General features: G+C 32.4%; 12 protein-coding genes and 2 pseudogenes across 31 annotated transcripts; 9 read left to right on the top strand and 5 right to left on the bottom strand.

The window, feature by feature from the left end:
• Positions 1 to 6,063: 6,063 nt before the first annotated feature.
• On the top strand, positions 6,064 to 14,191 carry ALDH12A3 (aldehyde dehydrogenase 12A3). 3 transcript variants are annotated; one of them, XM_003549616.5, is made up of 16 exons: positions 6,064 to 6,273; positions 7,109 to 7,188; positions 7,632 to 7,735; positions 8,140 to 8,207; positions 8,914 to 8,971; positions 9,117 to 9,230; positions 9,535 to 9,618; positions 10,421 to 10,525; positions 11,218 to 11,331; positions 11,600 to 11,731; positions 11,819 to 11,908; positions 12,056 to 12,145; positions 12,850 to 13,059; positions 13,194 to 13,304; positions 13,712 to 13,791; positions 13,880 to 14,191. In XM_003549616.5, exons 1-16 carry the CDS (start codon positions 6,191 to 6,193, stop codon positions 14,016 to 14,018), a joined length of 1,662 nt encoding a protein of 553 aa, XP_003549664.1. In that variant the 5' UTR covers positions 6,064 to 6,190; the 3' UTR covers positions 14,019 to 14,191. The 3 variants fall into 3 exon arrangements, with proteins under 3 accessions (XP_003549664.1, XP_006600684.1, XP_006600683.1); XM_006600621.3 differs by lacking the exons at positions 6,064 to 6,273; positions 7,632 to 7,735 and having other exon boundaries at positions 7,138 to 7,188; positions 9,137 to 9,230; XM_006600620.4 differs by lacking the exons at positions 6,064 to 6,273; positions 7,109 to 7,188 and having other exon boundaries at positions 7,631 to 7,735; positions 9,137 to 9,230.
• A 1,482-nt stretch (positions 14,192 to 15,673) lies between these two features.
• On the top strand, positions 15,674 to 23,000 carry LOC100804822 (probable aldehyde dehydrogenase; annotated as a pseudogene).
• A 4,076-nt stretch (positions 23,001 to 27,076) lies between these two features.
• LOC100806052 (uncharacterized) lies at positions 27,077 to 29,567 on the top strand. The gene is made up of 2 exons (XM_003549615.5): positions 27,077 to 27,257; positions 28,007 to 29,567. The coding sequence occupies exon 2, from the start codon at positions 28,030 to 28,032 to the stop codon at positions 29,212 to 29,214; it is 1,185 nt and encodes a 394-aa protein (XP_003549663.1). The 5' UTR covers positions 27,077 to 27,257; positions 28,007 to 28,029; the 3' UTR covers positions 29,215 to 29,567.
• A 1,483-nt stretch (positions 29,568 to 31,050) lies between these two features.
• On the top strand, positions 31,051 to 38,927 carry LOC100804293 (uncharacterized). Of its 4 annotated transcripts, none has more exons than XM_041011132.1 (13): positions 31,051 to 31,803; positions 31,892 to 32,051; positions 32,324 to 32,427; positions 32,552 to 32,653; positions 33,344 to 33,413; positions 33,890 to 33,945; positions 34,922 to 34,972; positions 35,220 to 35,324; positions 35,455 to 35,499; positions 36,945 to 37,044; positions 37,361 to 37,563; positions 38,032 to 38,118; positions 38,403 to 38,927. In XM_041011132.1, the coding sequence occupies exons 1-13, from the start codon at positions 31,159 to 31,161 to the stop codon at positions 38,565 to 38,567; spliced, it is 1,893 nt and encodes a 630-aa protein (XP_040867066.1). In that variant the 5' UTR covers positions 31,051 to 31,158; the 3' UTR covers positions 38,568 to 38,927. The 4 variants fall into 4 exon arrangements, with proteins under 4 accessions (XP_040867066.1, XP_014625241.1, XP_006600676.1 ...); XM_014769755.3 differs by having other exon boundaries at positions 32,324 to 32,436; XM_006600613.4 differs by having other exon boundaries at positions 31,889 to 32,051.
• Positions 38,928 to 40,741: 1,814 nt separating this feature from the next.
• LOC100803762 (uncharacterized) lies at positions 40,742 to 42,143 on the top strand. Its single transcript, XM_006600612.4, has 2 exons — positions 40,742 to 40,940; positions 41,401 to 42,143. Exons 1-2 carry the CDS (start codon positions 40,808 to 40,810, stop codon positions 42,015 to 42,017), a joined length of 750 nt encoding a protein of 249 aa, XP_006600675.2. The 5' UTR covers positions 40,742 to 40,807; the 3' UTR covers positions 42,018 to 42,143.
• Positions 42,144 to 44,395: 2,252 nt separating this feature from the next.
• On the top strand, positions 44,396 to 46,202 carry LOC102663649 (protein QUIRKY-like). The gene has a single exon (XM_006601368.4). The coding sequence runs from the start codon at positions 44,685 to 44,687 to the stop codon at positions 45,861 to 45,863; it is 1,179 nt and encodes a 392-aa protein (XP_006601431.2). The 5' UTR covers positions 44,396 to 44,684; the 3' UTR covers positions 45,864 to 46,202.
• Positions 46,203 to 52,485: 6,283 nt separating this feature from the next.
• LOC100805522 (mitochondrial outer membrane protein porin 1) lies at positions 52,486 to 54,636 on the top strand. The gene is made up of 5 exons (XM_003549614.5): positions 52,486 to 52,703; positions 52,835 to 52,921; positions 53,570 to 53,631; positions 53,738 to 53,964; positions 54,133 to 54,636. The coding sequence occupies exons 1-5, from the start codon at positions 52,655 to 52,657 to the stop codon at positions 54,443 to 54,445; spliced, it is 738 nt and encodes a 245-aa protein (XP_003549662.1). The 5' UTR covers positions 52,486 to 52,654; the 3' UTR covers positions 54,446 to 54,636.
• Positions 54,637 to 55,093: 457 nt separating this feature from the next.
• LOC100804982 (hypersensitive-induced response protein 1-like) lies at positions 55,094 to 58,678 on the bottom strand. 8 transcript variants are annotated; one of them, XM_041010900.1, is made up of 7 exons: positions 58,531 to 58,658; positions 57,995 to 58,295; positions 57,268 to 57,466; positions 56,668 to 56,788; positions 56,481 to 56,572; positions 56,302 to 56,398; positions 55,094 to 55,895 (listed from the first exon to the last, which is right to left on the bottom strand). In XM_041010900.1, exons 3-7 carry the CDS (start codon positions 57,454 to 57,456, stop codon positions 55,540 to 55,542), a joined length of 855 nt encoding a protein of 284 aa, XP_040866834.1. In that variant the 5' UTR covers positions 57,457 to 57,466; positions 57,995 to 58,295; positions 58,531 to 58,658; the 3' UTR covers positions 55,094 to 55,539. The 8 variants fall into 8 exon arrangements, with proteins under 8 accessions (XP_040866834.1, XP_006600203.1, XP_006600202.1 ...); XM_006600140.3 differs by having other exon boundaries at positions 58,527 to 58,634; XM_006600139.3 differs by lacking the exon at positions 57,995 to 58,295 and having other exon boundaries at positions 58,527 to 58,678.
• Positions 58,679 to 60,598: 1,920 nt separating this feature from the next.
• On the bottom strand, positions 60,599 to 71,242 carry LOC100802706 (hemerythrin/HHE Fe-binding domain-containing E3 ligase-like). Of its 4 annotated transcripts, none has more exons than XM_006600607.4 (12): positions 70,801 to 71,238; positions 68,846 to 69,064; positions 66,775 to 66,969; positions 66,351 to 66,700; positions 65,958 to 66,189; positions 63,807 to 65,494; positions 62,854 to 63,072; positions 62,634 to 62,768; positions 61,603 to 61,837; positions 61,461 to 61,520; positions 60,932 to 61,003; positions 60,599 to 60,851 (listed from the first exon to the last, which is right to left on the bottom strand). In XM_006600607.4, the coding sequence occupies exons 1-12, from the start codon at positions 71,080 to 71,082 to the stop codon at positions 60,744 to 60,746; spliced, it is 3,795 nt and encodes a 1,264-aa protein (XP_006600670.1). In that variant the 5' UTR covers positions 71,083 to 71,238; the 3' UTR covers positions 60,599 to 60,743. The 4 variants fall into 4 exon arrangements, with proteins under 4 accessions (XP_006600670.1, XP_003550768.1, XP_006600672.1 ...); XM_003550720.4 differs by having other exon boundaries at positions 60,599 to 60,845; positions 70,801 to 71,234; XM_006600609.4 differs by lacking the exon at positions 62,634 to 62,768 and having other exon boundaries at positions 70,801 to 71,242.
• A 3,198-nt stretch (positions 71,243 to 74,440) lies between these two features.
• On the bottom strand, positions 74,441 to 78,314 carry LOC100802175 (protein NRT1/ PTR FAMILY 4.6). The gene is made up of 5 exons (XM_006600606.3): positions 78,203 to 78,314; positions 77,994 to 78,096; positions 77,558 to 77,775; positions 76,328 to 76,768; positions 74,441 to 75,789 (listed from the first exon to the last, which is right to left on the bottom strand). Exons 1-5 carry the CDS (start codon positions 78,203 to 78,205, stop codon positions 74,806 to 74,808), a joined length of 1,749 nt encoding a protein of 582 aa, XP_006600669.1. The 5' UTR covers positions 78,206 to 78,314; the 3' UTR covers positions 74,441 to 74,805.
• An 11,622-nt stretch (positions 78,315 to 89,936) lies between these two features.
• Positions 89,937 to 92,011, top strand: LOC100804450 (homeobox-leucine zipper protein HAT5). The gene is made up of 2 exons (XM_003549612.4): positions 89,937 to 90,972; positions 91,316 to 92,011. The coding sequence occupies exons 1-2, from the start codon at positions 90,463 to 90,465 to the stop codon at positions 91,793 to 91,795; spliced, it is 990 nt and encodes a 329-aa protein (XP_003549660.1). The 5' UTR covers positions 89,937 to 90,462; the 3' UTR covers positions 91,796 to 92,011.
• Positions 92,012 to 97,422: 5,411 nt separating this feature from the next.
• Positions 97,423 to 101,093, bottom strand: LOC100527136 (putative integral membrane HPP family protein). 4 transcript variants are annotated; one of them, XR_005889152.1, is made up of 6 exons: positions 100,642 to 101,088; positions 100,368 to 100,501; positions 99,879 to 100,026; positions 99,676 to 99,782; positions 99,425 to 99,573; positions 97,423 to 98,146 (listed from the first exon to the last, which is right to left on the bottom strand). XR_005889152.1 is itself a non-coding variant. In NM_001248508.2 (5 exons), exons 1-5 carry the CDS (start codon positions 100,913 to 100,915, stop codon positions 99,532 to 99,534), a joined length of 705 nt encoding a protein of 234 aa, NP_001235437.1. In that variant the 5' UTR covers positions 100,916 to 101,093; the 3' UTR covers positions 99,299 to 99,531. The 4 variants fall into 4 exon arrangements, 1 of the variants encoding a protein (NP_001235437.1); XR_005889153.1 differs by having other exon boundaries at positions 97,423 to 97,619; XR_005889151.1 differs by having other exon boundaries at positions 97,423 to 97,605.
• Positions 101,094 to 101,932: 839 nt separating this feature from the next.
• On the bottom strand, positions 101,933 to 106,571 carry LOC100803920 (LRR receptor-like serine/threonine-protein kinase FEI 1-like). 2 transcript variants are annotated; one of them, NM_001255277.2, is made up of 13 exons: positions 106,258 to 106,536; positions 105,860 to 105,998; positions 105,687 to 105,758; positions 105,533 to 105,604; positions 105,351 to 105,422; positions 105,168 to 105,239; positions 105,008 to 105,079; positions 104,441 to 104,547; positions 104,147 to 104,320; positions 103,713 to 104,045; positions 102,933 to 103,187; positions 102,551 to 102,684; positions 101,933 to 102,455 (listed from the first exon to the last, which is right to left on the bottom strand). In NM_001255277.2, the coding sequence occupies exons 1-13, from the start codon at positions 106,340 to 106,342 to the stop codon at positions 102,234 to 102,236; spliced, it is 1,809 nt and encodes a 602-aa protein (NP_001242206.2). In that variant the 5' UTR covers positions 106,343 to 106,536; the 3' UTR covers positions 101,933 to 102,233. The 2 variants fall into 2 exon arrangements, with proteins under 2 accessions (NP_001242206.2, XP_025982088.1); XM_026126303.2 differs by having other exon boundaries at positions 101,961 to 102,455; positions 103,713 to 104,048; positions 106,258 to 106,571.
• A 6,606-nt stretch (positions 106,572 to 113,177) lies between these two features.
• On the top strand, positions 113,178 to 115,493 carry LOC100801647 (protein NRT1/ PTR FAMILY 2.8-like; annotated as a pseudogene).
• Positions 115,494 to 118,161: the final 2,668 nt, after the last annotated feature.

The following is a 118,161-nucleotide window of genomic DNA, read 5'->3' as shown; positions in this document are numbered from 1 at the left end:
CACTTTCCCCGTTTTGCAATGGACCCAAGTCACCCAACTACATCCATCATCTGGATAGGAAAAAGAAAATTCGATCAGAACTGGGACAAGCGAGGGTCAAAGTATAGGGCTATGATATGAGAGAATTCCTCATTGGTTCATGCTGATGTAGTGATGATGATATCTTAGCTTGATAATATCTAGGGTTTTAAACTTCTAGTTCTAGCAACTTGTTCGTGGATATGAAGAATAGTCTGTTTGTCATGGCTCACTGACGTGACAACTACAGAGGGAAAGGAATGATAAATGGACGATCATGGGGAATATAATTGGTTACTTTGAATAATCTATTTGTCATTGCATTAATATGCTATGTGATGATTTTTTTTTTTTGTACAATTGGTTACTTTATATGAAGAGAGAGGTATAAATGCAATGTAACCGGTTGGCCGGAGGTGTTTAATTATGTTGCTAGCTTTTAAACTTTTTTTGTACATTCTTTTGGGTACCACCAGTACCTTTTTAAATACTTAATTATTTATACTTTTAAGATTCAAAAAATCAGGTCAAATAATGATATTATAACTTTTTTCTCTTTTTATAACTTTTATATCTTTAAAAATTTAAAAGATAATTTTTAAACAAATTTATAATGACTTTGATGAATTATTTTTATTAATTCAAAAGAGTTTTAATGTCTCATTCTAAAAAGTCGATCTTGTTGTCAGCCTCTCTTTTTCATTTAGATTTGATTCGGGTTAGGGGAAGACAACTTCCTCCATTTTTCATTTTATTATTATTATTATTTAAAGTTTAATATCTACGAGCCCCCCACATCGCCTGTTTTTTTTGGGTCACTACGTACTATTATAAGCATTAGAAGATAGACTTTTGAACGCAGTGTAGTGCCCACTGTTGAAGGAAGACGTTTTTAATGCTAATTCAGTTTTTCTCTCTATTTGAAATTTTAATTTTTCTTTATGTTGCTATTCAAGTTTTAATTAAACACTATTTAAGGTTTAAATTAACTTTGTTGGATATAAAAATATACAAATAAATTTAAGAAGAGAGGACAGTATTGAGTATTCCAGTTAAATTTGAAGAACATACAAAATATTTCATTTACCTTCCTACAGAGAGAAGAACGAAACTCTAGGAGCTCCAACTTGTGTATTATGAGTATATGCAAAACTCTATATTATTTAACTCAATCAATTCCATGGGCTTTGATTTAATTTATGTAACATCCCACCAATCACACTAAAAAGAGAATGATAAAAAGATTATGTAGATATGAAAAAAATAATTAATTGATAATATTCATACCAATAAGATGGATTTACTTTTTCGATAGTCACTTAAAAACTTTACCTTTAAGTGTGTATGACTTTTAGTAGTTACAAGATAAGTGATTTTTTTAGAAATTTATCAAAAAAACGTCTAAGTAAGAATAAAATATGTCAAAAAATTTCATATTGATTTGTGAGAACAATTATTGATACTGAAAAAATACCATGAAATATGAGTAACCGAAAAAATTATCAATCACGGACGTTACATTACTAACGTGTAACAAATTATAAATTTATTAGAATACATTTCATTCATATATAATATATAGTTTATCTCTTTGTACATAAGTAAAGAGTAAATTATTCTGACGTTTTCTAATTAAAGATTAGTCCGAGATGTGAATTTAATTTATTTTAAAAATCTAAGAAGATTAATTAGTGTTAGACTAACAAAGTGAAAAATATAGGAGGAATGATCAAATTCTTAGAAAGACGATTAATATGATATATAACCTAATCTAATCAAATGAACTTTAAAATAAAAGTTGTAAGATTGTGGAATAAACGAGGCACACCCATATAAATTGGTCAATGGAAAAGTCCAAAGAGAGTATAATAATCTTAGTCAACTAATATTCATGTATCATCATATGTAATCACAATTAATTAACGTGTTAATTATTACGTATTTAATGTGCATCACACATTTGTTTAATGACAACTAGTTAATATAGTAGTATCAATGTATCACACATGTCTTGCGTCACCGCAGCCATAGAAAACGAGGGAGGCAAGTTAGGTTGGCAAATGACAGATATAAAAAACTATTGAACTTTCAAGGTCATATACTTTGTATATGTGTAGAATAATTTAACCTACTAGTTATCCAATTGTTTGGTACCGTACTTCTAAATGTATGTAATATAGTATATAGACAACTTTTCTCTTTTTGTTTAAATGGCAATGACAATCTAGGGATCAACTCCGTTCACGTTCAATTATTTCATTTATTCCTAGCCTGAGAAAGTTAGACTTTTCTATAATGGTTTGTCTTATAATTGTTGTTAAAAGTCTCAAGTTTAAAGGATGTTAAATATAAAGATAATTTATAATTGTTGTTAAAGGTGTCTTTTAATCATCGTTAAATATCTTCTTTTTTTTTTTTTTGCAATAGTGCTTCTATGAGCTAGAACCAAAAAGATTCAAAAACATTGATATTGTTGAATACGTATATTAAATTATCCATTAAGGATGCAACTCTTCTAATGAGATTTTACTCTTACCAGTGACTAAGTGATTAACTGACTATAATCTATTATCCATTATATATATATATATATATATATATATATAGAGAGAGAGAGAGAGAGAGAGAGAGAGAGAGATAAAACAGATTAGTGAAATAATTTATTTCTTACAGCGGTGCAAATCAATTAATATATATATATATATATATATATATATATATATATATATATATATATATATATATATATTAACCGTATGAATCAATTTTATATTGATAAACAAATTTATTGATTTTTATAATTATTATTTAAAAAATTATATTAAATTATCAATGAAGAATTTAAATTAATTAATTTATACTAATAATACAGATTCATTAATTCAACTTTTAAAACATTAGTTATTATTTATTTATTTATATATGTTTACTTATTTTTAACTCGAACACGTTAATTTCTTTAATTTTTTCTTACTCAATATATATAATTTTGAGGGATCCCTAAGATACGACTGTCTTATCAAATACACGTATAATTATAGTAATAGATGTATCGGTAAAAAATGATTCCTTTTGTTTAATGTGCTAATGATTCGAGGAATTTCGATTATGATAATATGTAATTGAGTGATCTTTGAGAATGATTTGAGCAAATTAAAATAATTTATTTTAACTTTAAATAACTTTTTATCCTTGTAAAATAAGAGATTTTTATTTTTTATTTTAGTCCTTAAAAATTTTTGTTTTGATTTTAATTCTTTAATTTTTTTCTTATAATTTTAATTCATATTATCAAGTAATAACATTGAATGATAACTTATCATGTCATCAATGAGTCTAACATAAATACATGATACTTGCTCGTAATTTTTTAAATAAATAGTATTTTTAATTCTTCATATTTTTAAAGTAGTTGATATCCTCTGATTAGTTGATCAGAAATTTAAAAATATAAATTACAAAAAAGAAATACATGTTAAACTCTTTGGATGTGAGAACTTAATATGTTTGTTACGAACCTGACCAATGATGTAATGGTGACCGGTGAGAATAGCAGTTAGGATAGTCAGAATAGCAGCTCCCTTGATGGAGCATGTGTTGGACAACATAGGCCTTTTTGTTTAATATAACCTACCAAGTCCAAAATAAAAAGGGATTTTCATCTTGCACCTACATTTTTCCAATATACCAAACAATGAGAGGGAAAAATAAAAAAATACCCTTACATACAATCCATACAGATTGTGGCTTACGAATTGGTGATTCGTAAGCCTCATACGGATCCATAAGAGACTTACAGATTGAAGTCTCATACGGATTGTAAATCTGTAAGTCCCAACGGATTGTCAATTCGTACGTCTCATACGGATCCGTAAGTCCTACACGTTAGAAATTTTTATTAAATTTATGATTTTTATTTAAAATTTATATATGAAAAAAATACATTACTATATCAAAATTAATTGATACAAAATTTATTATGTAAACTTATATGTATATTAAATAAACATTAAAAATTTTAATGTTATATATAACGATATTAATTATTTTTTAACATAATTGATTTATTACCTTAATTGGTTAAACTTTGATAATACAAAAATAACATATTCGAGACCTGAGTCATTAATTTTAAATTATTTCATAAAATATATTTTTAATAATCCGTATGAGTTCATACGGATTGGTCTTACGGATTGCTAATTCATAGACTATACAGAGAAAAAGTTATTTTTTTTAAAATATGTTGGGTGTATAAAATTTAAATAATGTAGAAAAAATAATCCAAATAAAAACGGACTAGTTCCCAATAAATAGGAATTCGGCCCTTCTTAATTTATCTCAAGTTTGGTTTTCATCCTCCGAAAAGAAGTTTGGTTCTCGACTCTCCGCAAAAATGTTGGAAGTATTTTTTTTTTCTAGGAGAAAAAGAAGAGTTGAAAGTTGAAACTAACATATTTTAGTATTTTGCTAATTATCCCAAATTTACATTTATATTGGTAGCATAAAAAAAATAGTCACAAATAATTGATATCACACGTGCTCGTAAAAAAAAATCACATGTGAAAATGATTACAGCAAAAAAGTAGATACAATAATAATATTTTTATTTATAATTTAGCATTACTCAACAATAAAAACTTCCCAAGTTTGAATATGATTAATTTTTTTGGAAAACAAAATTTGACTTAAATTAATAAAATGCATTTTGGTTAAAGTTAGATTTTAATGAGTTAACTTACGTATGATTTAGGCTAGTTCAAAATCAGCATGATAAAAATATTGACAAAAATACGACATGAGGTTCCTTTTACAAATTATTTACCTAAATGGGTTGGGTCTGTTTTGAAATTATTTATCTCGTGGGTCTCTTTTTATACTATAAGGCGCTTCTCTGTTGGGCGCGTTTCTTGAAATGACGACACGTGACATGGGTTAAGAAGTGGTGACTTGCCAGGCGTGACCACACGTGGTGGCCTGCCAGGCGCGATCACACATGTTGGTCTGTCAGACACTTCCTTCCACGCCTCTCTATAAAACCCCTCTTCCTCCTTCGTTCCATTTGCACTACGAAATCGTTGAAGTGTTTTACGCTCAACTGAGTCTCACTCCTTACTGTTGTATGTATTATTGTTGAATTGCTTTATACCGGTTATAAATTTTGCCCAAAACTAATAAATGTTGTTATCTTCGATATATTATAGCATTATTTAGTATTTATTTTGTTGATGATAATAATGATTATATTTTGTAGGTGCATAAACAAATTGACACGGACGATAAATTTATTGTAACTTTGTTTATATTTTTTGTGTGATAAATAGTAATTTATTGTAACTTAATAATTTAATATTTGGTTATAATTATGTTGTGTTTATATATGTTATATTTGTTTGTTGATGACAATAATTATTTATTGTAGTTGTTTTTATGTCCACCACATTATTATTATTATTAGTTAAGCTCATAATTATTGATGTTGTTGGTATATTTTTTTAATAACCAACATTTACATAGACGTTACAAATAAATGTCGATTCTTTTATGTATCATTCACATTATCGTTATTTATTTTTATTTATTTTAAAAGTATTGCGCAATAAGATTGAAACGTTAAAGTATTTGAAAGGAAGTGTGGTCACGCCTGACACGTGTGGTCACGCCTGACAGCAGGCCACCACGTGTGGTCGCGTCTGACAGACCACCACTTCCTAACCCATGTCACGTGTCACCATTTCGGGGGGTGCGTTCAACACGGAGAAGCGCCTTGTAGTATAAAAAGAGACTCACGAGGTAAATAATTTCAAAACAGACCCATTTAGATAAATAATTTGTAAAAAGAACCCCATTTGATATTTTTGCCTAAAATTATTCGCTAGTTGAAGATCAGCTTGAGTCAAAATCTATTTTACTACTTGAGCTTAACTTGATTAGTCACAATATAATAATCATTGACAAAAAGAGGTAATTAACAATTATATCCGTACAAAATAAAATGTGAATAAAAGAAGATAAACTAACACAAGCAAAAATTATCAACCACCTCCCAGCAGGCCAGCACCACGGTAACTACTAACCAATATTTTCACTCAAGAGAAACACGATAAATCCCACGTGTACTCAGCAAGATCATCACTTCATTTTGGACTAAACTAGAAAGTGATCGAACAGCATGTTCAAGCTTTTGGTTAGTAGAGCAGCTAGGGTTTCAACTCCACACAACCACAATGCCTTTGCTTCTTTCGCTTTCTCTAGGTATCTTCTTTTATCTTCTCTCGTCTAGTTAGTTGAATTTAGTAAGTTTAATCGTTAATCAATTCGATACCCAGCTTGTTCTGTGATTTAGATGAAAAATAGCCTCCAGTTATCTGCGAAACAGTTGAAATTGTGTTCATTGGAACTTTAATTCGTTCCACGATCAACTTCGGGTTATCTAATAAAAAATATTATATGTATTTAGGTTTATGATTAGGTCCGTGTTCTGCTTACAAACACTGATGTTTCTGAGAGTACTGTTTGTTACAGAACATTTTAAGATGTTAGTTCTATATATAAAAAAAATGATTTGAGTAACTAAGGATTTGTAAAAAACAATTTAGCTAATGATTACCTGAGCTGAGTACTGTTTAGAATATTAGCAAGGCTATAACTCTAAACCAGAATATATATTGACCGATTTATTTGCATCATAATAATGCTTTATTGGCTGCAATTTGCTGTCGTATTGGAGGCCCAATTGATTTGCTATTTTTTGTCTTACTACATTTACGCAAACTGATTTGGTTAGATAATTTTTTCAGAATTGAAGTCAAGAGCAGCTGGAGCATTATTGTATTATTTTTTTATTTCTTAGGTTAAATGACTCACAGGGATGCTAGATAAGTCATTTTGTAATTTCCTCCAATTCACGTTTTATACAAAAAAAATTCAAAGATAAAGTATTAGATTTAACTACTAACCAGTATTTTTTTTTATTTGGTCATGTTTGTTGTACATATTTCTAAAATAGTTTACTATTACTCGATTTCATTTCTATAGCTTGTGATACAAGTCTTATTGTGTATTTTGAGTGCTGAATTCATTTTTGTAGGTATGCTCATTCATTACCATTTGCAACTGTAGAAGCAGAAGAGATATCAGGCTCTAGGGCTGCTGAAGTTTTGAACCTGGGTATGCCCCAAAACCTTTGATGTTTTTGTTCTTTGCAGAAGGGGCATTAGTACTCTTATGAATTTCATAGTACTTTGGATAAATTTGGTGATTGAAGATTGAAAAGGGTTTCCATCATAAAATGTACTTAAATCTTTTTCTGTCTCTACTTTCCATGATTCTGTCTGCAAGGTGTCAAACCTACTTTTCAAGTATTTATCAAATCCAGAAGCAGTTTGTTAAATATTATGTTCATAAAGAAATTGAAATGTGATGAAAAAGAAGAAAGGATTCCTGAACATATTTCCCACTATTTTGTTTCCTTCTATACATCAGAATCTGAATGGTACTGAGTGTTATTGTAAATTTCTGCACCACATATTTATCAATAAATTAATTTTTAATCAAACTTATTGTGCTCTGATTTGATGGCTATCACTCTGAATGTATGTTTTCACTTTCAGTGCAAGGTAAATGGGTAGGATCTTCAAATTGGAATACAGTTGTAGATCCTTTAAATGGAGACTCATTTATTAAAGTTGCTGAAGTTGATGAAACAGGCATTCAGGTGCATCCTTGTATTGAATTATTTGTCCGGTTAACTTAATATTTTATTTTGAAATATGTTTCTTTTGTTGCGCACATAAAGAACTGCTGCTTAGGGAGAATTCAGCTTGATAGGGTCAAGGCTGTATTCTTTTGTTAGTTCCTCACCCTTCAAACTATGAAATATAGAGTGACTGAGTTATTATGTTATCAGTCACCACCCACCACGCCTATTTTTTGAATAGGAGGTTTAAGTTTGAAGCTTTAACCTCCGTCCATGAGACAGAGTTCTCGTCTTTTTGTGAAAAATGAAAAGAAATAAATTTCAATTTGAAGGCTATATATGAGTTGGTACTTGATTGGAATTCAATAGTTGGTTTGAGACAGAGATCTTTACTAACTTTTTCCTATTGTTTGACTTATCAGCCCTTTGTAGAAAGCTTGTCCAGCTGTCCCAAACATGGTGCACACAATCCTTTTAAGGCACCAGAGAGGTATGACCAGATTATCCTTTGTATCTATTTATTTTCTTTATAGAAATATAAACATATAAAAATCTTTTTTCTTTGTTGGATTGATGTTTGTCATATAGGTCAAAGAAAGAAAAAAAATGATGGGAACCTCATCCTTCAATATAAACCTCCATGCCTTATATTGTCCATATAGGAGACTGTTGCCCAAATGGGATGTTACTGTGGATGTAAGCATAGGTGGATTATCTAGATTAACCCGAGGTTTCTGCCTTTTTTTGTAAATAATACAGCAGTTTGCTGTATAGCAAATGACATGACAATTTAGTTTTTAATTTTCTTTTGAAGCAGAACATGATGTGATTTTCAAATGTTTAGTTTGCTAGGTGTGAATGGAATGGTAGTGCTTATTCTTTTCAGGTGCGTTTCAATAGTTCCTGACAAAATAAAGGTTGGATTGTAGAATAAATTTCCAACCCCATTGCTTTCAAACTTCTGCTAAGAGGAGTAACTAAAATACCATGATCCTGGTATTCTAAAGCTGCCTATGATAAGAAGTTGAATAAATAAACTTTCTAATGTCACCCAGCTGCCATTTTCTCTCCAAAAAAGCAACTGACTTGGCTATTTTAGTTCCAAGTATTTTATGCTTTAGAGCATGATTTCCTATGTTCTTATTTTGTCTACTTTATGAAATTTAATCTGGTTTTTTGCTATAAATCTTTTGCAGATATCTCATGTTTGGAGAGATATCTGCTAAGGCAGCTCACATGTTATCACTTCCTAAGGTATTTCAAACTAAAGAAAGTTTTTTTAATTTTATTATTATTTTTTTACTGTTACTTTATCATGTATTATTACCTGTTGTATTCAAGATAAACTATTTCTTCCTTAATTGGAAACTTTAAATAATTTATACTGCATGACCCTCAGGTTTTGGATTTCTTTACAAGGTTAATACAAAGAGTTTCTCCAAAGAGTTACCAGCAGGCTTTTGGTGAAGTCTATGTGACACAAAAGTTTCTAGAGAATTTTTGTGGAGACCAGGTATATCAAAATAAGACGCGTTAGTGCTAAATAAATGAAATTCCAAGTAAAAATATGCCATTCTCTGTAAGAGAATAATAGAAAAATCATAATTGCCCATTGACTTGTAGATATTGATCAATTTTGTTTCTATCATTGATACCTAGATTCTTTGTTAGTGGCAGAATTTAACACTGATACATGCACACATGCAAACACACACAAAACTAACATTATTCTATATGGTTTCCCTAGGATGTTACAAAGCTCATATAATTCCTTTAGTGATTTCTTTGTTGTTTTATTTTAAACAAAATATTGGCAGGTTCGTTTCCTGGCAAGGTCTTTTGCTGTACCTGGAAATCATCTTGGACAACAAAGTCATGGTTTTCGTTGGCCATATGGTCCGGTAAGGATTTTGTTTTGTTTAGCTTTGATATGTTTTTAATTGGTATACTATGTTCTAAAGGAAAAAAAATGAGTCCATGTCATTCTCTCACCAACAGTGCTTTGCTTATTGTGCAAAAATTATCAATTACCTTTTGGTCAAGCAAATGAGTTTGTGGAAGTAATGGGTTAATTCTAAGAGATGAAGAAATGAAAAACTAACCAAGTTTTCCAAAATAAAACTTAGTAATTCGTAATAATTGTGAGTTGTGACTATGATTTGTTATCAAGGAGGTGGATTGTGGTATAACTGTTATTATGCTTATTCAGTTGCCTCTATACGTCAAGCCAATGTACATCGATGACCTTGGCTGGAGTGGCTGGTTACCCTTTGGTTCTTTAGTAGAATAAAAAATCATCTTTTATCCCAAAACAGAAAAGATAAGAAAAAGAATATTGCCTGAGGTTTCAGTTAGTTACATATAATAATAAGGCAAAACCCTGGACTCAAGGTATTCTTTCCTACAAGAAAACTTAAGTCTTTTGAAAGGTAAATGCTATCTTTGATAAAAAATAGTTTTGTCTTTTACAAAATAGTTTATGTCCTATAGATGTTACTTTTACTCAAGAAAAGAGATAAAAAAGAATTAGACATTTTCTGATTTTGAATTGAATTTTTTAGATTAGTAATGCTATGTGGAGACATTTTGAAGTTTTTCATGAGTGTCTGGTTTAGTAAGTGATTGCTTAGATTTTTTTCTCACACCATAAACATTCACCTTCCCCTCCTATTGTAATCTTAAAGCTGAAAGTGTGTTCTGTAGGTGGCAATTATTACTCCTTTTAATTTTCCCTTAGAGATTCCTGTCCTTCAATTGATGGGTGCACTTTATATGGGCAACAAGCCAGTCCTTAAAGTTGATAGCAAGGTGAGTTCTTTTGGCTCTGATTTTGGCATACTTTTTGACATTACATCTAATACAAAATTGATACAGGGCTTGCTTCTAGGCTGCATGAAATACTGATCGCAATCAGTTGTGTCGAAAGTAATTGTTATCTGATGCTTTTTTCTGGGTTGTTTATGAGTGTGTGCAGGGACGGATCCAGGACTATATCAAAGGGGGAGCCCAAATTTTTTTTACAAAATTATTTAAATATTTAACTTCTAATAAATAATAAGCTTTAAAAAATATTTATTATTAATTTGTGTAAAATTAGAGATATAACCCACTACTAGAACAAAATTAAGCAAATACTAATTCAAAAACTTATTTTTCTTATATATTTTCCTTAATTAGTATTTTTTTAATTTTATTTTTTCTTTTTTTGTCTCATATATACATAAAGGGTCCTAGGGGAGGGGGGGCCAAGGCCCCTACTTGTGGATCCGTCCCTGAGTGTGTACTTGTGTTTGGTTGGGGGGGAGTGGGGGGTGTCCCCTTCCAAGCAATCTCTTCTTACTTGGTTGGTACTTTCATTTAGTTAAAGAAACCATTGTATCTATTGCTCTTTCTTATTTTGTTCTTCATCTATTGGATTTTGGAAATGTGACTTTTATTTGCTATTAAATTCAAATCTTTCTGCAGTGACAATGCTGAATTATTGACTCAAATTGTTGTAGGTGAGCATTGTTATGGAACAAATGTTGCGCCTGCTTCATACCTGTGGCTTACCTCTAGAAGATGTAGACTTCATAAATTCTGATGGGAAGACAATGAACAAGCTGTTGCTGGAGGTTGGTTGTTTGGTACCTTTGTTTTCACATCCAAGGGATTGATTCTGCAGAGCATAATATTATTCCTGAAAGATTGCCAATTTACTTTTATGATTCTATTTCATGATGATCTCAATGTTAACTCATTTTGACCTCTTTCTATAATTTTGTTGGATCTTATTGCCTTTTGACTCTGTTATTTTTTGATAATCAAATATCAATACTTTTATATGGTTACATGTTCCTTTTACAATATGATATTGGATTATGAAGTAGTATTAATTTACAGGGAAATCCACGAATGACTCTTTTTACTGGTAGTTCAAGAGTGGCAGAGAAGTTGGCTGTTGATTTGAAGGGCCGTGTTAAATTGGAAGATGCTGGATTTGACTGGAAAATACTGGGCCCTGATGTGCATCAGGTTTCTTACAATTTTTTGTGGATACCATAAAGGCACTAGTTCAATTTTCAGTTCTACAATAGTTTCTCTATGGTTTCTTGGTTTCAGGAAGATTACGTAGCATGGGTCTGTGATCAGGATGCATACGCATGCAGTGGTCAGAAATGCTCAGCACAATCATTGTTATTTATGCATGAGGTTTGTTACATTGGTTATTATGAGTACTTTGTTCATGACTAAATGTCCCCAAGAACTACATTGGTTTTTTTATTTTGTATTATGCACTTTATGAGTTTATGTATTGTGTCATTACTAACTTCATGGTTTGAATTTTCCCTTGTTCAGAACTGGTCTAAAACTTCCTTGCTATCTAAGTTGAAAGATCTTGCTGAGAGAAGAAAGTTGGCAGACTTGACAATCGGCCCAGTTCTCACAGTAAGTATTGCATGCCTGTTATTTTCCCCTTCTAGTAATTGTTCCAGGATTTAACATTTAAAACTGTTTTGGTGGCCTGCTCGAAGTTTGTGGCAAATCTTCTCTTGAAGTTTATGAAAGTTCAACCATCTTTGTAATATTTTGTAAATTTACTTATTGAACGGATTCATTCTTGTAAGTTATACGCAAAATGTATTAGTTTCAAATTTCAATTATCACCCCTCGATCCCTTTTTCATTACATTTACAATATGGACAAGTTATCCATGCTTTTGTGTGATGGTTAAGGGAGGGAGGGGTGTGTGGAATGTGGGAGGATAACTTATAACTAAATAAGGCTTTAGATATCAAAGGTTGCCGGGTATGCAATTGATTTGTCCTCAGCTATTTAGAGCAATCTTCAGTACATTGATTGACAGGCTAATAGAAGTTTGAATACTGATTTGTGTTTATTCATTTATAATATTTGATTAACGTTATTGTTGGGATGATGAGTCAAATTCAAAGTTTATGCCTTAATTGATATCTTCTATTTGATTTGGTAGTCTTTGAACCTTATATATCCAAAAACGAATAATTTATTGGTAAACTGAAGAATTATTAATTAGCTGGTGCATCTTTGACGGAATAATTGTTTGCTTTATTCTAAGCAATGACAAGCTTAGTTTATTTGGAATTCTTGATTTTTCATCTCATATGTTGCAGGTTACGACTGATTCAATGCTTGAGCATGTGAATAAGTTGCTTGAGATACCAGGATCAAAGTTGCTATTCGGGGGTAGTCCTCTAGAGAACCATTCAATTCCACCTATTTATGGTGCTATTAAACCAACAGCTGTCTATGTTCCTCTCGAAGAAATTATGAAGGATAAGAATTTTGAGCTTGTAACAAAAGAAATATTTGGACCATTTCAGGTATGGAAAGGGACACTGAGAACATGAAAATAAAGTTTTTATATGCCCTTTTAAAAAAAAAATTCTTTTTTTTAGTAAAAAATAATAATAATTCTACTCTATTCTTTTTGTGAGATAAATATTTATGTTTCCAGGTTATCACGGACTATCAAAACAGTCAGCTAGCAGTTGTATTGGATGCTTTGGAAAGAATGCATAACCATTTAACAGCTGCTGTAGTTTCAAATGATCCTTTGTTTTTACAGGCAAGACTTTTATAACTGAAATTTATTTGTATGACATGAACAATTATCAATTTTTAATAATTGTGATTTTGGTCAATTTAGTATGACTCAATTTTAAGTTTCAATTTAGAATGACTCCTATCAACTTTTCTCATTGCCCATTTTGGTCATAAAAATCATTATTTCCTTGTGTTTTCATAATTTCATTCATGAAACAAAATTATGGTTTAGGGGATTGGACTCTATTTATGCCGCACGCTGAATTTTTTTTTTCTACTTATATCAATTGCCTGCAAGATATTTTGTAGTAATTAGAGTTCAACTCCAAAGTTATGGCTGACACTTATATCCAACATGTTACTTGTCTGCTGAGCACATAATTGTGTTATCTTCTGATGTGGTCATTGTGATTAAACACGTATTTGCAGGAAGTCATTGGCAAATCAGTAAATGGTACTACTTATGCTGGTTTAAGAGCAAGGACGACCGGAGCTCCACAGAATCACTGGTAAATTGATATTTTTTTCAACTTGTTTTACTTGTACATAACTAAGAAATGATGCTTTAGTTAGTTGAAAATAATAATTTCATTGTAGGTTTGGACCCGCTGGTGATGCTAGAGGTGCAGGAATTGGAACACCAGAGGCTATAAAACTTGTATGGTCTTGCCACAGAGAAATAATCTATGATTTTGGGCCTGTGCCAAAGAATTGGGAAGTTCCTCCTTCTACTTGAGAAAAGTCCTATTTATGATAGGAACAACGAAATTAGGAGGGTGTGTCCTATTTATGATAGAAGCGATGAGTAAGAATGTAAGAGGAAGCATATTTGCATGTAGGATATGCCACAGCCCCTCCATGACATTTTTAGATTTTAGAATAAATTTATGAAAAAAAAATATTTTATTAGGCTTTTTTTTTATTGCTGAAATATAATTGGTGAGATCATCATCGGTTGAGGTGCTGACATGATAAAAGGAATCAAATTGTATTGATGCCGAACAGTGTAGAATAAATAATTCATATCTAATGCTGTAAAAAAAAAAATCTTATCTAAATAATTTAAAGAATTGGCTTACAGGCTCTCAGAGCTCCTTTGCTTGTCGGTCCTTACATGTTATGGGCCCTAGGGCCTAGATGAAATAATAAAATAAAACCCCTATATATAAATATTTTAAAATATAAACATATATAATGCATTGCATAAAAAAGTAGGACAAATAATTCCATTAAGAGTAATATGTTCTATTATGTTAAGTGAATGTCAAATGAATAAAGACCATTTAGAATATGGAAGTATTGTTGTATAAGTGTGCAATGAGGACATACAGTAGCATCAAATGACTAATCATCTGAAGCATCGCCACTTGATCCAATGGCTTTCTTTATTGTGTTTTGGTGCTTGTGTTGTGTGGGAGACGCTAAAAGTGAAAGCTTGTACCCGAATTAAAGATAGTCATTTACTTGCATTGACAAAGAACAATTAACAAAAAAAAAAAAAAACTAAAAACAATTGCATAATGCAAATTCAAATCCCTGAGCAATCATTTGTTTTTAATTTCCAACATATCATTTTTCCATTGGTAGTTTTAATTTCAGTGTCTTTTCCATTGATTTTTTTTATACTTATCCATGAATTAAAAAATACCTCCGGGTCTTCAATCCAAACGTAGAGAATTCACAGGGAATTGAAGGAAAAAAGATAGAAGTGGAGGTGAATGTGAATGGGTGTGACCTCATGAGACTCAAGAAACGCTTCTGTGCTAACAACAACTTCAAATTACGAGTGGTTCCTATTACAAGCAGAATTATATATTAAAAAATTCTAGAAATTTACTGAAAATTACAAAAGTTCATGGTTTAATGAATACAGTATAAGAGAGAATATTAAAAAGTACAATATGTTTCTAACATCTCTATATTTTATATTTATATTAATTAATAGCCTTGTCATAGACTCATAGCCATGTGCTGATATTTTGATATGATGTATCTTAATTTTATTTCTTGGTTAATTATTATTATTTTTAGAATTATTTTAATTCTTTATAATATTTTATACATATTTAAAATAGGAAATGTAATTAATTTTTTTCACTATTGCAGTATTTTTTAATAAAATAATAGAAAGATTTATAAAAAGGTTTTTAGGAATAATACTTGAGAATTAAGATCACTCTTTTGTTCAAGATTTATAAAAAAATCTTCCCCTAATTCACGCAGTCCAAATTTGTTTCGGTAACCCATGCTATCTCCATGTGACATGTGTTTCTAAGACCGGGTAATATTATCATGCGACTGACTCACTCGTACGTGTCCAACACGTGGGTCATAGAATCTAGAAGATTACGTTCAGAAACTAACTACTCTATCGAACTTGAAAGTGACACCTTTCTATTTTGATATTTATACGAATAAATTGGATTAGAGAGTGTCACTTCGTTTTGAAGTCAACTGAAAGTGATTGAGTGAGTGAGTGAAGGTTTTAGAAACTGATCCAACGGAATGTTCAAGTCTTTGGTTAGCAGAGCTACTAAGGATTCAATTTCACGCAACCACAATGCCATTGCTTCTTTTGCTTTCTCTAGGTATCTCTTGTTTTTGTTTGTCCCCTAAAATTGATTCCCAAAGGATTTTAATTTAATTCGATTTTCGCAATGCTGATCCTCGTTTAGTTAGCGGAATTTAATAATTTTAATAGTTAATCAATTCACTGATCTATTTGTATCATAATAAATATATTTTTGGCAGCAGTTTACTGGTTTTGGGAGGGTCAATTGTTTTGCTACTTTGGTCTGACTGCATTTATCCAAACTGATTGGGTTAGATCATTTTTCAGAACTCAAGTCAAGAGCAGCTGAGGCATTGTGTTGATTTTTATTTGTTCGGTTAAATAACTCACTCACAGGGATGCTAGAAAAGCCATTTTGTGGTTTCATCCCTTTAAAAAACAATCAAAGATAAAAGTATCAGCCTTAACTGGTGACTCTTTTTTATTTGATTATATTTATTTTATATAATTCTAAAACATTAACACTAAATTCCTGTTTACAATATATAGCAGGTGTGCTCATTCATTATCATTTGCCACAGTAGAAGCAGAAGAGGTATCAGGTTCTAGGCCAGCTGAAGTTTTGCACTTGGGTATGGCAAGCAACCTGTGATGCTATTGTTCTTTGCAGATAGCATTAGTACTCTTATGAATTTCATAATCCTTTGGATAAATTTGGTGATTAAAGATTGAAATGGGTTACCATCATAAGATGCACTTAATCTTTTTTCATCTCTATTTTCCATGATTCTGTCAGTAAGTTGTCCAACCTGCTTTTCAAGTATTTATCAAATCCAAAAGCAGATCGTTAAATATTATGTTCATCAAAGAAATTGAAATGCGATGGAAAAGGAGGGATTCCTGAACATATTTCCCTTAATTTTGTTTCCTTCCATGCATCAAAATCTGAATTGTACTTAGTTTAGAGTTATTGTAAATTTTTGCTGCATATTTTTTGGGAATTGTGCTCCACATATTTATCAACAATTCATCTTTAATCAAACTTATTGTGCTGTACTTTGATGACTATCCCTCTGTATTGTCTTCACTTTCAGTGCAAGGTAAATGGGTAGGATCTTCAAATTGGAACACAATTGCAGATCCTTTAAATGGAGACTCGTTTATTAAAGTTGCTGAAGTTGATGAAACGGGCATTCAGGTGCATCCCTGTGATGAACTATTTGTCCTGTTAACTTAATATTTTATTTTGAAATATGTTCCTTTTGTGGCACACACAAAAAACTGCTTCTTAGTGAGAATTCAGCTTGATATGTTCAAGTTTTTATTCTTTTATTACTTCCTCACCCTTCAAAGTTCAAACTATGAAATATAAAGTGACTGAGGCATTATCTTACTAGACACCACTCACCATGCCTATTGGTTGACAGGAGGTTCAAGTTTGAAGCCTCAACCTCTTTGTATGACACAAGGTTCTCATCAGTTTGTTAAAAAAGAAAATAAAAAAAAATCAATTTAAAGACTATAGATGAGTTGGTACTTGGTTGGAATTCAACAGTTAGTTTGAAACAGAGATCTTGACTAATGTTTTTCTTGTGTTTGACTTATCAGCCTTTTATAAAGAGCTTGTCCAGCTGTCCCAAACATGGTGTACACAATCCTTTTAAGGCACCAGAGAGGTAAGTGCAGATTGTCATTTGTATCTCTTCTTCCCTTCTTTATAGAAATAGAAACACATAAAACTGTCTTTCTTTTGGTTGGATTAATTAATGATTTCCATATAGGTCAAAAGAGAAACAAGTGATTAGGGCCTCATGGTTGAATATAAACCTCTATGCCTTGTGTTGTCCATTATTGGAAACTGTTGCCCAAACAGGTTTTTGCTGAGGATGCAATTATGCATAGGTGGATTATCTAGAGTTTCTAGACTATTCCCAGAGGTTTCAGCCTTTTTTTAAACCTTTTGTAAGTCACACAACATTTTTTTGGATAGCATATGACACTTATTTTTCTTTTGAAATGGAAACGTGAGATAATTTTCAGATGGTTGGTTCGCAAAGTGTGAATGGAGTACTTATCCTTTTCAGACTTGCTTTCATTTTTCCTGATTAACCAAAGGTTGGATTATAAAATGAACTTCAACAAGGTTGGTTTTAAACTTATGCAAAGAGGAGTAACTAAAATACATGAGACCCTAGTATTCTAAACCTACATATGATAACAATGAAAATGAATAAATCATCTACTGTCACATGCCTTTCATTTTCACTTTAGGAAAACAAGTGACTTGAACATTTGTTGCAAGTATTTTATGCTTTAGAGCATGATATGATATCAATGCTTATGTTCTTATTTGGCCATCTTTTATGAATGCAATGTAGTTTTTGTTATAAATCTTTTGTAGATATCTTATGTATGGAGATATATCTACTAAGGCAGCTCACATGCTATCACTTCCTAAGGTATTTCAAACTAAAGAAAGTTTTTTTTTTAATATTTATTATTATTTTTTAATCTTACTTTGCTACTTGTTGTATTCAAGATCAACTTTTTCTTGTTTAATTGGAAACATTAAATAATCTATACTGCATGACCCTCAGGTTTCAGATTTCTTTACAAAGTTAATACAAAGAGTTTCTCCTAAGAGTTACCAGCAGGCTTTTGGGGAAGTGTATGTGACCCAAAAGTTTCTAGAGAATTTTTGAGGAGATCAGGTATATCAAAATAAGATATGTTATTGCTAAATTAATGAAATCCCAAGTTCAAATATGCCATTCTCTGTAATGAATGATGGTAGAATCTAAACTGCTCATTGAATGGTATATATTGATAAATTTCCTTGAGTCATTGATTCTTCATTAGTGGGAGAATTTAGTCCTGGTACATGCGCACACACCCACGCCCACAAAACTAACATTGTCTTATGTGGTTTCCCTAGGATTTTACAAAGCTCACACAATTCCTTTAGTGATTTCTTCATTGTTTTTGCTTCATTTTTACAAAATCTTTTCAGGTTCGTTTCCTGGCAAGGTCTTTTGGTGTCCCTGGAAATCATCTTAGACAACAAAGTCATGGTTTTCGTTGGCCATATGGTCCCGTAAGGATTTTGTTTCATTTATTTTTGTTTTCTTTTAATTGTTATACTATATTTTAAAGGCAAAAAATGAGTCTATGTCGTTCTCTTGCCAATGGTGCTTGTTTATTGTGCCAAAATTATCGATTACCTTGTGGTCAAGCACATTAGTCTATGGAAGTAATTGGTTAAGTGTACTCTAAGAGAAGGAAGAAATGAAAAATGAAAGCAAGTTTTTTCTATATATCAAGCCAATGTAAATTGATGACCTTGGCTGGAGTATCTAATTTCCCTTTGGTTATTAAGCAAAATAAAAATTGTCTTTTATCCCAAAAAAGAAAAGAAAAAGGAATACTTCTTGAGGTTTCAATTTTTTACATATGATGGGAGGTCAAAACCCTGGGCACAGGCATCATTGCCTGCAAGAATACTTATGTCTTTTATAAGGTAAGTGCTATCTTTAATCAAAAATAGTTTTTTGTCTTCTACAGAAAAAGTTTGTCCTATAGATCTAACTTCTACTCAAGAAAAGAGATACAAAAGGAATTGAATGTTTTCTCATTTTGGATTTAATTAGATTAGTGATTAGTGATGCTGTGCTAGATGTTTTGCACTTTTTTCACGATTGTTTGGTTTAGTAAGCAAAAAACAACAACAAACGCCTTATCCCACTAGGTGGGGTCGGCTACATGGATCAACTTCCGCCATAATGTTCTATCAAGTACCATACTTCTATCCAAATCATTAAGTTCGAGATCCTTCTTGATAACCTCTCTTATAGTCTTTTTGGGTCTTCCTCTGCCTCGAATTGTTTGTCTTCTCTCCATCTGGTCTACTCTCCTCACTACAGAGTCTACCGGTCGTCTCTCTACATGCCCAAACCACCTAAGTCTATTTTCCACCATCTTCTCTACAATAGGCGCTACTCCAACCCTCTCTCTAATAGCTCCGTTTCTAATTTTATCCTGTCGAGTCTTACCACACATCCACCGCAACATCCTCATCTCCGCTACACCTACTTTAGTCTCATGTTGGCTCTTGACCGCCCAACATTCTGTTCCGTACAAAATCGCCGGTCTTACCGCAGTCCGATAAAACTTTCCCTTTAGCTTGATCGGTACCTTTGCATCACATAACACCCCCGATGCTTTTCTCCATTTCATCCATCCTGCTTGAATGCGATGATTCACATCCCCTTCAATTTCTCCATCGTCCTGTATTACAGACCCAAGATATTTAAACCGTGTGACTTGAGGGATAATATGGTCTCCTATTTTCACCTCTGAGTTAGATACCCTCCTACTTTTGTTGAACTTACATTCCATATACTTCGATTTGCTTCTGCTTAGGCGAAAGCCATATGTTTCTAGAGCTCGTCTCCAAGTTTCCAACCTCTCATTCAACTCCTCCCTCGACTCTCCAAGGAGGACTATGTCATCTGCAAAAAGCATGCATCTCGGCGCTATCTCTTGGATTTGTTCCGTGAGGACATCCAGAGTTAAGGTAAAAAGGTAGGGGCTAAGGGTTGACCCTTGATGCAAACCAATAAATAATTCACCTTCCCTCCTGATGTACTCTTAAAGCTGAAAGTGTGTTCTGCAGGTGGCAATTATTACTCCTTTTAATTTTCCCTTGGAGATTGCTGTCCTTCAATTGATGGGTGCACTTTACATGGGCAACAAGCCAGTCCTTAAAGTTGATAGCAAGGCAAGTTCTTTTGGCTCTGATTTTGGCATACTTTTATGACATTATACAGGGCTAGACTATAGGCTGCATGAAATATTGATCTCAATTAGTTGAGGTGAAAATAATTGTGACGCAATGCTTTTTCTCCCTGCAAATGTTTGTGTGAGGATTATGTATTTTTCCTGCCATGCAATAATCTTTGATTTGGTTGGTATTCAGATTCTCATTCAGTTAAAGAAATCATTGTATCTATTGGCTATTACTCTTTCATCTATCGGATTTTGGAAATATTAATTTTATTTACCTTTAAAATTCAAATCTTTCAGTAGTTATAATTCTGAATTGTTGATTCAAATTAATGTAGGTGAGCCATTATGGAACAAATGTTGTGCCTGCTTCATACCTGTGGCCTACCTGTAGAAGATGCAGACTTCATAAATTCTGATGGGAAGACAATGAACAAGCTGTTGCTGGAGGTTGGTTGTTTGGTACCTTTGTTTTCACATCCAAGGCATTGATTCTTAAAAGCATAATATTATTCCTGAAAGATTGCCAATTTACTTTCATGCTTCTATTTTATGATGATCTCAATGTTAACTCATATGGACCTCCTTTTTTAGTCTTGTTGGATCGTGTTGCCTTTCAAGCTCCTTTATTTTGTGTTAATCATACATCAATATCTATATGTGGTTGCATGTTCCTTTTATAATATGACAATGACATTGTATCATGAAGTAGTATTACATTTACAGGCACATCCACGAATGACCCTTTTTACTGGTAGTTCAAGAGTGGCAGAGAAGTTGACTGTTGATTTGAAAGGTCGCGTTAAATTGGAAGATGCTGGATTTGACTGGAAAATACTGGGCCCTGACGTCCATCAGGTTTCTTACAATTTTTTTGTGGATGTCATACCGACTCAATTTTCAGTTCTATAATAGTTTCTCTAAGGTTTCTTGGTTTCAGGATCTGGAAGATTACATTGCTTGGGTCTGTGATCAGGATGCATATGCATGCAGTGGTCAGAAATGCTCGGCACAATCATTATTATTTATGCATAAGGTTAATCTCATTGGTGAAGATGAAAATGTACATTTATTATTTATTTTGTAAGATGCACTTTATGTATTGCATCTTTACTAACTTCAGGATTTGAATTTCTGTTGTTAAGAACTGGTCTAAAACATCCTTGCTATCTAAGTTGAAAGATCTTGCTGAGAGAAGAAAGCTAGAAGACTTGACAATCGGCCCAGTCCTCACAGTAAGTATTACATGTCAATCATTTTCCCCTTTTAGCTTATTGAACTAGGATCTAACATTTAGAACTGTTTTGGCGGTGCGCTCAAAGTTTGTGGCATTCTTCTCTTTAAGGCGATGAAAGTTCAAATGCTTTGTTATATTTTTTAACTTTAATTATATGCAAAATGCAATAGTTGCAATTATCATCTCTTTTACATTACATTTAAAATATGGAGAAGGTATCTATGCTTTTATGTAATGATTAAATAAGGGAGGGGGTGGAGGAAGAGGGGTATGGGAGGATATGCAATTGATTGACACACTAAAAGAAGTTTGGACACTGATTTGTGTTTACTCATTTATATTATTTCATTTTTGGTTCTGCTGGGATGATGAGTCAAATTCGAAGTTTTTGCCTTAGCTGATGTAAGTTGTGCATCATTGGTTTGACATTGTTGGTGGATAGTGAACCTTATATATCCAAAAATAAATAGCTTTCTGATAAGCCATTTCTTCATGCATCCAAACAGGATGTTATAATATTTATTTAGTTCTTGAATTTTTGGTGCACATTTGGCAGAAGATTTGTTTGCTTTCTATCATGCAATGACAAGTTTCATTTTGAAATTCTTAATTTTTCTTCACATATGTTGCAGTGTACAACTGATTTGATGCTTGAACACAAGAATAAATTGCTTGAGATACCAGGATCAAAGCTTCTCTTTGGGGGTAGTCCTCTAGACAACCATTCAATTCCATCTATTTAGGGTGCTATTAAACCAACAGCTGTCTATGTTCCTCTCGAGGAAATTATGAAGGATGGGAATTTTGAGCTTGTAACAAAAGAAATATTTGGACCCTTTCAGGTATGGAAAGGGACACTGAGAACACTAAATAAAGTTTTCATATGCTTTTTAAAAAAAATAATAATAGTAATTCTACTCTGCTCTTTTTGTGAGATAAAAGTTTTCTATTTATATTTCCAGGTTATCACGGACTACAAAAACAGTCAACTATCAGTTATATTGGATGCTATGGAAAGAATGCATAAACATTTAACAGCTGCTGTAGTTTCAAGTGATTCTTTGTTTTTACCGGCAAGACTTTTTATAACTCAAATTATCAATTTCTAATCAGTTCTCAGTTTATTATGACTTCCATACATTTTCTCATTGCCCATTTTGGTTATAAAATCATTAATTACTTTCTTATGGCAATCGTGTTTCATTCATTAAACAAAACTAGTGTTCTTTAGGGGACTGGGCACTATATTTATGCTGCACATCGAAAAATTTATTCTCCGTACAAGATTCAATTGCATGCAAAGATTTTTTGTGGTAATTAAATACAGTCTAACTCTTCAAAAATAAGCTGACAATCATTTCTTTCATCTAACATGCTACTTGCATGCTTAGCAAATAGATGAGTTTGATGTCTTCTGAAATATTTATCAACTAATGTCCTTTAATTTGTGTTACTACTTACTAGTGTTAGGTTCTTTATCTGATTGATTATTTGTTTTTTATGTCTTGGCAAACTTTTTTTTATTTTATTTTAGTCCTTACAAAATATGTTTATTTTATTTTTTCCTTAAAGTGTTTTAAATAATGCTTTGAATAGTAAAAAAAATGTTTTCAATAGTGAAAAAACATTATCTAAAGTACTTCAAGAACGAAAAATAAAACAAATACATTTTATAAGGACTAAAACGAAAAAGAACAAAATTGTAGGGACAAAAATGAAAAAAAAAACATTAAATTATAGGAACCAAAAATGTATTTAATCCTTGTGATTAAACACATTTGCAAGAAGTTGTTGGAAAAACAGTAAATGGTACTACTTATGCTGGTCTAAGAGCAAGGACAACCGGAGCTCCTCAGAATCATTGATAATTAAAAAAAATTGAGTTCGTTTTACTTGTACCATGAGTAAGAAATGATGTTCCGATTTTTTGAAATCATTTCAATGCCCCTCTGACTTTTTCAGATTTTAATAAATTTATGGAAATTGAGTTTTGATTAACCTTTTTTATAGCTGGTGTGCTTATTGGTTGTGGTGCCTGGCATTATAAAAGGGAGCAAATTTTATTGATGCTAAGCGGCCAGTTAGCCCTGGAATTAGAGAAACTAATCAAAAGTCCCTCAAATTAGTCTAAAATATAACTTCCATCAGTTAAAGTCGTTAACAATTAACACTACTGATTTAGAAAGTTGAATGCCATGCAAGTATTTCATGTCATGTACGTGTCATGCATCCCAATTAGCAGCGACCAAAATGAACAATTAATTATTCAATCACATGTTGCATGCCCTATTTCTTGGTCTTTCCTTTCCCCGATTCTGCTTCTCCCCCCTCTTTGAAGGTCGTTTAGGAAACAGTAGTATTTGTATAAGAAAAATTGATTTTGCATTCACTTGGATTGACAAATATAACATTGTAACTTGACATCCTTCAAGCTATACTCTAAGGAAGAAAAAATGAGGAAAATATGGAGACAAGAAGCTAACATGATTCACACAACTACACGTCACTCGGCACTATAAATGTTAAGAGAGAAAATAAAGGATAAATAGATTGTTGAAAAAAACACCCTCTAGGCAACTCCCTGAGTGTTAGTACCATTAAGTCAACCCCAACATAGTTATGTAAACATGGCTTTCTCAATCACCTCTTGAAAATATAATAAAACACAGTTAGGTTGTTTGTTATTCATTTGATTCGTTGAACTTTAAGGTGATGAAAACATGGCTTTCTCAATCACCTCTTGCAAGGTTCCTTTTTCTTCTTCTTTTTTTATTTTATTTTTGACGCTACCATTGTGGAATGTTGACCATAATTGAACCTAGGAAGGACCTCAAGGTCAATATGCAGAAAAGTTGTTTTGACACCCAATTGTTCCAACTCTAGATTATACTGATTCACAATTACCATCAAAGTACTTATAGAACAATGTTTTTACTACAAGTAAAAAGATTTCATTGTTGTCAGTCCTTTTTACTTGGATAAAATGGTTCCCTTTGCCATAAGTCTTATCTTGTACCTTATATTCTTTTCACCTGGAATACCTTCCTCTTTTTTCTTCTTAAAGATCCAATTGTATCAAACTACCCTTTGATTATTATATTCACCGTCTCTTTTATTCAATTTATTTATTGTCTCCTCCTCCACCAGATGCTTTTGAGTTACCAGACAGGGACCTCCTTTCCGTTCCATCAATCTTTGTTCTTTCATTTCATATTAAAGCGTCATGGTAACCATACATGTTTCTTTTCTCAATGTTTTGGATTTAGATTATCTGCAGTATTTAAATTGGCTTATTGCTGATACCTAATACTAAGTGTTGTGTTTTTCCTAATTCAATTTTGTATATTTTTTGTTGAAGGATTTCGTTAAAAGTAAAATATCTACTTATAGTTCACCAAACATCCTTTTGCGACCTGGAGATCAATATATAGATTGTTTTATTTTTTCAGTTAATTATTTGATTTTTCTAGTTATTTTCTTTGCTTCCTTTGATGGTTGTGCTACTTCATTTGTAACACTTTAAAGGAAAATTTTGTGTCTACTAATATATTTTCGACACTTATCTGATCTATCAATTAAGTTTTATTTTTTATATGGAAGTACTGATTCTGCTTTCATTTGTTAAAAGAGACATGCCTTGATCCTTTTACGTGAAGAAGGTATCATAGCATCTTCTTGGCAAAGAAATTTGAGACTATTAATCTTCCATGTCTGAGCTACAAGATTTATATATTTTATTTTCCATGATATTTATTTAGAGAAGCAAAACTTGACTATTAATATTTATTTTATTTTTAATTTTATGCATACTTCTAGCAATGTCCTACTCTAATTTTATCAATCATGCGTAAATTCCTTCTCTTCATAGCCTCCAATTGCCCATTACCCTTACAATAAAGGACATAAAAGGTAGCTTAATGGAAAATATAATTATGTATTTCGTGTTCTTTTGTCTTAGTATATATTCGTAATGGAAAATATAATCATGTATTTCATATAGTGTTTTCAATCAAACATAAATGAAAGGTCTAACGTGTCTCTATTCGTGATATACATCAAAAATTTAAATTTTAAAAAAATAATAGTTTTTGAATAATAGTATATTAGAATTTTAAAATTCAAAAAATTCGACAGTTTGATATTTTAAAATTAAAAAAATGTATGTTTTCAAATAGTAGTTTAGAATTTTAAAATAAAAATGTAAAATATTAAATATTAATAGTTCAGAATTTTAAAATTAAAAAAATGTCAGTTTTTAAATAGTTGTTTTTTTTTTATTTTAAAAAAAGGCAAAAACATATTAGTGGGGTAGTTTGAATTTTTATTTATTTATAAAAAAGACAGTTTTTACATAACAGTGGTTTATTTTATTTTTCATCATTAAAAATATGAAGAAACAACTTAATCCAATCAAACAATTAACAAATACCAAGCGATTGTTTTAACCCTAAATATCAACCAATATAACATAAAATAAATATTAGAAAAATATCGTTGTGCATAAATTTCCATGAAAAAAAAATCAACAAAACTTCTTTTATGTTTTAAATAATTAAAGAATATAGGATTAAATATTTAAAGAGATATCAGGCATATTCAAATTATTCATATCCTCAACATTTATTATGGATAATGTAATCCTAAATTCATTTATTTATGATTTATAACGATAGATAAAGAGGATATGATAATTTGTAACCGTCGACAATTCTTTTAAACTTCACGCCCTTTGTTAATTACATACTCTCCCACTTAAAATAATACTATTTTTTAATTTAAAAATCTACCAATTAGTTAATGAAGCACCCAAAATTTTTTGCTATTTTTTTTAACTTTTGTATCTGTTTAGATTCTACATTATGTTTTAATCTGACTAATCATCTTTATAAGAAAAATTACAATGTTTTTAATTTATAATATGACGTGTATATTAATTTTAATTTATTTTTATTAAAAATACATGATACAACCACTCATGTATATAATAATTGCAATAATACCTTAACACAATACCTAAGAATTTATTGAATGCGTTTTGTATTATACAAAATTAATTTATGTAATATATTAATGTATATTTTCTGCATATACATATTATATAAAATTTTATTCAACACATGTTATATATAACTAATTATACACATTAATATATGTCAAATTTAACACATTAAACATGTAATGATGCAATAGAATTGCGGATACACGCGCTGGTGCCTATGTTTCCTATGTTTTCCCTAGTTATTATAAAATTAATAGTATAAAATAAAATGTCAAAAACCCTAAAACCCTAACTAGCATAAGTGAGAAGAGATAGAGACAGTGACACCGCTTTGTCCCTAACAAGCAACGCAGTGGCTGAGGGGCGGACGGAGTCGCCGCACCAGTCCGTATCAACTGCACGCGTTTCCACCATTCAAATTGCAATTGTGAGTATAGAAGAAGCGGTAAGTTGTTATTCTGTGTCTCCTCCTCAAGCCTTATTCGGATTCAGGGATATTTTTTTACTATAGGAACCCATCCCAATTGCAAATGCAAACTATAGGGCTTCTGAATTCTCTCAAAAAGTATAAGGAAGAGTGCATGGAGTAATTTAACCTTCAATTTTACTTTCCAAAGTTTATTTATGTTTTTGTTTTTATGTGGTTCATCAATTCTGTTTTGATATGTACAATGAGATGATGGATGTAGGGCATATGCCATTGAAGCTGCTGTTATTCTTCTATCATCAAAATAAGAAGTATTTCAAAATTAGTTTGATAGGCTTACTAACCTATTTACAGATCTTATCACAAAACAAGCCTTTAAACAGGCTTGCTGGTCTGGCCAGACCTGACTTTTGTGTAGGTTAGGCTATGCCTTTAAATAAGGCTTATGACAGAGAGGTCTAGCTCAGGCTTTGTACTTTCAACCAAGTCTAGGTTCAAGCCTAGCAAAGCCTGGCTTAACCTGTTTCCATCCCTTGGTGCGATGTCCACCTCAAGTTTGATCTATAAGTGATTTTTGGTTATGAGCTTCTGTTACTTATTATTCATTCCTTTTCCTTTTCTTTGATCTCTCTATTTTGAAACTTAATAAAATGAAATGCTTCTTTGATGAGTAACTGTTTTCATTTCTGCTGATAATATGAAATCCCTTTCTGATATAGTCTCTTTCATACAATTGTCTTCGGTTCATTCTTCTGCTTGCTTTGCAGGAATCTTTCTTGTAATTCCAATCATGACTTTACTAGAAGTAATTAAGGATGCTTCAGTCAATTCAAAACCACTTGATTCACCTATTGACTACCCAATTGTTCTGAACCCAGATGGTATCTTGCCTAATTTAAAGCCTGAAGTTGAAGATGAATCTTCCTCATCCCTCATAAAACCCCTTATTGGGTGGCAACTTTCACAAACTGATGCTGAGATTATTGACATTAGCAAAAAGTTCTTTATACAACTGAAGGCTAAGCTCAAGAACAATAATGACTTGAATAAGGGTGAGTTTATTGGTAGTTTGAATTCCTATCTAGAAAACATCAGGGACAAATTAGGGGTTGTAATTGAGTTTGATCCATCCTGTAGTGGTTATAACAGGGCTTTGATTGATAAGCTTGGAGTTTTCATGGGTAAAGATGTTGCTGGCCTGGTTTTGGATGGGAGTGTTTCTTTGGAGATTTGGGAAGTGGTCAAGGCTTTGATTGTTAATGGTATTACTGAGCATTCTTGTTATTCAAACCTGATTACAAAGTTAGTGGAAAAAAAGAGGTCTGATTTGCTCTGTTTATGCATTACGCATGGTTTCGATCTTGGTTCATCAGAAATACTTACCATTTTGAGGTACTTTCTTTCTCCGTCCAAAGATGCTTATAACAGTATGGTAACTGTGAAGAAGGATTGGGAGTGCCAAGTGCTGTTGGCCATTGAGAAAGCAAATGATAGCAATCTGAAGAAGTACTTGCTTACGGCGAAGGAGGCTTCTATTTTGCTTATGATGGCATATGATGGTTTCTCTGCGTCTGAGATTTGTTTGCATTATCTGTTTGCATCATCCAACATCAATGATGTGGTGTTATCCCCTTCATTCAGTAAGTTGAATGGCAAAGAGTTAATAAATTTGATTCGTTATTTAGCCAAGTGGTTGAAGAAATATGAGAGGTTTCCTCAAGCAGGACCGTGTCCAAAAGCCTCATCAGTTTCAGAGGCTTGTGAATGGGTTCCTAAACTCGAAGATGTTATAAAATGTCTTGGCTTAGTGCTTGATGAGAAATTTTCTTCATTGGTGTTACATCCACAGTTTCATGAGGAGCTGAGATCAATTGAAGAAGTGGTTAGTTGTTTAACCGATGAAGCCAAATTTTGCCACTTGATGACTGATGTAGTGGACAAACTAAAGATCGAAGTGAAAAGTGAAAATGATTAAATCCCTTCCGAAGATTATGTTCTGCATTTTTTCTAATGATGTGCTATTGTATGAACAATGATCAGTGAACACACATCTCTCTCCGTATCCTCTTTTCACACAATACCTGGATGGACAGAGAGACCATAACTCCAGGATATGTGTATTTTGTTAAGGATCGGGACTACAGTTTCATTCAGAGATTCATGCCTTCACAGAATATTTTTTTGATATCCAGGAAAAAAAAAATTGTATTAGGATTCTATGCAGTATAACCTTTTTTTTTTGGGTCACAACATTGGTCTTAGTATGCCTTGCTTAATTTATGTTGTGCAAAACGATTTTCTTGTGATCCATAATATTTTTTGGTGCCACGTTATCCAATTTGCTTTCATGACCTGTGAGAGTAGTTTTACTGTATGTTGCCTCTGCACAAGGCAACGCAGGGAAGGTAAACTGAAGATAGAGCTTGCAAATTGTGAAATCAACAGGGATCCGTTCAGATGATATACATAGAATTTTTTCAATTCCATCAAGAATATTAGTTTTTACGATTTGGACAAATATGAAATAAAAATGCCAAACTGAATTGGAATTTTATTAGAAAACCTTGACCACTATGGTAACCGGAGGACATTAGCCGTGATAACAGCTTGGTGTCAGTGGTTGTAGGAGTGGGCGAATGTTGCTAATCAGCATGTTTGAATTTATGCTGGATTTTAGGTAATTATTCACATTTATTTTTCATGAATAAAATCTTGATGGATCACTCATGGTTATGATGGCTGCAATTTGATAACTCATACTTGAATTTTAGTTGAAGTACCTTAATTAGCTACACCATTAATATCTTTAAGATGATTTTCAGTATATTAATGTATTTTTTTAAATAGCCGTTTTATTAATGTATTTCAACAAAAAATAAGTGTTACTTATTATATTATTGATATTATTGATGTATTTTAAAATAATCTCTAAATATAAATAAGTTTCTTTTTATATATAACTTATTAAATCTTATTCTGTATTAACAGGCCTAACTTTAAATAAAATAATAATATAAAAAATTTATGACAAATTATCATATAATTTTTTTGACATTTATAATATATTTTAAAAACTATATTAAGGATGATTTGTATTAATTAATAATGTAAAAATTTTTATATTGAAAATACATGGTCCTAGTAGTTATTACAATAATTTTTTTATATCAACAGTATATATAAATAAAATTATAATTGAATTAAATTATAATTAAAGACTAGAGAGTTTGACCAACCATCGTTAGTATAAATGATAACGACTTATATTTTTTAATTAAATAGTTCAAAACTCACATTCCTACCTTAGATTTGAGATAAATCTATTTATGTAAAGAATATTCATATTATGTGTACTTTATGATCCTTGATGAGTATCATTCTTTTCACAAAATAAAAATCTGTTAGTTTTGGCTTGGAGTAAGGTTCAAACCGAACCTATATGCATGACTTTTTACATTGTCATATGTATAACTGATATAAAAATATTATATTTTACATTGATTATATATATAATCGATGTAAAAAAATCATATTTACATTGATTATATATATAATTGATGTAAAAAATTATTATCGTATATTTGGATTTGACCAAACATACATAGATAAAAAATGATATATTTTAATTTTGTTACGATGAAAAAAATACTAAAAATTTTAGAAGAATGAATTTTGAGAATCATCATGATTATGAAGAAAAAAAACATATTTTAATAATTTTATTTATTTATTTATAAAGACTGAAATATCTAAAGTACATAGTATTTAATTATTTATTACCAGACCGAAAACGCGAGTATAAATGGAGGGTTTAATGGAGGATTAGCGGTAAGTGGGTGTGGGCATTGGCATAGCAGCTGGGTCGCACAGAAAGGGAAGGAGACAAGTCTACTCTCTCCAAAATCCGTTGCAGTCAGTAATGGATCGTCAATGGCGTCCTGCTCCTCCACCCAATGTCTGCCCCTCTTGCTTCCACCCCCACTTCCCCTTTTGCCCTCCTCCACCCCCCTATTATCACCCTCACCCCCCCTTCCCTTACGCCAACTTCAAGAGACCCCGAATCGACGACAACCCTATCAATTTCTCCGACGACGAACGCAGATTAAAGCTCATTCGCGATCACGGATTCCACACTTACGCGCCACACCCTAATCACAAGGACTTCCCTCCCCACAATGCTCAATTCAGATCTTCCCCTCACCCCTTCCATGCTTACCCGGACCCCTCGCAGCACCGCGTTCCCGACGCTTACCATCACGCTCACGCTCCTCATGTTGCCATGCACGAAGGGAACCACCAGCACAATTTCAATGGAAGAGTAGTTCACTATCCTTATCCCTACCCTGCTGCGGGTAACAATAGCAACGATAATAATAATAATAATAATATGGAGCCTTCGAGATTCTTCAGGGGACAGCCTCAGCCTCCGCTTCCTTCTTCGCCGCCGCCACCTCTTCCCATGGAACCGTCCATGAATCAATTGAAACCGCCTTCTCTTTTTCCCGTTGCCGAATCTCAACCCATGTCTCAGCCCTATTATCACCCCTCTGCTTTTCCTTCCGAGGTAGTAACCCTTCTTATTTTTCTCAGTTTTGTAATTTTTACTAGTTCCTCTTTTTCTCTTAGCTTTGTTTTTTTTTTCTTTTTAGCAGGAAGCATCGAAGCAGCAGTACTTGGGAGATTCCCAATCTTTTTCGTTAAACCAATTGGCTGCAGAGAGACCTAAAGTGATCGATGCGTCGCACTTATTTCGCCATCCTCATCGAGCTTCGCGGCCTGATCATTTTGTCATCATCTTTCGAGGCCTCCCAGGTGTGCTTTTCGTTCGAGTTTTGTTAATTGCTTGTTCTGTGCTTTTGTTAGTGCAAAATTCTTGAAAGTCTGTTGTGTTAAATACTGATTAAGTGTTTTTTTCTGTGTAAGTTTACTCTGTTTTATGATTTTTTTTACTAGCGCGTAGGCTAGAGAGGACTTCTATAGTTCTTTTGTTTGCATCAACAAGGGCAATTTGTTGGCAATTTTGCATGCAGTTTAATTATTTCCTTTCTGTTGAGATTTTTGTTGCTTGTTTGAGTCTTTTACAGGTAGTGGTAAGAGTTACCTAGCAAAGATGTTGCGTGATCTTGAGGTTGAAAATGGTGGTGATGCTCCTCGAATTCATTCCATGGATGATTATTTTATGACTGAGGTTGGAAAGGTTCATGAGTATGCATTTTGCTTTTTATTTTGACCAAGTATTCTTATTGTCCTGTATGCAGTTTTGATTAGTTCTGGTGGATCTCGTATTGATAGTTGTATTTTCTGTTGAAAAGGTTGAGGATGGCGAGGCATCAAAATCTTCAAGTTCAGGCAGAAACAAGAAGCCTGTGACAAAGAAGGTCATGGAGTATTGTTATGAACCTGAAATGGAGGAGGTAACTTTTTGAATGTATTGGGCATTTTATTTAGTCATTTGTTATTTCATCAAGATTTCAAATGTTTGCTGTCATTTGTTTAGAATTGTTGTACTAGATTTGTGTTGTCCATGCAATTTCTCTGTTTGGAAATGACTTGTGGAAGGGCTGGAGAGAGAGGGCATTATGTGATTGACTGTGCCTAGTTTAATTTTTGTCTTAGGACTTTATTTAAAACATATATATTTTGCAAAGAAAGATTTCTTGTTACATGGAGTATATGGATTTGAGCCTTGAGTCCTTTTTGTGTTCACTGATTTTCTTGGAATGGATTTCAAATTGAAATATTAGAAACTGTAAGGATTATTTCATACTTCATAGGGGGCAGTGGAATCTAATTTTTGCAATGCACAGTGTTTGGGTGCTGGCTTGCATCAGTTGCATGTAATATGGTAGGAAAATGGGAATTAGGCCATGGCAGCTTGATTGCTGGGAATTTCTTTCTTTCTTTCCTTTATTTATTTTGGCTACTTGTCATCTACAAATTTGTAATTGCTAGAGAAATACTGGAAAAGTCAATGTTTTATGCTCTATTACATTTAAATTTTGTTTGCGATACACATTTGCTTCAAGTTCTCTGTGAATACCTTAATATGCACTTAATTACCATGTCTGCTTATGCTTTTTTGTTTTACACCCCCACTATGGCAGGCTTATCGGTCAAGCATGTTGAAAGCTTTCAAGAAAAATGTTGAGGAAGGAGTTTTCACCTTTATTATTGGTATGCATCACATAAAAAATACGATAGTTAGAGTATTCTTAAAACAGATTATTTCCACTTTTAGGATATTAAATTTATTGAGGTCATTGTTTTGCTCTGGATGGGAAATTCTGCATTTTGTCTTGAGTTGCATACTCAATTATTGTGACATTATCTGTTGATTTCTTAATAGAGTTGCAATGAGTACTGATTCAGAGATTTGATCTGCTCTGGTAGATGTATGTGAAATTACCTAAATAATCTTTTACTCGGGCAACTATGGTGAATTATAATAACTTAAGTGTAGAGTCAGGAAATGATTGAGGGATCTATGGTCTTGTTAAAGAATTTAATAAGTTCAATGTAGTTTCGTTTTAGATTAAGTAGTGATGCAGTGCCCATGCCCCATGCACTGCCTATTTATGCACTAACCACAGATGCAGTTTTTTGTTCGGCAATGTGACCCTTTTCTTGGTGGTATTTGTGCCTCATTTTAGTGGATGACCGCAATCTGCGGGTAGCTGATTTTGCTCAATTTTGGGCAACTGCAAAGGTATACACTTCTTTCTTTCTTGCAACCTCTGCCATGTGTGCTCAAGACGACTGACAATATCTTTGTAATACTCTCTCTGTATGCTCTCAGAATTAGCTGCTGACATATGTTTCGTGTGCCTTGTTTTTACCTAGTTTTGTAAAGCGTATACAGTTTCTTATTATGATTTTGTATGGAAAACTAGCAAACAAAAGAGAAGAGGGTAAGAAGTACATTTAGTATTAATGCAAATAACTAAGTTGAACCATCGAAAATGATCTATAATTATGCTTTCTAGTTGTTTGTCTTGTTTAATGATAGAGAGGTCAATCAGTAACTGTCCAAGGACATAGGTCTAAGATGTGGAGGGTAGGATTTACTTGGTTTAACAGCAGAAGAAACACAAGAATAGACTAGGCCACAATATGTAGCCTATTCTGTTATTTTCTATTTTGTATGTGGGATCCACCAATAGTGGAGGGGTAGTTACATTGGAGGAATGACCTATGAGGATCATGATTTTCCTTTCTGTTATTCCTTTCGGCTTCTAGCTTGGGTAGGTATAGTTTTCTCTGTTGAGCATAGCTCTGGGGATAGGGAGTTGAATCATTTTCTGGTGTAATTCTCCTACATTCCTATCTTATTGCAAGTTCAATAAGACTGTTCAAGTTCATACCGCGAGACTTTGTGTTACTCATGTTATGCACAAGGCTGTTAAAGATAATAGATATCAAACTGTTACTTCAATGGGGAGGTCAATGCTCCTTTTTGTACCAAGTGCTTTGTTTAAATGTGCTACCTCCTACTGAAGTTGCAGCCTTATGTTTTTTAATTAAAAGCTGATTTCATTTGAAGTGCATGCATGAATGTGAGTAGCCTCTGTAGTGATTAATACATATTTCGTGCCTAAAAAGATAATGAATTTAAGAGAAGGTACATGAGATCCGTGTTTGTTCAATATGTTTCCTTTGCTGATGGATATTCCTCTTGCTTTCAGAGATCGGGGTATGAAGTTTACATTTTAGAAGCTACATACAAGGATCCGGTGGTGCGTTTATTTTTTCTTTCCACCGAGCAACATTGAGTATCATTTTTACCTTTGTTTTAGCCTTTAAACCAACCGATAATTTAGTATCACAACAGAGAGGTTTATCTTTCTTTTCTGTTGCCCTTTCGAATGATGGGTTTAACTATTTTATATTGAGTTTTACATGTTTTGGAGGTGCTTGATGATTGATTCCTCTTATCTAAGCAAACTTTCTTTTACAGTTATTTGGGCTTGATATTTTCTTCAGGGTTGTGCTGCAAGGAATGTCCATGGATTTACACAGGAAGACATAGAAAAGATGTCTAAGCAATGGGAAGAAGCTTCATCCTTGTATCTGCAGCTTGATGTGAAGGTTTGCTGTAAATTTGGTGTTATTTGGTTGAAAGTGTTGGCATGATCGAGCCATAACAATAGTAGTGCAAACTGCATAATAATGTCTTCTTACTGGTGTCTTCATTGTTTCTCTTTTACTTACTTGACAGTCATTATTTCATGGAGATGATCTAAAGGAAAGCAGAATACAGGAGGTAATTGTAACGTTTGCACATATTTATCTCTTAAGCCTTTTGTGTGTAATTTAAGTGTTAATTTCAAATGTTATTCTAGCTTTTGGAGTGAGTTAAAGACGAAATTTTATAGAGAGAAAAGAGAAGAGGTACAACCAAGGTAAGATAATAATATTTCCTGGAAAAAAATATGGAGAAAGTTGAGTCAAAGGGGTTGCAAAATGCGAGAAAGTTGCCCAATCTCCCTGTGAATCAGAAATAGCAACGAGCACAAAACAAATACAATAAACACAATCCTATAAAGATATCGATGAGGATGTAGGCATTACTATTTCTTGCTGCCACCACAATTTGATTATTGTTTCAAGAGTGCTTCAAAATTTTAAGGATAAACCCAATGTTACCAATACTTTCAAAAAAATTATTCTAAAGCTAAGCAGAGTAACTTTCCAATATTGTAAAAATGGATGTGCCTTAACTTCTCATCTAGGTCCACCTCTACATGACATAGATACAACAGCAAAGAGCTGTGTGACGCATATGAACCCAGCATCTCGCATGTGGAAAAGCCATGCATACTTCTATGCATTGGTTAGCATTCTAGTGACCATGTTTTATTTTTGGTTTATATCTGGATTCTATACTTAATACACTGACTAATAATACTTTTTTGTTATTGTATTAGATTATTATATAACATGCTTAAAGGTATAAAATGAATCTCACGCATATTCATAATCACTTAATTAAAATCTGTTAAAAAAAGTTTTGTTTTTTAAATTTTATATTGATTACAATTTATCGTCCAAAAATATCTATTTAATATACATCTTGCAGATTTTTTGGTGATATGTCCTGTGTTTACAAAGCATATATTATTAATGGAATGGTTAATAGTTTAATGATATGTGTGGTTGCCATATGAATTATAGAAACATACAATATAGCTGGAGATATATATTTTTTTAAAACCTGCTGTTAATAAAGTTCAATTATCTGTCTGGTCTTCTGTGCACTGATTATCGGTTCATCTGAATTTAAGTGTCTTCACCCTAATGTGTGTTAAGAGTGTGATTGGCACAGACAAATTATTTTTAATAATAAAATGCTCTATAAAAAACACACGAAAATATAATATATTTGGGTTTCACTATGTTTGTATTTGTAATATACCTTATGGTTTTGATTTCCTGTCCTGTTAGATGTGGGATATGTGCTGCTGGTCATCTAGCTGTAATAATAACTAAATTTGTTTTAATTTGTAGTATACCTTATGGTTTTGATTTCCTATCCTGTTAGATGTGGGATATGTGCTGCTGGTCAAATACCTGCAAGCCGTTTAGTTGATTTTATTGTTGACGACTCTACAATATTTTAAAATGATAAATTCAATTGGTTTAATATACAAAATTTTCGAACAGTGTGCCTGGATTGACTGGTTTCATTTCATATTGCACATATCCCAGGTTGACATGGATATGGAAGATGATCTAGGTGATGCATTACCTCCATTTCAAGGAAAAGAAGATGAGAAAGTTGTTGACCCTCCTGTTGGGGAAGATGCAAGTAGGGTGCTTTAACCTGTTACTATTTGTGTGGCTATGTTTTATCTCTATGCTGTTATTTTTCTCTATATATTGGATGAGTTTAGACTGGCAGAGTTGTAACTTTGATGGAGCCTAACCTGCATAAAAGTAGGACCCTAAGTATTCAGGTTAACACTGGTGTGAGTGGTGCCTATCTTGATTTTTTTTTTCTCTTCTCATGTTAATCCCTTTTCACCCCTTTATCTATGTCTCAAGAACACTGGACAAATTTAGGGGATAATTATACTACCATGTATTTCATTTTTTTTCTGTTTGATTAACCCTTTGAAGTTTAGGTTTCCTAAAGGCTGGGAAGAATTGGCATGCTGAAGAGGAACATCCAACAGAAGTCAGGGAATTGGGTAAAAGCAAATGGTCAGAAGATTTTGGTGAAGATGACATTGATCAAACTGAAGGTATGAAGGGCAATATTAATGCTCTGTCTGGGTTAATTCATCAATATGGCAAGGAACGAAAATCTGTACATTGGGGTGATAAGGTATAACATATTTTTTATGCTGTTATCTGAAAGCTTAGAAACTACTACATGAAGTCTCTTTCAATCTTATAGTGTTGTACCAAAAATTGCATTTTTGTTTAAATTTCTTTGCAAAGAACGAAGGGAAATGGGTGGTGCAGGGATTGAACCCATGGCATCAAGTGCTCTATGGTAAAGATGGTAGCGAGAGCTATCAGCTCATTGGTGTCTGTTTTTTTTAATTATATTCATCTTTTTATTTTTTCTCTTGCCTTCTTGAGGCGTTGGGGGCACTGAAATATAGAAAAAGGGAAATGAGTTAATCCATTATATTTAAGAGAGAATTTCAATTATTAGGTTTGGTGTGTGTAGAAACATGGCTACAAGTACAACAAACGGGTAAAACCTGCTTTTGTGGCTTTTATTACATAGCCATTTCCTTAATCTCCACCCCCCACCCCCCCCCCCCTTTTGCAATTATCCTTTCAGGGTGGCAAAACAGGGTTTTCAATAGGGGCTGCAAGGAAGGTAAATGCTTTGTCGTTAGTGATCGGACCTGGTGCTGGATATAACCTGGTTAGTTGTTTAACTTTATGTTTCTTAAATTTCAGGAACAACATTTGCTATTATTTAGTTGTCCTTTTCTTTTTTGGTGTTAATTCTAATAATAATCTATCTTTCAAGATTTTGTACTTTGATTGTTCTCCATTTTTCCCCGAAGTTAATCTGCTGTGTATGTTGAAGCATTCTATTTGCTGATTTGACCCAAAGTTGAAGTTTTTTTTCACCAAGGATTTTAGTTTACTTTTTCATGGGAAGATAACTGTAAATAAACCTCTGCATTTTATATTTATGTACAGAAATCTAATCCATTACCTGAAGAGGATAGTCCAACCCGTAATAGTGTGGAGTCAAAGAAGCATAGCATATTTCAAGAACAAATCCGGGCTGAACGAGAATCTTTCAAAGCTGTTTTTGATAGGAGACGGCACAGGATTGGTGGGCTTGATGTGGAGGAGGACTGAAAGAAACCGACCCAATGCAGAAGGCTTTCACAAAACAGAGTATGGGGAGGGAAGATCTATCATGCATTCAGCTCTATCCCTCCCTGCATTGGAGAAGTTGTTACCAGGATTTGAATCCGTCACAAGACAGATTTAGAGACTGATTCCGAAATTTGGTAATGTCATCAAAATAGACGGGTTACTTGAACTCATTCTTGATACTTCCATGCATTAGAGGAGTTTAAGTGAAAGAATAGAGTTGAATTGTTTGGTGGCTGGGAAAAGAAAGTGATGTCCCCAACCTGAGTTTTTGTGCAATGATGTAAAATTTTATTTGATGATTAATATGAAATATTTATACACCTGATGTGATAAGGTCAACTCAGCGTCTATGTGAGTGTAGGTTTTTCTTTTCTTGTACCAGCATGCTATTTGACATTTATAGACATTACGTACTCTGAAAGAAGAATACGTTATCGGTTTAACAGACGTCTGAAGAGGAAATACACTCATGTGATTGTCCTTCAAATATAAACAATCGTGTATGATGATGTTTATTTTATTGATAGGAATATACGATGGGATGTATATAACTCAGAATTTGCTTGCACTTTTACTTTTTGTATTTACATTTCATCTCCTCTATTCTTTTAAATTATGATCAAAGGGGAAAGGAATCTTTAAAAAAAAAACCAGAAAAACAGTACAGAAGTGCTTCGTTTCTAATACTCGGCTTACTACTGCTACGACTTGAATCTATCTCTTTTCCAGTGTCCGGTGAGCTGTATTTGGTTGTCCTGCATGGATTGTTTACTACACATTTTTGAGTACCTGCAAAGAGAGCCTTGATGCAAATGTCCCAGGTTTTGCAGTGATGTCTGTCTGATGATCATATTGTGCGTAAAAATGATCCATAGAGGCTCCTTTTGAATGGCAGCATGTCTCGGTCTCTGGTTTGGGTTGATGAGTTCATTGTCTGATGGATCAACGACCAAATGAATCCCGTTGTGATCAAAACAAAAATCTCACTAAAATAAAAAAAAACCTCTATCTATTTTATAGGGACCAAAAGTTATTTAATTAAGCCTTTTTACTATTATATAATGGTGTAGGTTATGATGTTTCTGCAACAAATGAGAGAAAAGAGAAATACTTGTTGACGTGATTATTGAAATCAACAGTTACTTTCTCAGGGTTTGGCTTGAAAGCCTGTGTGCTGATATTTGGCCTTCTGAGATTACTTCTGCGTTCTGCCAGACGTGGTTGAAATGAGACTTATTATGGTCTAGTTTGGATAAGTTTTGTTTCATTATATTCCATTCTACTTCAGTCTATTTTAATTCATTCACTTTCATCATATATCTTTTCATCAATCCAAATATAACCTTAATTTTATTATTATTTTTTATTCTTACTGGTGAGTGGTGAAAGAGAAAATGTGCATTCTATCATTGAAGGGGCCTTAGAACATTGCAAACACGGTGAAAATAATTGTGAGAATTGACCATAAATCTCCCAAACTTACCATTTGCATTGACTTATGGAATAAGAAATCCCTTATTTCATGACACTGGTCCTAAGTCACGTGTTATAATGTCACAAACATGGCTTGCAGCCTGCCATAAGCACATAAGAATATCTCAATTATTAATTCAATACTTAATAATTCATATAAAATTAACAATTTGCAGTTTTTTGCTTTAGAAGTATTTATTTAGGTATTAACAAACAATGACAGTAACGGAAGATATTTAAAAATATCAGGATATAAAATATATAGTTTTGTTAATAAATTCACTTTTTTTTCCTTAACATAAGGACAGATGTTAACAAAACCTAAATAAAACAAAAACAAAATTTACTTAGCGTGGTCCCTGTACTGTAAGATAAGAACAACCCAACAAGAAATACGACGAAATAATGAAATATCGTTTCCAGAGACTCCGCCGAAAGAGGGTGGCCTGGAAATAAGCAAAGCAAAGAATAACTACTTTTGCACATGTTACAAGACTACATTACATAGTTCAATAGCACCCAAAACTTTCACGTTCCAGAAACTCAAGTTTGGAATATCAATGTTCAAGCAAGTAAAGCAAGCCAACCATCAACTTGATCATGAAGAAAACATGTAAACCAAAGCACGTAATTACACGAGAATATATATACCATCCACAGTTTGCATGGAAAATATAACATTCACGTTTCTTCAATGCCATTTTATTGCAAACTTGAGGTTCATATTAGTTTTTAGTTCGTTCTCAATGGCCAGTGCAAGAGGTACTACAAGGGTTGGAGAAAGAACAAGGGCACGAACTCCAGTTGTGGAAGAGATGGTACCTAATTCTGGATGGACACTAGACTCTGCAGGACATTACCTTATAGTGGATCTTCCCGGTATTGCATCAAACACGTAATTCACTTTTGAACAGGCGAATAAATAGAATATGCGTATGAATTTAGAAGAATTCGATAACCCCCATAGAGAGACCAATGCTAATTTAGGGCAGTCGCTTCCTGCACCTGATCCGGAATGTAAATTTACATTCCCGGTTTAGCCTTTTCGGAAGCTTAAAAAGGTGTTGGAAACAAATTTTAAGGTGCAGGAAACAACTACTTTAATTTAGTTATAGTTTTTGGCTTGCTTCTTGTTTCCCTACCCAACCAAAAAATCTGTCTACTTTTAAGGTGCAAGCGTGCCATATTTTTTTTATAACCGAAGGACTATTTAATTAGTAGTTAAATTTACAATTACAAGGACGACTTCTTGTACAGTTCTCAATAAGGATTGATGCCGTGAAAACAAATATAACTTGTTTCTTTTTTTTCTTTTTTTTTTTTTATCTTGCTTCTTCAGATTTCAGGAAGGAAGAGGTGAAGCTCCAGGTTGATAGCTATGGCCGTATCGTTGTATCAGGAGAGAGGCACTTAAATGAGTGGAAACGTGTTCATTTTCGGCTGACTTTTCCCGCACCGCTGAACTCTGATATGGATAAGATAGCCGGAAAGTTTGATGGTGGAATCCTTTATGTCTATGTCCCCAAGCAAGTAACACATCAGAACAAAGAAAGTGCGACTGCGAAAGTTGGAAATCGCAAAGTTGAAAGATCAGAAGAAAAAGATCGCCATCAGCATGGAAATGGTGAAGTTGAAAGAGCAGAAGAAAAAGATTGCCATCAGCACGAAAATGGTGAAGTTGAAAGAGCAGAAGAAAATGATAGCCATGCACCCAAAGCTGATGAGGGGAGGAGAGGTCCCAGTCAGCATGATGACCATATAGAGCTTGCAGTAAAAAGAAACGAAAATGAACACATTGGAGAATTTCCTGAACAAGTAATAAGGAATTGGCATCAAGAATCCGCGTTAAGAAGTGCATTGGGGGTTTTGAGGGAAAACAAAGGTATTGTAATAACAGCTGTTATAGCATTTTCCTTGGGGTTGCTCGTATCTCGCAAATTCAACGGCTCAAGTTAAGTCCTTGACAAATGCATATCCCCCATTTCAGGTCATGTGCCTTTTACATGTATGTAAATAGAATAAACCATAAAGTATCATGCAGATATTCAAACATTAATAATATCTTTGCTTTGTCCTTTTTTCTTTCCAGTCTTAAAATCCGCATTCACAATATGATTTGATTTAGCATGTCATCAATCCTTTATCACATTAAATAAATCGAGTTATTTAAGAGGGCTCATTTGGGATAGGTTCGAGTCTGTACTTTAATATACCCCATCATCACCGTTATATTTGCTCATACTATGCTTTAATATCAAATGGCTACCATATAAAAGACTCAAAATCTCACCTCGTAATTAATTCGCATAGAATTATGAATCTAATGGCTACCATATGAAAGACTCAAAGTCTCACCTCGTAATTAATTCGCATAGAATTATGAATCCAATTGCTTTAATTGTCCTTGTCAAAGCATATATAACTTTATCAGCAGTTTATGGCAATCTGATCAAAGTCAAGTATTGTCTTTTCAGAGCTAATAATCTAATCTAAACAAAGTATTTTGAACCTAATATAAATTTCTTTATCTCTGCTTCCTTGACCCTCAACTAAGTAAAGGGGGAACCCAAGAAAGGGGTTATGCATGCATATTAGATATAGCAGGTGCATCAGATGCAATCACAATAAGATTATCTTCCTTAAAACCCTTCCTCCATGTTCCTTCTTCCTCAAATGCCCAGTTCTTCTCTCAAGCTACTATTCAACAATCTTAAGTGGGCTTCTATACTGTGATGAATCCTCAAAAAAAAAAAAAAAAGCTATAAACCAGCTGACATCACCTCTTCTTTTCAACACCTCCTTTGCATATATTTTTTAAACCAGTGGTTTTTCACTGACCTCATCTTGTATCTTGATCTAAATTATGCTGATTGGAAGAGCATCATATCATCAAAATTTACTTTTATCTTACAGGATCAGATTCTGCAAGTAGTCCACCAATTTAAAAAAGAGCAAAAGGATGTTGATTCGGGAAAGAGAAGTTTCTTTGGCATCTGTGCCATAAACTTATGAAATGTGACCAAATGTTCCTAACTTCTTTGTGTTTATCTAACATAACGAAATAAAGTTTCCCCTTCCTGATCTTAACAGAGAGTCACTTTGCTTGCAGAACTAACATTGTGTGGCTGCTTCTTCCAGTTACATAAACTATTTTCCTTCCTTTTATGCTTTCTTTTAAAATAAAAAATACATTAATATTACTTCCAAAAGATTTTTCAATTTTTTTATTAAAAGGTAGTAGTTGGTAGATAAGAATCATACAATACCTCATGAGCCAATTCCAAAATGCTGAAAAGAAAGAGCTTGTTGAACAAAGTTGGGATATAATAGAATTGTACCTCTGGGAGCTTCCTGAACACTAGTATAACCAATATAGTAGAAGACAATAGTTGCTGTTGCTTGACTTAGAAAAAGAAAGGTGCTTAGAGTTTTGAGATTTAGATGTTGACAAGCGATGCATGGTGAAGAATAAGGAACCAAAGGAGAGGAGAGGGGTATAAAGGTGATGCTTTGTCGTCGAACTTTATTCAAAATGCAAGTGCTTTTTGACAAAAAGGAAGGGCCCATAGTTGGGACGCGGAATCGTGTGCTTCCTGCCAAGGCTTTTTAACTTCCTTTGACAATATGATATGGTTATTGGCTAAAGACCCTATAGTTAAGGAGGGCTAATTACAAACCTATGTTCTAAGTTCAAACACTGTTATGAAGAGTGATGGACATTAGTAAAGGTTTTTTTTAGATATGGGCATATGGCTAATTAGTAGACACGATTTTCTAAGATTTCAGTCTCATGAATACTTGCTCTTGAATGTAAGTATAATATTTCACAGTACAATAGTACCTGTAAACCAATGACTTTATATTACTGATCAAGAGCACAAAGAAGAGATCTAAAGTGAAGAAACATTGGGCAAAAGTAAAGTTTCTCTCTATCAGTCCCTCCTAATTCTAGCTGAAGGGGAAGGGTATAACAAAAAATAAAAATAAAAGCATTTGTGAAAATAATATCAAGATATAGAGAAGGATTTTAAGTAAATCCAAAATTGAAACATTATTACACAAAAAGCATAAAACTATTCTCTGAACTCAAATCTAATATAATGATCACAAAGCGAGCGCACATGCGCACTAGCAATCAATGTCTTAAAACTAGATATAGAAATTTAGAATAAGGACTTTTTGTCTGTGAATAGAGAGAGGAGCTTGGGCATTCTCGCAAGACATTGAAATAAAAAAAAAAATATATATATATATATATATATTAAAACCTTAATCCTAATATATTCTGAAAAAAGAAAAATTTTAAGAAAAAAGGGTGAGGTGGATAACGAAGGTTGAGTGGAGGGAATTGGAAAAAAAGTTGAAAAGAAATCCTTCGCGAGAGAGCATGGAATCTAATCCGCCTCCCCACTGTCATCGCAAACAAACTTCAAAACCGTCCTCCATCCAACAGAAAAAAAAAAAAAAAAAAAAAAAACTAAATATAATTAAAAACAAAAAGCACCGCACAACGCAAAACGAACCTTACCTTACCTCTCTCTGTGAAACGTTGATCACAGTGAGTGACCGCTATCAACGGCATACACAGCGCGAGTTTGTTTATCCACATTCCGCAATGAGAAGATGATGACGACGCCGTTTCAGCAACCGCCCCAAACCGTACGGAGACTGGTGGTGGAAGTGGTGGACGCGCGCAACCTGCTCCCCAAAGATGGCCAAGGCAGCTCGAGCCCTTACGTGGTGGCGGACTTCGACGGTCAGAGGAAGCGAACCTCGACCCGGTTCAAGGAGCTGAACCCGGTATGGAACGAGCCTCTCGAGTTCATCGTCTCCGACCCGGAGAACATGGAGTTCGAGGAGCTCGAAGTGGAGGTCTACAACGACAAGAAGTTCGGCAACGGAAGCGGCCGCAAGAACCACTTCCTCGGGAGGGTCAAGCTCTACGGAACTCAGTTTTCCAGAAGAGGAGAAGAAGCTCTTGTTTACTACACGCTGGAGAAGAGAAGCGTGTTCAGTTGGATAAGAGGAGAAATTGGCCTCAGGATTTATTACTACGACGAGATGCTCATGGAAGAGGATAAACCTCCGCCGCCGCCGCCGCCGCCGCAGCAGCAGCAGCAGGAGCAAGGTGAGAGAACGGAGCAAAACAAGCCGCCACCGGGAGTGGTGGTTGTTGAGGAGAGACGTGTTTTTGAGACTCCTGGTGGACCGATGATGGAGCAATGCGTGCCTCTTCCTACAGGTCCTCCTCATTCGCCGCCGCGTGTTGTGGTCGTGGCTGAATCTCCGCCGCCAGTGGTTCATGTTTCGCAGGATCCACCGTTGCCGGAAATGTGTGAGCCTCCTCCGGCGTCGGAAATGCAGTTTCAGCCCGAGGTGAGGAAAACGCAGGCCAACAGAGGGGAGAGGGTGAAGATTTTGAAGCGGCCGAACGGGGATTACTTGCCTAAAGATATTTCTGGAAAGAAAACTGGTAATGAGTCTGAGCGAGTTCATCCCTTCGATCTGGTGGAGCCAATGCAGTACCTGTTTGTCAAAATCTGGAAGGCGCGTGGGCTCGCTCCTCCTAGTGAAGGCCCAATCGTGAGGGTTCGGATGTCGAGCCAATCCAGGAGATCCAAGCCCGCCAGCTACAGGCCCAACGAGCCCACCGATTCGCCGGAATGGAACCAGACATTCGCGCTGGGTTACAACACCACCGACGCGAACAACGCCGCCACGCTGGAGATTTCGGTTTGGGATTCCCCGACGGAGAATTTCCTCGGCCGCCTTTGCTTTGACCTTTCTGACGGAGAAAATTAATTAATCATTAAATCATAATAAATTCTTTAATTTAATTAATCATCAAATATTAAAATAATTTCTTTAATAAAAATTAAAACACTAATGTGTGTGACTCATAGATTCAAAACTAAATTCATAATATATTAATCAAATTATATATTAACCAAAGTAAGCATCTAACAATATTCCTCAACATTCACGATAACATGAAATAATATTTATTATTTACAAGAACCAAATAGAAAGATAATGTAATATTTTCTTTCACATCATTTATAGCTCTAAATTAACTCTAGACTATGATATTTATGTCAAACTTAAATATGTTAATATATGTAGTGAATGATTTAAGAAAACTCATTTATTCATTCGTCCTTCTAAATGTTTTAATTTTATTATAAAGTTCAAAACTCATTACTGAGAGTTAATGAAGTTCATCTTGATTAATCATTAACTCTATAGGTATGTAGTAATATTCAATGTTCATTCAATCAACTTTAAAATATTAGGTGTTTGGAATCAAAATATAACAAATGACATATTAATTACTATAACAATCTCATGTCAATATAACAAATGACATATTAATTACTATAACAATCTCATGTCAAAGAAAATTTTACACTTTTTCTTGAGAATTTCCCTTGATAGTATAAGGTAATATTATCTGCTAAAAAATTTCAATTGAGTCAGTTCAACACACACACACATATACGGATTATTAATTTTTTATTCATAATAATTCTATGATCAAGAACAATCTAAATTAAAATTATAAGATGCTTATTTTTCATTTTCAAATAATCTCTATTATGATAATAAATCTTTAATTTTAATCAAAGACCTTATTAAGTCAATTGTTTTTATCAACCCGTATAAAAACGATAAAGAACTAATAATACTTTATTATTGGAATTAGAATTAATCACAAGATGTATTAAATCTTAGATATATATAATTATTTCCAAAAATTACAAACTTTCATTAACTTGGACATAAAAAAATTTCATAGTGTATATGATAATTATTTTAATTTTGTACTTGATTTTATTTTATACATACGAATCTCAAAAATATATATTTTAAAAGCAAAACAACAATTTTTTTGGTTGACTCATTTTTTATGTTTAATGTTAACTAATTGGTAAGTGTATCAATTTTATTACAAGTAGTAAAGATTAAAACGGAAGATCGAGTATCGAGTCCACATGAACTTTGTTTGTACTTGCGTTGATAAATACCAATTTGTAAACAAAAGATGAAGAATTATAATAGAATTAAGAAGAAAGAAATGAATTGAATTTAAAAGACAAGAATAATAAAATAAACAAGATGAATGCAAAAGATGACTTGAGAATCCAATTATGTTGGGTCTAACATGCTAAGTACCCTTGATGCAATATTAATGTTTTTCTCTATTAATTGTTTTCTCAATTTTCACTCACATCTACTAAGACACTCAACTCTGATTCCTCACGATAAAGGACCTAATTTATGTATTCTTTCCCAAATCCCAAATTCATTTGCAAAGATTGAATAATAAAGTGCATTAAGTATGAAGATGTATGGAGAGGCACAACAAAGTCACTCTATCTCTAGAAGTGAATTGTTGAGAAGTCATTTCCCAATTCTTTAAAAATCACCATTTTTCAATGTATAACCCATAAAAACTAATGCATGGATGGTCAAACCACACAATAAAGATGAAGAGCAGAAAAGAGACAATAGAAATTGAAATTGCATTTAATAGATAAGAAGAGTAGTTACATTACAAGGGCATTGACTGCTAGGCTCCCAATAGAGAGGGTTTAACCTCATAGTCATGAGAGACTTTACACTTCAGAGGCTAATAGAAGAATGGGCTGAATGACTAATAGCATGAACAGGGGGAATGACTAAGAAAGAGGTTTTCTTGCAAGGGAGAGACTCAAACTTTGGATTGGATTTCTTCACTAGAAAGCTATGAGACTCGGTGTGTCTTCCTCTTTTGTTTCCTTCTCCTCACATAGACTACTTAATTTTCATGCTGACTTTGCGTTTAGTGCGAGAATAGGCTACTTAATTTTAACATTGACTTCACACTAAGCGCGCCTTTAGGCTTCGTTGTGAGCTTTTCCACGCTAAGCCTGGGTGACGCATTAAGCGAGTTGTCCACTTCTTCCATTTTTCTTCAAGGCTTTTTCTTTTCATTCTTGCCTTAATTTCCCTTCAAAGCACTTGAATTCTTTCTCTCTTGACTTCTGCAGATAAAAAATAACGAAGATGCTAATTTCTTTATTATTTCATTAAAACAATAATAAAGTAAAGAAATTATATTCATTTATTAGTCAAAATTAACTATCAAATTAAGTCATATTTTACCGTTATGATTTAACAAACATTTTCCTTAATTTATTACGACTTTTACCATATCCATATGTTACTACTAGTACTTTATAGTGATATTTGAATGATGATTTTAATTGTTAATTAAGGATAATAGGGAAGATATATGCATGGTTGTAAATACCTAACACAATCTTATGCTGGGAAATAGGAAGGCATCGTGATTGGCAGGGGATGGCTATTTAATCAGAACATATGATCTGCATGTGGCAGAAAAGTTAATACATTGCCACATGACAACTGCAATCCACCAAATAATTCAAAGATAATATAAGTTTTGCTTTCAGCGGATTTTGACGCAGAAACTCCAGAAAATATTGACTTCATTCATGGAGCCAGTGTATGGAGTTCAGACTTCAGAGTACAGGCCAAATTTGGGTGCCTTTGATTTCCACAAACATGGGCTCCCTCTCTGAACCCAGTGCGATGGGAATAAACTTCCTGCGATGTCACAGACTATTTTTGTGGCACATATGCCATAAATGATATGTTGATAAATACACTAACGTCTAAGAAAATGCAAGTGTCCCTTTGCTTTGAAGGAATGAAAGTGATTTGAAAGTAAATTGAGATAAAAAAAAAGTGAAATACTTAAATTAAAGTAAAATATAAAAGTGAGATTTATATTAATTTTTGAAATTTTCATCTCAAATACTTTTTTAATACTCTTTTTAAGTATAATTAAATCAAACACTATCTAAGTCCAATGTTTCTTTATAAAGGGTATTTTTTTGGGTGTAATGTTCTTTCAATTTCAATTTATAAAATAATCATGTTTATAAATTAATCTCATTTTTATTCTTTTTCTTTTATTTTTTTGTCTTCTTCGAAATTTGGTCAATTTTACCAATTTGAATAAATCAATAAATAATTAAGCGACAAGTTGAGTAACTACTACTACTTAACGATGTAAGTTTAATAACTGTGTGAAGTAAACTAATTGCAATTAGTATGTATCTGTCATCAAAGTTCTGTTTGTGAAAAACTAGTTATTTACAACTACATCTATCCCAATCTTGGCCCAATAATGTTATTTCTGTAAGGGAAATAGTCAAAGAGACGTGTGTAGATGCAAACTACCTTGGACATCCTATGAAATTACTTGGGATTGGCTTTAAGCATTTTCTTTAATAGAGTCACATTTCTAACCGTATGTAAGGAACTATAGGCCACTGGACTATCTCATGTAAAAGAATTATGAGGCATTAGGCATAGCCAGCTAAAAAGAGCACAAAGGCTTTTTTAGGTTAAACGAAGATTGATCTTCAAGTGCAAAGGTAGAAAGAACATCCGTGCAGCACGATCAAAAGTTAGCCCTTGGTGATTTATAGTATCATTGCTAAAAAGATAAAAGTTACTCTATACATATATTTCCCAGAATTAACATGGATGTCAAATTGTCAACTCTTTTGCCTCTTGGTGCTATTGTATTTTAGTATGTTTCATCCATTAAAGTGACGTGGGTTTTAAATTAAAACCATAAGCATTCACAAGACTTTTTCTTAGTACAAGACCCCGAAGGACATATCTCTGTTGTGTCATTTATGGTGTCCACGGTAATAAACGTTGTGAGTACTAAGTGTATAGTAGATACCAATGTTTGGATTTTCATTCACACGTAACTCAGTGCACCGTAATGTGAAAGGAGGAAATTGGTGAATTTTTCAGTGTTCATTGTGGTTTCTAAGGGAAATCCAAACACATACTAAAAGCTTTTAGGTAGAAAATCCAAACACATACTAAGATTGCCTGTAGTCAGGGTAATCACTGCAAGATCCAATGGCTACTATTTTTTTACCTTATATTTTATTAACTTTTTTATAAGCGAAAAATAAAATTTAGTGGTGAAGATTCCTTGTTACTTCCCTGCAGAAAATCCAAGTTCCCCGTAGCACGGCCCAATAATCAATTGGCTATGAACTTTAGTAAATATTGACTTCATGGAAGGAGCCACTGCATGGAGAGACTAATTTAATTTGTGAACCACAAATTTCAACACAAACTTAACTTCTTTTTTTGTGTGTAAGAGATACGATTCGTATTATAATTTTGCTCGGGTTGGGCACTTTGGCTCAGGGCTTGTGTAAATTCTTGAATCAGACTTATATTCATAAACTTAAGATTTCTTCAATTTTTTTAACCGGAAGTTTTAAACTCTTCTTTTTTTGGTACATTATTATTTTTTTTGGGTACATATTTTTAACTCTTTAGAGTACACGTCTTTGATTCTTATTTCCTACAAATAAAAAAATATTATTCGGTTTTAAACTATAATCTATGCTGGTGTTTTACAAAATCGTATAGCATACAGCCATAAGCCCATAATGAAAATGAGAGATTATCAATCTCTTTATTATAATTATTACAAATATATTTGTGGTGCTTTTTTTTATATCTGAGAATTAAAATTATTTTTTTATCTTTAAAGAATTAAATTATCATCATCTCACACTTTTAGGACCAACATATATGTTTATCCAGTTTTTAGTGATAAATGTCCACTCATAATTATTTAGAGTTTCTCTCTGTTTTCTCACGATTTTTTCAAACATCCTCTTATTTTACATCTTTCCAATAATGGAATAACAACCAAACATTTTTTAGGACATGACTAAATCATTTTAGTTAATTTTTAATTTTATACTAATTAAAAAACTTATTTAAAGATTCGATAAATAATTTTTTTAAAGTAATTTAATTTTTTTAAAATACTAATTGAAGTAGTATTTTTTAAATACTAAATTCTAAATTCTATTTTTTTTATTTCATTTTTATCCTTAAAATATTTATTTATTTTTCTATTATTACTATTAAATATTATTTATGTCATCTTATATTTTCTAATTACTTCAATAATTAGTGATACTGAATACTTATAATTTAATTAGTTAACTTAAAAAAAAATTATTATCACTTATCAACTTTCAACTACATGTTAATTTTCTCAAACACAGTATGATTTGTTATATAAATCAAACAGCTGGCACAAAAGCTTTATTTTCTATCTCACTCCATTCACTCAGTTTTTACCCTTTCTTTCTTGCTTTGTTTATATCCAACATTGAATAATTTCACACTTTTCAATCTCTTGCAAGTTTTAAGCTTTAGGGAAGAAAAAAAAAACGTATTTTTTACATACAAAAAAAGTGTAATTTGCGTATGTTGCATAAATGGTTAGAGAAGCCCGCGCTCGTGCGAGCTGGACTTTGGATCTGACTGAGATGCAATAGCCTCAAAAAGACAAAACAAAACCAAACAAAAAGAAAAGAAGTAAACCCAAGAAAGCTAGCGAAGTGTATTTAGAAAAGGAAAGTTAGACAATATGCAAGGCACTTCCCTATACGCATGATTGTATATACTAATTTTATTTTAGTTTATTTTGTAAAGTCTTTTTCCAACATGATTTCCATTGGCTATGAATTTTATTTTTTTATCGATAAATATTAAACATTAATTATTATTTTTTTTAACAAGAATAATTGATTCCACAGCATCTTTTTCTCTTTTCTTGTTACCATCTAGTTAATCATATAATTTCTTGCACATAGAAAATTGTCTCAATTGTAGTGAAGTGTTCATCGCAATTGGTCGTGGATAAACAAATGAAATTAATTAATGCCATGATTGAAAAAGTATAGACTCTGGTCTCCAAACAACGATGAAATTGTGAGTATAATCAACAATTAAAATGACCATGGCAGGTTGACATGAGAAATGTTATGTACTTCCACAATACATAACGCACGTCCCATCACGCGGTGCTCAAGAAGAAGAGCAATATTATATTAGAGAACATAAATATTATATTGCCCCATAATTTTGTTCATTTATGAGACTATCGTGGAGATTAAAAAAGATAATTGAGTTTGATTTTAGTGCAGTTGTTAAATAGTGACAAGATAAACTGGATTAAATGCTTCCAAAATGTAGCTAATCTCTAAATAATTATAGTCAGCTTAAGCTTAAAGCAACAATGACTTTACTATAAAAAGGTAACCGTTAGATTTCCCTCATTGTTGACCAAAAAACAAGTAAAAAGGATTTCCCTTCCTTTCAAATGAAACATGCATATTACAACCTTATTATTATATGTACATACGTGAATTCACAAGAGCCAGCGTCTATGTCCAGAAGCAGTAACAGTGTTTGTCTATGTTAGCTCGTGTTCTTTCTCTTTGTCATCATCTTTAGGTGTCATTTTTAGAGTACGAAATGATAGGTGCAATTGTTTTATGGAAGTTTCGTTATATATGCAGGTTTCAATTGAGTCATTTTGTTTGTGTACCAAAAAAGTAAGTCATGTTGTACAACAAGAGGAAACTTCCTTTGCCCTTCTTTCCCTCCCAATAAATTCTCATCCCAACAAATCATGAAAGGGTGAAACACAAAAAATAAATTGATTTCTAAGCATTTGTTTTAGCAAAATGAGCACCTGTCCGGGGATATATTTTGATATTGGCAAGAAGGCTAAAGGTTTCATCAATTCGTTATTATTATTATGCATTTTTCTTTTTAATCTTTCACAAAAATGAATTATAATCCGTGGATCTTAGAGTTGCCTTCCCGATCATATTGTAACACAAATTTGTTTACTTTTGTATTAGATGTTCTTCACACGGACTATTCAAATCTATCTCCAATTCATTTTCACTACCAATTCATGGACTATAATGTAGACCTCTCTTGTAAAGGTAATGTGAATATCAACTCAATCTTTTTCTTTTCTTTTTTTCATTTCTACTTCTGCTTGAAACAAGTTCATTTTTGTTATTATTGTTTAATGTTATTCAGTTGGAGAAGGGGTCATTAATATAGATAACAAATGAGTAAACTGATATTTCGATCATGAAAATTATGCTCATTTTGCAATTTAGTTGTCATTTAAATTACATCATGATTTAGTCCTTAAAATTTCAGACTTGTTTCTGAGTCTCTTTTCTATCCCTGGTAGGGATTATTCAATTACTAAATCATATACATAATTTAGTTCAAGGTTGAAATTGCAAGTTACACTTTCAATGATAAAAACACCATTTTACTCCATAACAAATACCACCAACAGAGATTTAACTCACATATACAGTTTTTCTTCAACCCTCAATTTTTTGTTGGTGAATTTTCAGTCTTCATTTCATTTGATTAGCATCTAACTTGCACCGAGGGAACCAGTCAGTGCCTCATAAGTCATGAATCATATAGTGATACCCATATAAAAAAGCATCAATTAGTCCTGAAAGTTTTCCATAATCAATATGAGAGCCACGCGAATTTCTTAAAAAGCCAAGGAATTGCATGCGGCATGTCTGACTTTAGTGCTTTTGCTGCCACATCCATTACAGTAGATGAACTTGTACCTGGATTCAAGAGCCTTTTCAAATGCACCATACCTGATTCTGGGAAGGTAAAGTTAATATTTACTTGCCTATGGACTATTAGTATCATCAACCTTAGTCATTTTAATTATTGATTTTCTTGTTTCATCTGACTATTTTCTGGAATCATCATAGTTGGAACTACAACACTTGAGCAACTACACTGGGATTACTGGGTGCATTGGATTAGAAGGAAACCTAGAAAAAGGATATGACCCTGTTCTAAACTTATCAGGTCTTGTAGGAACAAACATTCTGTCTCTAGGAGGCAATGTTGCACTTGACCTACCAACAAGAACAATCAGCAAGCTGAATGCAGGCTTAGGCCTCAACACTAACTTCCTTGTTGCTTCCTTGACCATGTGAGATATGTGCTACAAAAAGTATACAAACTAAATTTATCAGAAAATGTATAGGAATTAGGAACATCAATTTGTTACCTCTAAACTAACTAGAGAATTTAATCATTACTATTTAGTGCTCTCCTCTTGTTACTTTCTTCAAGCCTGAAGTTTGGTGTTGTGCTGCAGGCATGACAGCTTTGACATAGTGAAAGCCTCTTGTTATCATGAAGTGAACCTCCTAACCAAGACCGCCATTGCAGCAGAGCTGAAGCATAGCTTGTCAATGGGGGAGACTAGTGGCACCATTGGTGCTCAGCATGCATTTTTTCCACAAACATTGCTAAAGGCTCGATTTGACACCTTTGGCAGGGCAGGTGCTCTTATTCAACAAGGGTTCTGGGAGAGATGTTTTGTAACTATGGCTGGAGAAGTGGAATTTAAGAACTCAGATAATAATTTGCATCCCAAGGTTGGAGTCTCTGTGGCTTTAAAACCCTAGTCAATACCATTTAGATAAGCTTCCATCTCCAATTGAGAGGTTGTTGGATGTAAGGAGACTTCAAAATGACGGCACAAACTGGATGAAACTTGTTGATTTTCCCCATCCATTTTCTTCAATATTCAACAACTGTATGAGTACCATGTGTAGTTCTACTCACAATTTTTATTAATAAAATTATTATAATACTAGTGGTAGGTATTTGTTTATCAGTTTTACCTGTTTGAAGTTTAAATTCATTCCTGCTTATTCTTTTAGAAGTTGAATATCTGAAACAAATAGCTCCAGAATTACTTTTTTTCTTGGATGAGATGGTAGCTGCTGTGTTACTTCTGTTCTTTACTTCGTTGTTGAACGACTTTACTATTTGTAAAGGGGAAGCAGTTGTACGTTTTCTTAGAAAAAAATGAGCACTGCAATACAGGCAAACCTACATATTCCAAGGGAATATTTTGTAACATAACTTGGTAATATTTTAGTTTTATGGAGAATATGATGAGTAGAAGCATTTTTTATTTGTTCAAAAAATGGAAGGTTAGAAAGCGTAGTATTTAATTTAACAATTAGCATGAAGCACTCTCTAACAGTATATAGTTATCTACTCTCTAACGGTATATAGGAAATTTCTTGTTTATGCAACTTTCACAATTTAGTCAACATATATATACAGGGATACTTAATAGTTTAGTTATGCATGATTCACAATATAGACAACAGAATATACAGTATTACTTGACTGCTTGAAAGTATAAATCGAAAGAGTAAGTCCTTGAACTGGTCCTTCAAAGATTTTGGTCAACAAATCAATCCCACAAAGATACAAATCAAATACTAAATTCTTGTGTTACCACTTCTTTAGTCCTCTAAGAAAAAAATTGGTAACATTTTAGATATTTGTGGGACTGATTTGATAGAAAAAATCTTTTGAAGATTAATGAGATGATGCCATAATCTTTGGAGGATCAATTTTGCAGTTTATTCTAAAACAAAATCACAAAACACACTGCACAGAACAGAAATACAGGTAGACACAGGTGCTATAACTTCACCATACTCCAATTCAAACCAAACACAAGATCTAGGTGGAGTAGAGGCTACTGATGAGAAGCCTGAAGAAGTCCCTCCCGAATTTGACCAGCTACATCACGAACAGCACCAGGTCCATGTGGAATGAACACAGCAGAAGACTTAGAGGCAGCACCAATTTCTTTCATAGTGTCAAAATACTGAGTGACAAGGACCATGTCCATGACATCTTTTGCAGTTGTCCCAGGTACATTAACTGAGAATCCAAGCACACTATCTCTCAAGCCATCCACAATTGCTTGGCGTTGGCGAGCAATACCCAGTCCAGAGAGATACTTAGACTCAGCCTCACCCTCGGCTCGTTTAATTAGCAAGATCTTTTCTGCCTCTGCCTTCTCATTAGCTGCCATCCTCAATCTTGCAGCTGATAAAGGGTAAAAAGCAGCAGAAAAAAATGTCAATCTGTAGCACTCGGCAGAGGAACTAGGTAAACTATTATAAACACAAAAATCATTTGAGTCCAAAATTACACTTCATACGATATCTAGTTAATACATGAGTCATACAAGATTGAATTGATTTAATGAAGGCAACCTGATCACATTATGTAGTGAAAGTAACAAAAGGTAATCCTAATTAATATTTTCTGCAATAAATTAGATTTAGGATCTAATACTCAAGAATAAGAGCTTGCAAAGGACAAGAAGCTGTGTATACCATGAGGAAAAAGGAAGATATTTGTCATATTACTTAAAATTAATTGTCTCCTTTTGGAGATAAACAAATTATGGGCAGAAACTGAACATACAAGTTCTACTAATATAACATACCAGCATTGATTTCATTCATGGCCCGCTTCACATGCTCATCTGGATCTATATCAACAATCAGTGTTTGAACAATTTCATACCCATAAGCTGACATAGCCTATGAAGACAATAAAGCATCAGATCCAAATTAACATAAATTCACAGTTCATCTTATAAGTAAATAATATTATTAAAAAAACCTTCTCAAGTTCTTCTTCCACAGCTTTGGCAATTTCATTTTTCTGCTCAAAAGCATCATCTAAGTTTAGTTTTGGAACACTTGCCCTAATTACTGCAATGAAAATAGAAATTTCACCTAAGCTGATATAATATGCTTAAACCACTTATTGTAGGTTTCGTACTGTTACTCAGTATTAAGGTTTATACCATCAAAAACATAGGCTTGAATTTGGGTCTTTGTATTGCTCAATTTGTAAAAAGCATCATTGGCCTTCTCTGCCAGGGCACGATATTGAATAGAAGCAACAACGTTGACAAAGACATTATCCTGTAAGCAAATAAACATTAAAACCAATAAAATTCAATTCAATAGAAAAATATAAGAAACATGTACAGAGTAACATGTCATGCATGGATATAATTGAAAGCAGACAATACTAGTGAAAGAGACAATGAACATACAACAACAACCAAGCCTTTTCCCACTAGGTGGAGTGAACTACATAGACTAAATGATGCCATAATGTTCTACTGAAAATCATTTCTGTAGACAAATGATTGACCCCAAAATCCTTTGTATTTGTTTTCCTATAGTTTTTCTAGGTCTCCGTCTACCTCTAGCAACAGGACTACCCTCTTGCTGACAATAAACTTGAAGGGTTCAAAATAACTGAGCACAAGAATGGCAACAAAATACACTTAATAAAATTAAAAGATGTCCATGCCAAAAAGTATTCACGGCAATTAAAGATCATGCAATGACTTAAAAGGATTTGGTTAGAGCTGAAGTGCCAGACAATAACAAACCTTTGTTTTGGTCTCACATCGAAGATCCAGTTGCTGTAGCCGAAGAGAGAGATGACCAGCAAGTTGTTTTCCAAGGAACCATGGCATGCAATGGCATCCTGGCTGAAGTACCTTCTCAAATCGTCCAAATCCTTCTCTTATAGCCACTGTTGATTGATCAACTTGCACACAACAAAAAAGATTCCCCATTTGCTTTTAACTGCAATGTTCATATGTATCAGCAAGATGTAGCAAACTTGAGGATGATAATTATAACATGCATGAACTGAATGAAAGAAAATAGAAGGATTTTGACCAAACACCAACTGCCAATATACAAGCTATATATAGACATAAGGTCAACTGGAAATTATTTAACACATTCCAATGGCAAAACCAACAGTAAAATCCATTGATACACATTGAGTCACAGTCCTCAACAGGAGAGAAACCTGTGTTCATACCAACAAACTTCTACTATAGTACTTCTTGTTTAATTGATATATCAATGCACTAGAGGCGAAGCACAGTAAGGTTGAAGATGAAAAGGTTTTGGTATCAAAAGTATTTTATCAAAGCATCGATTGAGTTATTCCTACAAGCAATTCAATGAAGGGCATGCAACACGAATACAGTAGAAGAGTTTAGCCATTAAAAAGGATGACCAAAATTTATACTCAAATGTCATCCAATGGAAAAAAGCACCACATCAAACACACGTAGATGAATTAGGGACAGGAAAACTTACAAAGTTACAACCTAGAAGCAAAATACAGTGAGGATCAGAATGACAATAAATGCTTCGAAAGCAAAGCTGACTTGGGAGAGCTCTTGCATAAATTATAAGCAAGTAGCTCTCGAATACTGAGGGTAGACAAATACTCGGTATTCTTGATATATTCCATAGTCGTAGTCATACATAAATACAATTTATATATTGTCTGTCAGAAACCCAGAATTGCAAGCTAACCGGCATGACAAGCCAATCACAATCTCTTGAAGGAGATATCATTTACAATCCAAAGTCGTAGTTGTCATGCAGATACAACCTAGAAAAGTATATAATAGTACCTTTGTTTAATTTATGTGTGGAACAAGAGAACACAAAGACAAGTCCAAACATAAAAATATATAAATAATTAACCAATTGGGTAAACTCTAACAGCCATTAGACACGGACTATGCCGAGTTTGGAAGCAATCCCTCCAGATATCAACTACGAAAGTTAAAGGGCTGAAATTGAATTACAGTTGTAAGAAAACTATGAATGAATTAATTACCTACTATTAAGTTTTTTGCTTAATCAAACAATTGATCCTCCGAAACAACGCAAGAACTGTACTGTTCAGAATTTCAGATAAGTGGATTTACGAAGTGCAGGTCAACCAAAGACGACTTCAAAAGTCTAATAATAATTGACATGGATGGGATAATAATTTTTCTATACATTTTCTTGGTATAATAATTTTTTTGAGCAATTTTTTGGTATGATAATCTTTCTATACACATTTTTCTATTCATGAAAACCAGAGTGCATGCATGACCCGTGTTATGCACGGATCAAAATTTTTATGAATAATTATATAAAATATTTTAAATATAATTTTCATGTATTATGAATTTTTTATAATTTTTAATTTATTTTAATCATGAATTATAAAGTATAATATTTTAATCAAATAATTGGACACAAATAATTAATATGTTAAATTAAGATCAAATTATTTAAGTATTTTTTGAGTTTGATTATTAGTAGAAATAATTATTGATTGAGCTTTTTTTTTTCCGGTCAAATTCAATTAGTTAGCATCTCTTTTCCTTAATAAACCAGGATAAAAAAAATATAATATTTTTAATTATTAATTATTTTTATTTATTATAGATATATATTTGATTACATATATGATACACTATAATCTTTAAAAAATAATAAATGAGATTTTTTTATATAAATTAGGTAAGGTGGTAATTTAAATAATTATTATAAAATAATACTTCGATCAATCTAACGTAAGAATTTCTAACTACAATAAAAAAAATAAAACAAAATACTTTATGGAATAACATTTTCAACTATATATTTTAAATTAAAACATAAATCAAGTGTCATGTGTCAAGCACAACTATATGTTAATTTGTCAATAATGTGTTAAAATATTTTAATTTTTTAGCATATAATTTTTTTTTAAAAATTGAATTAGAAATTATGAACTAAAAATAATAAAAAATTTGTGCAAGATATCAATCATGTATCATAAAAGGATAACAACTTTAAATTATTAGTTAGTATTGGGCAAAAATAAATAGTTGCTGAATATATGATTAATTATTATATTTAAAATAAACATGGAGAGAAATAAAAAGTAATAGTTGAAATTATGATTAGATTTTGATTATATGTGGTAGAATTAACCGAAATGTTAACGGGAAGTTATAAATATAATTGGAAGTTGAAAAATTAGTTAAAAATTGAAAAGATTAATTTATTAAATTAGTAAGTGTCTGATGAAACTAATGATTGAAGTAACTGAAAAATAATAAAATTATAATTTATCTAAAATGAATGAAAGTTAGAAACTGATATTAAAAAATCTACTTTAACTAACATTTCAAAAAATATTAAAAACTAATGAGAAATTACTAAAAAAACTTATTTACCGTAAAATATTTCCTACAATCTTGTCATAATATTTCTTATTTTCTTCTTCAAAATTGAATTCGTCACTTAAAGAAATTAATTTTTTAATAAAGATTATTATCTTGTGGTGCCTTTCCTAATTCTTTGTCTTCATGTTTATACAAGTACTTGTAGTTTTAGGATCCAAAATGCTAATTTCTATTAAGTTTTTGATTAATATAGTTGGTAATGTCAACAACTTCAAAGAAATAAAAGTTATTTTTAAAATATTATCATCTCAAACATAAATATATTAATTATATTATTTATTTTAAATATGCATTTCAAAATAATATTCTTATCTTAATTTAAAATAATCTTACTTAGTTAGTCAAATTAATAATAATAATAATAATATATTATTATTATTATTATTATTATTATTATTATTATTATTATTATTATAATCTTAACTCACCTATATTCATCAGTTGTCCAGTATACCTTATAACTTCTTATTCTAGGCAAAGATAGAACAAAACCAATACAACGAATAGGAAGCTAAAATATTATGGCGTTATCCACACTCTTGCATTTAAAGAGTCAGCTGAGTACTATTAAAAACAAAGTGGGCAACAAATGTCTACGTGTAGAAAGTTGTCACGAATGGCATTTTTCACGTTTTTCAGACTGAAGATGCAATGATGATTCTAATATTTTGCAATGCAAGATCAATAAAATGCCATGGACGAGAAGATATTTTTAAATTAGAATGATTATTTTGGCACAAGCAATACAGATAAACATCAAATGTTTTACAACCTAGTGTTTAAATACAAAGAAGCAAGGAAGAAGCAACTTTATGCTCTCAATGGAAGAATCATAGAACTCTAGTGTTGTAGGAACCACAACTAGGGCATTTGTGGTAGAGCCAGTGGAAGGGGGTCTCTCCTTTCTTTTCACAATCATTACATAATAAAACCTGCAACTATTACAGGATCCATCAGAGTATGCATTTTGAAAAAACATACAACAACGCATCAGAAATAAGAAATATAGTTGACAAACCTGAGTTTGACTAGAAATCTCATCAGAAATTCTCTCTTCAGCCAACAACGCATCTAACATCCTAAAATATACCTGCAAGTCATTCTGATGGTTTAAGAGAGATGATCACTTCAAAGACAATGGTGTACTGATAACAAAATTCAAAAACCAGCTTAACCCCTCAGCTAATTCGGATAAGCAAATATAACCTTATGTAAAATGACGAGACAAGACAATGATAGAGTAATTGAAACAGAAATCATGCAAAGTGAAAAAAATTTAATGTTGCCCTGTAGAATTCCCTAGTCGCTTTTATAGATTTTAATATTGACGGCTGGTCATTAGAACTATGGCGTAACTTATGTAGTAACTAGCAACCCCTAAAGTTGTACTTTATCAGCTTTTGTAAACAATCATCAGAAGACAAGAAAGCTTCTCGTAATTCTCCAGTGCATGTAAGTAATGTGAAATTCAATGGCAAATGTGTTATCATCAGTATGAACAACATATCTTGATATAAGATACATAATAACATTAAATAATAACTGACCTGCATGTCTCCAAGTGACTTGCTACATATTGGGCAGGTATAATTAAAGCAGGTATATTCCTGAAAGTACCATCACAAATGCTACCAAAGTTGTTTCTGTATTTTCTGGATATTTGTGAAGGAAATAAATATAAGGAAGTACCTGAAAACATGTTGAGTGCATTACATGACCACATGGGAGGGCTTTTACCGGAGAGCAGGATGTGAAGATATATTCATGACAAATTGGACAGTTGTCCTCTAAATGTTTCTCCCTGCATGTATGTGTCATAAGAGAACGAGACATACAAGCATTGCAATTCATACAGTGAAAGTAGTCTACACCCAAACCCTTTCCAACTCGGCACAGGTTACAGTAAGGACAATGGTAAATTTCCCTGATGAGCATTTCAGAAGTAAGAGATTTAGATTAGCAATAATAGGCTTTGTTTAAATAATAAAAGAACTACAGTAACAATTTGAAAGTTTAGCATAGCTAGTTAAGGTGACAACTGACAAGCACGACTATTAACCTTCATGCACTTGATCATTTTCATTGAGAACTTGAAATATAGCACAGCTAGGGCCCATTATTATTATCATTATCATATTCATGAAATATTTTTTGGAAGGTAACAAAAAAACCTGTCTTCCTTTAGTAGAGAAACATTAAGATACCGTGTTTACTATGCTTAGGAGTTAGCATATAATTTAATGATGCTTTGGTGTGGTGTGTGTTGACTGTCTGTGTAGAGAGAGGTTAGCCTATCGATGCTAATGGAAATCAAAATCATTCTTATAGTTAAACCAGTTCACCAATGAATATCATTGTTACGTTTGTTGATGTCAATTTGTTAGTTATTGGCTCCTTGATTCTTAGAATGTGGGCTTGAGTCTAACTCAACCTCAAAAGCTAGTTCATAGGGTGAAGGTTGTCTCCCATTTATATATTCAATTTTGACATTATCTCTAACCAATTTGGGACTTGGGTTTTTTCCAATATTGATTGACTCTAATTATCTCTTTAACTAATTGTATTTATACCATAAATAAGATATTAGTGAGCAATCCTGGACACACTATTCTCAAAATCTAACAAACAAATGTTCTATGGGATGGGTATCTTTACAGAATCCACCGATTGAAAGTTTCTCTAAGGTAAAGTTTATAAAGACACTAATTAAGCTACATTACCTTTCATCATCAAATAATTTGCAGATCCTGCAGTAATATTTTGCCATCGATAAATTACATGAAATTGTTGAGCATGTGGCACTGATTGGTTGAATCACTAAGCACTTCATACACATCATCTTTGTAATAGATTTTCTATACATATTTTGGCAATTGGACAAAGATCAAAATAGAAGTTCTCTATTGAAAAAAACATAAATTGAACATATGGTATTCTTACCTGTCAACTGAATGATCTGATTCCTCATTATGGCAATGTATGCAGGTATGAAGTTGGTTGCAACAAGGAGCAAAAAGCTTACAGTTCCTCTTGTAGTGTTTACAACCGTAGATTAGTTTGAGAGGGTCCCTGTAAGATGGATGTTTCCCAGGAAATTCCAGTTCATCATTTTTTATATTGGCTTCTGTAGAAGAGATCTGCTGCCTAATAATCCAACGACTGAAATTACGTGGAAAGTAATGTTAAACTCTACAAGTGTGAACTTATTGCTTGAAATAAATTACTGAAAGCTGCTATGAAGCTCTCATCATATTTCGATGTATTTACTTAAGCAGGAATATACTGTCTGCTTAAATCTTTTTATGCCAAATTCCTACAAATATAAATATCAATATTCTCTCATTGTTGTTACAATATCTCACTTAAAATCCACAGGATTTCAGAATCAACTATGCAATGCATCATTTGATTCTCAAGGAGTAGAATAAGTTTAGTCCATTCCAAAAATTAATGGTCAGGAAAACCAAGCAAACTTGCATAACCCTGCCATTAGTGAATGTCAGAATTAGCTTATTTTACATGTTAAAAAAAATCTTGCAATTTAAAACTCCACATTTTTATTATAATCTTTTTAAAAAAAAGGAAAATATGCTAATCAAAACATGCACTAAAAATCTCCAAGTATAATTGCAATTAATTGTTTATCACACTAAAACTGACAAATAAAATCAACTAAGGAATACTACTAAATTGTTACTCAAAATTGGAGATGAAATGAAAGTTTAAAACAACTCTCTCAAAAGCTTAAGTTGTTAGGTGAAGGCAATGAATAGTTGGTTATAGAGGTTCTAACATGTCGTGAACCAACTCTCCCATAAGCTTCAGACGCTAAGTGAAGGCATGGTAATGGTTTTTTAACAAAAACCTCAAGAAAAATCACAAGTAAGACCAACCTCATTAGTAGGTTCTGTATTATGTATGACTTTTTCTGAGGATCCAAGCAAGAGTCACGAGACACCCTTCTTATCACCGTCTCCAAATCATCTTGACTCAATTTCAAAAGTCGGTCATAACGCCCAGACTTGTCACAAAGTTGAGAATACTTACCTTCATTGTTTACAGGATTTATGATATTTGTTACTTCATTGCAAGCATGTTTGTTATGATCATGAAATTGATTTGTGAGTTTCGAACATTGATTATTATTTTGTTCTGCATTATGAACCTTAACTTTATCATCAAAGTTGTAGTTAGACAGCACAACATTATCACCATTATGATCCTTCTGCAAAAAATTTATGCTTTTGTTGGCAGATGATTCTTCTTGTAATTCATCCAGAATTTCTTCAGATAAATATTTGGATATAATCTCCAGTGGCTCAACAGGCTGGAGAGGGGCAACATTTGACCCCTCTGTTACCTTGGTTAAACTGTACCCATCCCACCATTCACCTAACCATTCATCAAACATTGTATTTTTAGTAGCCATGGACCATAAGAACATCAAAACATGTTGTTCTTCCTGTGTTAAAGATGCCATTAGCCAAGGTATCATATCTTGCAATATCTCTGCTCTTATTCTTCCAAGCATGCATCCAATGATCCTCCCTTGCTCATGGTTTGAGAAGAATTTTCTAATTATAGGCCAAATTTCTATTTCCTCACGGTTTATGTGATCAGAAAGTGACTTATGCATTGATTTGCACATTTCTTGCAGCTTCCTGCATAAATGGTGATACCTTAGAATTCCCTTCTCCTTGACATTTGGATCAATTGTAGAAACAGAAAGATGTAACCCAGACATCTTATCAAGGATGTGAGATATTTTATTGAAGTGATCAACTTCATGTTTGTGATCAAAGGTATAAGCATGGCTAATGTTTTTAAGTTTACCCCTTGCCTCCATGGCTGGAAACACTATCTCATCTTCTGCATCACTATGGATTTGATGAAGAAAATATATGAGATGGAATCGTTTATGGAAATCCATAAGCAACTTATCATTTTTTTCTAACTGAGTTGAGCCAAGAACTAGGTACTCCAAATCTTTCTTGATAGCTTTGTGAAAGAAAAATATTAGGTCAATTGGTTTCGGATCATCAAGAAAAGAAATAGAAGAACGTTCTTCTGCATGTAATGTAGGATGCTGATGTAACTTCGCAACTGTGGAAGGAAAAAATATATGCAGATTAATTCCTGTGGAGTATGGTGTCTCATACTTGTTTACATTATTGGATCCAGAGGAGGAGGAATAGGACAAACAATTCTGGCCAGAGACTTTATGAGGCTGCTTCTCAGAATTTAAGAAAGAAAATTCATGAGCTTCCTTAATTTGTTCGGGTAAAAGAGAGCATCTTCTTTTAAACATATGTTGCAGTTCTTGTCTGAATTTTTCAATAGAGGTTTTACCTGAATAACCAATGCGGAACCACTCATGTAACAGTGATGAAAAAGCTTTACAGACAGAATTATTTCCTTTCTTTATGCAATAGAGAATGGAGCTAGACTCTTTTTCAGACAAGCGAACTGAAAACCAGGTTATAACACATCTTAGTAACCCAAGAGGCATCATATATAGGCTCAAGCTTAGAAGTCTCTCTTGCATTCCATTTCTGCAGTTCTTTCTAAAGATAGGAAATACCTGATAAAAAATAAGTAAGGATTCCAAAATGGTAAGCATTTGATATGTTAGCATGTAGAATCCCTCTCATGTAGGAAACTAATTTGTTGATAAATATGGAAGTCATAAATTGAACTTTTCTCAGAAAATAGAGATTTTTTTTTCTCACTTATTGGTCTTCTATTCACTCAAGGTAAGAAACATTTCATTCTATGAAGAACATCATATATAAATGTGTTTTCCTTTAAAAAAATCATACATTAACGTGTTTGAATAAGTGAGTAGGTTGATCTACTTGCTGCATTATTATATTGATAACACTCTTACAGTTTAGAATAGTTTCAAAAGCACAATATTAGGATATTTTATTAAACTGTTGCGTATGAGGATAAACTGAAAGGTTAAGGACCATTCCCATATATTACTAATATTTATTCCCTGACTTCCTTGGTAAAACAAACAAGTAGTGATTTAAATATAATACCTCATTTTCTTGAAAAGCAAATTGTTTGTTGACTCCTGATACAAATGATTCAAGTGTTTGGCAAAGCTTCTCTATGAATTTGCTCAAAAGTATTCCACTTTCTGAGTTATAGAATAGCAATTGTTGTATATCTTCAATGTTACTTTCACCAAGAAATTGTTCAATGGACTTGGACAACCAACCATAAGCATGTTTATTCAGTACAGGATGAAAGAATTTCTTCTGAGCATCACTGTAATAAGGAAGTTACATTAAGAAATTAGATGATTGTGAACAACAATAATAAGATTTTTAGATAGAAGAGAAGCATATGCCTTCAGGAAATTCAGCAAATAACATCAAACAAATTAGTCAGATTCCACACACCAAAAAAGAAATGGTTAGAAGCACTACCTGTAGAAGATGAGGACATCTGCAAAGAATTTTAGTTGGATAAGTATCGAGTCTAAATTCTGAAAACAGCTGGATTTTCTTAGCAGATGAAGTTCTTCCAGAATATCTTTCAAATCTTTCTTGATGGCATTATGCCAAAGATGAAGGACATTAACCTGGTTGGCTCCATCTTCTATTTCTTTGCCATTCACTTTCATTGGACTTGAAATTTCTTCGGAGTTCCTATTACAATAACTCAGCTCTAGTGATCTTTCTATATGTAGGAATCCATCAACACCTTGAAATTCTCCACTCTGAAAACAGGTCTCGGTACAGGTTTGTTTGCTGCTTCTAAGCCAAGAAACCAAAACCTTCACAATGATATCTGAATTAGTAAAAAGTAGGAAGTTTATTAAAACATATTAAATGCTAAACTGTTGCCTACCTCTTGCATTGCCTTTTCCATTGGTGCAATTTCATTTAAACACTGGGTAACTTCTGATTGTTTGTTTGCAGAAAGGAAGGATACCATCCATGGCAAAACTTCCTCCAGCAACATTATAGGAACACTACATATGAATTGCCACACAAGTGAGGCCTGTTCTTTGTTAGATAATTTCTGGATCAACAGGGGAAAAACCTGCAGCAGTGCACAAATTTATAAGTATTGCTTGTTGTCTTATTTTACCTCCCATCGTACATTTCCTTATACTAGAATGAACTTAATGGTTCGTATCTTGTTAACAGATAATTGCCATTAACAAAGCATATGAACAAGCAAATAATTGCTGCAAAACTAAATTTAACCATGCATCTAAGATAAAGGTACAACAAGCCAAATAGCAAGTTATAATTGACACCCACATGACCATTTTCATTAGTCAGATTAATGTCCATTTGACATAGGGTTTTTTCTTGCACATTCAGTAAGAAAGAATAAGTTTTTTATCCTTTTCAAAAGTCAGGGAAAACCGCACTTGACTCAATCGCTCAATTAAAAGATCTTTGCAGTTTATCCATTAGTCAGATTAAGGTTCTCTGGGCGAGGGGTTTTATTGAACACTAACATTTGGTAAAGATGGACAGGGTTTGACCCCTTTATAAATTGCACATGTCCTATAGTTGAAAACAGGGTTTTTTGCATTTTACCCTATATTTTTTGGTTGTTTTCTTTAAGTGTATTTATCAGTACAAATCAAGATTTGTTAGCATACTACTTTTATTTTTAAGTAAAGGGGTGAGCAAAGGTAACAAGGTAGGGGAGACATCCTAACAACATTGGCACCCCTACCCCTACCTCAACTATGCCGCACCACAAATATATATATATATATATATATATATATATATATATATATATATATATATAGAAAAAGGAAAAGATTAACAAGCATAGGGGGACATCAACCAAAACCCAAGAGAGAAATCCCAACACTAAGAGAGCCTGTAGTTGGGAAGGCCCAACCTCATTTCTAAAAAAGTCTTCCCTAATGAAATGACCAAGAGAATCCCACCAAACAAAATTCTGTACACTACGACCATGGAAGGCAAGTCTATCTGTACAAGTGTTGCCTTCTCTGCACATATGTAAGACATTAAAATTCATCTTTTGAGTGAGAGTTAGACATCCCAACATCTTTAGCATACTACTTTAGGTTTGTTCTTATATAGCAAATGTTATAATATTAATCAGTTATAGTTATGATAAATAAAGTTGTGCCTTGGTGACTTGTTGGTCATGGGTTCGAATCCGGAAACAGCCTCTTTGCATATGCAAGGGTAAGGCTGCGTACAACATCCCTCCCCCATACCTTCGCATAGCGAAGAGCCTCTGGGCAATGGGGTACGAAGTTTTTATAGTTATGATAAATAAATGAATAATTAGTTGTGTTGGCGGTCCTTTATTAGCTTCTTTACTTAATACATTCACTTTACAAATTAATTAGAGGGTACGTGCAATATGCAGTTTCTCTGGAATACCTTATTTCATCATCTAATAAAATACACTAGATCACTATAAAATCCTCCCATACCAACCTCAAAAGAGTACGTATTTATGCTAAACTTATAGAAGGGAATCTTTAATATAGTAAGCTTTTGCATTAATGCAGTAAAGAGATGGCAGTTAATTTATTTATTTTTTAACAAGATAAAAAATGTTGTCATACACATTCCTTAGAAGATAGCTCCTAACTTTCTATTACAGTTGATTTCAACATCATGATCTGTATCCCATAAGAAACATGGAGCCAAAGAATAAAATACATTATACAAAATAAAAAAATGTCTTATATGCAATGTTGATGTCAACAAATTAATGGAATGTGTTTAAATTGTATTTAATGAAGCATGTATTTTTCACGATAGGTTCATATTAATAGGAAATAAACCAATGCAAGCAAAACAAATTAACCACATGATTATGAATGCATTTGTGTCTGTAAAAGAAATGAGGAAAGAACATTTAATGTAACTAGAGTATATTTTCATGAATCACAATAAGTGCAAACAACCACCTGCTCTTCTTCTTTCAGCATATGTTGGTAGATGGAGGTTTGCAAGATGCCAATGCAGTACACAAGTTCTTGAAACAGCTTGGAAATATTCTCTTTAGGAACCATCAGCTCATCCAAGAAATGAAAAACAGAACCAAAAAGGCCATTCGTGCTTCTATGTTCAAGGGAATATGTACAGATTACATTTTTCACATGTGTATCCAGTGCAAGGAAGATAACCTGCCAAAAAAGTTTTGAAGTGATATTCAAAAGTGCAAACTTTGAATGGATAACAATCACCATACACATGCTCCTTGTCAGTTGTCACAGACAGAGGCATCTTAGCTCCAAACATGCACTTACAGACATGAACACAAATATTTGAAAAATGTAAAGAGAGAAAGACGACAGTATACTCCTCTTTTGAGGCATCAATGGTATTTCTCTCAGTTCATTCCATACATTTGTTAGTTTTAACTTTAAAGTGATGATTGAATAGGACTAGAATCAAGCCAAGTGTATTGTCAAGATTAGTTTTTTTTAGATCAGCAAATAAAAGATATATATTAAAAAAAGGGTACAAGGGATACCCTAAACTATTACAACCCATAGATCCATTAAAACCTACACAACATACGACCCGCCCTCTAGTTACCTTACATGTAGTATGATAATGCATATAAATTTTTAATAACCAGAGAAATACATTAGACATCTATGCCTAAGACTATGAGGCAACCCTGCCTATATATACCACAAACGAAAGGGACAGATAGTCATTTATAAGGACTTTCTCACAGCATTACTATATCACACATCCTTAACAAAAGAAACATGTCTCCATGTGAGAACCGTTTCCTGAAATAAAACTTGAAGCCCATCGTACATAACGCCTTCCGCATAATAACAAACAATAATGAACCACCTTCAATCAACCCAAGAAATTCACACCCCACCAGCCACACTCTAATCCCAAATCCAAACAAACTATCTCGGCCCACTAAATCACCATCCCGATTCATCTGATACTTCAATAATCAACAAATTTAGAAAGGTCAAGTACCCCTCAAATTCAGCCCTGATAATAACTAGATTCTACTACCACCCACTTTAATACTTTACTCCAAACACATAAAATAAAACCCAGCTAGATAGGTGTTTGAAAAAAATGGATGTTCAAATACCATAGCTCTCATCTTTATCTTTGTTTTCCTATCAAGCAATGATACTCAGACCTCCCGCCCCCCTCTCTCTCACTCTTTTAGCATTGGGTGTCCATTTATTTTCATCCTTTCTTATCACCTACCATACCTAAATTTCTCTCTCAATCTCTCTATAGGTGTCATACAGCATTGGAGTGTCCATTTGTTTTTTTTTTTCTTTCATTCTACATTGCACCATGAAAACATAAAATTCATAAAATATAAAAAAATACCAAAACCAAGGAATAAGGGGTTTAGGATATAAGAACCAAGCAGGTTAAGATACAAATAATGATGAAATTTGTAATTAAGCGACAGTTCATCAACACAAATCAGACGAAGCAGAATTAGATATGAAGTTTGAAATCATGCAACCTTGAAGTTCAAAATTCCTCAAACTAACATAAGATCACATGGCTTACAAACAAATTATAATCATCTATGCTCTTCCCTGCGTCATTTGTAATCACAAAATGGCTCAAACAATAGCATTCAATTCTTGATCCTTCCGTTATTACTTATTATTAATTACAATACAAACTAAACTACTTTCATAACTAATATCCATAGTTATTTCCTCTGATTTACTTAGGGTCTGTTTAAAGAAAAATGAATTGAGATGAAAAGAGGTGAAATATTTGAATTAAAGTAAAGTGTAGTGGTGTGAGACCCACACCAAGTTTTGAAACTTTCATTTCAAATGGATGAAGTGTAATTAAACCAAACACTACCTAGCAACCAAATAAACAGAGCGTAGATATAACTGAAACTGACCTCGTCTTCCGCAGCACAATGATACTTATGAGCTAGTTTGAGGAACTGAAACCTACGTTGAAGCTGAAGAACTATTTGTCGGCAACGGCGCGGCTCGTCCTCCAACGACGACGCCGTTTCCGCCAAGCGACGAAGGTGATCGAGTTCGGAGCGAAAAGCCTTGTGGAAGCAAACGAACAAGAGTATAGGAGCATCGACGAGTGGAACTCGCAACAACGGAGTGTCTTCCTCATCGTTCTCCCCCTCCTCTTTATCGGACAGGGAAGGATCGCCGTCGTCCATGCACGGCGGAGGTTCCGGCAGCAGCCACCATCAACAGCGAAGGAGATCGAAGGGAGGTTCCGCTTAGAGAGTGGCATGGAATTTATCTCTCGCTGCTGAAAATTTTTTATGCGAAAAAATAAGAAAATGAAATAAAAAAAAAAAGGGGGTTTGATACTGACAAGCGGAAAAGGACCTCGTAACTAACGGCCGAGAGCGTTTAGCGTCTTGGCGCTTGCTGTATATGATATCATATAAAGACGGGGGTGGCATGAAGAGTGCCTGTTATGGACTTTAATAATTGCCGCGTGAAAGAGACGCGCCAATTGAATAATGCGCTTGGCGCGCTGGGAATGCCTTTGAATAATAGCTTTTTTCTATGTTTTTGGAAGAATTCATGATTAGTATAATATACAACTTAGTCATCTCGGCCATCTCAACGTGATCATTTTACAAATTTATTAACAAGCTTAAATAAATTATGCCCCCAAAAAAGAAATTAATAAATGATAAATGAAAGATTTTAGCTCTTGGATAGGCAGTTAGTTAATTATAAGTTATAACTAGTAAGTCGTAACTAGATTTTAAATCCTGCAAGTAAGGCATAGGATTGATGGTACAAGATATATAGTATTTACATGCGAGTGATGATTTATTTAGTGGAAGAGAATTTGTGTTTAATTTTTTGTGTATAATTTATTTTTAAATTATTGATAGTCATACGCCATGAATAAAATTAATTTTAAATACAATAATACGAGAGATATATCTAGCATAGGATAAAAAATTAAAATCTTACACGGTTTATATGTATATATATATTTATATGTATATATATATATATATATATATATATATATATATAATTTTAAAAAAATTTATAAAAAAAGTATGTATAAAATAAAATTAATTTTTAAAATATTTAGTTGTATATTAAGTATAATTACATTAAAATTAAGAAAAATCATTAATTATAATTTTAATTGAAAATGTTTAGACACCTGAAATTAACATATTATGCAATTTTAGATAGGTATATTTGACATATGATTTGTTTATATTATCTGTCTATAAAATATAAAATATTCATTAAATATATTAAGATTATGTGTAATTACACTAACAAAGATTATTACATATTTCGTTGTACATTGCATTCTTACACATTGCATGGGAGATCAGGCTCAAGCATACGTACAAAGAAGTGAACCAGTGTGCTGAGTGGCTTACCAGACAAAGATTCGTCTCGAATCATCATTTATAGATTTGGAGCTTGTGTCCTAGTCCACTTCTTTATGCTTCTTTTGCTGACAAATTCGGCATTTCTACCCTTTGTCAGTAGCTTTTTTTTGTACTTTTATGTTCTTTCCTATGTACAATTTTTTTTTATCATTTGTGTCTCATCCCAAATTATGAGATATATTTGGATTATTAGTTGAGCAGGATGAGTGTTATGTTTGATTGAGTAAGTGTTGGCTTCAAAATCTACAATGAGTTTATTTACCTCTAGGGAATAATAGTGATATAATAATTGTATTAAATTTTCAAAAAATTTAAATATAATAAATATGAATATATTTGTTAACTTACACTTTTAATCTTTTATATTTTCATTTAGATTCAGTTTTATCCTTTATATTTTATAAAAATCAATTTAGTCACTAATCTTTTAAATTTGATTCAATTTGATCCTTCCCTTCATTTGAAATCTGTTTTGGGGGTTGATTTTCCAAAAAATATTATTTGTTATTTTCATTCTTTTTTATCATTTTTTTAAAAGCAAGGCTATCCCTTAAGAATGTAATTCAATTCAAATAAGAATTATTTTGATCAACTCCAGCCAGCCCGAGCCAAATAAACGAAACCTAAAATAAATTTTAAAAGATTTTTTTTTATTTTAAACGTGTTGGACCTTTTTATTGATTTATGTGTCATTTTATCAACATACGAGTTTTTTTACTTTATAAGTACTAATAAGAAATATTTTTTTGCTAATGAACCTAAAACATAAGCTTTAATTACTTTGTCCTAGAGCCAACTCTTTGAACAACAAAACTCTTTTTCTTCTTCTTCCGAGTATTTAACAAAGTAACACATTTCAGCAACATTTGTATAGTTTTGTATTGCTGGTGTTGTTAGTCCTTTTGTGGAAGCTGACGCTGTGGGCAACTTGTTTCCTATGCCTTAGCTTTCTTTCTCTGTTTTTCTTTTGTATTTTCATACTCATAAAAAAACTCAACTACATATTTGAAACTCAAGATTTAATTAAACTGAAATAATTTTATGTGAATTGATGATTCACAGTTGAAGTTAAGAATCTAAATCTAATAGAAGAACTTTAAGTATTACTCAAACAACTCATAAATTCAGAATTGCTTTAAGATCAAATGTGATCTCAAATTAAAGATAAAAGGCTAAAAGTTTTAAGTTTACATGGAATGTGTAATAAATGAAAAATGAAATCCATGCCATCACTCTCATGCTTTTATTTTCGTACTCAGTCCATGAAGTTTAATTATGTATCACACGTTCGCGGTGATATCGCATTCCTTGAGCATCATTCTCATTCTTTTGAAATATCTTTCACGAAATAAATAGTTACAAACTGAAAAATCTAAATATCACAAATTTTATGAAAAGTGATATTGTGCATCATACGTGCATGACTTCCACATGGTGATCAGCTACACATCTCTTGTTGATGTTATATATCATTTTGGATTTTAATTTTATTTAAAAAATATTTGAATATATATATATATATATATATATATATATATATATATATGGGAAATGCTAATATTTAACCTAGTTGGAGTGCATTAACATTTAATGTAAAAAAAATTAATTGGACTATAAAATTATTGGTTGTTTTGTTTTTCAAAATTTAATTTAAGGATATATATTATGATATTTTATCATTTAATTTAAAAATAAAAAAAATCATTTTTTCTTTCTCCTATGTATTTTCCAGGATTCTCTTTTATATAGAGAGAGAGATTTTTTTTAAGTTAAATAATAAAGTACGATAATGTCTTTGGGTTAATTTTTGAAAAGAAAAATATTTAATGATTTTTTAGTCTAAATTTTTTGTATTAAATAGTAAATTACTAATGCACATCAATTAGGATGGATATTAAAAATTTTTTATATTTATATATATATATATAATAAACATTTTTATATTTATATGTTTTTCTTTTTTCATTTCATCATTTTTTTTTAGGAAAATGTTAAATTTACATTAGTTATATTACTCCATTTACATCATCATTAGATATCGAAATATAGCGATTATACTTTAATATTGAAAATCCAAAAGAAGAATTTAAGATTTAGGATCATGAAATTTGATTTTATCATCATATTCATAATGGGCAATATATGGATTACTTTAAAATTACAACTAGGTATACACTGCACCAAGTAATAGTACTACTAGAGTGGAATTAATATATAGTTGCACCAATATTGGTCTATGCACGTAGCTCATGGACATGTTATAGGTAAACGAGGATGGAGTAGGTAGGGGTCACTCTATCTCACTTATCATTTCATTATTAGTACCAATCACAAACTATGATTAAAATCTATTTGGATATAATAGTTAGAAGTATTTTTAAGAGTTTTTCTACTAAAAATATAAATAAAAATTCAACAGAAAAATTCTTAAAAATACTTTTAGCATTATATCCAAACACGCATTAAGTATATATGTACGTAGGTTTGTACGTTCTAGCTAGTTTATCCAGGCTTAGTTGAACATCTGTATTTGTAGGAATTAGCCCAGAAGAGAAAATGAACGAAGTTGAGTCCACTGAGCGCACACATCAACCAGTAAAACCTCTCGAGGTGATAATGGTTCAAGTTGGCACCCAAGAGCCATGGCGTGTGTGATCCAAAAGCACCAGTGACCTTATTGATGGTGGACACAAGAACAGTGCTGAGGAAGTACCCCATGGCCAGTGAGGCCCATGAGAGTGCTGTGGCCAAAGACCTCATGCTCCATGGTGCCTCTGTGAAGAAGAACTCCATCATGCCGGCCAAAGTGAATAGATCAGCGGAACCAAGAAAGATATATTGCAATGCCACCCAAAGGAATGTTATGGGGAGTGGTACTTTGGGTGAGTCCAACAAACCAAACTTTGTAGCAGTTTTCTTTCTCTTAGTTTCCACCAATGCTGCCACAGCCATTGCCACGATGGAGAGGAAAAGGCCTGTCCCTATTCTTTGTAGGTGTGTGATTCCCATTTCAGTTTTGGTTGCTTTTCTTGCAAATGGGACAATGATGTGGTTGTAGAGTGGTGCAAGGATCATGATGAAGAGGACAGGGAACACAGGCAGAGAAGCTGGTGGGACCTTGAAGGAACCAAGCATGGTGTTCATAGTGGCTGACTGTTGAACTGAGAAGGTAGATAGCTGAGCTAGGCAACAGTTTAGCATTATGGTGGACATGAATATGGGAAGAATCCTTGCCACAATCTTCACCTCTTCCACTTCCTTTACTGTGCACTCTAACATTGGGTGAACTGCTGGTTCCATCACTGCTTTGTTGAGGAATTTAAGGTTGTCGGTTAGAGTTTGGCCTGGAACAACCTCTTTTCTAGTCTTACTTTGTTCCTCTCCATCTTTCCTTTCAGTTGCATGAGATGGACCTGTAGTCATGCTTATGACAGCATTGCTTGAATTCTTGGCTTTGCAGTTGTTGCAAATTGCTGCAACAAGAACCTTCAGCACAGCAAATTCAAAATTTCTTTAGCATTTTATTTTACTAGTCAACTCCCCATATTTTTTAGTAGTTGTTACTTAATTGTTTAAACGATTCAGAGTATGTTTGGAAATCCATTACAAAATTACGTTAGAGACAAAAGTCATTCTGCTAACAGGACCCTAACTTTTGCTTTCATTTCACTTTTATCCATCCATTGAATTTGTATTGGAATGCATGCTACTACGTTTACAACTGCAAACCGAACAGGCACTCGTTTGGTTCCTATACTTAATTTTCATTTTAAGTTTTAGTTCCTACACAGCAAAAATAGTAAGTTTTATAATTAGCTCCTAAACATTTTTTTTGTAGCAGTTTATCACCTCGTAAGAAAGTTTCTATAGTGATTCTATACCGCCAGAAATTAAGACCAAGACTTAACTTTTATGCATGCTTAATTAGGAATTAAAAATTACAGTTTTCTTGTGAGTAGGAACTAAAACTTAAAAAAGAGACAAGTATAAGGAGCAAATGAATACTTATTTTAATTAAGTATACCTTGAACATGGATGTGATGGGGCTTCCTGCTGGAATCTTGGTCCTGTACTTGTGAGAGCCAAGAAGAAAAACTGGAATGGAGAGAAGTATTGATGCAGTTGAGACCACTAAACCCCACTTCCATCCCTTGTTGTCTTCAATCCATACCACAAAAGTTACTGCAATTAATGCTCCACAAGACAGGCTGAAAACAAAGTAATTGAAAAATGAAGATCTCTGCTTCCTTCCCTCTGGAGTGTTCTCATCAAACTGCTCAGCTCCATGAGGAGGAAGAGAACCTTTTATACCTCCAACGCCCAGAGCCACTAGATAGAGGCCTGCAAACAGCATAACTGCGTCCCCACCATGGATTTTATCGCATGGACTGTCGGTGTTTCCAATTACGCAGTTTGGTGGTTTCAGTGATGGCTTGTGAGCTTGTATTGTGAGCATTAATAAACCCTGATGTTTCCATCAAGTAGTTTCACGTTTAAAATATATATCTGTAATTATAATCTTGATAACTGCAGCAGGAAAATGCCTCTATTTGATCTTCAATTATTTGTGAAAAGTTAGCATATTTGATCTATTCATGGCATGCTTATTCTTTGGTGAAGTTGCTATTTTGACGTTTGATAAATCATTCATATGATATGATGAAACTATTTTGAAAATTGGTTCAATTTGAGGTTCATTTGTTTTACTGTTTTATACTGAGGAATAGTGGTATGCTAACTCAAAGAACCTGGGTTAATTATGTCATGGTTAAGCATGATTGAACCTTGCTTCCAGTTTTGTGACCGGCATCTAATCGCAATAAATAATGATCATGCTTCTTTTGTCTTTCTTTCTCTTCTGTTATTTTAATTTTTGAGTTGGTTGAGGATGGAAAAAGGGCCCCATCATGTGGGGATACTTGTACTGTAGTACATAAGTGAAAGTCTATCAAAATCTTGACCATGTGGTTTGTCTCATGACCGTAATCAATATTATCATTGATTACCGTGGAGATTCCTCTCTTCTTGGGTAATTATCTACCTAGAAGTACAATCTATAGGTGGTAAAAGGTTTTTCACCCTAAATTTAGCTTCTCTTTTTCTTTTTTCACTTTTTATTATTGACACGTGAGTGTTAATTCAAACACTTATTCCGAATAATTTGGAAGTTTTGAAGCTTTTTTCCTGCAAAGCTAGTGTACTAACTTTGACACTAAAAGGGAAAGATAGAAGCTTAATTATGATGGTAACTTACCATGAATTCTATCACAGCACTTATGAGATAGATGGAGTAAGTGGTGATAAACGCATCAGCTAGAAATCCACCAAGAATGGCAAGGAGGAAGGCTGTTCCCATGAAGTCAGTGACAATGTTGGCAGAGGTGGATGGTGAAAAGTGCATAAACTTGGACAGATATAAAACAAGGTTGCTTGCATTGGCAAGAAATGCTAGGTTCTCCAATACCTCCGCGGCTGTGGTTAATTTGCCATGTGGGAAAAATTAGGAAACATGTTATGCATGCATACCAAAAACAATATAGCAATTTTGTGAAAGAGAAAAAAATATAGTTAAAAGAATTATATATATGTAGCTAAAAGATTTATTGGTTTCCAATTACGTACCTATATATCATAACATTGTGACCAACAACTCAAGAGAAACAAGAAAAGTGTGGTCAGACAGTACTTACCCAAAACAAAGGAAGCAGCAAGCATGCCACCATGATGTCCTTTTATGGCTGGCTTGTTCCTCCAATCTACGTACCCTTCCCATACCTGCACCTGTGCTTCTTCCTATAACAGTTTTCTCAGTGATGTTAAAACCAACTAATGAAAGTAGAGCTATACTAATTTAAAACTAAGATAAAGAATAGTGGAAATATGAAGTAAAGTTTTATACCATGTCTAAGTTTTGTTATATTCTATATTTATCCTATTCTTCAATATGGTTATGTAGGAGGGATTTGGGATGCTGCAGGTGGCAGAATACTTGATCAAGAACACTTTGTATAATGTGGGAAGAGGTGAACATAATCGCATTTATAGCGGGAGAAATGTAATTTCTGGTAGAAAAGGAAAGGTCTAGAAAATATGAAAGCAACCATTCATTCTCCTGATTCCTTTCACCTTGCATTAATGTTGATGTTGACGGTTTCTACCGTTACCTCTGTCCTTCTTCGTTTCCTTTCATTTCTATGCTGGGAAAGAAGGCTTCTCTTTAAAAGTAGTAAAACCAAATATATATGTCTGATTAAAAGTAGTAAATTAATAACCAACCTTTCCACTAATATTGTTTTGTATGTCTTGGATACGTAATAGTATTAAATACTCGGGGGGAGAGTTTGTCACTCAAGACTGGAACAGGATTAGGATACTTGTGGTTTATAAAAAAAAAAAATAAAAAAAAATATTGTTTTGAATGTTCTCATTTCATCTATGTTTCCTGTCTAATTAATTAGTTAATGGCTTATTGAAAAGATAAGGTTACAACATAAATGGAAATGCTAATGATGGCAATCAATCCAACTCGATTAAAAAATTGAAACCGGAGGTGTTGGTAATTGCATGAACAAACCATGCAGAGTGTGTTGAAACTGTCATCATATATTTTTAGCTTGGTATGGACAATAGGGCTTCGCAAGCTGAGACAAAATTTAGATTAACAAGTGGACAACACTATTGACAAAAGGTCATAGTTGCATGATGGTGAGCGTGAAGGTAAAGTTAGGGAGAAGCTTTCCAAAAGCATGTCCCACCCCACCCCCTCATACTCCTAGAAGCACCCATGATTCGTCCACATAGTGATTATTAGTCCACCGTGTTTTTATGCTAATCTCAGGTCTATTAACGCTGACCGTCCGATAAAGATCAGACTTTAACTCATATATCAGATATGAATCGTCTGATTTTCATTTAACGGTCCAGATTTATGACTGTGTGAATGCAACAAATCCAATTTCCTGTATATCTCTTAAACCATTTTATGTTCAACCCTTCTGGCCAATAGAAATAAAAAAGAAAAAAGGAGACCATTTTTGAAATACAATCTTGAAAACGCTCATTGTTTGAATTTGATGGTGACTATTATATGTAGCTAAACAGACCAGGCCAATGGAGGCTTCTGCAGGTCATGTGAATTTTGTCTCGTTTCAATTCCTTAAGAGAGATGTCAAGTTGAATGGGACTTACGTGTGGATCTTCTCTACAGGGTCGTCATTAGAATTAGAACAGTAATATTAATTAAAAACAAATTCTATCGTATGGTATTCTTGATGGTTAGAGTTTTATGGGTCAACCAATAGGGCCTTCTCTCCTTGATCCTAAAAATATGTGGATGTAGGTCGGCAAAGTAATGTAGATGGCTGTTCAATCTATACCATCCCCAACTTGTGTGGCTAGGATCCCTCAACAATGGGTCTACCTAGCTCGTGCTATCATTTAACCTAACTCCATTTATTGGTACTATGTAACAGTTCCTCCTCCATGCTTAGTTTGTTTGAATAAGTCCCTATAAATAAAAGTTTGAAAACACTTATTATTATTACTGAGTGTAATTAGTCATCTAGAGTTTGAATATATGCAATTAAGTTAAATATTTAGAAATTTATGTTTTACAATAATTTAATTCAATTCGAACAGAATTGTTTCTCGTAAAAGATACTTGTGTTTTATATATATCGATTTTTTTTTTTATAAAAACTTATTTGTTGGAAAAGACAAAATTACACTTCAAAAAAATAATTTTTGACTATCAAATGAGAAATATTCTTGATGAAAATAAAAAAAAAACTTGTTTGATACTTTTTATTTTTTCTCTTTAAATGACGCAGTATTACTTATTATATATACACTACTTCTCTCTCTTATATCATTTTTTCTCTTTAGGTGTCAACCATTTAATACTTCTTTTATTTTTTTTCTATTTAAATCAGTTTATATCACTTATTATATACATATACATCTCTGTTCAATCATTTTCTCTTTTATATATCAATTAGCATTGAGATATCTACTGATTTTTTCCCTAAAAGTTATAGATAGTCTACAAACATTAGTCTTTTGACCCAAAAAAATAAGTGGTTTTGTGGGTGAAAAATATAAGAACAAGGTAGCAGGTGAATAGCTTGTAACTGTTATTGTTTTTACTTTTTGCATAGTAGTGGATGTTGTACTATACCATTTATCAGTCTATCCAAGTCAGTGACTCAACTTAGTTAATCTAGTGGATAACTTAGTACTAAGAGATCAGATTAAAAAAACGAGTTGTTTGTGAATTAGAATTAAATGAATAAATTTTATCTAGAATTTTCGTCCGTAGTAACATATCTGTCATTAATTATCTCTCAAAAAAAAATATGTCACTAATTTGATTGAACAATAATAATATCTAAAATCAAAACAGAGTTTTTAATTGGGAGAGCATTAAATTAATCAGTGTCAATATTTTTGTGTCAGGAAATACGATTATACGAACCAATCGTTGGTTGTATAAGGTTGCCCCTCTGATAGGAAGTGTGACAAATTGAGAGGTGAGACCCCACCTTATTTAAACATCAGCATGAGGGTATGCTGCCATCTCCTTTCATGCCTGTGGGGACTAATTGTGTTATTTCGCTTACTTTGCACTTTTTTAAGTTGAAAGTTGTGACCCTGGATAAAACTTGGCTAGATATATATAATAGATCAAGTCCACGTTGGCATCTTCATATTTGTCTCCAACTTGCCATTTGTGTGTTTTGGGGTAACAAAAGTTTCGGATGATGATTAACTAGCATTACAGAAGGAATGTTGCAATTTGCTAGCCAATTAATAGTGGAAATTATTGGCCCATGATAATCGTTGCCTTTATATTATATCGTTGTGCAAAACAGGAAAAATATGTTGTCCACACAACACAAAGCAAGCTATTTTTCTTTTCTTCTTTTTTTCTATCTTTTTTGTGTTGATTGTAAGAGAAACATACAATGTTTAGCTAGGTCATGGAGTCAAGTTGAGAAAGGGATTAAAATTATTATTTTAGGAGTTATCAAAATGGTGTAGAATGGAAGAATGCATATAAAGAGTAGGGAGAGTGAGTAGGAAAAATCTTCATTTTTACTTTATTTCTTGTTGGGTAATCAACGCTCTTATAAATAAAATTATTCGTCCCACAAAGGATTATAAGGACACAAAAGATTACACTATAGGAAAAATGATAACAAGCATAAGAATTTAATGTGATTCGGTATCTCTTGCCTACATTCACGAAACCGACTCAAAAAGTATTTTACTATCACAAAAATGATTACAAGATTATAACTCATCCCAAATAGTCTATCACTCTACAAACCTCAGTACCTCTCACTTAATGACTTTATTTCACAATCTCTCTTCTCACACACTCTTTCTTCATGTGTTGTATTTCTCCACTAATTCTTTTCTCTATATATAATGAAAATTGCTATTAACTATAATAAATAAGCTCTCCTAGAAGTTGAAACAAAAACAACTTCAAATGCATCCATTCAACTAATGTTTATCTAGTAAAATGTAATCTTTCACTTTGCATTTAAGTCACCTAAATCTTAGTGATAAAAATCAAATTCTCAATATACATGTACCTTATCTTTTGACTTGAACTCTACAATTTTTCTCGTACATTAAAATTTAGACAAAATAATTCTGTTTTCATTTTCACTGAAAAATGGTAATGAAAATGTGTTTGGTTGGATTTCTATTTTCACTTTCAGTGAAAATATTTTCTCAGACGAATCAAAAACTGAAAACAATAAAATTTCATTTTTAATATTTTCAGTTGAAACCAGGAACCTCATTTTAGGTAAAATGAAAACATGGTGGTAAGGAATGTAATTTTAAGCAAATCTAAAAATACATTTTCTTTTAAAAACGCATTTTTAATGTTTTTATTTCTTGAAAATAAAAAATAAGAAGTCAAACCAAACATATTTTCAAAATTCTAATCTTTTAAAATGAAAACAATTTTTAAAAAATAAAAAATAAAAAATAAAAATATAAAATAAAAATACAAATCAAACACACCTAACTCTTTAAACTTTAACGTATTCAGTCTTAAAAAATTGTGCATTCATTGCAGCAATGTGTGATGGAGTGCGATGGAGGGAGTTATAAAGTAGGAAAGAGGGACGTGGATGAGGTTTATGAGTTGCTAGTTTGGTCCAGATGGAGGACCATATTATATACATGCTGCGATGGTTCTTTTTCCGGGTTTTGATTTCAATTTTCAACAGTCTTTTCAGATATGTCTTGGAGAGAGTTGTGGTCCATTGAAAGAGCTGTCCTTGGAAGTTTTAAACACGTTGGGTGACAATAATTTGGGGGGGAAATGGTCTTCTTCTAACTCGTTGAACATTCAAGCAATGAACCATGCTTTGCTAGTAAAAAAAAGAGAAGAAAAGAAAAGAACAAAACACCATGCATTTTCGCTTTTTATTATAAATTTGTGCTTTTAACCTGTCCAGTCGAATTTATTAGAGTTGGCATAATAATGGAGAGTTTTTTTTTTTTTAGCAATGGAGAGTTTGAATAACATTACTGAATCAGCATTTTCTTCAGCTTCGAGCTGCTTCATCTTCTTTCCTTCCTTTTTTGGTAATTTCGTATCGAGTAGGAAGTTCCTATTCACAACATACACGGGCCTAATGCCCTTTTTGTACCGTGTTTTTGCATCTACCAAATTGAAACGTGGATTGGATTCTGAACGTGCATCTTGAATTTTTCATCGTGGTAGAGGCACTAGAACAACCACCACCGCACTCTTCTCCTTCAACCATTTTTTAGATACATAAATTATATTGTAATTGTTATATTATTACCTATAAATTGAAGTATAAATAAATTCACTTTAAAAGTATTTTATTTGATTTTAAAGTGGCATTCCATGTTGAAATTGAAGTTTTTAGGAGCATCTATTTAATTATTTTTTTAATAGACAAATATTAGTGATTAATTTGTTGGTCTTTATTATCACATCTTACATAAATGGCATAGTTGAAATTGGAATGTGTGTTACATTTTTCAAGATATATGTCATTAATGAGTAGTGACTGAAATAGCATCCAAAACAGCAGTGGTTATAAGGATAAGTGGATCGTTTGTTAATGGTCACAACAACAAAGTATGGGATGGCTATATCTAGATAAATTAGGGTCTAATGCAAACTTTCTATAAAAAAAAATAATGAATTAAAATATATTTACTTTTATCTTTTGAAAAATGTAAATTGTTATGTCTAATTAGACCTTTTTCTATCATTGAATCTCTAAATTTTGTATCAATAGTTTTTTATTTTCTTGGATCATAAATAATTTTAGAAATTTTACTAGGAATATTACTATGTTCATTATTTTCTTCTAATAAAATATTTGCTTGGAAATCCTTTTGTTGTTTATTGAAATTAAGACTATTACTATTTTCAATGTTATCTATTAGTAATTATTCTATATTTTTTCATCAATTATACTTATTCTTATATTTTTTATGAATAATAACAAATTTATCAAGAGTAATATGTTGAGATTTAATTAAATTTTTAATTTTTTAATTTTTTTAATTTTTTAAAACGAGATTCATATTTTTTATTTGACATTTTATATTATAACAATTCTAAAAGTGTAAGAAGAAAATAAACTGAAAAGACAACAATAGAATTTACAAGTAGAAATGTTAGAAAGTAAATATTTTCTACTGATATAAGTTATAATTGACTTCAAGACTTAGAAAAACAAGGAAAAGAAGAGAAAAAAGATTAATAATAAAATAGCGAAGAAAATAATCTGAAAATATTAATTTTATAATATATATATATATATATATAGAAATGAAAAAAAAATTGTTTAGATATAATATTAGAAATACCTAATCATCAAAATGATTTTTCTTTCCATTAAAATCTTATTATTAATCATAAATTAATATTGTTATTAAAACTTTACCATTAAAAATTATTGTTTTCAATATATCATTAAAAAAGGTAATTTGAAAAGTTCTATGATCAATAGTCACGTCAATATTAGAATTTGAAAAATTAATAATTATATCTCATTACTATTGAATATTTTCAATTTAGTGATAATTTATCCATAATTGTGACTGGAAGATTTTGTATCCTTTAAATAACTTTCAATATTATCATAAAAAAAAATCTACACTGTTAATAACTTTTTAATTTGTGGGCGTAAGACACAGATCTAATTAATCTTTACCGTCAACACGCCACTGCAGTAGGTACGTATGTTTCCTAACAAACTAGGCAATTCAACATTGGCTAGCTTCAGCTAGAAAGTCCAAGGAGCTTGAACTTGAACAATCAAGGGGAAAAGTGTCATTTCTAGTCGAACTTTCTGCATGTCTTATGTGGACCACTCACATGACATGTACTGTTATATTTTACATCATTCTAAAATAAAATTTAATTAATAGAATTTGACTATGTTCTGATTGTTTCCAAAATATGTTTTATTGAAAAAAGTTAAAATGAATTTGTTACATTTTTACTATTTTTTTATTTTTACATTTTAAAATGACTAAATTTTATTTCAGCAACTTAGATAAAAGATAGGTCGATTAATTTGTGTGATTATAAAAATAATATTATTTACATTTTTTTAATTAAAAAAAAAAGACAACCATAAAATAAAAAGATATAATGTAAAAATAGTGCAAAAAAAATCACCTTGGACTTTACTTTATCTGATACATATTCGCAAATATTTGCTTTGTTGATGAGATAAGAATTGTGAAAAATAATTTGTGATAAATTTTAAGTGCCTTTTTGAAAGATTTAGTTTACAAGTGAAGTTAATATATTTATGAAAAATTTTGGTCTGTCTGGACCTAATATAAGTCAGACTATAGGCTCCCATCAAGTAATTTAATCTATTTTTATCCTTAATAATAGTAATTAATTTTTCTAATATAAATATTAGTTATTGTAAGAGTTAATGAATAATTGGTACCATTAACATTGTGACTCAAAAATTAATTTATTAACTTTTCAATGATAGATAAATAGTAAATAGTTGTAGAATTTCAAGTTTCAAGGCAAAAGATAAGGTGCATGCATATTGAGAATTTGATTTTTTTTATCACTAAGCCTTAGGTAGTTTAAATGTAAAGTGAAAGATTACATTTTACTATATCAAGATTATTTGAATGCATTGGAAGTTATTTTTGTTTCAACTTTCAAGAGAACTTATTTACTATAGTTTGTGGCAATCTTCCTTATAAATAGAGAATAGAATTAGTAGAGAAACAATACATGAAGAGAGAGTGTTGTTCGCTTATCGGCAAGTGTACCGATTCGCATAAGTAGTATATAAAACAGTAAAACTGAATATCGTATCCACAGTGAATTTATTTCACCTAGACCATGTATATTCAGTATGTAAACACTTATAAGGTTTGAAATAAAGCAAATGTTGAGTTCTGTACTATAAACTCTATTTGAACAAAAACAGAATATTTAAAGTTATAAAAAAATGACAACTATCAAGTTAAAAGCGTTGGGGAGTGTCCTACTGAATTTCTCTTGCTGTATAAAATGTGTTTTTCTCTATTTAACGTTATCCTAGTGTTCTTACACTGAGAAATTACTCAAATCATGATTCCTCACATGAATGAGCCTAAATTTTTTTAGCCTCTGTTCTTGATTCCTCAACAAATTTGTTTTAAAAGAGTTGCACTAGGCCTACAGTGTAAAATGGACTAGATCACTGCACTTCATTCCTAGACATATAGATTTCTAGCTTGCTCTATCAAGTTCTAAGGTTTTAAAGCATTTCCCAATACTAAAAAGCCTAACTACACATACAAATGAGTGATCAAACCACAAGCATGTAAAATAAGTACGGATAGAAGCAATGAATACAAACAAATAACATTAAATAGATAGTAAGAGTATTACATCAAGAGGTTTAGTAGTAACTCTCCAACAAAGAGGCTTAGTCTTCCATTAGAAGCAAAGCTTCAAAAATACAAGAAATAAACTATTTTTGTTTGTGAAAGAAATTGGAAGAAGATGATGGAGAATGTCATCTCTAGCCTCTAAACCTTAAATCTCTCTATTTTTCCTAAAGCTAGGCTCTCTTTGCTGCTCAAAACTCGTTCTCAACCGATTCTCTTTGGCTCTCCCTTGAAATTCTGCCAACTTCAGTATTTTAAAGGCTCTTAGACTCTTCAACTTCTGAAGACTCGCTTAGCGAGCATGTCTCGCTAAGTAAGAGTAAGTGAAAATTCGCTAAGCGAACATGGGCGCGCTAAGCACAAGAAGAGACAACGTCCTCGCTGGACAAACTGGCTGCGCACTGGACGTGCAGATCTCTGACTTATCCTCTTCTAGGGTTTTCTATCCGCTAAGTGAGTTGGATGCCTCGCTAAGCAGATGCATCTCGCTTAGCCAATTTGTCTCGCTAAGCGAGTCATCAACAACTTTAACCTTTTCTTATTTGGCCTGAAACTGAGTTGGATTCACATTAGGTCACAAAATTGAACTTTCTACTCTATGAAATCACCCAATAAAGAAAATATGTACAATTTTTACAAAAAGAACTAGAAATTGGAGGCACATTGCTATTTCCTTGCAAATTTTTAATGTCAAACTAACTTATGAATAGCAGCTAACAAGTGTGTGAGAAGAGAAATTGTGAATCAAAGTCACTTGTTGAGAGAGAAATGTTTTTGTGTGAGAGTATTATTATTTCTTGTAACCACTGAGTGGGGTACTCGGATTTGTAGAGTGATACACTATTTGGGGTGAGTTACAATCTTGTAATCATTTTTGTGATGGTAACATATTTTTTGAGATGGCTTCGTGGACGTAGGCAATAGGTGTCGAACCACATTAAATTATTGTGTTTGTTATTAATTTTCTACGATGTAATCTTTGTTGTGTTCTCATGATCATTTGTGAGAACATTGATTACCTAGCAGTAGTATCGGAGCTATGGTCGGGAGCACACAAAGGTTCGAGATGGGGGAGAAGACATCATGAGAGTTAAAATATGTTGGTTCAAAGTGGGGATGCAAGGTGTACAAAGGGAGACACTTGGTGTTGCAATAATAGAAAAATAAATGTAACGTTTGCTATTTGGATGGACAAGCCTTCAAGAGGAACCATGAAAGCAAAGTGAAGAAGAAAGTGAAGTTTCCTAACGTTATAAAAGTATTGGGAGTTACTTCCGTTGGATGGGAAGTTTGTTCACTTTCAAATTGATTGAATGATATTTCTCTTTTGGCTTGAGAGGGAGAATTGTAGAATTTCAAGCCGAAAGATAAGGTGCATACACATTAGGAATTGATATTTTTTACCACTAAGGTTTAGGTAGTTTAAATGCAAAGTGAAAAATTACATTTTACTAGATGAAGATTATTTGAATTGATGCATTGAAAGTTGTTTTTGTTTCAACTTTCAGGAGAACTTATTTACTATAGTTGGTGACAATCTTCACTATAAATAGAAAAGAGAATTAGTGGAAAAACAACATATGAAGAGAGAGTGTGTGAGAAGATAAATTATTAAACAAAATCACTTTATTGAGAGAAAAATGTCTTTGTGTGAGAATGTTATCATTTCTTGTAACCATTGAGTGGGGTACTCGGGTTTGTCGAGTGATACACTATTTAGGGTGGGTTACAATCTTTCTTACGGTGTAATCTTTGTTGTGACTATTATTTTATAACGTAATTGGCCTATTGACTCAGTTGATTAGAGCGCCGTGTTAATAATACGAAAGTCACAGGTTCAATTATTGCATGGATATCAATAGTGGGCTTACGGATTATCAATCCGTATTGAACTTACCAATTTATAATTTGTATCAGCTTTACAAAAGGGCAGTATTAGAATTGCCCATCTTGTGCTAGGTGTAACAGTAATTTGCTGGGTGTGCAAAGCAATGCCCAAATGTGATTGTTACTTCCTGCACCTCCAAGTTGTTTTCTGCATCCTTTCTAGAATATCTTTTTACCTTTCAGTCATTTTGGAAGCCAAAAATAAATGCATTCCAATATGTAATTTTACATTTCGGATTTATCATTCCATAAGGCATAAAGGAGGTGCAGAAAGCAATAGCCTCAAAATGTAGATCTAAGTTCAGACCATGAGTCAACATAAGACCTTTTTAATCTTTCCGAAAGCAGCCCAATATGATTTCTCTCCCTTCATCTTGTTCGGAGAGTTCTTCGTTGACTAAGTAAAACTACAGTGTATTAAAACAATATTTTAGTCTTGATTTGATAAGTATATTAATATGGTGTGATATGATTGATAAATAATTTTATTTTTTAAACATATAGTTATGAGTTCGATTTTTGATTCATATATATGAAAAATTATTTATTGAAAGATATCAAACTTTAAAATAAACCTCAATAAGAAATAATCTTTGGCTTTCCACCTAAAGATACATTGATTAAAAAAAAATTATTATTTTGGGAGATTTAGGGTTAAGTATTATAATATGAAATTGAAGTGAGATGGTGGATCCATGGCCTGTGAAGGTGGCCCAATGAGGCGTGTAGAAGTGGAGACTATAGTGCAGGAAGCAGGAATGGACCAGAGCAGGTGAGATATAAAAAAAAAAAGTCAGAGTAGAAGACGAAAAATATTATAACTTGAGATAGCCCACAGATGTTTCATACGTGTTCCATACGTGTTCACTTCTCTCTGCCTCCAAATTCATGTTTATTAAAACAAATCTTTCTTTTTCCACCAAAAAATAAAATATTTCTTTTTAAGTTTTTGTCCGTTTCCTCTTGCCTAAGAAAGCGACTGATTATACATAAAACTCGTTTGTTCTTTTAGCTTCGTTGTTATCTGTATTGCGATCGAATCCAATGGCTCTCTTCCAGCTCTCAGATAAGAGAAACCATTGATCATACCATTGCTATCACTTAAACGTATATTAACATCAATTTAATTTATCTGGCATAGCAACTTTTTGTTTGATTCATGTATTATAATTAATTTAGTGAATTTAATTTTTTTTCTATAATGTTAGTATAAATTTTTTTACATTATCAACTAATTAAATATAATTCTTTAAGTACTTATAAGAGTTAACAATTTTATTGCTTAACAATTTACTAAAGGATGAAAACATGAAAAACACTTGAATTACACGTGCTAATCGTCAGGTACCCACGTCGTAATCAGGAGTGTTAATAATATTAGTTTATCGCATTTTTATATATTTAATTTTTGTTATCTTTACAGGATTTAATAGTTAATGTCTAACCAAAAATAAATATTTAGATTAAAAAGTAGAACAGGAATACAAAATTTTAAATAAAAAACAAAAAAATTCTTTTAATAGATATTTAGTTTTTTTAAAAAATCAAATTTAAAAATAAAATTCCATCTAAAGTCTAATCATTGTCTTAATGAGAAATTTAAAGAATTGATACAATCATATAAAAGATGTATATGGGTATGAGTATTATATATCTAGTAAGAGAATTCGTGTTTAATTTTGATTGTGTATAAATTTTTTTTGAATCAATATCACATAAAATTAATCTTTAATTCAATATTTTTAATCCAATATTTGAAGAAACTTGTAGTCTCTCGCCTTAAAAAAAAAAAAAAGTATTTATGCTAACCAATGTGAATTGAAATTTGGCAGCAAAAATCCGATGAAATTTATTGTTTTGAAGGTTTCCCACAGTCCACAGAAACTCACGTGGTCTGATCTAGCCATTGAGAGAAGAGAAAAATATCAGAAGCAACGTTGGTATGAAAAACCAAGTAAACCATAAACATGGTACTACACAGTGAGTCAATGAAAGGGCATCATAGTAAGTGGACACTCCCTTCCCATCTAAGCTTCTTATTATAAACCCAAGGCAGAGTCTCCTCTTTCTCCGAACTCCAAAACACAAACAAAAACTCCCGTTTTCTCTCTCTGTTTTTCCATGGCCATCTGATCAAACTTTTCTTGATTCTCTCTCTCAGTTTTTGCTATTCTGAGTGATGGGTATGCCCTGCCGCTGTTCCCACACCTCCCACATCACTGAAATCATCATCACCAGCTTCTTCCGCCACAAGTCTTAAATTACAACAATTTCCCTCAATTATTCATCAACCAACCACCTTAATAGCCTTTTCCAATGGTTCCTTAAAGATCCAACTTGGTCGGAGTAAACATGGCGGCTAGTGGAAGTTCCTTTTCCAACATCACTAGCTTCCTTCGCAACCAACAACCCTCTTCCCAACCTCTCGATTCTTCTCTCTTCCTCTCTGCTCCTTCAATTTTTGTTTCAGGTTCGAGATCCATGGTGAGTTTTGAAGCAGAAGGAGGGAAGGGGTGTAACGGCTCCTTCTTCCGCGCGTTTGACATGGACGACAATGGGGACGAGTGCATGGATGAGTACTTTCATAAACCCGAGAAGAAGCGTCGTCTCTCCATGAACCAGGTTCAGTTTCTGGAGAAGAGTTTCGAGGAGGAGAACAAGCTTGAACCGGAGAGAAAGACCAAGCTTGCCAAAGACCTTGGTTTGCGGCCACGGCAAGTTGCTATTTGGTTCCAGAACCGTCGAGCTCGCTGGAAGACCAAGACGCTGGAGAAGGATTACGAGGCTCTGCATGCAAGTTTTGAGAATCTTAAGTCCAACTATGACAGCCTCCTCAAGGAGAAAGACAACTTAAAAGCTGAGGTAATTAAAGAACAAAATTTAGATACAGTTTTTTTGAGTTCTTTTAAGTCCTTCTTTTGTTAGAATTGGAGTTTCATCTATTTTTTCTTTGTCGGACTCGAATCCGATCCCTCATGGCTGTTGTCTTATGACAATTATCATAGGATATGCAATTTCATCTTTGATATCATAACTTATCAGAATTGGAGTTTCACCTTAATGATATAGCCTATACATTAATGTAAATTTTGTACATAAGTTACTGTTGAATTTCATGTCTATATTAATATTTTAATACAAATTTGATCACTTTCTTTTTTTGGATGACATGTTATAATTTGTGTGATGTTTTTGAATGAATTAGGTGGCGAGCCTCAATGAGAAGGTGCTTGCAAGAGGGAAACAAGAGGGGCACATGAAGCAGCAGGCTGAAAGTGAAGAAGAAACAAAAAGATTATTGCATTTGCAGGAACAGGAACCACCCCAGAGGCTTTTACTGGAATCAGTTTCGGAGGGAGAAGGATCCAAAGTCTCTTCTGTTGTCGGGGGTTGTAAACAGGAAGATATCAGTTCAGCCAGGAGTGATATTTTGGATTCAGATAGTCCACATTACACCGATGGAGTTAACTCCGCACTGCTAGAGCATGGTGATTCTTCTTATGTGTTTGAGCATGATCAATCGGATATGTCACAAGATGAAGAAGATAACCTCAGCAAAAGTCTCTACCCTTCGTACCTCTTTCCCAAACTTGAAGAAGATGTGGATTACTCCGACCCGCCTGAAAGTTCTTGTAATTTTGGATTTTCTGAGGAAGATCACGCCCTTTGGACCTGGGCATACTAAGTTTTCTTCCATGTTCATGTGTGTGTTTGTGTCATATGTTTTTTTAGTAATTAGTATTTAGTATTTGCACTTTTTGTCCAGGCTTCAAAAATGGCTATAGCTTTAGCTTTATCAGGAAAGAAATGTTTGTTTTCTTTTTGCCTCATTTTGTTAGTACTTGTAATCAAACTGTTGGTTCCAATGTAATTAAATAATGTCTTCTCGTTGAGAATGTAACTATGGATTTCATTTAATTTCACTAAGAAATTCAAATAAGAAACTTGATGAAATGGGGAAAAAAAAATGGAAGCCAATTGCTTGGTAGAGTGGAAAAGATTGAGGCCTATAGTATTTATACTATTTAAGATGACTATGATTCATTGATTCTTCTTCACTTGGGTTCTGGACTTCTGGGTCCATGTTGTTTTGATTGGTAAGCAACCCTGCATGACGAAGTTGACTTGCTTGCACCTTTGCAATACTTTCCTAGTTGAGAGCATTTAAGTTTTGTGACAGAAGGGGTGTCACTTTCACTATGAATTGGACAAAAATGGCCACTCTCCATTGGATGAGGATCACCGACTTCTCTTCTCATTTATGTGCTTGATTCCTGAAATTTTTTTCCCATGAGTGATGATATCAAGAATATTTGTGAGAACCTTAGCATTTTAGAACATTTCTTTTAGCCAAAAGGATATGTTTTTCTTTTCATTTTAGAACATTTTTAGTTGAGAACATTTCTTTTATAAGGTTATGCCTTTTGTGGAGAATTTTGTCCGTAGTCGGAGGAATTAATAATTCATATGTTATTTCATCTTTAACATTTTTTTCTTTCCTCGTTAGCTTATGAAAATAATCATATCTGTTGAAACGAGAGTAAATTATTACACCAAGTCACCAACTCCTTTTGTGATTTGAAAGTTTTATAATATAAATGTTTTTATTATTGTTTTCGAAATTTAAAATTCAGTGTTTATTTAATTTTTTTCAAGACACTATATGAAGTGGCTGTATATTAATATATTCTTGAAGATATGTGGTTGATCGAGGTGATAATCTCTCTTAGTTCTTTTCATGATTAATCTTATCTAAAGTAATATGTAGATGATTATTTATGCAATGTTTAGCAGAAAGATTCTAATTTTCCATTCGACAAGTGAAATGCTAAAACAAATAAACGAAAAAAGTAAAATATTATAATCTCGATGGAAATAATGAATATCAGTCACATGTTTAAACTTAATATTTTAAGGAATAACAAGACCTTTGTGATTATCAACGAAAGTTATAAGCAAGGGAGCGACAAAAAGGAAAAATTAGCGTAAGGAAAATGATGTTTAAAATAAGATCTGAAGGATAATGAGAAAGTTAATACTATCTTAATCTTTCGTCTCTTTTACTGTTTCTTATCAATTGTGATGTTTCTCATTTTTTTTTGCGAGTAACGTTAGTTACATGACTTTAGTTCGTAATACTTGGTGGTTTTTTTTAGACTCAAATACTTGGTTAATAAATATTGAAATGCTAAAAAAATCCCTGTTAAAATTACGGGTCTAATGATGATGATGATGATATTAAATATGATTATTTTGAATACTAACCCAGGTTAGAGAATAGCACGTTATTTGTAGCGGCGTAATTGATATTGGTGGCTGAGAATGCTTGCAATAAGGGTCAACCAGTGGCGTTAATTATCAATTTAATTGATATTTGGAAGGAAGTTGCGTGAGGAAAGGTCCATTCACAAGATGCCACACGCCCTGCCTCCTCAAAACGCAAAGCGTCTTTTCTTTTTTTAATTATCACTGCACAGTATTTTCTACATGAATAATCTTTCACACAAAACTTTACTGATCACTTTTTAATAGAATTTCTTAATTTGATTATTTTTTCCACTAAATTTGAATTTAAAACTAAATATTTCAATTTTATTCAAACTAAATACAAATATGTAATAAATAAAATTAATTTTTAAATGATATGATTTATATTTAAATATTTTTAATATAAAATTCAATTGGAAATAAAATTTAATATAAATATTATAATCTAATGTAAAAATTATTTTAAATTCTAGACTTATAATTAAATCTAAATTTTTTTATATAAAAATGAATTTTTAAAATTTTCTCTAAAATAACTATAAACTCATAATCAATTGTATAAGATGAAATCAAATAGATTAAAATTGTGTTTATAAGGTATGAAAAAAGAAGTAATACACAAAAATATTTATACTTTATTACGTGAGATTCATAATTTTTATATTTTATTTTAATTTTTTTAAAAAATATTTTATTTTTTTCTTTTTTATTTCTGTGCTCTAAACCAAACATATTAAAGTGGATGTAATATACGTTTCCTACCAACCAACCAGGTCAACCCCACCAAACACCATATTGTGATCACGTGTACGGCCGTGATGATACCGCGTGTCATATTTTTTTTCGTTGGTCAAACAAAAAAAGGCAAAATCAAGAGGTGCAAGCAAGATTAAGAGCAGCCACACCAAATGCCTTCACAAACTCCGCAGTGGAATCTACACATCGTGCTGGGTCCCACCTGACGTTGACCTCTCCCGCAACGTGGCTTTTAATCTGTGATCATATTAAACTCAGAAAATAATTTATTATTTGTAAATAATAATTTACACATACCCAAAAGATAAACATGATTAATACTCTAAATAGTACTAGTAAATATTAGTAGTACAATGTATGTAGACTTAAATATAAAAATGTTTATTAATACAAAGGTAAAGTGTGCGAATTTAATACATTTTTACAAGTACTAAAATTCGTCTGACTGTAGCTTGTTTTTGAAATGATAACCAATATTTTTTTTAGAGATCACATATATTCTTGTAAGAAGACCATTTTGTTCAAACAGAAGGATTTATTATAGACAATAAATTTATCACCGAATAACTAATATAACTATATAGATAATTACATACTAATTGATGAAAATGGTGGTTATGATTTTGTTTTGGGTAAGGTCGTACATATATTTTTTGGTACAATGAGTAAATATGTTCATTTATTTTATATAACAAGATCTCGAACTAAAAATTATAAATTTCATTTGCAGATATTTTTTAAATAGCTTAGATTTATAAAAACGAATGGATAGATAATGGATACACGAATTTATACAGGGAAGAATGGAATCATAACGTTTACCGAAAAAGAAATGAAGGAATAAAAAACACATGACAAGACGGAGGGCCAGGAGCAACATATCTGGCATTGATTTATGGTGCAATTTTTTTGTTTCAGTTTATAGAATAATAATAATAATAATAAAGGAAAAGAAATATAAGATGATTGATTATTGAAAGAGATAGCTAAGCTTGAAATGTGATGAGTGTGGGTCAGGATTCAGGATTCAGGGATACAACACGATCAGTTACAGTTCATAGTTTCAATCCAATCATTCAAAAATTTTAAACTAGCAATTTCCATTACCAAGGGACAAGTAATTGAAACTTGAAAGTAACTAGTTAAGAGACAAAGGAAGAGAGTGACATGGGGCACAGGGAAAGAATTAGAAAGCTGTCATATGCAGTAATTAAAGAGATAGTGGTACAAAACAAATATGGATGAACATAAGAGGTTGTGGATGCTTTGAGGTGTAGGTGTTTTTAATTTTTAATTTCAAAAAAAATTCAATCAAATTTTAAAGTATTTTAATTTAAATTAGAATTGAATACAACTTTTTCCTTTTATACTTTCTCATTTTGGTAGAACTAAGTGTATAATTTAAGAAAATATTTTTCTTAAAATAATTGGTTCTTTTTAAAAGACTCTGCTGAGAAACTAAAAAAACAAATAATTATTTCTGTAAAATAAATTTAACAAAATACGTACTGAATTAGTATCATGAAGTAAAGTTGCCTTCTAAAATAAATAAATAACAACTTTTGTTACTAATTTAATTAAATATATTATAATGTAATTTATGAATAATAATAATATATGTTCAAAAATAGTTCCCACGTTTAACGTTAAACATGACATTACACGTATAAGTTGGACCCACTGTAACGTTGTTTGCCTTGCCAGTGCTTCGTGACAGTGTCCTCTTACCCACGCCCAGCCCGCGATGGTCTCACTGAGGGAAGTGTTGTATATAAAAAAAAATAAAAATGAGAGAAGTTATTTTTTTCTTATAATTTAACGTCTTTTAAAAAATAAATATATTTTTGGATAGATAAATAATTAAGAAATTTATTTAAGAATTGTGAATTTTAACTAAAAATTAAATTAAGCTTAACTGTGCTTTTAATTCCACATGTTTAGACTGTGTTTGATTTTACTCTTTCAATTTTTTTAAGAACCAATTACATCATCTTTTTTCTTAAAAAGAAAACAAAATTTATATATTTTTTATTAGTTCAAAGTTGTTAAGTTATTAAATTTGATGTGTTTGATAAAATTAATTATTTATCTAGTTGATAAGTGTACTTTTAGATTAAAATATATAGTTTAAATATTTTATTAAAGATGAAATGTTTTATTGAAAATAAAGAAATGTTATAATTAAAATGAATAGTATCATATTAAAGGAGAATTTTTATTATTTTAAAATGAAGAAAATGATAATTAAATAGAATTTTATAAATTACTTCACATTGGTGTAAAATAGCATTTAAAAAAACGCTATAAGTTGTTAAGAATATTTATTTTACCAAACGTACATACTTTTTGTCAAAGAAATTAAATTTATAAGTTAATGTTAGGTAAATGAATTAATAGTAATTAAAATAATAAAATGACTTAACAAACACACTATTGATAGGGGTCCTCAATAACAAAAGTGAGAGCTTATTTTTCTTAAAACGGATATTTTAAGGCATGAACTGTTCCAATTTTAGGCAGCGAAACCTTTTAACTTGAGAATACATGTAAAAGATTTGCATGTACTTCATAAAAAAAGAGCTCAAATTTCATATATAATAACTAATTACGTATGCCATATATTTTACAGTAAAAAGAAGATGCTATATCTTAAAAGAACATAATTGTTTTGGAGTTGGGATATGCCTTCGTGCGGATCAAGGAAACTTCACCAAAGCTATAACAATGTTGTTTTTGGGATTGCCAGAACCGAGAGAAGCAGAAGCCATGACATTGCTGCAAGCGCTTCATTGGATCTCAGACATGAATATTTCGAGTATTAATTTTGAGCTTAACTGTAAAAATGTAGTTGATGGGATTAATTCACTTTCAAAATGAATCATATATGGATTGCCATTGTCTGTTGATTTAAGTGTAAAATCATGCTTTCAATTTTGTAAAACTGAATGATGAATTTTACTGAGAAGCTAGGATTGCAAGATCACATGCTAGCATCCAACTTTTTTATTATATTCCACATTGTATTTATTCACTTATCTTAAATAAAATGCAGTAAGTTTTTTCCTTTAAAAAAACCAATTATAAGTGTACAATTTTTTATATAAAAAATTTTATGAGTTAAATCTATGCGTTTGGTTCCACTTCCATAGTGCAAGTTTACTTGTATATTGACGTCAAAATCTTCAATTTAACACAAAAGCAAGTAATTTAAACTTCAAAATTGATGCACCTTGCAAGTTACAAGTCCTTAACACTCAATCAAACACAAGATAAAAAGAAAAAGAAAAAAGAAGAATTGGAGCTCATACTATATATTTTTTAAAATACAAATATAAAGACAAATAATACACGAACTCTATCCATTAGCTCATGTTCATGCATCATCCGTGGGCTCCCCTTGTCGTGCATCATCTTAATATGCATCGCATTAACTCAGCTTTGTGCTTTGGCATAGTTTGTTCCTTTTCTTTCCTGGTTTAGACAAACTAGAGAATTAATGCGTACAGATTAACTAGTGTTTCAAGAAGTCGTTGTAGAGACAAATTTCACTTGAGAAATGACACCCTAATGATTGGAATTTTTTTACCCAATTAACAAGGGCCGCAATATTGCTATTTGAGATATTAAATATAATTGTGACCCACTAATCGAGTGTTTATGCAATTAAAAACACGGAGAAGTGAATGACTGATGTTTAAGATCCCACTTTAAACAACGTTACATCACAATTGGCACATTACATTACATTACATTACAGAATCCGATATCGTTCACGAACCTTAACACCAACCACCCATTTTTGGTGCAACAGAACAGAATCAAGACCCATTTTCACTCAGTCAAATATGTTCCACTGTGGTCGCTGCAGGTGTCCCAAAATAAATAAAGCCAGTTTATGTGTCGTGTGTTTCAACTTTTAGGAGACCATGGCACGGGTGCAGTATTTGGGTTAGTGGGTTATTGGTTGTGGTCCCTTTAGCTTTTATCATTCAACTGTTCTTCTGCTTTGCTTCTGTTCAATTTGCACGGGTATCGGATAAACATTGGCAATATGCTTGTATGCTATTTGCCATTAGCCAATCCAAGATACAAGAATAGTTTGTATTCATATTTACATTAAATCAAAATTCAATTCTTAGAATTTATTTTTAATATGGAGGGAGAGTTTCTCGTCTATACTGATCCTAAAAGACTCAAACAACAGCATTGACTCCAATAAATGATTCATTTGGTTTAGACAAAAAATATTTTAAAAAATCAATAATCATACAATTAAATTCATATTTTTTTTTCTCCGAGGATACTCCCCTAACCGACAACAGGAACCATACTTCTACAACATATTTTAAAAGCTCAGTTATCTATCAATCATGTTGAATCTCATTTATATTCTAATTAAATTCAAACTCTTATATATAGCTATTTCTTTAGAGTATAAAATATTTCACTAGAACCTTACATCGTTCCTTCTTTACAACTATATGTTTAGAATACCTTATATATAAATTAGTTTACTTTAAAATTTACTCTATTTTTAGGAAATTCTAAAATATATTTTAATATAACTTCCTTTAGAAAAAACAAAATCGAAGAGAATTATTTCCCTGGCAACGAGCCCAAAAGTACAAAAGGCAGTAATCATAATCCCGTAATGTTACTGCCATTGAAGGCCTAAAGAGTACGCAAATAATCTTTGTTTTTTTTTTTCTTCTTCTAATGATTGTTGGGCTGTTGACTGGCTGGCATGCGGGTTCCCATTAAGCCCATTAGCGTTGACGTTATTGGAGGCTGTTACTTCCTGCATCTCCAAGTTGCATCCTAAACCCCCCTTTTTAGCTCCCAGAATGATCAATCCAAAATGAAAAATTACATTCCGAAATGCATCCCTTTTTTGGCTTCTGGAATGACCAATCTAGAAGATAAAAAAAAAATTCTGAAAAGGGTACAGGAAACAACTTGGAGGTGCAGGAAGCAACAGTAGTTATTGGATCAATTCTTATGCTAGGCGTTCCCATTTGGCACAATCACTGGCTTTCCAAGAATGACGAGAGACAAATACTCTGCCTTCCTTGACATTGAGCCATTGACTGATGATGCTTTTAGATAATGTAATATACTAATGTGTTATTCACTGCCTTCCTTAATATATGTTAGCCTATGATGATTTAGATCCCATGCATGTATATTATTTGGCTTTGGACAGTGTCTAATATAGGAGACACTAATTGATATACAATGTTTATAAGTCCAGGACAAATTCATTTTTGGTTGGAGAATGCTCTTTACTTACAATTATATTTATGATTCTGATCAAAGAATGTTCCTTGGCTCTTCAGCAAATTAAATTAGTAGAGACAGCAGAAGAGATGTATCAACTATCAATGTGCATAGCAGCGTTCAAAATTTGAAATTTTTCTTCAAGTATACAACCACCTCTTGCTGAAAAAACAGTAGGGGTAGGTCTTCCAATTAGCAAACATGCAGTGAGTAACTCATTTTGGGAGACATGTATGTATTTTATGAGTATAGTAGATTCCTTACCACCATCGTAAGCAGAGTGCATGCTGCTGCCCCAGGAAACAAAGCATACCAGAAATTCAAGTGATGGAACTTAGGACCATCAATGAAAAGCAATGGCATGCTTGCAGCTGCATATATCATTGGAATATAAAGTTAACCAGCTAAATTTGGAAGCTTAGTGAGTAGATTCAAACGGCAACAAAGTAACATCGAAGCAAAAAAACCTGGTGGATGAACAGAGTTTGTGATGATCATGTAAGCAACGGAGGCCGCAATACTAGCACTCCTGGCCAGCCATCCGGGTCCAAATATTGTCAATGCCAGAACACCAATTGCAGCACAGCCTATTTGGGCCATAAACACATTGTACTTCTGCACAATCACATGAGGCTGATTTAGTTCTCAATTAAGAATTAAAATAATGAGAGAGAATTGTAATGCATGAAGATTTGCATAGCAATAGCTAAGATTGTTTTTTGGGTGATTTTATTTTTTTGTCTACCAGTGTTCTCTATATAAAAAAAAGTATTTTTTTATGACCTCAAGCAAACAATCTAAACTTCCATATTATTAGGCCTACCATAGTGGATAAACAAGAAGAGTAAAATAAATTGTTTTTTGAATTGTAATTAACGTTTGTAAGCCTTTATAATACCTGAAAATGTTAGTAGAAAACAAAAATTAGATACTGCATTGAATTGATTATGTTATACCCGGGCAGTAGGAGCTGTGGGTGTGGCAAAGAGGATAGTAGAAACAGCCCCAAATGGCGCAAATGCGATTGAGAGTCCTTTTGGTGCCAATAACTGATCCATCTTTCCCAATATTGCCATTGCCGCAAATGCCCCTGTTCATTTATATAAATACATGTATAGTTAGGATGTACCTAATCTCATTAGGGAGATCCTAACTTATTCGAATTCTAATTTCTAATTCAAAGGGTTGCTCTGCCCCAGGAAAAGAAAAGAAAAAGAGGAGGAAACTAACCAGCAGAGGGCCAAAGAATGTCACTGAGGGAAGGAGTGGAAGGGGCTTTGACAGGTTTCCAATCATCCCATATGGAAGGTGAAGCAACGTTGCTAGATGCCACAATCCCATGTCCTCTTCTCCTTCCTTTATGATTACTATCCAACACCAATCCCTTGTGTTTGATAAAGGTGTTAAAACACAAGGAAGAAAATGGTGGTGGTAGTAATAATGGGACCATATAGTTGGTGCCAATATAACCAACACCAACAATTCCAGATGACATTTGACTCATTTCTCAACTCTTCCTTCAATCGTTGATAATTGATCGCTTAAATTCTCAAAGTCCCTCTATCATATGACGGACAGGGTCAGGAGCCTTTGAAGAGGCCCAAAGGACGCCCATTAAGAACACCCAAGCTACTGCTAATAAACGAGGTTTTCTTTCTCTTTCCTTAATACTTTACTCTAACGACCTATAACTTTTGCATTAAATTTTTTAAACACCCTACTATGTACAAGACAAAATCTTATCTCATCCACCACCACTAGTGTCAACTGATTCTCAAATAATGACTATAAGCCCAAGTTTCAGATTAACTTTTATTCTTGGAAATAAATAGTTTTTATTTTAATTTCTCTCATAAAATAATGTTAATTAGTATTTTTTTTATTCCAAAATAAAAGTGCATTACTAGTAAAAAGTAATTAAATACAAAAAATAAGAATTTAATTTAAATATACTAACAGTATATTTTTTTTGCACTATCGTATAAGCATAACCATAAAATACAATGCATATAATTAAAATATTAACTTTTACAATGATTACTTTTAAAAGTGGTTATGATGATTCAAATTTGATTAACAGTGTAAGTTATTACACTAGCACTATGTGAAAATTAAACTCAATGTTTATTACAATTTTAAAAACAGATACCACGAGATGCTAAGGTACAGCCTTTCAACCAATTTGCCCAAAAATTTAAAGACTCCAATCAAACTTTCCGAGGAAAGTTTTATGAAAGAGAATTTTGTTTCTTTCAGCACAAACTCGGTAGCGGTGTGAAGTGAATTTAATGCAAACAAGACATTTATGAACTCAAGTTCATCTTGATATTCAGAATGGTAGGGATTCAAGTTTGTAGTACTAGGGGTCAATTTTATTAGGCATTTCTTAACCGATAGAAACGATAATAAACTCGCTTTGTGAAGCACCATAAAGTAGTACATGAAAATGAAACTATTCTGGCTCGTTGTTGATTAATGGTATTTCATGAAATTGTTGTCCAATTGAACAAAATCAACAAATAGTTGGAAAAGAAAATGATGAGATTTCATAGCAAGAATGGAGGTCATTCCAATTATCAAAACCCACTGCAAAGTCAAGTTGTCCCTTTACTTCTTGAAGGGGGGGGACAAGTAGTTCAGACAATTGACAAATCTATTCACAAGAGGTTGTAGCACATTTGCTGCAAAAATAATCTACAAAGCCACTCAGAAAGGGTAAGAAACACCAACAAAACAGTTAGGCAGAGTACAAGAGACACATCGTAAATCCCTTGGTTGCAGTGGAACTTGCAATGACATCCAGGATAGGATCATTTTTGTCATTAATGATCTGAATGAGACTCGTAAAACTCGCTGGGGCAAGGAGACATAACCTCCTGTTCCAGCAACTGCAACACCTGGTTCATCGATGGACGATCGTCTGCATTTCCATCGGTGCATCTTGCAGCCAGCTCAAGAATTACTTCAAGAGTTCCTGCATCTGCATCGGTGCATCTTTTGTCAACCACATCCTCTAATCGGTTTTCTCTCAGTAATGTGTTCATCTGCAAATGATTGCCAAAAGTTTAGTACATTATGTTTGAAAAACTTTCATGTGTTACAAAGAGAGATTTGCATTGAATGAGTTAAAAAAGCTTACCCAACCAACCACATTTAACCCTCTTTTTACAAAGGAAGGATCTGTTGGCCTCTTTCCAGTTACAAGTTCCAGCAATAGAACTCCAAAGCTATATACATCCGACTTCTCAGTTGCTCTCCCACTTTGTAGATACTCTGGTTGACATATAAACAATAAAGTAAAACATCAATCATTCAGTTGTTTCCCTTGATATATTATCGAATAATATATTTAGAAAAGCACTTGATATGTACTTTTTCACATAACTAATTAGCATATCATTCTGGCTCTCTTTTAAGCGCATTTGACATAGGTCAGTTGTAACTACCAAGATACCAAGAATGAATGGGATACGGTCACTTTGCACCCAAAATCCCAAAAGTACTAAATAGTAAATACATACCTGGTGCCAAATAACCAAATGTGCCAGCAACCACAGTGGTAACATGGGCCTCTTCATCAACCAAAAGCTTTGCAAGACCAAAATCAGATATATGAGGCTCCATGTTTTCATCAAGGAGGATGTTGCTGGATTTTATGTTACAATGAACAACTTTTGGGCTGCATTCATGGTGCAGGTATGCCAAACCCTGGGCAGAACCAAGAGCTATCTTTAGGCGATCACTCCAATTCAGTAGTTGCCTTTGTCGAGTATTTTCTGAAGAAAGGAATTCCGAACAATTAGAAAAGTGCACAGCTAAAGGACGAATCATCATAAATATATAAAATAGACATAAACCTCCCACCCTTCAAGAATTTTCCCAATAAAGTTGAATTTGTGTGAGCTTTTGGCCGAATAGTTGATCATTTTCTTACACATTTGGGAACACTGATTAATGTTACACTACAAGTGCAAGTTTGAAAGTGAATATTTTTTAAATAAAGAATCACTTATTTTTAAAACCTCTCTTAGGAAGCTAGCAAAATTAAGTAATAAACTGAACCAAACACGCACTAAAGCCTTAATGTAATTGTTGCTCTTAGTACACTTGCTAAGTGTTGCTAATCATTAAATTAATTCTTGCAGGGGTTATGAGGTTGGCTAGGTTATAAAGGGAGAAGGGAGGGGGAAGGGGAACAAATGAGAGTACCCATGAAAGAGAGCCTACCGCCTAAATTTCATTGTACAATGTTCCAAGAAAACAGTTATTCCTAATTCAGTGCATATTAAAATGAATCATACCATGCAAGAGATCATCTAAGCTGCCTATGGCCAAATAGTCATAGATAAGGAGCCTCGAAGAAGGGAGCCTGCAGTAACCACGCAGATTTACTAGATTTATGTGATTGATGCTCCCCAAGATTTCTAGTTCCCTTTCAAACACTTGATCAGACCCTTCACAACTTCGATCAATCTGTTTAACAGCAAATGTACCACAATCATTCATCACCATCCGGTAAACTGTACCAAATCCTCCTGATCCTACTATATCCTCTTCATCAAGAGACTCTAGCTTCTCTATGATCTCAGATGATGTGTATGGCAGATCACCATGGAAGGTAATAAGTTTTGTGCCTGCTAAAGATTATATTAGCAATTTATGAAAAAGAGGAGATTGTCTTTTCTTTTTTCCTTCTAATAGGAGATTGTCAAATTTGAAACACTACTGTTCTTACTTGCTTTTGGATCAGCTTGTTTCTTGACTTCAGTGTATCTCTTTGCTGCTCGTTCCTTCTTTGATAACAAACGAGTCCAGAGGAATGAAAGGATTATGACAAGTGCGAGACCCAAAATTGCCATTGCTCCAATTAGCACCCCCTTCATGTAATGTGAAGGCCTTTTGGTAGGGACTGCATATATTGAAATGTTATTATCTTACATATGTCAACCATGATTCTTAATATGTATATCGGTAATAAATCCAGTAAATCAGATAGCATTAAGAAATCAAATCCAAGTATATGACTTGCCTGCAGCTTCATCACTTTCAGCATGTGGTAGCACCACAGGGAAACCAAGTGATGTTCGACATGGCTTTTGGACTTGTCGCCCACAAAGATCTACATTGCCAACAAACCTATTTACAAGCAATGAATTTGTTAATACAAGTACAAATATAATAAAAAAAAACTTGCAGGTCATGGTGCAAATACATTAACAAAATACCAGAGATGATATAGAAAGTTTGAGAAAATCCAAGATTCTCATTATCCAAGTTGAATCACAACAACTGTTGCTGTCTGTAAAAACTTAACAGTCGCAACATGTAAGAAGTATAGAAAGTAGAAGTCCAGAAAAAAAATAAGATATTGAGTTCAATCTTTGCTCCACATTCTTCACCATTCAATTCGAATAATATACAATTAATCATGCACTATTGTTTGATTCCTATGATTTAAACATAACAGTAATCATTTAAGCTTGCAAATATATTAAATTAGCACCCTATTGCAATGCATAAGAAGTGAAAATTATCAGTCTAAAAGGCTACAATGTATCAGCTAAACTACGAGGCTTTATCTGGAAAGAGTACATACGAGTTCTTGTCAAAGGTGCTTAATACTCCAATGTCGGGAATTTCACCAGAGAAGAAATTGGTAGACAAGTTCCTAAGACAAGGAAGGAGGATCAGCATAAACTGAAAGTTGAAGTTATCAATATCATTATGCCACAGCGGTTTAGGCCAAATTGACTTACATAATTTGCAAATGTGAGAGACGGCCAATAGAGGAAGGTATAGCACCTTTCAATGAGTTGCTTGATAAATCCCTGTATTAATTTCCCAAAGAATAATTAAAATGCAGTTGAGAAACAAAAGCTAGAAACATGTTCAAAACATCAGAAAGGAAAAGTGACAAAAAACAAGGGATTAGGAATTACAGTATATTTAAATATGAAAGGTTTCCAATATTTGATGGTATGCCTCCTTGGAAGTAATTACCCCTCAAGTACCTTTAAATACACAATCAGATGAGACGAGTCAGCCTTCAGCATGACATAAAAGCAGTGAACTAATTAGGAAATTGCTAAGTAGTTCATTAGTAGTGAACCAATTCACTTACAGTGCTCTTAGCTCAGTACAATTGGTAAGTTCATTAGGAATGGTTCCATGCAAGCTGTTCTGATGAAGTGCCCTGATTCATTGAATGGAATGAAAATGACAAAAATCATAGATGCTACTTTACCAATGTTAGGAGGAACATGTTTTCTACTTACAATCTCTGTAGTCTGCTGAGCTTACCAATGCTTGGAGAAATAATCCCTCCAAGTTGCATGTATGGAAGATTTCTGAAGAACAAAATACAAACACAAAGTGCCACACTTAGCTGAGAAAGTGAAAAAAAAAAAAAAACATGTAACAGAATGAAGAGCATGTGTTGTTTGCATACATTGAGCGAACTCTTTGTTCATCACCAGGATGACAAGAGATACCAGTCCATGCACAATGAGACTCATCAAACTGTTGCCAGTTGCTCAGAACATTCTTAGTATCATTCAAAGTGCTTTTGATTTCCAACAAGGTCATACCTAACAGATGAATGAAAATCGCTTAAAGTGTGAAAGTTTACAACTTTAAACTCCATTTCTCATATGAAAAGGCACTTCACACAGAGAGAGAGAGAAAGCAAATTAGGTGAAAGGTGAAAATTTGAAAACTAACCCAGAATGCAAAATGCCCCTCCTCCCCCCCACCCCCCCAAATAAACAAAAAAGTAGGAAAAAAAATTCAACACATCATAGAAGAGGAGTTGAAGCAGAAAAACAAAAAGGGGTTCACAGTTCTAACCATCCAGAGTGAGAGCAAGAGAGGAAGGGCAGAAAACTGTCACGATAATCACCAAGGAAATCCATGCAACAGTCCCCATTTCCATTTTCAAAACTCCTCAATCAGATTTGAACTTTGAAGTTCAATGGGTGGAAATGAAACTAGTCACTGAGAGTGTGTCACTTTAAAAGTGATGATTCAGTAGGAAAAGTGTGGTTACCATGATTTTAAGTTTTAACTTTCAAGTTTGAACTCAAAATAACAGTAATAATGAATGGATTTCAAGCAAGAAGATAACAGAGTGCTTTCATCTTACTCCAATATTTTATATTTTATATTGTTTTTGATAAGAATTGCTTCTTTTTTTAATGAAGATGGTGAAAAAGGACAAGTTTTTTGAAAAAATGGTATCAAAAGTGGTGCAGGTTGGAATAGCCGTTGTTCAGAACGAAATTAAAAAATCAAGCTTTTCAACCAGTCGCGTGTATGGGTTTAATGGATACTCGCCAATAAGTCAATTTTTTTGTGATACGTAAGAACCATGTGGATTACACGTGTAGGATGGACAAAAGGGAGTTTTGTAGAATTAGTCAAACTAGCGCGTAGTTTATATTGTCTGAGATGCGCCAGACATGAAGAAGTCGGGGAGATATTGAATGCTATTTCATTTTTTATTTTTTAACAATAATAAAAGGAGCACACATTTATAAATTCATTGATATATGGCGGGATAACGATGGTTTCTATTTTTCGTGGTTCTGCCCGCTTTCTTTTGAATTGTGCACCCAAGACTGAGTTTCATTTCCTAGAAGGAGAGAGAAAAAAAAATTTGAATTATCACTTTCTTTAAGATCAAACAATTCCATCCCATTAAGTATAATGGTATGTATGATAGTATTTATAATATCAAGAATATTATCAAGAATATCAATGAATCCTATTATTATAATAAAAATAAAAATTTAATGATGGAGTCAATTTTATGATTATAAGTTAATTTCATATCGGACCCAATTAAAATGAGATTGTAAAATAATGATGATAAAAATCTTATATTAATTCTTGAAAACTTTCTTTCATTTCTTCTATTTTCTCCTCTAATTAAACAAAGAGTTCCCTAAACAAATAAACTAAACAGAGAGTTTACAACTCATGCTAAAATTGCGTTTGTGAATAATAATAATAATTTTACTTTTTTCTTCGTGTTTGGTTGTCCTAAAGTTGATTCACAAAGTTGTATGTAATAAACTTTACCAAAATAAAGGTAAAAACATTTTTTAAAGGTCTATTTTTATATTTTGAGATTTTTTTTTCATTTTTGTGGAGGTTTTATATTTTTAAAGTCGGAAAAAAATATTTATAAAGATGATGCCGGTGGTACCCGACAAATACATAAGACATAGATCAAGTTATCGGATTGAAAGCAACCTGGTTAAGAGCACGTTTAGAAATTAGATGGAAAATTATTTTTAAGGTAAAAATAATTTTATAAAACAATCAAAATTCTTACTTTTACTTTCTTTTTATTTTTATCAATTAAATTTACATTAAAATATGTGTCCCAATAATTTTAACTATAAATCAAGTATTTATATAAAAAACACTATAAATTAAACATGCACTAAGCTGAATTAATATCTATAAAGATAAATACTAATTAACCCCTGAGATAACAAAAGTACAAAATAGGACAACAGGAGGCAGCAACCACTAAGGCAAACATCCAAATTATAATTAATAAAATTTTGATTGTTCATAAAAAAATTTATATGTTTTAAAATACATATTTTGTTTTGTATATTTATTACTTTGTACTTATATTTAAAATATTATATATTTTTAATAAAGTTATAAATATAATAATGTTTATTTAATTTTTTTAATAAGCATTATCTTATGCTTTTTTTCATCTTTAGTTTTTCTTCTTTTTTTTATAAATAACTAATGTTAGTCATTTCTTTTCTTCACGATGAAAAGGTAAATTAATAATTATGAAATATTATATAAAATATTTTTAATCATTTATATAGCTAATTAAAATTATGTACATATTTAAATAATATATAATTTTTTTTCTAAAGATAATAGTTTTCTAAACAAAGATTTATATAAATTAGAATGATATAAGACATGTGAATATAAATTTGTATGAAAGTATACATAAATATTCATAATTATTATATACATACATATTTATTTTATGCATTTATATACTTTTATTTATATATATATTAAAAATAATAATAATTGTAATATTATAAGAAGTTATATATTGTAAACCTAACATTCGTGTAGAACACAAGTTGCCTCAGTATTTTTAATACATTAAAGTTAATAATAAAGAATATAGTTTGATTAATTATAATGTTGACACCTCAATTCATACATCACAGAAAACCTCCCTTCAATAATATTGATGAACTAAAACAATTAGGAGGGTCAAACCACACCCAAAAGGCTGAAAACTAAGAGAATCTAAAAAAAAAAAAACTCTTATCTGTACCTGGGGAGTTTTTGTTGAAAAAGATAGTGAATAATCCCACCAAGAATAACCAAAAAAATTTGTACAGAAGTTAGTTTGGTCGCATAAGCGTTTTCTTCCCGATAAATACCAGAGATTTTAAAATTAATCTAGCTAGTGTGTTTTATACAATTCATCCGGGGTGTGTAAAGTGACAAATGAACAGGTTTGGGATGACTAAAAACATGAAGAAGCAATCCATAATCAGTCTCCAACCAAAGATGTTCCCAATTGTAGAAAATGGCCTTTCCAATCTCCAAAACAATTGCCATAGTCTCGGCAAAAAAAGTAGTTGAGACATTGTTTCAGAGATTATGACAATTGTTTTGAAATGAAGGTCACTGTTTATAAAAAAAGAAAAAAAAAACAGTTGCCAGCCATACAGGGGCAGCCATGCGTTGCCCCATCTAATCCAAATAACTCTCGGCTGTCTCCACATGACCTGCTTGATGGACTCTTTTTTCCTTAGATGAGAAAGAATAGCAAAATTCTTAATAATTCCAAAGTCTGACATAGAGTTCGTCATGGTACCAGACGATATGTGCCCTGCTAGGTGAATGCTAGCAGAAATATTAGAGATGATTGACCTGAAATTTGCCTAATAGAGTTTTCGAACCTGATTTTGTTCCTTGTAGACCAAATGTTGACAAAGGAAAAATTCATGGCAGCAAGAACCACATCTGAAGAAGCTTGGGAAATGTGACCACAATTGGAGCAATCAGAGACTATAATTGTAGCACTCAGACCAATCAAACTGAAAAGAAGAGAGATCAAAAGGTTTTATAAGTGTAAGATACTCTATAGTTAAAGATGACTTCAAAAAATTAATTGGTATTATCTATATCAATAAGATGTATATATTTTTTTGTAACTTATTACTTATGATAAATAGTCATTTTTGTCTCTCAATTTGTAGAGTACTAACAAATTCAAACTTAAAAATGAAAATTCTAATTTTAGTCCCCAAAAGTGAAAAAAATGCGACAAACTTATTCATCTCTTAACTTTCGTTTATTACCGTCAACAAAAGAACTTACCTGACACACACACATTCTGGGACAAATTTGTCGGTGTTCTACATATTTAAAGATGAAAATAACTATTTATAAAAAAATATAATGTAATATTCATCATCCTTTTTTTTTAATCGTTGCAAACAAAATATTACAATAAACACTTAAAAAGATAGGAAAACAAAAATAAGTTAAAACAAACGTAATAATAAGTATAATATTGATTAATAAGCACAATCTATCTATTATTCTGAAATTTCTAATATGACAGTACCTTACCCAAAACATGAGACTCAAACAAAATTACACAGTCATTAAATTAATCCTTGTTGATGGATTAACAAATGCACAAATGCGTCTCAAGTAGTAAAGTTAAAATCGAAGTCCGAGTATCGTATCTACAAGAACTTTGTTTGTACTTAGGTAGATGAATATTTTATTAAGAAATTTTTTTGGAAAGGTTGTAGAAAATAATAAATTAAATTGCTGAAAATTAAATCAAACAAGAAAAAAAATAAACATTAATTAAGTAAGTACATAAAAGATAAGAAAATTCAATATTATTGTATAAGAAAATTCAAAAGATGAAAATGTTGGGAACTTAAACTACCAGAGCTAATATTTGATGTAATGTTAATGATTTGTTTCTATTTATAATTATTTCAATTTACACTTATATCTACTAGTATACTCTAACTTTGATCCCCTGCATGAAAGAGCCTGATTTATTTATTTTCTCTCTCAAATCCCTTTCCAGAGCTAAAATAGTAAATTGCATTAAGAATAAAGATATATATAAGGCTAAACAAATATCATCTATCCCTAGTGGTAGATTGATATTCTTTAGAAAATAATGTTTTTTAATGTTATCCTTAAAACTTATCATACAAATGGGTGATCAAGCCACAAACAATAATATTAAGCACAGGAAAAAAAAAGATAATGCAAATGTAATATTCATCATAAATAGATAGGAAGAGAAATTACATCAAGAAGTAGTTGGCTTTCAAGTTCCCAACAAAGTGGGTTTAACCTCTCATTGTCATGGAGGTTTTTTAATTACAAGAGGTGAATATTCAATAAAAGGGGAAAAGACAAGAAAGGAAATGGAGGGAAGGAATGACTCCGGACGCTTATTTCTTCTTCTTTTAGCATTTGTCTTCTATAAAAAATTGTATTCTTTTGGAATTTCTATGTGTCTTTTTCTTTTCTTTTTTTCTTCTTCTTTTATAGGTGCAAAATAGTGAACTTCTTGTACTAAGTCCGCATTTACTTTCCTCAATTAATTATGTTTTCCTTAATTATTCTACTTTTCTTAATTAGCTTTGATTTCTTGTGTTTCATTTTACTCACTAAGCTTCATAAATTCATCACTTTTAATATTCTCTGCACAAAAACTTAAATGATATTAATTTAAGAATTATTTGTTCAAAAAGGAAAAATTAAAAAGAAAAAAATTACAAATTCCTATAATTTAATCCCCAAAATATACTCATAATTAGCAGTTATCAATCCTTACAAAAAAAATAGACCCAAGTTGATTTTGTCACTACCTAATATTGCCACAATAAAAATTCCAGAGCAATAAATAAATTATGCTTATTAATCAACATTATGTTTATTATTATGTTTGTTCTGATTTATGTTTGCTTTCTTATTTTTTTAAGTGTTTATTGTAATGTTATACTTGTAAAGATTAAAAAAATAGAAAAGATGAAAATTAAATTATATGTTAGGTAAACAGTTGTTTTCATCCTTGAATATGCAGAACGTTGACAGATTCATCCATGAATGTGTTACGTGGGCTCTTTTAGTAACAGTAATGGACAAAAGTTAATAGATGAAAAGATTTGTCGCACTTTTTTTACTTTCGAGAATTAAAATTTATTTTTTCATCTTTCAAGAACGAATTTGTCAATAATCTACATATTCAAGGACAAAATTGACTATTTATCCTATTACTTAAAACTTTATATAGTTCAACGTGTTTGACTTGGAGTGATTTCAGGATGATTATCTTTTGGACAGTTTTCTAGAAAACATATGAGTGAGGATAAAAAGACGTTCAAAATTTTTAGATTAATTTGTGAGGACAGTCATTGTTCCTAAAAACAACCGCAACAAATTGTTTAGTCTCAGAAAAGACTACCTATAAAGGATTTTAACCGATAAAGAATCCTAATCAATAAGAATATTAAATAAAATATCATATTGTGAGTTGTGAAAAAGTTGACAATCAAAGATGATGTTACAACAATCTTTTTTACGTGCAAATTCTCGTTAGTTGCGGAGAGCTCTCCCTAGCAAAGCAGTTTTAGACGGAGGAATAGAAGCCTTTCCAAATTTTCTTGACCCAACCAACCTCATTTTGCTTAGGATAAAGAAAAAGATAATTGTCCTTGAGGGACAACTCTCCGGTTTAAGACGTCCTCCAAACTAGGCGATCTTCCTCGCAATAAGAAATAGGATAAAAAAAACATGATGAAAGTTGCAGTAATGAAAAATGGTAAATTCCATTTGCCATCTAGCCAAAAGTCACTAACAGTGGCCTTAAGGTTGGACTAGCGTTCTATCAAAGGAATATTCAAAGAGTCTGCAATAGCATAACCTATCCCACTGTCGCGCCAAAAATTCATGGACCCGTTTCCTAGCAACCAGGTGGTATTGTCCATGACAGAACCCATGGAAGATTTAATTCCAATCCACAAGAAAGTTTAAAAAGTGTGTTAATTCGCTAATATATATACTTTGAAGTTTGAAAGGATTAACATAAAAGCGGCCCTCGTTTAGGAAAGATTTAATCCAAATTTGACCTTTATACTTTTTTAAACTTGGGGTTAATTACTTTATAAAATCTACTTGCATGCATATCATTCTTTTGACCGTATAAAAGAAGAAGAAAATTCACGCTTCTAAAACTCTTGTGCTGGCTCATGACAAAATTGGTACAAGACTGAGAAGATATTTCACAAAAAAAAAATAGGAAAACGGTTAGTAAATTAAAATATCCTAGCTGAATCTACGGGGTTTAGCGACTAATGAAATATCATGCCTTTGTCACTCACCTAACTTAATACTATATGAAAAGCACGTGAACCCATCTCCAAAACTATAGCTTGCATGCAGACACAATCACCTCCATCCATCACAAATCATACGTACGCGCAACAAATCCTAGGTTGTTTGGAGAAGGCACCTAAAAATCTCAATTTTTTGACCGCGTTGAAAGAATCAGCGAGCAATAGTACATAATTCGGAGACGAAAAAGAAATACAAAATTAAAATCTTCTCCGCTTTGCTTGGCCTTATCAAAATGGAATACACATAAAACTAAGTTCCATTTTATATTTTATAGATAACATAATATATGAAGGAGTTGAATGGAGTTATAAACCCAGAACTTAGAAATGGAGAATGTGATGAACACTGATTCACATGGTGCACTAGAGTTAGAACATGAGCGAACACCCGCACCACCCTCTTCTTCTTCTGCTGCTGTTTGTGCTTCCAAGAAAAGCAGGAGGGTGAAGATCCATCAAATATATCATTGGCACGTAATTCCCTCCACATTAATTTTGCAATTTATGTAACAATATTAATAATATATAATTCATTGTTCTAATGAACGTCATTAATTTGATTTGAAAAGGTAATGAGTCTTCCGAGAAATTGAAATCCATGAGTTTGGTATCAAATCTAACAGTGTACCTGCTCACAAATTACAACCAGAGTGGCATATTTGTGGTGAATGTGGTGCAAATTTTGGAATGGATCCTCCAACTTCTTCTCAATAATCGGTGCTTTCATTTCTGATTCTTATCTGGGAAGATTCCGGACCCTCCTCTATGGCTGTTTTGCATCACTTCTGGTAAGGAAATTTACATGCATGTCCCTGTCTTTCTTTCTACCTTGCAATGCCTGAATTAAATGTAACTTCCAAAAAGTATTGAAATTGAAAAACAAATTGAGAAGAAGTGCTCAATTGTTCATTGATTCAATGATGAAGTATCATGATAAAACAAAATGTAGCAAATCATATCCAAATTATCAACAGGCCAGTTAATTAAGCAATATTGGTTGGTTATATTATAGGAAATAAAATGAATCACAGACTACGATTGAGCATTGCACCAAAATTTCAAATCCCTTATTGCTCAAATTACTTTCTTAATTACTAACCTGGTAGAGATCATGTGTGTGTGTGTGTGTGAGTATCACAAGCTTGGATTGTATTTGACAGGGTAGTTTGACCATAACCCTAACAGCAGGTATACATCAACAGAGACCCCATACCTGCCAGGACAAGGAGAGACCTCATTGTCAATTGCCATAAGCCTGGCAGCTAGCTGTCCTCTTTGCAGGCCTTGGACTCTTATCCATAGGAGCTGGTGGCTTTAGGCCATGCAACATTGCTTTTGGTGCTGACCAATTTGACACCAACACAGAGAAAGGAAGGGGACAACTTGAGAGCCTCTTCTATTGGTGGTACTTCACTTTCCCCATTGTACTTGTTGTAGCCCTCACTGTTGTTGTCTATATCCAAACCAACATAAGCTGGACCTTAGGATTTGCAATTCCAACTGCTTGTGTTGCCTTCTCAATCACCATCTTCCTATTCGGCCGCCACACTTACATTTGCAAGGAGCCTCAAGGGAGCATCTTCACAGACATGGCTAAAGTTATTGTGGCCGCGTTTCAAAAACACAACATTCAGGCTTCTGGTAGAGCCATTTACAATCCTGCTCCTGCTTCTACATTGGAGAATGATAGGATTGTTCAGACGGATGGGTTCAAGCTCCTTGACAAGGCTGCTATAATATCTGATCCTAATGAGTTGAATGACCAAGGAATGGCTAGGAATGTTTGGAGGCTTTGTAGTTTGCAACAAGTGTAACACTTCAAGTGCTTGTTGGGAATTCTGCCAGTGTGGGTGGCAGGAATTTGCTGCTTCATTGTGATGGACCAACATAACACTTTTGGAGTGCTTCAAGTTGTTCAAACCATAAGGTCTATTGGACCACACTTCAAGGTCCCACCAGGGTGGATGAACCGTCAATGGTAGCACTCTCAGTATGGATATACATTTATGAGGGTGTCTACATTCCCCTAGTGAAGAAGATCACTAAAAAGCCTCCAAGATTGAGCATGAGGCAAAGAATCAGAATTGGGATCTTGTAGTCCATCCTATGCATGTTGGTGGCAGCAATTGTTGAAAAGAAGTGCCCCGACTCGGCTTTGAAACATGGCTTGTTCATTTCACCATTGAGCTATGCATTGTTGATGCCTCAGTTTGCACTGTCAGGCCTCAATGAGGCCTTTGCTACTGTTGCTATAATGGAATTCTTCAGACCTTGCAAATGCCAGAGAACATGAGAACTGTTGCTGGGGCATTGTTTTTCCTTAGCTTGTCCATTGCAAACTACATAGGGTCCTTGATTGTCAATATTGTCCACAAAGTAACATCAATGAGAGGAAAAAGAGCATGTATAGGGGGTCATGACTTGAATCTCAATAGGCTTGACCTCTACTATTATTTCATTGCCGCACTAGGAGTTTTGAATTTTATCTACTTCAATTTCTTTGCAACCCGTTATATAATTAGTGATGAGGAGGATGAGATCACAGAGGTGCAGCCAGAAAATTCAATTGCTGTGGGAGAATCATCTGAACCAAATGATGAGAAGGTCTTGGATAGAACAGGCACAAGACAAAGGACAACATGATCATATTCTCCTCTTGTTGGAGTTTAAATTAAAAAAAAAAAATCAAATTCTTTAGTGCTATGTATTTATTTGTTGTTAGATTATTATTATTTTCTTTAAAGAAACTTTATGCAATTCAGTTTTTGGTGTGGTATTGCATCTTTTACTATAAATATCCTTCTGTGTCGGACACTATGTGCTAACTAGATAGTAGTAAATAGTAGTTTGAGATTCCACTAATTATTGTACTTTGGTCACATTACATTTACATTTATAGCTTCTTTCTTTGACAGATTTAAAATTCTTCCGATTTTAGTTTACCTTCCATACAAAGTACATTTATCATTAGGCCTTTCCATTTTGTTTTTAATTAAAAACACAAGCCTAGTGGACGAATTATGGTGCCAGATTTTATACCCGACTTCCATCTTAATTTCTTGTTTCATTGTTCTCTGTTTTGTTTGCTATCCATGATTAGTGTGTTTGGAAACCTTCGAAGACGTGCGTAAATCCATGAAATCGAGTCATAAGTAGAAAAAACCACAGATGCTACTAAACATCTTTTGTTTTGACTCGGATAAAGTGCAAGCACAGGAGTACCCACCTTGAGTTTTCTTTTGTTTTAGTACTTGGGTTTGTAAAAAAATTATATTGGAAGGGTAATGTCTATATTTTTAAGTGCATTCACAGTTTTCAATAAAAATTTATTATTGTTTTTGAAAAATATAATTTCATAATAGTAAAAAAAAGTATAAATAAAGGTAATAGATTCAAACACAATATTCTAACATATTTTCTTTAATATACTTGCATTTTGGCACTGTGTGCATGTTGGGTGGTTATGTAGTAATATTATATACTCACTCAACATTTGGTCTTAGATATAAAAAAATATATAACACATTAATTAAAAAAAATAGTTAATCATATTTAATTAAAAAGTATTTTTTAATTTATTTTTCATTGAAACTTGGTATAAAAAATTAGAAAGAGACATTGAAATTAAAACCTTAATTAAATGAATGATATTTTAAAGATAATTACAATAAATAAAATAAATTAAATTAAAATTTTCTTATATATAAAACAAAGAATTATTTTGACCAGGGAGTACTAAGAAGTACTAAGTCATGCGGAATTACTTGTTTTCAGAAAATTACATTAGCATTCAAGTTATCCGACTTTTATTTTTATAGACAAAATAAAGTTTCAGAAAATCTTAATGCTATTACAGTATCTCTTTTGCTTTCTTTTGATTACATACTCCTGCACTTCATTAATATTGCTGCTGCGCTTAATTATCTTATCTTATCTTCTTCATGTATACGTACCCTACTCAAGAGACCTTTGATTCGTTATTTCCTCCGTCCCCACTTCCTTCTTCTCGTTAATCAATTCAACTTATTCCACTTCAGAAGCTGTTGATGATCTCGTAGTCATATATAAAGATCTCTTGGTCAATATCATTAAATATCTACCACTACTTTAATTAGTTATGGCACATTTATAGCTATTATATGACACATTTATATGGCACGTCTCATGGTGTACCAGGAATAATAATGTTAATTGCGATGTTGACTTCTGAGGACTCTGGTGGAGGTGATGCCTTTCACCCCCAAAAAAAAAAATAAAAATACCGACGTAGCAAAAGAGATGTTGCTGTCAAGTGTATATTTCCATCACGGTAGTTCTGCAATGAAACATAGTGGTGAGACCCGGTCTCATCATTAATCTGTTCGACTTAATGAGTTAATAGGTCACTAATTTAATTGTTGGGTTAGTAATTGATTTAGTTTAACTTAGCATATATTAAAAATTTAAAAATTATATATATTATATAAGTATTAATTGGAGTAAGAAAAATTTATTCATACTTCAAAATCTAAAATAATAATTGATAATAATGAAATATTAAAATGATATTATAAAAATAATTTATTATTTTTTTTATAAAAACAACTAGATCTGACCGATCTAACTGAGATCTGATACCTAACTGATCAGATCATCTCGAATCAATTACATGACTGATTCAATAGTAAAATCGGTCTGGTTAAACCACCAGATCTTAATTAGACCGGTTTGACACAGAATCGAATTTTACAACTATGCTATGAAGTTAACAAGCTAAAAAAATATTTCTCATATATTAAATGGGATATAGTTGACATTTAATAATTTCAAATAAATTTAAATTACTTTTTTAAAATATTTTTAACTACTATTTATTTATCTTCTAGTCACTAGTGTACATAGGTCTTTTTAGGTTAGATTTGATCAGACATGTGACTCAATCCACTCCAATTAAATCTAAATGAGTTGGTTTGAGTCGATTTTTTAAGAAACAAAAATAAAACTTAAATTAAATCAATTTATTTATAAACGATTTGGATTGTATTAGATTAATAGATTAAAATATTTAAATTTATATGTTATTTTTTTAAAACTAAATTTTTATTAATTGGAATAGCAAATAGATTACTTATAATTGTTACAAATTTATAAGTCAACAGGTCTAATCAATAATAATAATAATTTAATATAAATTAAGGATTTAATAGACCTTACCAATGAATCAATGCGTCCTGATATTTAAAATCCATTATCTAATAAAAAAACTTAACTACTTTGATTGGTATAATTTGGATCTAATTAGAACACATATAAATTACCAAATTCAAACTAC

This window comes from Glycine max, chromosome 17 (genome assembly GCF_000004515.6).
Source record: "Glycine max cultivar Williams 82 chromosome 17, Glycine_max_v4.0, whole genome shotgun sequence".
Taxonomy (NCBI): Eukaryota; Viridiplantae; Streptophyta; class Magnoliopsida; order Fabales; family Fabaceae; genus Glycine; species Glycine max.
The sequence above is the reverse complement of the archived record's forward strand: the minus strand, read 5'-3'. Positions and strand labels throughout refer to the sequence as shown.

What these genes read in the sequence shown, in the direction of transcription:
- ALDH12A3 (XM_003549616.5), top strand. Translation starts at nt 6,191, where the DNA reads ATGTTCAAGCTTTTGGTTAGTAGAGCAGCTAGGGTTTCAACTCCACAC. An exon ending in AAATATTTGGACCATTTCAG is followed by an intron (nt 13,060 to 13,193) that starts GTATGGAAAGGG and finishes TTATGTTTCCAG; the next exon opens with GTTATCACGGACTATCAAAA. An exon ending in ATGATCCTTTGTTTTTACAG is followed by an intron (nt 13,305 to 13,711) that starts GCAAGACTTTTA and finishes ACGTATTTGCAG; the next exon opens with GAAGTCATTGGCAAATCAGT.
- LOC100806052 (XM_003549615.5), top strand. Translation starts at nt 28,030, where the DNA reads ATGACTTTACTAGAAGTAATTAAGGATGCTTCAGTCAATTCAAAACCA.
- LOC100804293 (XM_014769754.3), top strand. Translation starts at nt 31,159, where the DNA reads ATGGATCGTCAATGGCGTCCTGCTCCTCCACCCAATGTCTGCCCCTCT. An exon ending in AGGAAAGCAGAATACAGGAG is followed by an intron (nt 35,500 to 36,944) that starts GTAATTGTAACG and finishes CACATATCCCAG; the next exon opens with GTTGACATGGATATGGAAGA. An exon ending in CTGGTGCTGGATATAACCTG is followed by an intron (nt 38,119 to 38,402) that starts GTTAGTTGTTTA and finishes ATTTATGTACAG; the next exon opens with AAATCTAATCCATTACCTGA.
- LOC100803762 (XM_006600612.4), top strand. Translation starts at nt 40,808, where the DNA reads ATGGCCAGTGCAAGAGGTACTACAAGGGTTGGAGAAAGAACAAGGGCA. An exon ending in CCTTATAGTGGATCTTCCCG is followed by an intron (nt 40,941 to 41,400) that starts GTATTGCATCAA and finishes TTGCTTCTTCAG; the next exon opens with ATTTCAGGAAGGAAGAGGTG.
- LOC102663649 (XM_006601368.4), top strand. Translation starts at nt 44,685, where the DNA reads ATGATGACGACGCCGTTTCAGCAACCGCCCCAAACCGTACGGAGACTG.
- LOC100805522 (XM_003549614.5), top strand. Translation starts at nt 52,655, where the DNA reads ATGAGCACCTGTCCGGGGATATATTTTGATATTGGCAAGAAGGCTAAA. An exon ending in TATTGGCAAGAAGGCTAAAG is followed by an intron (nt 52,704 to 52,834) that starts GTTTCATCAATT and finishes CTTTTGTATTAG; the next exon opens with ATGTTCTTCACACGGACTAT. An exon ending in CTTGTTGCTTCCTTGACCAT is followed by an intron (nt 53,965 to 54,132) that starts GTGAGATATGTG and finishes GTTGTGCTGCAG; the next exon opens with GCATGACAGCTTTGACATAG.
- LOC100804982 (XM_006600139.3), bottom strand. Translation starts at nt 57,456, where the DNA reads ATGGGGAATCTTTTTTGTTGTGTGCAAGTTGATCAATCAACAGTGGCT. An exon ending in TGGAAGAAGAACTTGAGAAG is followed by an intron (nt 56,399 to 56,480) that starts GTTTTTTTAATA and finishes TTGTCTTCATAG; the next exon opens with GCTATGTCAGCTTATGGGTA. An exon ending in CATGAATGAAATCAATGCTG is followed by an intron (nt 55,896 to 56,301) that starts GTATGTTATATT and finishes ACCCTTTATCAG; the next exon opens with CTGCAAGATTGAGGATGGCA.
- LOC100802706 (XM_006600607.4), bottom strand. Translation starts at nt 71,082, where the DNA reads ATGGACGACGGCGATCCTTCCCTGTCCGATAAAGAGGAGGGGGAGAAC. An exon ending in TGCTGAAAGAAGAAGAGCAG is followed by an intron (nt 66,970 to 68,845) that starts GTGGTTGTTTGC and finishes GCACTGCTGCAG; the next exon opens with GTTTTTCCCCTGTTGATCCA. An exon ending in TTGCTTTTCAAGAAAATGAG is followed by an intron (nt 65,495 to 65,957) that starts GTATTATATTTA and finishes ATTTTTTATCAG; the next exon opens with GTATTTCCTATCTTTAGAAA.
- LOC100802175 (XM_006600606.3), bottom strand. An exon ending in GTGCTGTGATAGAATTCATG is followed by an intron (nt 76,769 to 77,557) that starts GTAAGTTACCAT and finishes TGGAAACATCAG; the next exon opens with GGTTTATTAATGCTCACAAT. An exon ending in CCATCACATCCATGTTCAAG is followed by an intron (nt 75,790 to 76,327) that starts GTATACTTAATT and finishes GCTGTGCTGAAG; the next exon opens with GTTCTTGTTGCAGCAATTTG.
- LOC100804450 (XM_003549612.4), top strand. Translation starts at nt 90,463, where the DNA reads ATGGCGGCTAGTGGAAGTTCCTTTTCCAACATCACTAGCTTCCTTCGC. An exon ending in AAGACAACTTAAAAGCTGAG is followed by an intron (nt 90,973 to 91,315) that starts GTAATTAAAGAA and finishes TGAATGAATTAG; the next exon opens with GTGGCGAGCCTCAATGAGAA.
- LOC100527136 (NM_001248508.2), bottom strand. Translation starts at nt 100,915, where the DNA reads ATGAGTCAAATGTCATCTGGAATTGTTGGTGTTGGTTATATTGGCACC. An exon ending in CATTCTTTGGCCCTCTGCTG is followed by an intron (nt 100,502 to 100,641) that starts GTTAGTTTCCTC and finishes ATAAATGAACAG; the next exon opens with GGGCATTTGCGGCAATGGCA. An exon ending in CCACAGCTCCTACTGCCCGG is followed by an intron (nt 100,027 to 100,367) that starts GTATAACATAAT and finishes GTGATTGTGCAG; the next exon opens with AAGTACAATGTGTTTATGGC.
- LOC100803920 (XM_026126303.2), bottom strand. Translation starts at nt 106,342, where the DNA reads ATGGAAATGGGGACTGTTGCATGGATTTCCTTGGTGATTATCGTGACA. An exon ending in CTCAGCAGACTACAGAGATT is followed by an intron (nt 105,605 to 105,686) that starts GTAAGTAGAAAA and finishes TCAATGAATCAG; the next exon opens with GGCACTTCATCAGAACAGCT. An exon ending in CTTAGATGATCTCTTGCATG is followed by an intron (nt 103,188 to 103,712) that starts GTATGATTCATT and finishes TCCTTTCTTCAG; the next exon opens with AAAATACTCGACAAAGGCAA.